The sequence below is a fragment of the Lampetra fluviatilis genome, chromosome 62 (assembly GCF_964198595.1).
Source record: "Lampetra fluviatilis chromosome 62, kcLamFluv1.1, whole genome shotgun sequence".
Taxonomy (NCBI): domain Eukaryota; kingdom Metazoa; phylum Chordata; class Hyperoartia; order Petromyzontiformes; family Petromyzontidae; genus Lampetra; species Lampetra fluviatilis.
Window position 1 is genome coordinate 693,115 of NC_136336.1, and position 144,179 is coordinate 837,293.

Sequence of the window (144,179 nt, forward strand, 5' to 3'; positions counted from 1 at the left end):
CCAACGGCTGGTGGTGCCTGCAGCATTGAGGGGTAAGGTGGTGTGGGCTGCGCATGAGCGGCTCCTGCACTTGGGGACTCACAAGACCCTTGTCATGCTCCTGCTCGATTTCTTCTGGCCGGGCATGGCAAAGGACGTGGGGGATCTCCTGGGGTCGTGCACGCAATGCGCACAGCGGAAGCCACCGGCGAGGGGTCCAACCCTCCGCTGCAGTCCATAAAGGTTTCCCGGATTAACGAGCTCGTTGCTCTGGATATTCTCGGGCCATTTCCCGCTACACCCAGGGGAAATAGGTACTTATTGACAGGGGTCGAATACTTCACGAGATGGCCCATGGCCTGGCGCCTGGCCAACCAGTCGGCAGCAGCCGTCGCGGAGGCCTTTGTCCAAGGCTATGTCCTCGACAAGGGTGCTCCGGAACGGCTGCTGACTGATCAGGGTAAGAATTTTTCGGGGAAACTCCTCCGCGAGGTGTGCGACCTCTTGGGTACGGAGAAAATTCGGACCTCCCCATATCACCCACAAACTGGCGGGATGGTGGAATGGCTGCATCAGACTATCACGGCCATGCTGTCCCAGCAGGTATCGGAATCCCAGACAGATTGGGACCTTCGCATTGCCGGTGTGTTACAAGCCTACAGGATGGCTCCCCATGCGGCCACCGGATTTTCACCTTTCTTTTTAATGTATGGCCGCGAGGCTAACCCGCCTGTGACAACTCAGCTGAAGCTCTCGGCGCCTCAGGCGAAGTCTAAATTGTCCGAACACGTTAAATTTAACATCGGGAAATTAACTGAGGCGCGGGAAGCGGCCGCGCAAAATTCTGAACTCCGCCAGAAGGCGAACGAGAGGCTTAGGCTGGGGCGGGCACATGTGTTCAAATGGAAACCAGGGGACAGGGCATGCGGGCACTGTCCCTAGGTGCCACTGGCGACCTCGTCAAAGCTGGTACGGCCGTGGCGGGGGCCCGTGGAGGTTGTACAGGTCTTGCGGCCGCAATGTGTACGCGTCAAGTGGGGGAGGCGTCGGTGGTACGTGCACCCCTCCAGGTTGAAACCGTTCATTGCGCCGCCCCGTGGTTCGCACACACACACGCATGGCCAAACGTGTGAGGGGTCCGCCGACTCCCCGGCTTCGCTGCTTTCGCCTAACCTGACACCGACTGTTCCATCTCCAGGTGCACCAGGAGTGATGGGTCCACGACCGCCAACCCCTCCCGGGGGGGTCGGGGGTCACTCAGCAGCCGGACTGTCGACACCCGCCACTGGGCGAGCCGGGGCGGACCCTTGTGACGGGCCCGCCGCGAGAACGCGCGCCAAAACGCGCAGACTTTTGTGAGGTCGGCCGTTGGGGGGCCCTTGCGGAAGAAGGGGGGGCGTCCAGAGTGCGTGTATATATGTTGGTTTTGCGGAATGGGGTATTTATTCAGGGTGGGTGCGTCGGGAGTTTTTTTCTGTTCCTCTTGTTATTGTTGTTGTTCTTGTTAAAATTTCGCGAGGCACACACGGTTTTGGGGGGGGATGCACCTTTATTGTGATTTTGTTGCAGCCGGGGACGGCTGCGAGCTGTACAGGGGGGGGGGGGGGGGTGATGTAGAGGTGTAATTGTGGAAATGTATGGGCTCGGATGGGTAACAAACATAAGGGGCGTGGCTAGGGCCGTACACAGAGGAGGTGCTCACACCGACGTCCGCACCTGCATCCCCCACGGGCCCCTCCCGGGGGCCGAGTGCTATAAAAGGTGGTGAGCCGGAGGGCTCGAGGTCGAATGTTAGCTTTAACCAGCGAAGAGTGAAGACCAGCTAGAATAGGCCCCGGAGCTCCCCTGGCTCGCTGTCCTTGTCAGGACCGACCAGGGCAAGCCGGTGGCGTGGCCCCGAGAGCCCAGACTGACGTTCTTATAAGAGCCGGTCTGGAGACGCAGGGTGCCGGGATTCCAGCTTGACCAGGGCTGGGATAGGTAGCCTCCCCTAGCTCCGTAGTGGAGGACTCGGGCGTAGGTTAGCGGGGTTAGACGTTGTGTCTCCATGTTAGACGAGTGAAGGGGACGATACCCCTTCAAGTGTTGTGTGTACCCGTTACTGTACACGAGTTGGTATTAATAAATAAGTGTGCCTCCGACCCCGTCGTCAAAGCCTCCTAAATACTTACTACACATAAGCCAATCATCTCAGTCCGTCAACCCATGGCACCACCTGGGTCTGTTCCCGTGACCTCCTTCCAGCGAGCCTTCGACACTTCACGTGGCTTCAAAGTACACCTGACCTGGCACAAACACCGTGGTGACGTCATATGCACTTGTGTTTGGAGGGAGCGGTGGCGCAGCCGTTAGCACGCTGCGATACGAACTCATCAACTCGAGTTTGATTCTCGCTCACGACCAATAACAGTAGCGAATATGTGAACCGGTCCGAGGCCTCCCCTAGGTCGACTCAGCCTCAAATGAGTACCTGGTGCGATGTGTAAATATCGCCACTGGGGAGATAAAGACGGCCGGGCATGGTGCTGGCCACCGATCCCTTCGTTTGACGTTCTGGCTTTCATAGGTGCTCAACAGAAAGTTGATATCTCACAGAAAATTTATATCAAAAGATAGTTGATATTTGCAGTGAGGGAAAAAAGTATTTGATCCCCTGCTGATTTTGTACGTTTGCCCACTGACAAAGAAATGATCAGTTTATCATTTTAATGGTAGGTTTATTTGAACAGTGAGAGACAGAATAACAACAACAAAATCCAGAAAAATACATGTCAAAAATGTTATAAATTGATTTTCATTTCAATGAGGGAAATAAGTATTTGAACCGCTCTCAATCAGAAAGATTTCTGGCTCCCAGGTGTATTTTATACAGGTAACGAGGTGAGATTAGGAGCACACTCTAAAAGGGTGTGCTCCTAATCTCAGTTTGTTACCTGTATAAAAGACACCTGTTCACAGAAGCAATCAATCAATCAGATTCCAAACTCTCCACCATGGCCAAGACAAAAGAGCTCTCCAAGGATGTCAGGGACAAGATTGTAGACCTACACAAGGCTGGAATGGGCTATAAGACCATCGCCAAGCAGCTTGGTGAGAAGGTGACAACAGTTGGTGCGATTATTCGCAAATGGAAGAAACACAAAATAACTGTTAATCTCCCTCGGCCTGGGGCACCATGCAAGATCTCACCTCGTGGAGTTGCAATGATCATGAGAACGGTGAGGAATCAGCCCAGAACTACACGAGAGGATCTTGTCAATGATCTTAAGGCAGCTGGGACCATAGTCACCAAGAAAACAGTTGGTAACACACTACGCCGTGAAGGACTGAAATCCTGCAGCGCCCGCAAGGTCCCCCTGCTCAAGAAAGCACATATACATGCCCGTCTGAAGTTTGCCAATGAACATCTGAATGATTCAGATGACAACTGGGTGAAAGTGTTGTAGTCAGATGAGACCAAAATGGAGCTCTTTGGCATCAATTCAACTCGCCGTGTTTGGAGGAGGAGGAATGCTGCCTATGACCCCAAGAACACCATCCCAACCGTCAAACATGGAGGTGGAAACATTATGCTTTGGGGGTGTTTTTCTGCTAAGGGAACATGACAACTTCACCGCATCAAAAGGATGATGAACGGGGCCATGTACCGTCAAATCTTGGGTGTGAACCTCTTTCCCTCAGCCAGCGCATTGAAAATGGGTCGTGAATGGGTATTCCAGCATGGCAATGACGCAAAACACATGGCCAAGGCAACAAAGGAGTGGCTCAAGAAGAAGCACATTAAGGTCCTGGAGTGGCCTAGCCAGTCTCCAGACCTTACTCCCATAGAAAATCTTTGGAGGGAGCTGAAGGTTCGAGTTGCCAAACGTCAGCCTCAAAACCTTAATGACTTGGAGAAGATCTGCAAAGAGGAGTGGGACAAAATCCCTCCTGAGATGTGTGCAAACCTGGTGGCCAACTACAAGAAACGTCTGACCTCTGTGATTGCCAACAAGGGTTTTGCCACCAAGTACTAAGTCATGTTTTGCAGAGGAGTCAAAACTTTTTTCCCTCATTAAAATGCAAATCAATTTATAACATTTTTGACATGCGTTTTTCTGGATTTTTGTTGTTGTTATTCTGTCTCTCACTGTTCAAATAAACCTACCATTAAAATTATAGACTGATCATTTCTTTGTCAGTGGGCAAACATACAAAATCAGCAGGGGATCAAATACTTTTTTTCCTCACTGTAACAGAGAGCTGATCGGTCTCTGGTCACCTGCCATAAAAACTAAAACTAAATTATTTTCTCATTTTACCAGGTAAGGCCCACTGAGCTATGTAGCTCTTTTTCAGAAGCGACCTGGCCATCACAAATTATAGATCAACCAATTGGCCAATTACGTGGAAATTTATAGCAGCCAAATATTCTAAACGCACGTTCATTCTGAATGCGGAGGGGGAAAACCGGAGGTAACTGTAGAAATATACACGCGGCCACAGTGAGAGAGAACATGCAAACTCCAAATATGCAGCAGGCAGTGTCAGGGTCAAGATCGAACCCACGAACCTCCTGTATACCAGGCGAGGTAGTTAAGATCTCGCCAGCCACCATGGCGCCCCTTCTGCTGCGAAAGCTTGGCAGGAACCTTCTGAAAAAGAGTCTCGAGACTCAGCGAGATTGTCCTTTGGGTAAACCAGCGAAGTAAATCAACAAATGTTTTATCCTCCTACAGATCTGTGCAGCTTGTGGGATTTTAGCTTCACTTTGACCGCGTGCACACGGCCATGGGGAAGAGGGGAAGCATGGGATATATTTCAACAGGGGGGCTATGCACGAAACGACTGTGCCCCCCTCTCCTTTCTCCCGACTCACGTTGACTGAAGTAGCTACTACAGATGTTTTTTTTTAAACAACGTATACAATAATATGTAGGCTACATTTTTGTTTTAGTTGCACCGTGTATTGGGTTTAGACGAAGACAGTCTCACACTAACAGGATGAATTAAAACGTAATGTAAAGCTAACAATACGACTAAAAATGTAGTTATTGTGTGTCCAGTGTCAGGGTTGAGAAGCTGTGGTAGGAATTAGAGCTATAGTGGTAGACTGGGACCTCTAGTGGTAGACTGGGAGCTCTAGTGGTAGACTGGGACCTCTAGTGGTAGACTGGGAGCTCTAGTGGGAGACTGGGACCTCTAGTGGTAGACTGGGGGCTCTAGTGGTAGACTGGGACCTCTGGTGGTAGGCTGGGAGCTCTAGTGGTAGAGCTGGGAGCTCTAGTGGTAGAGCTGAGAGCTCTAGTGGTAGAGCTGGGAGCTCTAGTGGGAGACTGGGAGCTCTAGTGGGAGACTGGAAGCTCTAGTGGGAGACTGGGAGCTCTAGTGGGAGACTGGGAGCTCTAGTGGTAGTGAAGGGAGATCTAGTGGTAGACTGGGAGCTTTGGTGGTAGACTGGGAGCTCTGGTGGGAGACTGGGACCTCTAGTGGTAGACTGGGAGCTCTAGTGGTAGTGAAGGGAGATCTAGTGGTAGACTGGGAGCTCTAGTGGGAGACTGGGAGCTCTAGTAGTAGACTGGGAGCTCTAGTGGTAGACTGGGAGCTCTGGTGGAAGACTGGGACCTCTAGTGGTAGACTGGGAGCTCTAGTGGTAGACTGGAAGCTCTGGTGTGAGACTGGGACCTCTAGTGGTAGACTGAGAGCTCTAGTGGGAGACTGGGAGCTCTAGTGGGAGACTGGGAGCTCTAGTGGTAGACTGGGACCTCTAGTGGTAGACTGGGAGCTCTAGTGGTAATGAAGGGAGCTCTAGTGGTAGATTGGTAGCTCTGGTGGTAGACTGGGAGCTCTAGTGGTAGACTGGGAGCTCTAGTGGTAGACTGGGACCTCTAGTGGTAGACTGGGAGCTCTAGTGGTAGACTGGGAGCTCTAGTGGTAGACTGGGAGCTCTAGTGGTAGACTGGGAGCTCTAGTGGTAGGGATGGGAGCTCTAGTGGTAGACTGGGAGCTCTGGTGGTAGACTGGGACCTCTGGTGGTAGACTGAGAGCTTTAGTGGTAGACTGGGAGCTCTAGTGGTAGACTGGGAGCTCTAGTGGTAGACTGGGACCTCTAGTGGTAGACTGGGAGCTCTAGTGGTAGACTGGGAGCTCTAGTGGTAGACTGGGAGCTCTGGTGGTAGACTGGGAGCTCTAGTGGTAGACTGGGAGCTCTAGTGGTAGACTGGGAGCTCTAGTGGGAGACTGGGAGCTCTAGAGGGCTGTCCATAAATAACATCACGCACCTAGGGGGGGGGACAAGGGGTTTGAGAAATGTGATGTCACATAAAAATGCGCAACTTAAAATAAATATAGACAACAGGTTCTACTTAATGAAATAGAATTGTTATAACAATACTAATTTTGATTAATTTTCATTATTAAAATTTTGATTATTTAAATGTATTGAGGTCACCTTTTATTTATAGGAAAGATTATATTATAATATATAATATAAAGATTATATTATAATGTGAAACATAAGAACTAGAAGTCAAACTATGTCACACTTTTACAGAGAATAATACTTCTCTCTGGTTATTTCGGTAAAGTCACGTAGATAGAAAAAATATTAAAAGAAAAGAAAACGCAACATTTTGGTCGCAACACAAGCGTCCGTCTTCAGGTGAGAAAAAAATATCTGCTGTTGTGGCTTTTTATAGGCACGGGAGGGGAGAGGGAAGGGGGTGGAAGAAGTTTGGCTGTAGGAGTTCACAGGGGAGAGGGGGGAGGGTTTGTGTCGTGCAGGGACGGGAGGAGGCTAGCAGCGGGGGGAGATGGGGGAGGGTTTTGTGGCGTGGATGGCCAGGTGGGGATCAAGAAATTAGCAAGTAGATGGACTTGTAGTACAAGTAGTAATCGGGCGATTACTACTACTGGGTGAGTGAGGACAACGAGTTTTCTCAGAGACAAAACTTTAATCGAAAAGATGGATTCAGATTGAGCAATGATTGGAAGGATCTACTTGGTTCTTTCGGTAAAGTCACGTAGAAGGGAAATAATAAAATAATAGAAATAAAACATAATAAAATAAATCTCACGACGTTTCGGCCACAACGCAAGCAGCCGTCCTCAGGTGAAGAACAGGTCTGTCGGAAAGACAGCGTCTGAATGAAACACCACCAGGCTTGGAGCGTATATTTTAGCTGGGTTGGAGGGGGAAGAGCGCCTTGACAAAAGAATGTGCATATCAAGAGGAATTTAGCATATTTATGGGAAATGCAGATATGGGATTAGTCATTACTTGTGGAATGCGTAGGAGGTGGGCGGGGGGTTTCAAAGTCATAACAGGCCCGTGCATTATGCAGGATTAGCAGCATCAAAGGGAGGGAGTAGGGTTAGCATTAATAAAGGGAAGGAATGTTAATAGTATGGAGCTGCAGAAACTAATATGCTTATAGACTATACATTGTAATATTACACTATGTATTATTCTACCTACCCTACTGTATACCACACTGCTGTATATTCACTATACAATTACGATACTATATATTACCTTATACATTGTATTAAACATTACACTTTTATACTATTTATTATTATACAATCTGCTATACACTATACCATTGACCGTCGCGTGAAAAGTAGTAAGAGGAAGCAACGAAATATGTCAATGGGAGAGTGGTGTTAGGAGACTTGCAGCGGAGCAAAGAATCCATTCCCTGCAGAGAATAAAAGATATATAGTCAATGCCAGTGAGTGGACTGCGGTCTGAAAGTCACCGTAAACATGAACACAATCAGTTAAGATCCGAAATGGTTTATTACGTCCTTCCAATGATTGCGGAGCCAGAATCCATCTTCTCGGTTGAAATTGTCTCTGTGTTTGTATATGTGGATCGCCTCATGAACGAATCTCTCATGGTAGCAAGATGGCTTACAGAGAACCTCTGTCTTGGAGAAGTCAATGTCATGTGAGCCCACTGAATTGTAACAGTGATCTGCCACGGCTGAGGTGTTTGTCCCACCGTATTTCAGGTCTGCTTTATGTTCACGGATGCTGTCCGAGACATGTCGTTTGGTTTCTCCAATGTAACTGCTACCACAGAGGCAACTTAGTTTGTAGACGCCAGGGTACTTACCCTTTGGTGACACCCACCTCAATCCCATATACAGTGAGGTAAAAAAGTATTTGATCCCCTGCTGATTTTGTATGTTTGCCCACTGACAAAGAAACGATCAGTCTATAATTTTAATGGTAGGTTTATTTGAACAGTGAGAGACAGAATAACAACAGAAAAATCCAGAAAAACGCATGTCAAAAATGTTATAAATTGATTAGCATTTTAATGAGGGAAATAAGTATTTGACCCCTCTACAAAACATGACTTAGTACTTGGTGGCAAAACCCTTGTTGGCAATCACAGAGGTCAGACGTTTCTTGTAGTTGGCCACCAGGTTTGCAAACATCTCAGGAGGGATTTTGTCCCACTCCTCTTTGCAGATCTTCTCCAAGTCATTAAGGTTTCGAGGCTGACGTTTGGCAACTCGAACCATCAGCTCCCTCCACAGATTTTCTATGGAATTAAGGTCTGGAGACTGGCTAGGCCACTCCAGGACCTTAATGTGCTTCTTCTTGAGCCACTCCTTTGTTGCCTTGGCCGTGTGTTTTGGGTCATTGTCATGCTGGAATACTCATCCACGACCCATTTTCAATGCCCTGGCTGAGGGAAGGAGTTCTCACCCAAGATTTGACGGTACATGGCCCCGTCCATCGTCCCTTTGATGCGGTGAAGTTGTCCTGTCCCCTTAGCAGAAAAACACCCCCAAAGCATAATGTTTCCACCTCCATGTTTGACGGTGGAGATGGTGTTCTTGGGGTCATAGGCAGCATTCCTCCTCCTCCAAACACGGCGAGTTGAGTTGATGCCAAAGAGCTCCATTTTTGTCTCCTCTGACCACAAAACTTTCACCCAGTTGTCCTCTGAATCATTCAGATGTTCATTGGAAAACTTCAGACGGGCATGTATATGTGCTTTTTTTTAGCAGGGGGACCTTGCGGGCGCTGCAGGATTTCAGTCCTTCATGGCGTAGTGTGTTACCAACTGTTTTCTTGGTGACTATGGTCCCAGCTGCCTTGAGATCATTGACAAGATCCTCCCGTGTAGTTCTGGGCTGATTCCTCACCGTTCTCATGATCATTGCAACTCCACGAGGTGAGATCTTGCATGGAGCCCCAGGCCGAGGGAGATTGACAGTTCTTTTGTGTTTCTTCCATTTGCGAATAATCGCACCAATTGTTGTCACCTTCTCACCAAGCTGCTTGGCGATGGTCTTGTAGCCCATTCCAGCCTTGTGTAGGTCTACAATCTTGTCCCTGACATCCTTGGAGAGCTCTTTGGTCTTGGTCATGATGCAGAGTTTGGAATTTGATTGATTGATTTCTCCTGTGAACAGGTGTCTTTTATACAGGTAAAAAGCTGAGATTAGGAGCACTCCCTTTAAGAGTGTGCTCCTAATCTCGGCTCGTTACCTGCATAAAAGACACCTGGGAGCCAGAAATCTTTCTGATTCAGAGAGGGGGTCAAATACTTATTTCCCTCATTAAAATGCCAATCAATTTATAACATTTATTGACATGCGTTTTCCTGGATTTTGTTGTTGTTATTCTGTCTCTCACTGTTCAAATAAACCTACCAATAAAATTATAGACTGATAATTTATTTGTCAGTGGGCAAACGTACAAAATCAGCAGGGGATCAAATACTTTTTTCCCTCACTGTATAACCTCTTGTTGCAGCAGCCCTTTCTTGTTCAGCAGTTCTACTGCTGTATCTTTCCGCCTGATGAAGATTGCTTGTGTTGCAATCGAAACGTCGTGATTTATTATTTATTTTTCTACTTGCGTGACTTTACCGATAGAACCAAAGAGTATGGATTCCTGCAGTCACGAAAACTTCAAATCAAGATCACACACATTTGTTTATTATTTTTTATATCAGTGTAATAAAGGTCGTGGAAGCGACTTCTGGAATCCTGTCTTTATTTGTCTTTCTTTACAACACTCCTTCACGCTGCTGACAGACAGCGTGAGAGGGATAAAGAGAGAGACGCGCGCTGCCCCGTGGCAGCCTCGACCCCCGCTCTCGCGTGGCCTCTCCCTCCGTTCGTTCCAGTTCTGACCACGTGTTGTTCGTCTCCACCCCTATTTAATACCTGGGTCACGTGGTACCTTTCCACCAATCCTGGTTAGCCTCTATGGAATCTTCCAGACTCCATCGTAGGCTCCCGGGACCACGCCCCTGACTCGTCTCCCCATTGGCTGTGGCTAAAGCCAGCAGAACCAATCCTCTACTTACAGCTGTCACCTTTCCATTACGTCAGGGCCACGCCCCTCGGCTTCCCCCCATTGGCTATGGACCAGGACCGGCAGAGCCAATCATCGTGACGAGTTGTGATCCGTCAGTGACCCGGATATATTCTCACATTACATCAGTATTAAATGTTTATACTATTATTATGTTACGTTAACATTCATAATAATATAGAGAGAAAAGTTTTTGGGTACAAAGATATCAAACAGCCATTTTTGAGCATGGAGTACCTACTAAATACACGTCATTCGGCAAGCGTACAATAGCCAACGCGTCTTCCATGATTAATTATTCCTCCATGAAATTTTAGTTCTTTGTACCCAGAAAATGGCGGCATGCTTATTTTCGCCATTGTCCTACTATGAACCATGAGTGACTGAAATTAACCATTTAGGATCTTTGATTTAACTACGGAGTTCCCTTATGGAAATGAAATTTTTTTTTACCGCTCACGATTCAGTATATCGCGCAAAAAGTAAGAAATTTTGCGCAAGAACTACTCATTTGCACAAATAAATAAATTGCGCATGTAATTTAATTTTTTTTTACATGTTTCTATAAAGGTGCTCCGTACTAGCTGATTTAGCTTTTTTTAAATACTTCGTATCAGTTTCAGTTTGAGTTAATTGAGTAATCATAGTAATCAAATAATCATAGACTTGCTAATCAAAGAATTTCTTAATCTCTCTCTCTGTAATCTCTTTCTCTCTCCCTAATCTTCCCCATGAACACAACTGACGTGCTTGCATCGGGGGATGGAATTCCTTTCCAGCTCAGACCCCGCCTGCTTTCCCTTTGCCACATATATAACCTTGTTGTAACAGCTCTCTCGCTGGTTCAGCAGTTCCACTGCTGGATTATTATTTTCCGCCTAAGGACGACCGTTTGTGTTGCGATTTTTTTTTATTTTATTTCATGTTTTTTACCTACATGACTTTACCGAAAGAACCAAAAAGTATGGATTCCTGCAGTCACGAAAGCTTCAAATCAAGATCTAATCAAATAATTCATGAATTTAATGCTATCTATTTAAAATATTGAAAATATTCAAGCTGGTCATTACTTTCAACTCAAATCATAAATAAAATATACAACATTTATAAAATAGAATAATGAAAGTTTATATTACACCAATCAAATACAATTTTTTTTAAAGCTAATTGACCGCTACGATCGATAAAAATAAAATGTACCAGTGTCTTTTTGACGCGTATGTGCTGGCATATCCTACAGAGAGCACAAAGGTTTGCCAAGAAGAAGTGGTTGAAAAGTGGAATGAAATAAAAAATGATACAGATTTGCAAGTTAAAGTTGATCATTGGTTGCAATAATTAAAGGTGATTTTCAGAATGGGAGCTCTAGTGGTAGGGCTGGGGGCTCGAGTGGTAGGGCTAGGAGCTCTAGTGGTAGACTGGGAGCTCTCGTGGTAGGGCTAGGAGCTCGTGGTAGACTGGGAGCTCTAGTGGTGGGGCTGAGGCTGTAGTGGTAGGGCTAGGAACTCTATCGGTAGACTGGGAGCTCTCGTGGTAGGGCTGAGGCTCTAGTGGTAGGGCAGAAGGATGAGTGGCAGTGCATTTGCCTCTTAGACCAGACTGTTTGGTTTGAGATAATTCTCAATGCGCGCTGTCGTTTCTTTATCTGCAACATGGGTGTGCGTCTTCACGGACAGCTACGTGCCTTGCCTCGCTCTCCCTAGCTGCTCTCTCCCGTCGAGTGGAATATTTAATTTCTCTGAGACTAGCCACTTCTGCCTTTCCCCGGAACGACGTCAGCACGTGGCAGGCTCAGGACTCAGCACCGAGCCGATATACACGGATCTATCTACACAAGGGCATTGGCTAGGAGATGTTAACTACCTCGCCTGGTATATAGGAGGCCATGGGTTGGATCCCGACCCTGTTGCCTACTGTATAGTTTGCGTGTCTGTTTCCCATGGTCACGTCGATTTTTCTCTGGGTTCTCCGGTTTACCCTCCACATTTATAATCAACATCAAGCATGTCGAGTATTTGGCTGCTATACATTTCCGCACAATGATAAGCCACTTCGTTGAGCTATCGTTTGTGGTCAGTTCGCTTCTGAAAAAGAGTTATGTAGCTCAGTGGGGCCTTACCTGGTAAAATAATAAAAAATAGTTTAGGTAGTGGACAAATGAAGGTGGTCATTAGTGCTTCCAGCACATTATACACTGTTACAGCTCACGTCGATGCCCGCTGCCAGCATGTTTTCACAGTCCCGGGACAATGGAAAAACATCCGTCTTTGATATCTCTGTAACTAAAAACCTTTCTGGATTAGACGTGCATTTCTGCAATCACAGTGACATTCAATGACGTTGACAAGAATCAGCAAATGAGGAGCCGAAAGCCTCGCCTTAGATCTGCCGCGTGCAAAGACCGCATTGGGCAGCTCCGTCTGGGTTCACGCGAGTCCACAAGCTCTGGGCACGAACAACAACAACAACACCCATTTACATTCTCAATTTACTTTGTCTCGGCTTTTAATTAATACGTTGTCCATGGGCTGTTGACGCTGCGTGAGTGGTGGTGGTGGGGGGCTCTCGCCTGCGGGGGATCGTCCCGTGAGAGGCGTCAGCCCCCCCTTCTACACCCTCGTATCCATCCGCCCACAACCCCCCCGCCCCTACACACCCTCCCATGCCCCTACCTCCCAAACAGAGAGAGCGCACGGCGCCGTATTTGGAGCCTGCGTGTCTCTCTCTCCCCGTGGTTGCGTGGATTTTTCTCCGGGTTGTCCGGGTTTTTTCCCTCCATATTTAGAATCAATGTCACGCGTTCAGAGTATTTGACTGCTATACATTTCCACCATGATTACGATAAGCCACTTCGTTGACCCATCGTTTGCGATAGCCAGATCGCTTCTGTAAATAGCAGCTGAATGGGGCCTTACTTGGTAAAAAAAAATAATATAGTTTAGTTTTAATTTAGAATGTCTCCATGAGATCTGGCCATTCTCATTCCACGGTTCGATGAACATGCTAATGTGAATTGCCCTTTCCCAATTAACATCTCAATAAGCCGTGTTTCCCCCGGGGCTCCTCTGTGTGTATCCTCCCCTCTATGTGTGTGCGCCTCCTCCCCTCCCTACGTGCTACCCGAGTGTATCGCTGTTCTACAATTGAACCTCATGGCGGGACCCCGGGGTCCCATAAGCCTCCGGCTTTCGCATAAACTGCATTGCGACGTCATATTATGTCTGTTGAAGGCGAACGATACGGCCATCTATTACTCTCGACGAGCTCTACGCGATGCGCTAATCAAAGTTTCAACGTTTTGTTTCTTCTGCGCATTCGTCCTCGCTGTGCTTGGACGACATGACAACAGAATGATCCGCGCCAGGTGGGTCGCGGCATTTATGTGCACTGTGGGACGGAGTCGCCAAAAATTAATAAATTAATGACGATTTTGATGTCGGTTTATTCGGGACCCCGGGGTCCCACCATAAGGTTCAATTTACGAGTTGAGCAAAATAAGCTGTCTCTACGGTATCATTTAAACCAGAAAGTGGGCCCTTTTTCCAAATTTTAGTTGATTATTTTATTCGGCATTCTATTGCAATGTTGTGGAGCTGATAACTCAAGCATTGCGCTGCACCCGCTATAACATCACCTTCACTGTGTATGTGACCAATAAACTTTGATATTTGTCATACCTTATTGATCGATGTGATAATTGTCATACCTTATTGATCAACGTTATATTTGTCATACCTTATTGATTGATGTAATATTTTTCATAGCTTATTTTCGATGTGATATGTCATACCTTATTGATCGATGTGATATTTGTCATACCTTATTGATCAATGTGCTACGGGGTGGCCACGTGGTCAGAGATTGCCGTGTTGGAGCACGCTCCCCTGGTCCAGCGCTTCCCAGGCGAGGGTTGGTGGATCACACAGAGATCCTTGAAGCTCCCAAACCCACTACGCTGCTGTCGAGGTGGCCACGGGATGGCAGTGCAGCAAGTGGATTCGTGAACTTGTCTGTGCAGACCCCTATGAGCATCATGCCCGCATTTGTACGAGTCTTCTGTGGGTACTCCGCTGATCTCCCATACACAAGACAGGAAGTAAAGGGCGTTCTTAATAATATTATTATTATTATCCCGTGTGAACGCTGTGCTTCATTTAGTCAGGCGAGAGACATTGAGAATCATTGTCGCTTTGGCGAATGGGATCTGGACCAGGAGTTGACATGTGTTAGTGGCGAGCAATGACAGATCCCCCACTCATGAATACAATGCGTTTCTCCATCGCACGTAAAAGACGTGTTTTTTTCAGGTCATTATTAGGATAAATATATTTTAAAAAGAGGTTGCCTGTTGAAATTATGTCACACAGTACGTAGCCAACCGTGATAATAGGTGAGGTGTATGTGTGTATGTTGAACTTCTTTTGCACAGTACATAGCCAACCGTGATAATCGGAGGTGAGGTGTATGTGTGTATGTTGAACTTCTTTTGCACAGTACATAGCCAACTGCGCTAATCGGAGGTGCGGTGTATGTATCTATGTTGAACTTCATTCGCACAGTACGTAGCCACGGTATCACTAGGCAGCCCCTGGCCTGGGTCTTTAGTCTGTTTCTGCCATGTGAATTGCAACCAAACTCACGACTATGACCTCAACTCCCCAAAGTCTTTGTGAAGGTGACAGATATACGAGTGGAAATGTTTTCTAATCCGGGGTGCCACGGTGGCTAGGAAATGTTAACTCCCTCGCCTGGTATACAGGAGGTCGTGGGTTCAATCCCGACCCTGACACCTGCTGTATATTTGGAATTTGCGGTGTTTCTCTCTCTCCGTGGTGGCGTGGATGTGTCTCCAGGCACCTCCGATTTTTCCTTCCACATTTAGAATCAACATGATGCGTTTAAGAGTTTTTGGCTGCTAAAATGTCCACATGTGATAAAACACTTTGTTGAGCTGTCGTTTGTGGCCAGGCCGTTTCAGAAAAAGAACCTATATAGTATCTCAGTGGGACTTATCTGGTGGTAAAATAAAAAAAAAGTTTAGTTCCAGTATTAAGTGAGCAGCTGTAGTTTATGGGCACAGGTGGCTCATATGCGATAATCCATCCAGCACTCTTTTTCTCTAATTTTCAACAAATAATTCGGTAAAGTCACCCATGAGCCTGCCCACTTCAATGACCACGCGAGATTTCCAAGGGGCGTCCATCACCGCGCTGGCATTTAAAGGCCCCCCTCGTGGGGGAGGCTCAGTGTGAGGGAGTTGTCCAGTTGAAAGTTCACTCAATTTAAAGGGCCGTGATTTATATGGCGTTGGGACATAACTCGTCACTCTCCACGTTAAGAATCGTTTGCTGCCACCGTTATGCCCTCCGCGTATATCTCAAGCCGAAGTGTGTGCGCGTGCGTGTGTGTCTCCTGACAAGGTAGTGTAGTGACAGTGTATGCATAACTTCCTTCGCACAGTACGTAGTTAATTGGAGGTGCGGTGTACAGTGAGGGAAAAAAAGATTTGATCCCCTGCTGATTTTGTATGTTTGCCCACTGACAAAGAAATGATCAGTCTATAATTTTAATGGTAGGTTTATTTGAACAGTGAGAGACAGAATAACAACAGAAAAATCCAGAAAAACGCATGTCAAAAATGTTATAAGTTGATTTGCATTTTAATGAGGGAAATGACTTAGTACTTGGTGGCAAAACCCTTGTTGGCAATCACAGAGGTCAGACATTTCTTGTAGTTGGCCACCAGGTTTGCACACATCTCAGGAGGGATTTTGTCCCACTCCTCTTTGCAGATCTTCTCCAAGTCATTAAGGTTTCGAGGCTGACGTTTGGCAACTCGAACCTTCAGCTCCCTCCACAGATTTTCTATGGAATTAAGGTCTGGAGACTGGCTAGGCCACTCTAGGACCTTAATGTGCTTCTTCTTGAGCCACTCCTTTGTTGCCTTGGCCGTGTGTTTTGGGTCATTGTCATGCTGGAATACCCATTCACGACCCATTTTCAATGCCCTGGCTGAGTGAAGGAGTTCTCACCCAAGATTTGACGGTACTTGGCCCCGTCCATCGTCCTGTCCCCTTAGCAGAAAAACACCCCCAAAGCATAATGTTTCCATCTCCATGTTTGACGGTGGGGATGGTGTTCTTGGGGTTATAGGCAGCATTCCTCCTCCTCCAAACACGGAGAGTTGAGTTGATGCCAAAGAGCTCCATTTTGGTCTCATCTGACCACAACACTTTCACCCAGTTGTCCTCTGAATCATTCAGATGTTCATTGGCAAACTTCAGACGGGCATGTATATGTGCTTTCTTGAGCAGGGGGACCTTGCGGGCGCTGCAGGATTTCAGTCCTTCACGGCGTAGTGTGTTACCAACTGTTTTCTTGGTGACTATGGTCCCAGCTGCCTTGAGATCATTGACAAGATCCTCCCGTGTAGTTCTGGGCTGATTCCTCACCGTTCTCATGATCATTGCAACTCCACGAGGTGAGATCTTCCATGGAGCCCCAGGCCGAGGGAGATTGACAGTTCTTTTGTGTTTCTTCCATTTGCGAATAATCGCACCAACTGTTGTCACCTTCTCATCAAGCTGCTTGGCGATGGTCTTGTAGCCCATTCCAGCCTTGTGTAGGTCTACAATCTTGTCCCTGACATCCTTGGAGAGCTCTTTGGTCTTGGCCATGGTGGAGAGTTTGGAATCTGATTGATTGATTGCTTCTGTGAAAAGGTGTCTTTTATACAGGTAAAAAGCTGAGATTAGGAGCACTCCCTTAAAGAGTGTGCTCCTAATCTCGGCTCCTTACCTGTATAAAAGACACCTGGGAGCCAGAAATCGTTCTGATTGAGAGGGGTTCAAATACTTATTTCCCTCATTAAAATGCCAATAAATTTATAACATTTTTGACATGCGTTTTTCTGGATTGTGTTGTTGTTATTCTGTCTCTCACTGTTCAAATAAACCTACTATTAAAATTATAGACTGATAATTTCCTTGCTAGTGGGCAAACGTACAAAATCAGCAGGGGATCAAATACTTTTTTCCCTCACTGTACGTACATCATACCTATGTACAGGGGCTCACTTGCTCGCTTGCTGGCCCGAGTCCATGCGGCGGCGATCTGGACCCCAGTGCCCTGCTGGATCTGGCGCTGCCACGTGGGTGCACGAGCGACCCCGTGGTCTCCTCCATCGTGGCGATGGAATTCCACGACACAGCTTCAGCAGCGCGAGTGTGTGTTGTGTGCTTCTGTGTGTGTCTGTTTGTGGTTTTTTTCTCTAGCACGGCCTAGAGAAGAGATGGAGTGATGTGGTACAGGAGGATGTGGAGCTGAGTGGACTTGCCGATGACTGGTACCAGCGGTGTCAAGATCTGCCTCTGTGGAGGAGACTCGAGAAGGATGCTACTGGGCAGTTGGAGGCAGTCGCCCTCCAACAACAACGGAGGGGGGAGGAGCGATGCCGACAACAACGAGCGGAGTGCTGGGTGCTAAAGCACAGCAAGTTGGCACAGTAGGGGGCACAGGTGGTGCATCAGCCAGTCATCTCAGTCATCTCAGTCAGTCGACCCGTGGCACCTGGGTCTGCCCCGTGACCTCCTGCCAGCGGGCGTTCGACACTTCACGTGGCCTCAACGTGCACATAGCCTGGCACAAGCGTAGTGGTGACGTCACCGCCACTTCGTGGCGAATGGCGGTTGTTATTGTTTGTGTTTCTGTGTATGTTGTATATCCGTATATGTTGTGTGTCTGTGTGTGTTGTGTGTCTGTGTGTGTATCTTGTGTCCGGCAAAAACAACCCCCTACCTCCTCGCTGGTGCCGGACGGCAATGCTGTGGTGGATGTGAGCAATGCCATGGAGAGTAGGCCATTCCAAAATCGGCTATACCCCTTCATGGTGCTTGTAGCCAGCTCAGCTGCCAAATGGGGGCTCTGGACGGGTGCGAGGGGCTGCTAACCCCTCCACCTTCAATTAATTACAACAAAATCAAGGAAAAGACATCTAGCTAAGCTTGGCCCCGGGGGACAGGAGACTCGGGGTTCCTCCAGAAACAGCAAAAAGCGGGTGACCACGTGGAATGTTTGAACGTTCACTGCGGAGGAGAGGCTGCCACTCTTCTGTTGGGCCCTGGAGCAGTACTGCCTGTATCTCTGCGGTATTCAGTTGGTCCGATGGACTGGCTCTGGCTCCTGCCACCATGAGGAGTGGGCAGTCCTCGACTCGGGGCAGGAGACTTCCAAACAACAGGGAGTGGTTCTTCTGAACAAAGGAATAAAGGAGGTGCAGGAGCGTGGCAATAAGGTGTAGGAAGCTGTACGCTCCAGGCTACCTTGGACTCGCCTTCCCATCAACCAGAGGAGAAGAGTTGTGGTGGTTACTTATGCCTCCACCGAAGACGAACATTGGTGGAGGGATGCAGGCAAAGCCGATGAGCCAGATGCCTTCTATGACCTCCTGTCACAGGTGCTGGCGAAAGTGGCCACTCAGGATAGAGTCATCCTGTTGGGTGACTTTAATGCCAAAGTGGGTCATGATGCTGCCATCTGGGCTGTAGTGATTGGAAGGCATGGGCCAGATCAGCTCAATAACAACGGTAGGAGATTGCTATACTTCTGTGCAGCCCGTGGGCTTGTAATTAACAACACGCTGTTCCTGCATCGGCGCATTCACACAACATCATGGATGCACGCCTGGTCCAAGCAAGAACATCTGCTGGACTATATAGTGATGGAACAGCGGATGCGGGCCCATGTCCTTGACACCAGGACCTACCGTGGAGCTGATCTGCCCATTGACCATTGGCTTGTCATCTGCAAGATGCGCCTGCCATTCTTCCACTCCGGTGGTGGGTGGACATCCAGGACCCCATTCGAACCCACAGTGGCCTGATCTCAGCTAGCTGATGAAAGTTGCAAGCAATAATTGCATCATCGCTTGCAGTTGGGGTTGGCATCCTCCCTCCCTACCCCTGATGCCGAGGGGAAATGTACGAGATTTAGGACTGTAGCTCAAGCAGCTGAAATGGCTGCTTTGGGCACATGGTCCAAACCTCTCCAGAAACCCTGGCTGACAGAGGAGGTGTTCTGGCTGTTTGAGAAAAAGCGACAGTCCTACTCCCACCATATACAGCATCCCAGATCAGAGAATGAGGAGGCTTTCCGCAGCCTTCGCTTGGAGGTTCGGAGAGCCATGCAGTGTTGCAAGGATGGGTGGTGGTCGCAGGTTGCTGAGGAGATGGAGTTTGTCTTTGTAGCCCGCGATCACAAAACACTCTTTAACTCCATCATAAAAAGTAACTTGCAGTGCCACACCAATTACCATCATTAGGGGAAAGAAAGATGATCTGATCTACAACCCCCAAGAACAGGTTTGTAGATTTACTGAGCATTTCTGAGGTCTTGGGGAAGGGGACATCTCTCAGCCTGGAAAACAAAATGGGGCAAATTGGGGATGACCGTGCTGAGGCTGCGGTGCCTCAAATATTGGAAGTAGTCACCCGCTGTGTCTGGCTGATGTGCCATCTGTTGAAGAAGTACATAAGGTGATCCAGAGTGTGAGACCAGGAAAAGCACTGGGCAGAGATGATCTCCCAAGCGAAATGCTGAGGGAGGGAGGTTTATGCACAGACTGCCCTATATGACATCATAATAACAGTCTGGACCACTGGACGGCTTCTGCATAATTGGGAGGATGCCCTGGTGGTCCCCCTCTTTAAAAAGGAGGACCGCACAGACTATAACAACTACAGGGACATCTCTTTCCTCAGTGTGCCGAGAAAGGTCCTGGCAAGGATTATTCAACATCGCCTTGCCAGGCACTCTGAGGAGAGGCTTGCAGAGCCCCATATGGTTTCAGGAAAGGGTGGTCCTGCACAGATGCCATATTTTCTGTCCATCTGCTACAGCAGAGGTGTAGGGAATTCCAACCGGACCTACATCTCTGCTTTATTGACCTGGTCAAGGCCCGGGTAATACTACGTTGCTGGGAGTCAGAGCCATTATCTGTTCACCTTGGGGTGTGACAGGGATGTCCTCTGGCTCCCACATTATTTAATATATATTTCGACCACATCATTCATGAAGCCTTTGATGGCTGTACCGGAGGAATTTCAATATGGTACAGATACAATGGCAGACTGATCGATACCCGGGTGTGGCCAACCATGTCATGTATGCCAATGATCTGGTGATTGCTGCTCAATCAAAGGAGGAGTTGGAGGCGCTGCTGCTGAACCTGGAGCATGCCACTAAGAGATGGGCCTTACCATCAGCCCCATCTAAACTAAGCACCTGCCTGGGTATTATGGTGAATAAAACACTCCTACACCACTACTCCCAATTGGTGATGTGACAGTTGTGGAGAGAGTAGAGAGTTTACATATCTAGGCAGTGTGCTCATGACCAGCTCTGGTTTGACAGCAGAATTCTCACTCCGAATCAGCCGAGCAGCATTATCTTTTCATCGGATGTGTAACGCTGTGTGGAAGATACTTGATCTGTCGCTCCACATTAAGATTCAGGTCTTCTCGGCCACGGCCAAACCCTTCCCTTCTCTATGCTTGCGAACCGTGGACCCTCCTAATGGAAGATCTTCGCTGGTTAAAAACATGTAGGCTGGCCTGCCTATGGTCCATCCTGGGTTTAACCAGGCTGGATTGTGTGAGGAGCTCACAAATCCTTGAAAGATCTGGACAAAGTCCCATCGGCGAGCTCCTCTGGCAGGCAAGGCTGCATTGGCTGGGTCATGTAGCCCGCATGCCCGGCCACCGCATGCCTAACCAGCTTTTGTTTGGCCGCATAAAGGGGGCTAAATGGGCGCGGCATGGGCTAGATAAGAGATGGAGTGATGTGGTACAGGAAGATGTGGATCTGAGTGGACTTGCCGATGACTGGTACCAGTGGTGTCAAGGTCGGCTTCTGTGGAGGAGGCTCGTGTAGGACGCTACTTGGCTTTTGGAGGCAGTCGCCCTCCAGCAACAACGGATGGCAGAAGAGCGACGATCGTAACAACTAGCGGAGTGCCGGGTAGCTAAATCACAGAAATTTGGCACAGTAGGGGGCACAAGTTGTGGATCAGCCAGTCATATCAGTCAGGCAACCCATGGCACCTGGGTCTGCCCCATGACCTACTGGCAGCGGGCGTTTGAAACTTCACATGGCCTTAACGTGCACAAGCGCCATGGTGACGTCACCACCACTTATTGGCAAATTGCGGTTGTTGTTGTCATCGGGAGCGGTGGTATAGCAGTTAGCGCGCTGTGCTACGAACCTGACAACCCAGGTTCAATCCCCATTCACGGCCAACACCAGTCACGATTATCTGAACCGGTCCTGGGCCTCCCCTAGATCGACTCAGCCTCAAACGAGTACCTAGTGTGGTGTAAATGTATCCATTAGGGAGACAAAGCAGCTGGGCGTAATGCTGGCCACCCACCGCCTCGTGTGCTGTGTCGGCCTTTATAGGTGCTATTTGCTAACAGCCCACCACCCCACCACCCCTCAACCCCAACTCCATGCCCCACACTGCCGGTGATTGTATCGCGGCGTGACCGGGCTTTAATGTTTAATGCGAGCGTGGATTTATGTGGTCGGCATGGTGGGGCCACGCAGTCGCAGCTGCTGTGGCGGCGGTGGTGGCGGTGGTGGCCTTCAGCTTCGGCAGGCCATGAACGTCGTCGAGTTGTCACGGTTTGAACCAAGCGGGCCGCCATGACTATTTACTGAGGGTGGAATAATTATAAATTCTGATACTACTACCACGCGCAGTCTGCTACACATTGAAGATCCCTTAGCGTAGCTAGAGGACACAATCTCCAGACATACCAACCCTACTTGCACATATGTATGTATGTATGTTGAACTTCTTTCGCACCGTACTTAGCCAACTGCGCTAATCGGAAGAGCAGTGTATGTATGTGTGTATGTTGAACTTCTTTCGCACCATATGTAGCCAACCTCGCTAGTCGGTGGTGTGGTGTATGTATGTTGAATTTCCTTCATACCGTATGTAGCCAAACGCGCTTATCAGAGGTGCGGTCTATGTATGTATGTTGAACTTCTTTTCCACCATACGTAGCCAACCACGCTAATCGGAGGTGCGGTCTTTGTATGTGTAGTGTTGTGGATTCAGGAGACGCCGGAGACAGTTCTTGGAGGCAACACTATTTATTACACCACACTCGGCAGTACAGTCCCAGAACACTCTAACTCCACTGTCTGGGGAGGTACTGCCTCCGGGCTAACTTGCCCGAACACAGGACTACACTCAGGGACCTCCGGCTATGGGTGCCTAGGGGGAGGCTGTTCTAACTCGCCCTAGCCAGGGTGCGAGTTCCGACCTCTGAGACACTCGACCCGGCCCTTACAAGGACGTCGGGCCAAGGGTTCCCAGGGTCGCACCACTGAGCCGCACAGAGTCCCGGCCCTGATAAGGACAGCGGGGCTAGGGGTCTCAGGGTCCTATCTAGCTGGTCTTCGGCTTCAGTCTTTAACTGGTCCCGGTCGGCTGGGGAGGTGCCCTTTTATGCCCCTTGCCCATCGAGGGGTGGGGTTGCGTGGGATCCTAGATCCTCCACAGCCCCCAGCAGCCCCTCCCCTCTTGGGCTGGTACTGCAGCCCCTCCCCTGGCGGTACGAGGTACCGCCTGCAGATGGGCCCCGTCTACCACTGCCGGTAAGTGCGGCCCATCTACGGCACTACATATGTATGTTGAACTTCTGCACGCACGCAGTACCCACCGTGGAGGCCACACCTCCCGCAGGGGCGACTCCAGGGACACACGCATGCGTTCGTCTGCCTACCTAAGGGAGCCCCTCCCTCCTCCTGCAAGCACGAGATGGAAAGCACGGGCTGTATTCAAATCCAGCGAAAACACACATTTTCCGTGAAACATGATGACAAGCATGGCGAGATGCAAGAACCCAGCGCCGATGCGGTGGTAGCGCTATACCACAGCCGTGACTTGCGAGCTGCAACTGCACGTGTTGGTTGTTTGCATGTGCGCCAACAAAACCGCCTTTTTTACACTTTCAATTAGCCCCTATATCGTTTCCCAGATGTCATCTGAAAGTTGCAGGGTGGGTGGGTTGTCCTGGTCACCGCCGAATCTCGGGAACTCGCAAAGCATGTTCGGCGTTAATTTTATTTAGAGACGCGCAGTAGTCGCGCCGTTGCTTTGTAAAGATATTGTTACTCACCGCAGAAAACCATAGCAACACAACCACCGCCACTCTATGACAGCTGGGGCCAGACTGCGTAGCACGCCCTCCTGCATGGCCTTATGAGAACCTCGGTACCGACAAAGTTACTGTATTTAAGATTTTCTTCCAGTTCCTTTTCGAAGATGTACGTGTACATCATTGGAATGGAATCAGAATAAAAACTGATAAAGTATGCGTACGTCATCGGAACATGGGAAGGGTTTAATTTGACGTGAGCATCGTATACCGTCCGTTGTCTTGGAGAAATTTGACCACAAGGGATCAATTCCATCTCGGAACTGGAGGTGTTCTCAGCCAACAGAAAAGGAAACAAACCCATGGTGAAATGTCTCACAATGGTCTACATCTGTATAACGGCGTCGTGCGAGGATCACCGTTGGCTAAAAATGTAACCCGATGTCCCACACTGGTCACCGAAGCTTCTGAATGTTTGAGCTCGGATGTCTACAACACAGACGGCTCGATGTCACCTGTAATCATGGCCTAGACAGAGGATTGAAAACTCCCATCATTTGCAAGAGGTTGAACAATTTGTGTGTTCATGGGCATCACGGCCCAAATCCCACGCGTAAAATAAAAAATATGTATAGTTAGGTACATTATAGTAAAAAAACGACGTTATATTACTCCACAACTAACTGAAAGGCCTCCACAAGCTCCCTCACAAAAAGGGAATGCATCTGGACAAACGGATCCCCAGGTTAAAGTCGCTGAAGTGAATTGAGGTTCATCGCACGAAACCAGAACAAAGCTGGGCCGTGGAGTTCACAAGGGGTCACAAAAAACCTCATCATCGTGAAAGTTCCAACGACACACAATGGTGTCCTCCTGGCTTCCATCTCTCCACCCTGAAGCTTCTGGGCAACAACCATCCTCTGAACCGCATCCACTGCACAACGCCATGGAAGCAGCAGCTTGTAGAACTTCTGTCGTGCACCGTATATATCCAACTGTGCTACACCACTGGTGGTGGGTGACTCGCCTGATGATGATGCAAAGCATGTTCGGCCGCCAAGGCCCACTCCCTGCCGTCCTACCTCCTCGAGCCGCTCGCAGCATCCGTGTGATGCCAGCGAGTACTGCAACGAGGCAGTGATAGGTAAAGTTTTCTCTCGTCCTTCTCCCTCCGACTCTCACAGCATCCGTGCGATGCCGTGAGTACAGCTTCGAGGTATGTGGTAGGACGTGTGAGTGACTGGGCACTTAGGCATCAGTAGGCTAGGCTCTTCTTGCAACATATTCCCCCAGGTATTGTATATTTGCGCCGCGAATAAAAGTGAGCACAGAGCCTCGATGTGGTGTCTCTGATTTATGTGTGGAGCGGCTGCGTGGGCGGACACGTGGCGAGAGTGAGGGCCGAGCCGTAGCACGAGTGCGCCTTGAAGTAATCGCTCGCAGGTGTGGCCACTCGTGTGCCGCTGCGGACTGCGTTAACGTTAGCTGTGGTGTGGGTGTTAGGATATAATCACCTGCAGGTGCGAGCGCGCTCACGCCTCTGCGTTAGCTGTGGTGTACGCGGGCGTGTGTGGGTTAACTCCGTGCGGCTGTAAGCCAGAAGAATGTCCCTCAGAGAGGGCGCTAGCGCGGGGGGCCCCCATCATGCGGTCGGCGGGGGACCGGCGGGAGCCGACCGACACGGTAGAGGAGGGAATGGAAGGGGCGGACGTCGCGCCCCACCTGCCCGGCGAGGGTGGTGGGGTGGACGTCGGCCCCCACAATCGTTCATTGAAACAATGGGAGACCCTATGGAAGGGCGGATCGTTTAATCGAAAAATTGTTAATCGATGGCATCGTAAACTGAGGGACCAGTGTCCTGCTATTTAAGAGAGAGGAGTGAATGTGTTTTGTCACCAGAAATGTGGGGTCAGGGAGGGGTGCTGCGGTGGTCCACGGAAATGTTTTGGCATCCACTGTCTCTGTGGGAGGTGTTGTGTCTGTGTTGTGTCTCTGTGGGGAGGTGTTGTGTCTGTGTTGTGTCTCTGTGTTGTGTCTCTGTGGGGTGGTGTTGTGTCTCTGTGGGTGGTGTTGTGTCTCTGTGGGGTGGTGTTGTGTCTCTGTGGGGTGGTGTTGTGTCTCTGTGGGGAGGTGTTGTGTCTCTGTGGGGTGGTGTTGTGTCTCTGTGGGGAGGTGGTGTCTCTGGGGAGGTGTTGTCTCTGTGTTGTGTCTCTGTGGGGTGGTGTTGTGTCTCTGTGGGGTGGTGTTGTGTCTCTGTGGGGAGGTGTTGTGTCTCTGTGGGGTGGTGTTGTGTCTCTGTGGGGAGGTGGTGTCTCTGTGGGGAGGTGTTGTCTCTGTGTTGTGTCTCTGTGGGGTGGTGTTGCGTCTCTGTGGGGTGGTGTTGCGTCTCTGTGGGGAGGTGTTGTGTCTCTGTGGGGTGGTGTTGCGTGTCTGTGGGGTGGTGTTGCGTCTCTGTGGGGTGGTGTTGTGTCTCTGTGGGGTGGTGTTGTGTCTCTGTGGGGTGGTGTTGTGTCTGTGGGAGGTGTTGTGTCTCTGTGGGGAGGTGTTGTGTCTCTGTGGGGACATGTTGTGTCTCTGTGGGGACATGTTGTGTCTCTGTGGGGAGGTGTTGTGTCTCTGTGGGGAGGTGTTGTGTCTCTGTGGGGTGGTGTTGTGTCTGTGGGGAGGTGTTGTGTCTCTGTGGGGAGGTGTTGTGTCTCTGTGGGGTGGTGTTGTGTCTCTGTGGAGAGGTGTTGTGTCTGTCTCTGTGGGAGGTGTTGTGTCTCTGTGGGGAGGTGTTGTGTCTCTGTGGGGTGGTGTTGTGTCTCTGTGGGGAGGTGGTGTCTCTGTGGGGAGGTGTTGTCTCTGTGTTGTGTCTCTGTGGGGTGGTGTTGTGTCTCTGTGGGGTGGTGTTGTGTCTCTGTGGGGAGGTGTTGTGTCTCTGTGGGGTGGTGTTGTGTCTCTGTGGGGAGGTGGTGTCTCTGTGGGGAGGTGTTGTCTCTGTGTTGTGTCTCTGTGGGGTGGTGTTGCGTCTCTGTGGGGTGGTGTTGCGTCTCTGTGGGGAGGTGTTGTGTCTCTGTGGGGTGGTGTTGCGTGTCTGTGGGGTGGTGTTGCGTCTCTGTGGGGTGGTGTTGTGTCTCTGTGGGGTGGTGTTGTGTCTCTGTGGGGTGGTGTTGTGTCTGTGGGAGGTGTTGTGTCTCTGTGGGGAGGTGTTGTGTCTCTGTGGGGACATGTTGTGTCTCTGTGGGGACATGTTGTGTCTCTGTGGGGAGGTGTTGTGTCTCTGTGGGGAGGTGTTGTGTCTCTGTGGGGTGGTGTTGTGTCTGTGGGGAGGTGTTGTGTCTCTGTGGGGAGGTGTTGTGTCTCTGTGGGGTGGTGTTGTGTCTCTGTGGAGAGGTGTTGTGTCTGTCTCTGTGGGAGGTGTTGTGTCTCTGTGGGGATGTGTTGTGTCTCTGTGGGGTGGTGTTGTGTCTCTGTGGGGAGGTGCTGTGTCTTTGTGGGGAGGTGTTGCGTCTCTGTCGGGAGGTGTTGTGTCTCTGTGGGGTGGTGTTGTGTCTCTGTGGGGTGGTGTTGTGTCTCTGGGGGGTGGTGTTGTGTCTCTGTGGGGTGGTGTTGTGTCTCTGTGGGGAGGTGTTGTGTCTCTGGGGGGTGGTGTTGTGTCTCTGTGGGGTAGTGTTGTGTCTCTGTGGGGAGGTGTTGTGTCTCTGTGGGGAGGTGTTGTGTCTCTGTGGGGAGGTGTTGTGTCTCTGTGGGGAGGTGTTGTGTCTCTGTGGGGAGGTGTTGTCTCTGTGGGGTGGTGTTGTGTCTCTGTGGGGTGGTGTTGTGTCTCTGTGGGGAGGTGTTGTGTCTCTGTGGAGAGGTGTTGTGTCTCTGTGGGGTGGTGTTGTGTCTCTGGGGGGTGGTGTTGTGTCTGTGGGGAGGTGTTGTGTCTCTGTGGGGAGGTGTTGTGTCTCTGTGGAGGTGCTGTCTGTGGGGGTATGCTATGAAAGACTTAGCATAGCATGTTGTTACGAGCGCTATGGCTTGAAATTTCAGAAACGCATTGCTAAATAGGAAATGTGCGTGATCGTATTCTCCGATGCCTGTTACATATTTCGAGTTTGCATGTCTCTCGCTCTCTCTCCCTATGGTCGTGGATTTTTCTCCGGGTCCTCCAGTTTTTCCCTCATTTCGAACCAACGTGCATTCAAGGGTATTTGGCTACTGCTAGAAATTTCCACATGAGGATGAGCCACTTCGTTGAGCTATCACTTATGATGCCAGGTCGCTTCTAAAAAAGAGCAATATAGCAACTCAGTAGGGCCTTACTTTGTAAAATAAGAAATTCTTTAAATAGTTTTTCAATTTCAAGCCAGGCGAATAAATGAAATTGATGCATTGACACTATTTTTCACTGTCTGTTTTAAAACAAAGTCAGGGGAATGTCTTATTACGCGGTAGCTCCATGTTTGAGAGAGGCCAGATGTGTGACTCCACAAGTTTTGGAGTGCATCTCACTTTTTGGGAGTGCCTTCCCATCCAGAGAACGCGGTAATGAGCGTGCACACGACATCACTACAACACTCGCAGAGCATATCCCCAGCAGTAACCAAGTCAAAAGTGCTATAAGCTGAACATATTTTCCCTTTATTTCATCAATAAAAAAAGAGGGCATATTTTACAGTGAACGTTTTTCCCCAATGTTCCCCACATCATGCACAACGTTTGGTCAGGTTCGCAGCGCTGGCGACGGAAAAACGATAATCCCCTACTGCAGAGGCATGCTTGTGTATGAGACACAAAGATCCCCACCCCCCCCCATAGCCTCACTTTTGGTGCAAGTGGTGTTAAACGAGCAACTACAAAGGGTTGGCACTGTGGCACACGAGGGGGATGGGATGCCAGAACCACGCCCCAGCCACCTTTGTCTCCCCCCAGTGGAAATGTTTACTACACACCACCACACCGGGTACTCATTTGAGGCCGAGTCGACCTAGGGGGAAAGTCCCAGGACCGACTTAGATATTCGTCACCAATGTTGTGGCCGAGGGGGGAAAACGAACTCGGATGGCCGGGGTTCGTTAGCACAGCGTGGCGCTGACTGGCTGTGCCCTACTGGCTCCTCACACGCGACACACAAGCACACACGGTCACACATTCGTACGTTGCATTCGTGAACACAATCGATAACATTCCCACGGTAGTCGAGTTTTTTTTTGGGTTAGAGCACGTCCATATAAAATGCGTTGACCTAGGAGAGTCCCAGGTCGACACGATCTAAGACACACAAAAAGTCTTATGAATAATATTGGTCGCAAAAGCCTCCAATGTGTTAAAAACTAGCATTCTCACGAGAACGCAGGGAACGGTACGCGATAATACGGGGAACGACTCACAAAAGTGCTTAGTTCAAAACTCCCACTGCAACACGTGTGCCCCCCCTAACCCCTCTCCGCTGCCAGACGCAGAAGTGCATGCAGACGGCTCGCGCGAATCTGTGGTGCACCGGATGAACGGTTCAACCCAGGAGGCTGCTTTGTACCTAGGTATGCAGGAATGTCTAACTACTTTCGCACTGTACGTAGCCAACAGAGCCGTTATTTTTACGGAACCTTTGATCATGCGCGCAACTCCATTGCGATTAAGACGAGTAAAGGAGCATCAACCATCATCATGGGAGCTCCGCTCATCCTCGCAGCAGCAGCTTTTGGCTGGCGATCAAACACAGACGGTCACCGCATCGTGCACATATCATATGGGCTTCCGCGGCCGATATTAGGAAGCTATTAGAATAGCAAACTTATTTTATTTAGAACTTCTTACCTCCGATTACCATGGTTGGCTAAGTACAGTGTGAAAGTAAAAAATACATACATACGTGTTTGATGAAAACAAAATATGCGTTGTGAATGACATTTTTGACCTAGTTTTTTTTTTGTGAATTGACCAGAATAACCGCTGACAGCGGCGGGAAAATGGAGAAATTTTAATTCTGCAAATCTTAAGGGGTGCAGATGCAAAGCAATCCAAAGCTAATCAACTTTATCCAAGCACTGCTGTTACGAGCTATTGGAAACACTACATTGGGGCAAATATCTATTTTATACATTTGAAAAAATCATCATCATTGTAAGAATATAAATTTACTCCATTTAAGAGTATGATCCTACAATACACCAACTCGTTTAGAAAATGTTATCTTAAAAAAATAACGACCCAATTCCACGCAGTAAATATCCATCAAGTCCTTGAAACAGCACGTCGCATTTGCCGATGGCATATTCTTTGGAGCGCGTGCCGACACGCATTGAACCGCCACACGGGCAGGGCAAAGCGACGAACCCCACACCACAAGCCATAACGAGGATTATTTACACGTGTGGTGCCACGCTCACGGATATTTATATATTTCTTTATAAACGGGTAACAACCGAATCGTATCCAATCACCAATTCCGACAAGTTCTGACCATGTAGCACCGCAGAACAGAGGACGCCCGACGAACTTGCAACAACGGCCCCTCTCGGCGGCTCGATCTAGCGGCTGCGACGACCGCAGCCAGAGCCTCCGCGGGCCGATCGATGCGAGGGCACCCGCGCACGTTGTGTAAATTGCGAGGGCTCACTATCCCTGCTCATTCCAACGAGGATGGAATCATCGCACGGCCGCTCACGCCCACACACACACCTCCACTTCCATGCCGTGCTGCTGATGAGCTCTAAACGCAAGCCGAACGGACACCCAGGACGTGTGGAAAGTCATCGGGAGCATGGGAACATCTCACCTCCGTTACACACCTTGGGAACCCCCCCCTTCCCTTCACCCCTCGTCCTCCCCTGGCCCGAGGGGAAACCGTGGATCAGTACTTGATGGCCTTGGCCAGCCGATCCCAGAACCACTCCTTTGTGCTGATCTTGGTGTAGTCGGACATGGTAATGTGACGCAGGATTCCTGGGTAGGTCTTGGAAATCGCCTTGTACTTGACGGGAATGAGGCGCCGGCTTCGAGCGCCTGCGGAGGGAAAAACAAAAAAAACGGGCGAATTTTGTGAACCGCGGGAAGATGTAAGTCTCCACTCTGGGAGAGTTGTATTTTAATTGTGCAGGAATGTTGCGTGAATCCTCGTCATTCTTCTGCACCCTCCCGGTTCCTCCCCCTCCCCATTTGCTTCTCAGCAGGGCTAGAATATTGCTGCTCGTCACGACACTGGGTTGTGGTTTAGACAAATTTCAGCACCAGCGGCCACCGATAATCGCAATAAGAACCGAACCGACTGCGAAACACCAACAGATGACTTGAGGTATGCCCAGCCTAACATTCAGAAGAGCGTGGGTACACCCGTTTCATTCTGTCCATTACGACCACAGAGCGTGCAAGACCGTATTAAAGAGTCTCGAGGCCTTGACAAAACAAGCGATGGCGGATTAGCGTTCGAAAGCGATGGGAGCCGTCAACTAACCCGTTACCAGTGTTCCATCATCATCGTGCAATGCAATGCAATGTCCACATCACTGAACTCACCTGGAGCGATGCTGAGCGCGAGCTTGGTCTGGAAGTCGCACTCGCTGCTCTCAAGGAAATCATCGGAGATGATCACGACAATTTTGTTGCACCTGCAAGCAAGAGAGAGGAGCAACAGCAGCAGTGGCGCCGATGTTGAACATCACGAGCTTTCGACCCCCTGTGCCACTGGAGGGAACTAATGGGAGGGGGGGCATCGTAAGACCCGATTAAAACTAACTTTTTTACTAAACTATTTTTATTTGACCAGGTAAGGCCTGGCCACAAATGGTAGTTCAAACGAAGCGAGCTTGGATATCATCACATAGAAATTTATAGCGGCCAAATACTCGAAACGCGTGATGTAAAACGTGGAGGGAAAAAAAAACGGAGGACTCTGAGAAAAATCCACGCGACCACAGGGAGAGAGAGAGACACACAAACTACAAATATACAGCAGGCGTCAGGATCGGGTCCGAACCCACAACTTCCTGCATACCGAGTGAAGTGGTTAACATCTCCTAGAAACCGCGGGGGGAAGACGCTGCCTTGCGCTGCCGCTACAAACCACCACTACCCAGCCGTGGCGTTGCCCTTCCATCGCCTCGAATACTCGGAGTAGATTGTGCGCGATCCGAGCTGAACTCTGCCACTGATCATTTTCCTGCCGCGTCATAAAACAAAACCCATGTGGACGCGTGGCTTTGCGCCAGTCAGCGGTGCCGAGATGTTAACTCCCTCGTCTGGTATATAGGAGGTTGTGGGTTCAATCCTGACCCTGACGCCTGCTGTATATTTGGAGTTTGAGGTGTTTCTCTCTTTCCGTGGTCGCGTGGATGTGTCTCCAGGCACCTCCGATTTTTACTTCCACATTTAGAATCAACATGATGCGTTATAAGAGTATTTTTCCTGTCAAAAATTTCCACACGATAAGCCACTTCGTTGAGCTATCATTTGTGATGGCCAGGTCGCTTCTGAAAAAGAGCTACCTAGCTGCTCAGTGGGCCTTACCTGGCACAAGAAAAAAAATGCATTTCTTTTATATTTTATAGCGTGCGTGGCCGTGGGGGGGACAGCGGAGTGAAACGCATGTCCAGTACGGGAGACACTGGCCGGCACCGTGGGAAAAATTTACCGATCCACCGTCTCATCCTCCCTAATGCCAACATACTGGTGATGTTGGGGGGGGGGGTCACTTGCGAAGTCTTCCCCACACGTCTCCATGTATAGCGCATCGATGACGGGGGAGGGGTGCAGCAGAAGTGTCTACTACTAGCAGTACTATTATTAGTACCGTATTTTCCCGCATATAACCCGCGGGGAATACCACTTTTTACAAACAAAACAAGACCCTGCGGGGTATATGGAGGTGCGGGCTATCCCAAAAATATTTTACACGTGTGACATGTCATAACTAGTTAAATTTTTTCATGGTAGGACTATCCACTAAGCAACACTTACCTTTGACTAAAGCACTGCTGAATAAACCACTCACACTAAAATTGCACATGTTATGACGTTTTAAATGGTTCGAATTGTTTGTACAATGAAACGACAATGTTTGAAGTGGGCGCACTTTGTTTACCGAAATACCTTCAGTGGCTGTAGGGGGGGTGCGAAAGTTTCAGCTGAGGCTATGGATTGCACAGTGGGAAGGGCCTTAACAAGCATCTGCCAGACGCGGAATCATAATTGCTGAGTCCCTTAGCCTGCTGCTATTGGCTGAGCACTATACAGTCGCGACCATGAGCTATGTTTCAAACTTCCAATGGCTTTGTTGCCAGGAGGCAAGTGCGTTACCGTAGTGCTGCTATTGTCTGCGCAGTGCGCAATCTACCAGTGATAAAACTGTACCGGTCCAGTAGCTGTAATATGATGAGGTCGAATGCTGGTAAGCCTAACAGTACGCTTACTTACTTGTCCACCAGTTATGTGTTACTTATGTATTGGATATTTACTTTTGTTACTTATTTACTGTTTTAAGTTCTCTCGGGTTAGTTTGTTTTCTTTGTGCACGTTATGATTTTAATGTTAACAATTGATAGTGGAATGTATTACAAATGTAAACTTTTTATTAATGATGGAATTAAGCTGCGGTAACGACATTAAAGATATGAATGCATGCGGGGTATATGGAGGTGCGGGCTATCTGAAATTTGTTTTATACAAAACGCTATTTTTGCGGAGTATATGCGTCTGCGGGCTATATGCGGAAAAATATGGTAGTAGGTAAGATTTCTAGTAGTAGGTACTCTACCATGCTATGATTCACCATCCCAGTAGTAGTACTTGTACCTACTAGTAATACTACTATGACTAGTAGGAGGTACTGTGCCACGTCATGATCCACCATCCCATCTTTAGTAGTAGGTACTACGACTACTAGCATCGTCCGTACTACTAGTAGTAGCACCTACCATCTCACCTCTTTTCTTCGATTCAGGTACTTTAGATTTACATTCTGGTTTTCAGGAAGCAAGCCTGGGCGTGAACCAGGCTGTGCCTGCATGAGATGATTGCACTGAAGCTGCAGACGTGTGGGTCTGGCAGCTGTGTGCATGTTGAACTCCTTTTGCACAGTACATAGCCAACCGTGCTAAGAGGAGGTGCGGGGGAAGAACAACAAACTAACCAACAAAAATCAGTTAAAAAAATGAGTTTTCAATCGAGATGATGATTTAAAAGTGCATAGCTCTGGGTAATTCCTAATATCAGAAGGGAGAACATTCCAGATGGCCACAGAAGTGCATCTGAAAGCACGCGATGAAGTGACCACCGTCTTTGTTCGATGGTTAGCCAAAAGCGGCTGCTGCTGCTGCTGCCGCAGCAAGTATGACCGGAGTTCGCGTGATGGTTTATGCTCCTTGACAAGATGAGTAGCAAGGTATCTTGGTTCATTGGTGGCAAGAACTTTGTGTGTACAATGAGCGTGACATTACAACATATTCGTTTGGCAACTGGAAGCCAACGCAGCTCAGCAAGCACGAGGGCGGACACGACGCGTAGCCAGAGAAGTTTGTACACGCTGCCGAGAGAGCAAGCGAGTGAGCAAGCGAGGAGCGAACGGTACCGGTTCTCGATGAGCTCGCTGGAGATGGTGTAGACGCACTGGCCCGGCAGCACGTCGCGGTCCATCACGCACAACTTGAGGGAGTAGGAGCTGCGCTCCAGGTGTTGAATCATCTCCTTGACGAAATCGATGTCGGCGTAGCAGTAGCAGACGAAGGCGTCGAACTTCTCCACGTACACTGAAGGCACAGAGGGCGGCGAGGCGTTGTCTCATTTGTTTTTTCATACCGGCCAGATGCTCAACACCGATGCTCACAGTTGTGTGTGTGTGTATGTATGCTGAACTTTTTTCGCACCGTACGTAGCCAACCGTGCTAATCGGAGGTGCGGTGTATGTATATTGATCTTTTTTCGCACCGTACGTAGCCAACCGTACTAATCGGAGGTGCAGTACTAATCGTAGGTGAATATTTATATAGAAATCGCAACTCCTGAATAAGCCACAGAGAAACTCCACTTATCCGATTCGATGAGAGGGAGCTCAGGAAGGGGGGGATCTATAAGCCGCGTGTATCTAGACAAAAATACTCCTCCTTTTGTCTCTCCCAGTGACAAAAAAAAGGTAAACAGACAAGAGAGGTTGCTCCCCCTGGCTCACTCATCAGCTCCGAGGTGTAAGCGGAACAGAGCGGTGCGCTTCCGTGAGACCACGGGGCCAGGAGACTCGAGCGTGCGCGTGCGCGACGGCTCAAACAGTCCCCGTGAAAATTGCTGCCACGTCCAAGGTCCCTCCTCGTAATCGCACAAATAAAGCAAAAGCTATAATGGTAGGTTTTTACCCTTTTAACTGGTACAAAACTGACACCTTTATTCAAGGCATCATGTTTGCAATGACCACAACACAAGTAGTCAATAAAGCAAACAAAAAGAAGCAACTCTGATAAGGATAATAATATGCACTGTCCTTGAAGTTGATTGGCCCACACCCGAGACGGCTTTCTTTAGAGCCTAGTCCCCCAGTTTTGTACCAGTTAAAAGGGTAAAAACCTACCATTATATTTTGCCACTGGTAAAAGAGATCTCATAGTGTAAAAGCAAAAGCTGTGTGGGAAGTTTGCAACGAATAAATCAGGTGGCGTAGCATGGCGTGGCCTGGTGCCCCACATATAGTTCCAGAACGGGACGTTCCGAACGGGAACAGAGGCGGACGTCGGTGCGAGTTCCGAACAGGAACTACATGTAAAATGTACATGGATCAGAGGAGCTGCACAGTATCGCCGTCTATCTCTTTACGAAAGAGCAACTGGTCGAGGTAAGCAGCGACATGTTAACGCCCTCGCCTGGTACGCAGGAGGTCGTGGGTTTGACCTCAACCCTGACACCTACTGTATATTTGGAGTTTGCGTGTCTCTCCCCGTGGTCGTGTGGCTTTTTCTCCGGGTCCTCCGATTTTTCCCTCCCCATTTTGAATCGACATCAAGCATTATCGAGCATTTGGCTGATATAAATTTCCATACGATAAGCTGCTTTATCGGGATATGTTATGTGCCAGGTCGCTCCTGAAAAAGAGCTAGAGCTCAGTGGGTTTTACCTGGTAAAATAAAATAGTTTAGTTTTAGTTTAGCACACATTGCAGTGATGGCACCATCACAACACTGACCTTCGGGAACGTCGAGCATCGTCACACAGTCAGGAGGCTCAAAGGGCCTCGGTTCAGAGCGGGGAGGAGGACGACCACTCTTCTTCTCCGCAAGGAAACGCACGCAGTCCTGTTCTGTGAATGTGCACACACGTAAAAGATTAGGATCTCCAGTAGGCCCTCTAGTGGCATTGGGACAAAGGCTATTGGCAAGTACTTACAACATCAAGATCCTCGACATAGCCTTAACAGACTGTTGGGGACATTGCTGTTAACGAGTAGCACCTATGAAGGCTGGCACGGTACACGAGGGGGTGGGTGGCCAAAACCACGCCCGGCCACCCTTGTCTCCCTTGTGCCAATATTTACTACACACTGCACCAGGTACTCATTTGAAGAAAGCACCTACATGCACTCACACACACACAACATGCACCTTTCCACATACACGTTTCTGATATTTTTGGGGAGAACCAACAATTGATCGTTCTGGCCTTGAGGTGGTGAAAATGAGAAAGGAGCTCATGGAACAATAACTACGCGAGTACACCACTGATCCAACAGGCACCACCGGAAAAGCCTGGGTTAGAATTCTTCGTCTGAGACAACGCCTGGCCGAGCGACAAAAAGCCCACTTGTGTTGACGGGGCTTTGACGTCACTCAGTGCAGCCCCAAACTGTGAGAGCAGAGCGAGAGTCGGGAAGCAAATCGAGCCGCTGCGCGGCATCAGATGGCCGCCATGGTGGCTAGGAGATGTTAACTACCTCGCCTGGTATACAGGAGGCATGGGTTCGATCCCAACCCTGACGCCTGCTGTATATTTGGAATTTGCTTGTTTTTCCCTGTGCCTCTCTGAGTTTGCATGTTCTCTCTCCCTGTGGTTGCATGGATTTTTCTCAGGGGATCCTCCATTTGTTTTCCCTCCACGTTTACAAACATGCCTTTAGGAGTATTTGGCCGCTTCTAAATTTCCACACAACGATAATCCACTTCGATGAGCTGTTATTTGTGATGGCCAGGTTGACTTCTGAAGAGCTACTTAGCAGCTCAGTGGGGCCTTACACTTGATATAATTTTATTTTTATTTTAGTTAACCGAGGAAATCACCGATGGCCGCCTGCAGGTCAGTGATGACGTCATGGCGCTCAAGCTTGAGCAGCGCGTCCAGCAGGGCGCCGACCGTGCTGTTGTCACGGGACGTGCAGTCGTCCAGCAGTTTCCACGTCGGGTCGGGACAGCGGTCCATGTTCCTGATGTGCAGGTAGTCGAAGCCCAACTCCTCGGCCAGGCGCTCCCAGTTAGCGCTGCCCAGCAGCACGGGGTTGAGGAAGAGCGCCAGCTGCTTGCGCACCGTTGTGTTGAGGGCCCGCAGGGGCACCTCGTGAAAGTTAACGGCGCTGGAGCGTGGCTTAGCGCACGCCATGGTGTCCCCGGTACCTCCGCCCTCGTTCAGTTCGACAGGTGTCGGACTGCAGAGTGAGGGGGGAAAGTTGGTGAGCCACTGGGAGCAGACGCACACAGCACACGGTACACCACAAAGACAAAGGTTCCTCCCACCCCCACCCATTAAGAGACTTTAGGGGGCACAAGTGCTGTTGGCGAGTAGCACCTATGAAGGCCAGCAAGGCACACAAAGGGTTGGGTGGCTAGCTACACGCCCAACCGCTTTGTCTCCCCAGTGGCGAGATTTACTACACACCGCACCGGGTACTCATTTGAGGCCGAGTTCGACCTAGGAGAGGCCCAGTACCAGTTCAGATAATCGTCACTGGTGTTGGCCATGAGCGAGAGTTGAAACCGGGTCACCGGCTTCGTAGCACGGCGTGCCGACCGCGACGCCACCGTTCCCCAGCACACGACGCACACACATAGCCATGCACATATAGTTACACACGTGTACGTACAACACACACACAACTTAAAAACTGGGATTATAAATCTATTATTGGTTGGGCGCACCGAATGCACAAAACGCTGATTAGTGCCACAAGCTGCAAGTGGCCGACACCTCAGCTAACCAATCACAGGGAAACTACTTCCTAAAATATTTTGAGGCTTCAAAGTGCGATCAAAACTATTTTAAAACTAAACAAATGTTTTATCTTACCAGATAAGGCCCACTGAGCTATGTAGCCATTTTTCAGAAACGATCTGGCCATCACAAATGATAGCTCAACGAAGTGGCGACTTATCCCGTGGAAATTTATAGCAGCCAAATACTGTAAACGCACATTGATCCCGAATGCGGAAGGGAAAAACCAGAGGACCCGGAGAAATATCCACGTGACCACAAGGAGAAAGAACATGCAAACTCCAAATATATAGCAGGCATTGTCAGGGTCAGGATCGAACCCACGACCTCCTGTATACCAAGCAAGGTAATTAACATCTTCTAGCTAACATGGCAACCTAATTAGGAGTCAACCTCACCACCTTGTCCCATGAGGCCATACTGGGGCTGAGGGGTTTCTCCATACCCGTAGAACTCATAGCAATGCTCAGCAAGTCAGTACGATCCCAACTTGGGGGGTAGAGTTCAGATTGGCACCAGTAAAATTCCTGCCTCTTTCGATTGCTGTTCGCAGCAACCCCAAAAATGCCGTTGCTGGCATCATCGTCCTCTATTACCTCTATCTCAAGAACGTAGACCGTCTCCATCTGGTCCGACATCAATTATCGCAATTTACAATGGAGGCCACAGGCTGCGCCATGGAGCTTTTATCGGTAAACAAGCTACTGTATTTACCGGGTAATTATTCGCGCTACCTTTACCCTACCGGGTAATTCTTCTGAGCCACCTTTACTCTACCCTTTACCTTACCCCTTGGCATGTCGAAACCTTTACCCTTTACCTTTACCCTTTTACCCGGTAAAAAAGGTAATTTACCTTACCTTGCCGAGGCATATCTGGAGGCTGTCAAGATGGCCTTTAATAAACTGTTGGGCAAGTTCTGTTGGCAAGTAGCACCTATGAAGGCCGGCACGGCACACGAAGGGGGTGGCCAACACCACGCCCGGCCGCCTTTGTCTCCCCAAGTGGCGATGTTTACTACACACTGCACCGGGTACCCGTTTGGGGCTGAATTCGACCTAGGGGAGGCCTTGTACCAATTCGCACCGTACGTAGCCAACCGTGCTGACAAAGGCACATATAGTAAAACCTTGGATTGCGAGCATAATTCGTTCCGGAAACGTGTTTGTAATCCAAAACACTCGTATATCAGTTGTGATCACATGATGCTCGGCAGACAAAGCGTATACGTACTACTCGTATTGCAAGACCTCGCTCGTTTATCAAATTAATCTATATTTTAAAAATGTGCTCGTCTTGCAAAACACTCGAAGATCAAGTTACTCGCAATCCAAGGTTTTATACACATTCAGTAACAAACGTATAAATATACACGCATCCACCTATTACAGTACAGTATATACGCAGGAAATCCATCATAATAAAAATGTTGAAATGTTTGGTCAATTAATGTAATGTTTTTCGTGCACAAACGCCGACTCTATTACACTGCGATTAGCACTGTGGGCTACGTACGGTGCGAAAGAAGTTCAACATACATACACTGTAACTAACTTACAAAGAATAAGTCACGCAGAATTACACACCCGAAGGCGAACACAGATTAACATGACAGACAAGTAGCACTCGGAAAAGGACAAAGATCCCCCGTACAGCCTTAGCTGTTAGCGAGTAGCACCTATGAAGGACGGTACGACACGGGGTGCGTGGCCAACACCACGCCCGGCCGCCTTTGTCTCCCCAGTGGCGATGGTCACACCGCACCAGGTACTCATTTAAGACCGAGTCGACCTGGAGGAGGCCCAGACCCGGTTAATTTACTCAAATACAAAGATACCCCGCTGATTATCCTTAATAGACTGTTGTGGAAAGTTGCTATTAGCGAGGAGCAAGTAGCAGCACCTCCCGCAGGCCAGAACGGCACGCGACAGCGCGGGCGCGTGGCCAGCACCACGCACGGCCGCCTTTCGTCTCCCCGAGTGGCAACGTTTCGCACACCGCACCAGTGACTCATTTGAGGCCGAGCCGACCTTGGAGAGGCCCCGGGCACCCGTCCGTCCACGCGCGCACCGCCAGCCGCCAACACGGGCGGATCAGCGCGGTAATGGCGCCTTGGGCCCTGCCGTTTGGACTCTCACCGGCCTAGTGGGTGGGCCCCATCACACCGTACCTGGGAGATAAATTACCTTAGTAAGGTGGGGAGGGGGGCAAGGGAGTGTTATCCCAGTAGAGCAGAGCCAGTGGGAGCCCAGTGGGAGCTCGGTGGGAGCCGCAATGAGCCGCAGCTTCCAACGCCGTCTGGTCGCGATCGCTGCCTGGACCCACGACTCTTCCGGGGAGCTCCTGGCTCTGACGTCATATGCAAATGAGAATGGGGAGGTTCCCCCCTCCCCCGCCCCCCCTACCCCTCCCCCGGCCCCCCCGCCTCCGACCCCCGCGTGGTGAAGTATGGACACAAGTCCATAATAAAGTATTCTTTGGTTCTTTCGGTAAAGTCACGTAGATAGATATTTTCTATTTTATTTTCTATCTACGTGACTTTACCGAAAGAGCCAAATAATATTAATTCCTGCAGTCACGACAGTTTTAAGTCAAAATCCATTATTCTGGCCAATTTAATAAGGTTTTGTCACTTAAATGAAACGTGCACAATTTGTGACTACCTCAGCAAACACACACACACTGTTTGTGCGTGTGTGTGTGTGTTGGAGAGTAAAACCCACGCAGACGTTTACAATTCGAGTACCGGAGCGTGACGTTTCGCCGCTGGTGATTACAAGAGGCTCCCACGAGCCTCGCGCCTTCAAATGGACGCAGACGACGAGGGCTTTAAAACGCGTGGGGATCCCTACAGGCAACGTTGTCGCAGGGTGGATGGGACTGCTGCATGAGTCACAAGCAGGCTGAGTCACTCGTCAAAGTACTCAAATGGTTCAATGATGTGTGAGTTTACTTTCCAACACGCCGGTGTGCTCAAGTAGTAACTAAATGGCACGTTTAGTTTACGTGACAAACCTTTACTAACTCGACTTTTGCTCATCCAAGGACGGGTGTATTGCAGTAAATCTGAAACTTGCAAGCGAAAAGCAGACCGCAACGTGATATGCATTGCATCAATTCGTGTGCAGTTTGTAAGGCCGCGGTGACACAGACCTATTGCATGTGAAGGTGATACTGGTAGGAACGAAGTGAACCAGCCTACAATAGAATATATCGTCCGTCCGTCCGATGTCCGATTAGGTGTAGCAACATCGCCCCCTACTGCAAACACTTGGCAGGACCCTACAAAAACCTTTAGACTCAGTGAGGCTTTCCTGGCTAAACAAGTGTAACATTCCCTTATAATTCCCTGAGATAGTTTTTAATTAAAACATTTAAACTAAAAATTAACTCACAGCGGCCTAAAGCCTACAGCTAGGCCTAAAGCCTAGAACTAGGCCTCAAACTCTCCCTTCGTATCGTACCCCCGCCATTTCATTTTATTATAGCCATTCATTTGTTCGTTCATACCAGCCCACCCCGCAGGGACCTGTTAATCCCTTGTTCATCCCGACGTCCTTTTTACTTCGATTTCTCAACAGCAGCGTGACGGAGACCACGTGACGTGAGGGTTCTGCCTTTGTAGTGAGGGCTGTGAGTTGACGCTGAGGAGGGGGGAGGAGTTGCCTCGCCCCCCCATGTGGAGTGACGTCACCCGCTAATTAGGAAGTCACCTATTAATGATTATTAATGTGGGGGGCTGTTCGATGTGGAGTGACGTCACCTGCTCATGATATTAAATGAGTGGTGGGGGGGTGTCCATTTGGAGGACGTCACCTGCTCATGATTATTAATGAAGGGGGTCTGGTCTATGTGGAGGGACGTCACGAGCGTTAAGGACAGATTGGGTGGTTATAGTATGTATTGGGCTGTGTCGGGTGGTGGTGAGTTAACGACACATTTATATTTACGCGATCTAACCCAAAAACAAACCTTTATTAAATCTTGACTTAAAGCTTTCGTGACTGCAGGAATTCATATTCTTTGGGTCTTTCGGTAAAGTCACGTAGATATGTTCAAAGAAAATAACAAAAAACGACGTTTCGATCGCAACACAAGCGCTTACATTTGTAGCGATGCTCTACTATTCTATTCTTGCTAAGGAGATACACGCGAATGTCGAGGTCTGCTGAGAGAGTCCGTGTGGCTTGCTATATGCATGTATATGTATGCTGAACTTCTTTCGCACCCTACGTATATTATCGTGCTAATTGGAGGTGCGGGTGAAGGACAACAAACTAAACACAATAAGCAGTTCTAAAGAAATTATTTCATCTTGATTATTTAAGTGCATAGCTCCAGTGGCTTCCTAATATCAGAAGGAAGAGCGTTCCAGACGGCCGTGGAAGCGCATCTGATGGTGCTGGTTGTAATTACCGGCGAAAACGTCACGGTACTGGAATTGTAAATGTTTTGCGTTTACTGTCCAACACACCGGTTAGTACTGAGCCAGTAACTTATAGACACGTTCTGTTAACGTGACAACACTTGCTAATTGGGCTGTGTCAGGGTAGTGGTGGCGGGTTTTAACGTCACGTTTACATCCACACGATGTACGGTACTCCAAAAACACTCTGAGATGGAGATTTCTCGCGGACGCCCTCCCACGACTGCGTGTTCACGCGGGGGACGTTGTAGAGGCCTCGGTTGAATGGCGGATTGTCGTGGGCAAGACAACTCTGAATGTTATACTGGTAGGCAGAGGCGTAGCTAGGATATTTTGCGCCCGGGGACGAACTATAAAATTGGCGCCCCCCCCCCCCGTTTATTCACATTTTCCTATTACATCGAATAAGGAATAACAATTTAAATTGTAATTAAACTATTCTTTGGTTCTTTTCGGTTAAGTCACGTCTAAAAATAAAATAATAAATTAAAATAACATATTACGACGTTTCGATTGCAACACAAGCAATCATCATCAGGTATAAAAGAAATAGCAACAAAAATCTAACTAGAAAACTATAGACAGTCATACAAGCAGACAGACATCACAACGGTACACAGAGAGAGGACACAAATCGGCACAAAGAGAGGGGTCGTTTCTGTGACGGTCCCTTAAATATAGAGAGGGGGGGCGGGGACGGAGAGAGGGAGGGGGCAGAGAGAATTAGCATATCAATGAGTGTATGGCAACGTACTGCTGTTGCAAGTAAGATGACAATGTGGAACGGGCACGCAAAATTGAAAACGGGCACGCAAAATTGAAAATTAGGAGACAGGCACACGAAAATTAAATAACCTAGCAAAATATCGAAATGTGATGTAATACAACACAGAGAGTCGGTTAACGAAAGCTCCTAAATTAAGATTGTAATGAAACATTGTATTTAAAGAAGCAAATTTATAGAAATTATATTACATGGCTCACTCAGTCACTGTCGTAGACTGGTTGACATAGTCTTCAAAAGATACATTTTTATTGATTTCACTGTCGCGAACTGGTCAATCACGTAATCAAAATCAGTTTTTTCTAATGTTTCTCTTTCAACGCTAAGAAGAGCAAGATCACTGAGACGATCTTGTCCCATTGAAGCACGCAAATACGACAAAATAAGTTTCAATTTGCTGAACGACCGCTCACAACTTGCAATTGAAACTGCTATTGTTAATACAATTTGCAGTGAAATTCGCAAATTCGGAAATACGTCGTCTCCGTAAAACACAATAAAACCAAGAAGATCCAAAGGAGTTTCTTGTAGAACTTCATTCCGGTTACTGAGCAGCATTTTGGAATCTCCAATTTCTGTGAAAAGTTCGTGGCCATTGATGTCGGTGTCATAGAAATTTCCAAAATCTGTGCAATTTCGACGAATTGCATCGACATCTGTGTCGGATAGAAGAGTTTTGACGTCCAGCAGAAATCCAAATTTTGTGTTCAGGTCTTTTAGTCGTAAAAACCGTGTTGATATCTCCTGTTGAACTCGATAAAATACGCTCATCATAACGCGCACAATTTCTTCTTCTGCTGAAAGTCCTGCATCTCTTGCCAGTTCTCCTGGCATCTTCCGACGTCGCCTAATTCTTCTGTCCACATCGATCCCCCAGGCTGTGCATCTTGTTTTGGCGTTTTCTACAGCAACTTGGCTCAAATCATCACGAAGCTTGACAAATTCATGCTCCAAAGATTCAAGATCAGTTGCTGCTTCCTTGAAATTCATAGTAGGATCCTGTAAGCGCTTTTGAACACGATCAATTTTTCCAAGAATGACATTCCAGAAATGTAATAAAACTATGAAGTTAAAATGTAATACGCATAGCTGTGTAGTGAGTTACACCTGTAACTGTTCTGCATCACTTCTGGTTTCAGGCATCATAGTTACGTCCTCCGATAATTTGTCTAGCAGCCCTACTAGTTCATCCAGTCCTTCATAGATAGCTTTAACAGCTTCTGATCGTGCACTCCAGCGTGTTTCACCCTCCCGCTTTACTGTGATGGGCACAGCTTTTTTTAACTCTTCCCAACGAATTGTTGAACGAGAGAGAAACAAATATATACTTTCAACTGTTCCAAAAAATGTGACGACAAGTGGATCCTGTTTAGCTGAGTGTACTCCTGCTAAGTTTAAGCTGTGGTTGTCACAGTTGACAAACAATGCTCTGTGATTTTTGTCACACATTCGTTGTTGAAGGCCGGATATATGCCCAGTCATCACAGCAGCATTGTCATAACATTGTGCCCGACAGTCGGCTAGAGGTATGTTGTCAGATTTCAGTCTCTCGACGATGACTCTTTCTAGGCTTGCTGCATCTTTTGCATGTATCTCGATATAACCTAAAAATGATTCTTTGATAGTTACTTTTTTAGTTTGAAAATCCACATCCACAAATCTTATGACCTGAGAAAGCTGTTCCCGATGTCCTTGATTAGGAGTTGAGTCAAGTAAGATACCGTAGTACTTGTTTTTCCTGATATCACTCAACAATTGGTTCTTTACAGTCGACGCAAGTATGTGGATAAATTCATTCTGGATTTCCGGTGACAAATAAGAAACTGATCCCGGATTTTCTCCTGCGTGCTGTACGTGTTTTGCTAACAATGGGTCATACTGAGCAACGAGTTTGATCAGCGCGAGAAAGTTTCCAACATTTTTATCCTCATCCGCATTCAAATTTTCCGCGTACCAAAATGTAATTACATGACATGTAGGCTGTGTGTGGCGGGATATATACACTTTTAGGTTGAGGTGTAGATTTGTGCACTAGTTTCAGGCTGCCGCGCCCGCCGCAATAAGTTATAATGTAACGTTGTAAGCCTCATTTTGGCGCCCCTTTACCTTGGCGCCCGGGGACATATGTACCCCCCTGCCCCCCCTAGCTACGCCTCTGCTGGTAGGAACTTCCTGATTACACCAGCCCACAGGGGATTATTGTGTCCGTCCGTCCGTCGTGCATCCAAAAATGGCAGGGGTGGGGCTGGGTGGGGAGGGGCTGGGTGGGGAGGGTGGGGAGGGGCTGGGTGGGGAGGGTGGGGAGGGACTGGGTGGGGAGGGTGGGGCTGGTTGGGGGGTGGGAGGGGTGAGGAGGGTGGGGAGGGGCTGGGTGGGGAGGGTGGGGAGGGGCTGGGTGGGGTTTTTGGGGATGGGCTGGGTGGGGAGGGTGGGGAGGGGCTGGGTGGGGAGGGTGGGCTGGGTGGGGGGTGGGAGGGGTGGGGCTGGGTGGGGAGGGGCTGGTCACCCCGTGGTGCCCTTATAAAACTCAACGTTTAACCTACTCACGCCGGCTTTTGCCCGCCCTCACAGTCGGCCATATTTGCGGAATACACCACGCCGCCGTTGACCCTGGCCATTGACCGAGCAACCCAACGTTCCTACCAGCTCCCTCAGCAGGAATGTGTTCCCGTTGATTACAGATGTTGATTCCATTGGTTTCCATGCAACAGGTCCACCCATACTCTGCGATGTACCAATGTACTATAAATTTGCTTGTAGCACAAACGAGTTAATCGAATTACAATGTTTGTTTATGTTATCGAAGGGGTGTGTATTCCTTAACAGCTGCTCGTTTAAAAATTGTTAATCGGAATAAAAAAAATCTTGCATTTGTATTATCATCAGGGTCGGTGGTGTAACGTGCGTCTCTAACTCACATCCACTGTCGTCTCTCTGACCTCTCCATCGTTTACGTAAGAAAGAAGAGTCGTTGCCCGAAACGTCGGGTGTAATATATTTGTACCTGTTAAAGGCACACTGCTCTTGACACGGAACGTGCTCGCTGCTTTTGCGTCACTGCAAATGCATCACTAGCAGCATTGAGTCACTGCCAATGCATCAGCAGCTGCATGGGCCAATGCAGCAGCATGGGTCACTGCGTGGTGTATGTCGAGAGAGTTGGTTGCAAACCTTAAGCCACGGAACATTCGTGCTGGGTACAACCACATTGGCAAATCAGATTTGTAACTTTGATCCTCGCCCATGTATCATCGATGGTTCACTTTTAATGTTCCATTGTATTGTGTTGTTGTCTTGGTGTGGTCTGGAACTGTTGTAGTTTTTTTCTGCCTTGCCCCAAGCTTGCATTTAGTGTTGGAAAAATCTGCAGAAATGTATGTACTTTAATATGCAATGTGTACTTCCAGTATTTACTTAATTTATGTTGATTTCGAGTGATGTAGGATTTCGCGACCAATATCATCCATAATATAGGTTTTTTTGGGGTTAGATCGCGTAAATATAAATGTGTCGTTAAACCCGCCACCATCCGATACAGCGAAACGTCGTACTCGGATTGTAAATGTTGTGGATTTGCGCTCCAACATAAGTAACGAATTGGCACGTTCTGTTTACGTGACAAACCTTACTAATTGGCTGTGTCAGGTGGGGCGAGTTTAACGACACGTTCATATTCACGCGATCTTACCCCCAAAAATTATGGATTATAGCGGCTTGCTCACCTTTTTGCACTCTGATCGTTATTTTCGTGTGTAATTATTTGTTGCTGTAACGCGCCGACCCCCGTGAACGAGTACTTCGCAGCTCATCGGATTTCTCCCTCCTACTGCCGCAGACTAAATTACAAAAAATGTTAAGACCTTACCGATTCTGATTGATTACACGGTACGCAGTTTAATCGCGTAGTGCCACAATCGTAAGCCGGCTTCCGCGCGCCGCTATTACGAATCGCGCTTTGACGGCGGCCCTTGCGCGGTCCGTAGCGCGGCGCGCACGTGGTTGTGTGGCGCTGCCGTGGTGGTTCGTGGTGTTTGGTGGTGGTTCGTAGTAGTTCGTGGTGGTGGTGGTTCGTGGGAATTTTTTGAGTTGCATCTTAGACAGTTAAATTGTTGAGCTTCGCATCCGCGGTCCCGATGGCGGTGTCCGCGCCGCAGAAACGCTTCTACAGGCAGCGCGCTCACTCCAACCCGATGGCCGATCACACATTTGAGTAGTAAGTGCCCGGCGTCGCCGGAGGCTTTCTTCGTTTTTCCTGGTTCCTAGCCGCGGCGCTACAACCCACCCTCGCTTTATCCAGCCCCTAGTTTGCGGCCTTTATTTTGTCGTAAATAATACGATTGAGTTTGAATAACTGCTGGATGGAAAATAATGTCTACGTACAAAATATATAAGGCGAATGTGAAATGTACGCGTGTGTGTTTAGAAGCACGTGGACTGGTGGTGTGATGGGCGACGAAATGTTAACTACGTCGCCTGGTATACAGGAGGTCGTGGGTTCGATCCCTACTTTGACACCTGTAAACAATATTTGGAGTTTGCGTTTCTCTCTCCCCGTGGTCGCGTGGATTTTTCTCCAAGTGTTTTGCTGCGATACATGTCATCATGATAAGCCACTTCGTTAGAGCTGTCATTTGTTGCCAGGTTGCTTCTGAAAAAGAGCTACATAGCTCAGTGGGGCCTTTGCTGTTAAAATAAAAAAAGTTTAGTTTACGTGAGAAGTGGGGCGGTGGTGTAGCGATCCGAGTTCGATTGCCTCTTACGACCAACGACCAGTGACGATTATCTGAACCAGTCCTCTGGGTCTTCTCCCCTAGATCGACTCGGCCTGTAATGAGTACCTCTGGCAATGTGTAAACATCGCCACTAGGGGGAGAAAGGCAGTTGGTCGTGGAGCTGGCCACCAAACCCCCTGAATAGGTTCTCGCTTACAGGTCTTGCCCCAACAGCTTGGTCAAGGCTACAGGGGAGGGGGTCTTTGTCTTGTTTTAAGGGTCCACTGCGTGGACTGAGCCAATGCCATACAGTATTCTGTCACCAAACTTCTGAGCCCCATTATTACATGATCTCGGCTGCATAAGACTATTTAGTGTCGGGTTATTGACACTAACCCTGCAGGTTATGACACTGCAGTTTCTCCAGGCTGATAGAAATGGAACATCCCAACCCAAAAGGACAAGTTTTAAACAGCGGGGACCCACTACCAAATTGGGACCTTTGGCTTAGAAACTCATTCGTGTGGTTGGGTGATAGAGGATGGCACTTGAACTCATTGGCAGTACTACACCGGTGGTACACGGTATATAAATACAACAAATAATTTTCGCAAGAAATATTAATTTTCCAGCGATTCACAACCCCGGTCATAAATATTGCGGGGTGGTGGTGGTGACGTGTCAAATCAGTTATGATGTCAAAGTAATCGGAAGACGAATGTTATAACGAGCGGGTGAACACGAAGCTTCACGGTCTGTTGCTGTATAGCAGCACCCAGCCCTAATGATAATTGACTGCACCTTGTTCAAAAGACAGATTTGACTCATGCCCTAGACTTGGTCAGACGGTTCCTCGATTCATTTCCAGAATAATTTCTTAGCGGACGATGGCATCAAAGGATTATGAATCGTGGTGTCACCACACGTTCCAATTGGACAGTAGCTGCTGAATCTAAGACAACTTCTGATGGAGAGTCTGCAGCTCACTCAAGGGCAACAGTGACATCGTCAGACTGTTTTATGAGGACCGGTGTGTGTTGTTATGCTGCACTAGTGTACTGCCAATACGTCCATTTGTTCAACCCACACAGTGTACCCCTCATACACATCCTCACTCTTGCAAAAGAGACAGTCCAGATCTCTTGACTTCTCACCTGGTTAAACTAAACAAACTGACTCTGCTTCCCTTTACATCGCCAGTCCACGTACGTTTCATATATAGCTGTCATACTCTTCTCTCCATGGTTCGAATAAAGTTTAATGGAGTGCACCTATTCGCAGTAAACACCATGTTTAATGCTATCCAACTCAGGTAAAACTCTTTGGTTCTATCAGTAAAGTCAAGTAGAAAGAAAATAAATTAAATAATAGAATACGATGTTTCGATTGCAACACAAGCAATCGTCATCAGGTTGAACTAAATTTGAGAGAGAGACAAAACACAGACACGGAGACACATAGACAGACATACAAGCAAAGAGAGACAACACAGAGACACAGAGAGAGACACAACATAGATGCACAGAGACCCAATGCCTCTGTGTCGAGGCCTTAAATAGAGAGAGAGGGGGCACGGGGCAGAGAGAGAGGTGGGTCTGCTGAAGCAGAGAAATTAGCATGTGAATGAGAGAGCTGTGTGGAAATCCACCCCGCGGCGGCCGGAGGAGAGAAAGACCCAACAAGCCTGGTAAATTTTAGAGATAGTTGTGTGGAAACCACCCCGAAGCGGCCGTGGGAGAGAAAGAGCGAATGGACCTATGAGAGCCTGGTAAATTTTAGAGAGAGAGAAATAGGCAGTTTGAGAAAACAAACTTAGCAGACATTTTTTTTTGGGCAATGTAATGCAATGCAACACAGAGAGTCGGCTAACACACAGTTAACACATAGCCTGGTTGATTACATTCTCCAAAGATTGCTAATTTAGAGAGAGGGGGGGGGGCAGAGAGAGAGGTGGGTCTGCTGGAGCAGATAAATTAGCATGTTAATGAGAGAGCTGTGTGGAAATCCACCCTGCGGCGGATGGGGAGCGAAAGACCCAACGAGCCTTGTAAATTTTAGAGAGAGTTGTGTGGAAATCAGGTAAAACTATTTAATGCCGTAGAAAGCTCAGCCTGTCTATAACCGGGGGTGGGCACCATGATAACCAGCAACAGCGATCCGATATGAGCACAGCTTCAGTATTGGGTTGTGTTGCGGTCAGGGATTTTAGCTGAGGGGAAAGCCAGCCAAATTGCCGTCTCCCGCCCTGACGCATCTATTAATCCCATAAGTGATAACTTAATTCCGTTAATTACAAATTTAGTGAAAAAAATATAATTTAATGTATCATCGCAGCATAAGTATGACATATAGCATCCTGCATGCCTGGTTCGAGCGCTACTGCTATTATTAAATTATGTTACATCATGATCAATCCCGACCCTGACGCCTGTATATTTGGGGCTTGAACTCAATGGACAATGAACTTAATGGATCTGAAGTCTTGATTTTCTTCCCCAGCCCCGTGAACCCTGAGGCGATGGACTGGTCAGTTCATTACCCAGAATTCTTCACATTGCCAAAGGTAGCAGCCAAGGAAGAGCACGGAGGCATGCCAGCTGCCGTAGTGGAGGCAGAGAAGCAGCCACAGCCCCAGGTGGAATTTGCAGACATTGGATGTGGCTACGGTGGACTGCTGGGTAAGATGCTATTTCTCACCATACCTCGCCTCACTACTCACGCCTTGCACCGAAGCTCACGGTAGAATCATACGCAGCAGCGTAACTCAAAATCTGCTTCGGACACCGAGGTCTCGAACTGTTACAGCCTCACGTCAATATACACTACACTATACACAACACGATACACTACACTACTATACACGACACTATACTGTTACAGCCTCACGTCGGTTCGCTGTTGTCACCCGTTCGGTGTGGAACTCTCTATATCCCTTTGCACATCCGCAACATCAAACGTACACTGACTTTCAAGAAACATCGAAAGGCCTCTATCTGTTTGGTCAGACTTTCGAGCAGCTTTGAGCTTAGCTCTGCCCCTCTTGAGTTGTTTACTTGTTTGCAAAATATTGCACGTTATTCATGTCAATATTATTTGATTAAGCGTAGACTTCAGAAAACACAGGACCTGTTTAGCTGTGCAAGTTTAATTGGGGCGCTATGGTGGCAAGATGTTAACGCCTCGCCTGGTATGCAGGAGGCCATGGGTTCGATCCTGACCCTGATGCCTGTATCTTTGGAGTTTTGCAAGGTCTCCCCGTGGTTGGTGTTTCCCTCCACAGTTAGAATCAACGTGCATTTAGAGTATTTGGCTGCTGTACATTTCCACATTCTAAGCCACTTGGTTGAGCTATCATTTGTGATAACTAGGTCACTTCTGAAAAATAACTATATAGCTGTGGGCCTTACTGGGTAAATTAAAGTATATAGTTTAGTATATAATTAAAAGTGTATAGTTTAATACTTTTGTAGTGACATCGCTGGATGTCATCATGTTGTGGGTGCAGTACCGGCCCGAGAGGGGCACGGTGTGCGTGGAGTGACATTGCTGGATGGCACCATACTGTAAGTGCAGTGCCGGCCCTAGAGGGCACGGTGTGTGTGTGTGCCGACCTAAGGGGAAGGTCGGGTAAGGCCATGACACTGGTTGACCCGGGAGGACACGTGACCGGTTTGAATGACAGGGGGGCCCCCAAGAGGGGGTTAGGACGGTCACGTGATTCGAACCCAGGTTCTTCCTGACGGTTCTGGAAGGGGGGACGTGGCCAACGGCGGAGCCGGCCACGCCAAAGAGAATATAAGCCGAGTCCCGAGAGGGATCTTGGTTGTCCGTCCCAAGGAACAAACCCTTCGTTTACGATCTCCATTCTGCGAGTCTTCCAGCACGTGGACCCAGGCAGTATGTTGTTGGTTCCGGGTCTGGAGTTAATAGTTACTCGGTAACCAGTGTAGTTCGTCAGGGTGGTTACCACCCTAGGTCGTTGTCTTGTTAAAGGTGAAGTCACCCCGTTGTGTTGGAACTAAATAAATGCGCTGCCTCCAAGTCTAAGAGTGCGACTCGGTTGAACCCACTACACTTTTAACTATGTTGCTAACCTGTCTTAACCTGTCTTGACCTTCGATTTATGCTCATTGATATGATTGTACAGGTCAGGTTTTATTCATTGGGCCGTGTTTGGTGGAGCAGTTAATCGAAGCTTTCTTGTTGGCTTATGGCCAGAGTTTTGCTGATCTGGACGTATATATATTTATCTTTCGCACCATACGTAGTCAATCATGCTAATTGGAAGTTGCGGGGGAGGAACAACAAACACAAAAAGCAGTTCTAAAGAAATTCGTTTTCAAATTATATTTAAAGTGCATCGATATGTCTGTACGTGCACGTGCATTCCCAGTGGAGTTGTCTCAGCTCTTCCCGCGCACGCTCATCCTGGGCATGGAGATCCGTGTGAAGGTGTCGGACTACGTGCGCGACCGCATCACTGCCCTGCGCACCGCCCAGCCCGGCCGCTATGGCAACATCGCCTGCATCCGCACCAACGCGATGAAGTACCTGCCAAACTTCTTCCGCAAGGGACAGGTGATGGAAGTGCCTTACTGCTACTATTGCTTGACTGGCCATCGAACATAGACGGTCACCGCATCGCGCGCTTCCAAATTCGCTTCCGCGGCTGTCTGGACTGCTCTTCCTTCCGATTTTAGGAATCCACTGGAAAACTAATTTCTTTCCAACTGGCAATTTGTGTTTAGTTTGTCCTTCCCCCGCACCTCCAATTAGCAGAGTTGGCTATGTACAGTGCGAAAGAAGTTCAACGTACATACAAACATGAAAAGTTCAACGTACATACATGATAAGTTTAACCTTCATACATATGTAGTGACTAACTCGGAGACACTAAGAGTTGGAGGCACTTCTTTATTAACAAGCACCATCGGGGTTAACACTTTTATGATAAGTCCATCTATGATCAGCGACCGTTACTCAGTCAGGACAGTTGGTAGGCTGCCTGACTGATGACGCCCCGAGATGGTGAAGACGGAGACGACGACAAGAAGGATGGTGATGACGACGAGAAGAATGGTGAAGACTTCAGCAGCACGACGGGGATCCCACTCCATATGACAGCCCTGAGGTCCCCTACAGGGGCCCCTCTTATATTGTCAGCGTGGCCTGGCTCTGCCCCCCACCATGCCCCTTTCTGGAGCCTACCAACAGTTCTTGGTGTACCCCTTCTGTGACCTTTCCCCGTGATCCCCCTCTGGAGTATAACCTGGCCTGCTGATGTCAGGGCTGCTGTAAGCCACAGATCCCCTTCCCTGCCAGCAGGCAGCGCTATGCTGCTACATTACTATTCTATGCCACTACACATACATTAGAAATTCAATATACATACGTGAGAAGTTCAACGTACATACCGAACCGTACCCAACTACGTCACCACATTTCTCTGGTTCTCTTATCATTACACTGGCTACTGGTCTTGAAACGAGTATAGTTTAAGAACCTACTTTTTAAAGCCTTGCATGGGCTGGCACTAACCACCATATATTCATGAGCTAATCCATCCGTGCACCCCCTCATGGTTTTTAAGATCTGCAAACTCTGCCCTTCTGTGCATACCTTGATCCCGGCTGTGTTTCTGGGGTGAGTGGGCATTTGTTGTGTCTGCGCCTCGGTTGTGGAATTCCCTACCGTTGGAAATTCATTTAACCGCGTTTAAAAACACATTTTCTTAAGTTCGTTTATTCTATTTAGCTCTACCTCCCCTCTTGACCTATCCTTAACCTTAATCTTACAAGGCGCCTTGAGACATTAGTGGAAGGCGCCTTACAATTAAATGTAAATTATTATTACATACATGATAAGTTCAACATACATACATGAGAAGTTCAAAGTACATAGATAAAGGCCACGATGTGGTGGGGCAGTTTTATGGCAGTTGTCACCCGACAAAGCATTTACTGTAAGCAATTATGACTCCGGTGCGGGTGTAGTTTCCTCCTTCCTTGTGGTGTGTGGTGCACACACTCAGTCGGAGACGAGGTATTTGCAGGAAGCACCATCTCTATTATCTCGTTCACACCACCAACTCCGGCCTCCTCTCTCACGACCATGCTGCCATACAGCCCGGCCCAGACACGACCCTGTCCGCGTTTCACCGACGGTGTCGACCGAGACAGCCAACTACTCTCCGGCCACGCGATGATCGGGCGAAGGTGGCGGCGACGACGACAGCGACGACGAGACGAGTCCACTCCCAGAACCGGCAGCCCGGAGCTCTCGCTCTCCGCTGCTTTTATTCTCCTCGGCTCGGCTTGGCTCCGCCCTAGCTGCGCCTCCCTTCTCGAACCCATCAGAGGGTTCCAGGGGACTCCCTATGAGGTCTACCGTGACCCTTGATCCAGTTCCTCTGCCCTGCCGGCACGCACAGCCGTGTATATGCTGGACGGCGGGTGCGCTGAGTGTTATCGCGGTTGTTGCTGCTGGACAGCAGTCGGCGCTGTGTCACTATTTTGGCAAATTAAACAGGTTGTGAGCAACATGGGACCTCCTTTGCCAGTACCAAAATATGAGAATAGGTTTTCCGCTTTTTTTCTGGCAATAAAACAGGTGTTAACCACACTACTTGTGACCAGAATGCAGACAAAAAGCATACTCTGATAATATGTGCATTGTCTATGAAACTGATTGGTCCACACCAGAGACACCGGTTTTTCAAAATTTCCAGAAAATCACAAAATCATTATTTAAAATAACCTGTTTTTGCACATTCTTGGATGACATGTTTTTAGGTGTTTGGTTTCTGTTTTTTGTGTTTTAAATTAGTTAACTATGTGAAATTGACATAAATAAACATACAAATAGATGAAAATATTCTACTTTAGAACATTATAGTATTTACTATAGCGTACTTACCACTAGATTCTCGAAGATTCCGCATGGGGTGATGTATATACGTGCAGTTTTTTTCATAGTTTAAGTTGTATGTCGTGTGTAATGTACTGCATATAATAACGACATTGAAATTAAGCAGACCTACTTTTTTTGTCATGCACATAGTGCCGATCGCTGGACTGGTTACAGCCTTTCAGGCGGTTTCGCCGTTTTCGCCGGATCGGCCCAGGACCACCAGATAATATTGGAAGCCTGATAATCCCGTGCCGGATAATCGATGATCAACTGCATTCTAAAAGCTCTTGCAATCAAACATTGGTGGGAGTGATGATTGCCCTAAAATTGTCCTCGTGATTTGACGGCTCGCTGCGGATGACAAAGGATTCCACGTATAATCCCAGCCTGTGAAACATTTGAGACAAGACTTATATTGTTACTTAGCGAAGTGGCACGTTGGTTAGTGTATTAACCTGCGTCTGCTCTCTGCTCTCTGCACCCCTCACCCCCCCTGACAGTTGAGCAAGATGTTCTTCCTGTTCCCGGACCCCCACTTCAAGAAGACCAAGCACAAGTGGCGAATCATCAGCCCGACACTGCTCGCTGAATACGCATACATCTTGCGACCTGGGGTAATACTAAAAAAAAAAAAGTAAATTATTTAACACAATGTCAAAATGTTTATTTATTTTGGAGGAATCCGATGAGCTATAAAGTAATGTTTCCAAAGATGTTCATTTAAGGGTCCACTGATATGTATAGCTGTTTTCTAGAAGCAACCTGGTGACATATGATAGCTGAACTAAGTGGCTTATCATCACGTGGAAATTCATAGCTGCCAAATTACTCTTAAATACCTCCTCCATCATACCATGTCCAAGTGTTTACATGTGTGCGTAAGTATAGTGCAAAATAAGTTCAACATACGTATATACAGTAAAACCTTGGATTGCGAGTAACTTGGTCTGCGAGTGTTTTGCAAGACGAGAATTTTTTTTGGATAAATTTTTACTTGATTAACGAGCGAGGTCTTGCAATACGAGTAGTACGTACAGTATACGCTTTGTCTGCCGAGCGTCACGTGATCACAACTGAGCCGATGGTTCTTCTCTCTCGCTGCGGGATTGTGGGTAATCATCTCCCATGCTCAGTCTCAGTCGGTGTGCCTCACTCGTATAGTCAACATTCGTGCGAGCGTATACTGTTTACTATAGTGTTGTGACCGCGTGTGTGTGTGTGTGCGTGAAGCATTTTTTTATTTTGTGTCCCAAGTGTAGTGACTGTTGTTTAGTAACTGTACTGCAACAATAGCCCCCTCCTCCTCTCCTTTCTCTCGTCTCCCTCACACCTGCCAAGATTAAAATTGAATTAATACATTTGATTACTTTCTATTTTATTTAAATAATAAAAATATAAAAAGGTATTTTGTATTAATCATTTTTATATGAATATTTTTTTTTTGGTTGTGGAACGAATCATCTGAGTTTCCATTATTTCTTATGGGGAAATTCGCATTGATATACGAGTACTTTGGATTACAAGCACGTTTCCGGAACAAAGGTTTTACTGTACATACGTGTTTGTCTCTGTTGCGATGAGAAAGAATATATTTCAGAAGAATAGGCTGTTAGTAGTACACAGCAGCTACAATACAGTTTGGACATATACGTTTATATTGTGCCCCATTGCACACAATGGTGTGTGTGTGTGCGGGTTTTGCCCCCCAGGGTCTGGTCTACACCATCACGGATGTGCACGAGGTCCACCGGTGGATGCTCAAGCATTTTGAGGAACACCCACTCTTCCATCACGTTCCCCTCGATGAGTTGGTGAGCGAGCGCTGTTAGGGTCTCCTCGGGTGTCCGTTCTTTATCCGCACGCGTTTGTGCACTTGTCTGCGTGTTTATGTGTGCATGTTTGTACATTCAATGTTTGGAATACTGTCCACTACAGTAGTACATTATGGTAGTGTAAAGTAGCTTGTGGTTAAATTTTGACTTAAAGCTTTCATGACTGCAGGAATTCATATTCTTTGGGTCTTTCGGTAAAGTCACGTAGATAGGTTCAAAGAAAATAACCAAAAACTACGACGTTTCGATCGCAACACAAGCGGTGGTCATTAGGAAAAGGGGGTTAGCCTCTAAAGGCAAACTGTTTATAAAGGTTTAAAATGGGCATAGCCAGTGTCAGCAGCATGGGCGGGGTAGCTTATGTTAATGTAAGGGATTCAAAATGGTGTGCCCCAGCATGTGGGGCGGTGTAAGAGGTGATGGTAGTAGTGGGCAGTGATGGTCCTGGTGGTGGGCTTCCACCAATTAAAGGGCTGCCAGGTCTAAAATTGAAACATTACAGCCAGTTATGGCTTAAACTGGTTGATAACGTCCTTTCAGTGATCACTGAGTTTGTACCCATCTTCTTGGTTGAGAAGATGGGATGTCTGTATATATGGATGGCTTCATGAACGAATCTTTGTTGATAGCCAGTGGGTTCACAAAGTACCTTTGTCTTCGAGAAATATATTTCGTGTGAGCCCACCGCATTAAAACAATGATCAGCCATGGCTGAGGTATCGGTCCTACCGTGTTTTAGATCTGCCTTATGTTCACGAACACGGTCCGAGACATGTCGCTTAGTTTCCCCAAATCTAACTATTGCCGCAGACACAGCTTAGTTAGTAGACGCCGGGGTATTGCATGTCAGGGATCACATCCATCACAGATGGGATCAGATCACAAATTGTATGTACCGTGTTAAATTGAACCTGGATCTTGTATTTGCTCATGATTTTGGAGATCTTTTTGGTGACCCCCTGCTATGTATGGCACGGTGATGGTTTTGATTGGGTCATTCAATGGTTCTTTCCCAACGGTTGGGGTGATAGCATTACGGATTGTGTAGTCTGAATATCCATTCATCTTGAGAGCTTGGTGTACGTGTTCCAGTTCACTGGCTAGGTGATGACGGTCGGAAATACATTGAGCTCTGTGGTGTAGAGTTTTGATGTGGGAATTCTTCTGGGATGGATGGTGGTGGGAGTCAGGTTTTAAGTAGGCATCCGATGGGTTGCTTTCCTGTAGACAGAGTGCCCCATTGAGCCATCTGGTCTCTTCGAATTAAACATCCAAGAATGGTAGCTTGCCATCCTTTTCCACCTTCATGGTGAATTTGATGGCTGGGTGTATGGAATTGATGTGGTTGAGGAATTAGTTCAGAGCTGGCAGGCCATGTGGCGAGATGACGAACGTGTCATCTACGTACCTTTTCCACAGGAACGGACATAGAGTGGATGCCTGGATGGCGTCTGTCTCAAATTTTTCCAAGAAAACATTGGCTATAACCGGAGATAAGTGAGAACCCATTGGGGTACCTTAAACTTGTTTGTAGAAAGTTCCAATCCATGTAAAGTAAGTATTGGTGAGGCAGTGTCTAACCAGGGCCGGTACATCAGCATTCAGTCCTTGTTGGACCAAATCTTCAATGATTGCAATGGTGTCAGGCACAGGAACTTTGGTAAACAAAGAGACTACATCAAAACTAACGAGCAAATTACCTGGAGATAGTGAGATGTCCTTAATTAACGACACCAAGTGAACCGAGTTAAGTACAGCTGAGGCGGTCTTACCAGTGAATGGTTGTAAGGTCTCAGAAATCGGGCCAGTTTGTAGGTGGGTGAGTCAATGGTGGAGACGATAGGATGGAGTGGTGTACCTTCTTTATGGATTTTTTGTAAGCCATACAATCTGGGTGGTCTAGCAGCAGAGGGTTTTAAGGAAAACCGCTTGGTTGGTTGGTTCGATTTAAAGATGTCGAATCAGTGATGATATTGTTGGTTTTTGTAACGTGGCTGTTAGTGGGATCTCTTTTAATTTTTGTATCGCTATCTTCATTAAATAGATCCTGAATTTTGTTATTGTATGTGGTTTTGCCCATGCTGACCGTGGCGTTGCCCTTGTCGGCTGAGAGGATGATGATGTCATCCCTCTTTTTTTATTGAGAAAGCTCAAAACGCTCATCCTTACTGATGTTGCTGATAGGTGTCTTAGCATTTTTGAGGATTGCAGCGATTTTCGATCTTGCCACGTTTACAATGATATCATCCACTGGGATGTGTTAAGGGGTGACTGCGAAATTCAACTCTTTAGCTAGAACCGATTTTGGGCTGTCGGAAATTAGACTGTTACTTTGATTGATAACAATCTTGTCAATGTCTAACTTTTTAACATGTGGATCTGGCTTCTTCTTGGAATGGAAGTTGAACTCGGAAATCAGGTTATCTTTGCATTTAGCTGACATTGAGGCGGCTGAAGAGGCTGTCATGTTATCTACATGTTCCCAATCAGATGTAGACATTTTTTCCATCAATGTTAAGTGTGATTTAAAGAGAGTCGTCCAAAATGGAGGACGCTGGCTGCACTGTTCACGCAGTGCAACTTATCAGCCGCCCTGGGTCCATTTCCTGCCAGCGGCGTCCTCACAAGGCACCTCTTCCACCTCTATCAGTGAGTGGGAGCTTGGCAAGCTTCAGCATCGCAAGTGGGAGCTCGACGTATTCCATTCACTGCTCAACACCACCAGCGAGTGGGAACGTGATGCAGACTGTCCACTGCTCAACATGGGAGAGTGGGTTTGCCTGCTGCCCAGCACCACCAGTGAATGGGAGCTCGACGAGATTCGTCCACCCTGCTGCTTCACCTGCGAGCTGGAGCATAGCCCGTGGTCAGCTACTCCACTTGACCTCGTGTTCTTCTGCCCGCTCCATTGTACGCGCCACGTACGTGGTCGTGTACGTGCTCAACGAGTGTTCACGTAGGCGTGTACGCACCCGCCACGTGCGTGGAAGCGCGTGCTGACGGCGTGTATCTTGGACACCACTACCTGGACTTGCTTCTCCGGGCAGCACAGCCGCTGATCGGAGTCCACCCGAATCGTGCCCCCCCCCCAACACCACCACCCATACAGCATGGGCTGATATAATAGGGCTTCGACATGCACCATCTCTTCATCACCTGCACCTGGAATCCGCACTTCTGAGAACGCTCTCCGGCCTCGGGCTTCTTCGCAGTCAATGTCAGAGACTGTATCGGCACCATGGTTGCAGAGGTGGTAGGGGCCGCTGTTCACAGGTCAACCTTCAACCAGCTATTTCCTCTGATCTCTCGACGCCGTGCCTCTTCGGATCTTCTTCCAAAGATTGCTAAATTTGAGAGAACGTAATCAACCAGGTAGGGTGTTGAATGTTGTGTTAGCCGACTCTCTGTGTTGTATTGCATTATATTTCTAAGTTTACTAGGTTTGTTTTCTCATTCATTCTTACCTGATGACGGTTGCTTGTGTTGCAATAGAAACGTCGTATTCTATTATTATTTAATTTATTTTCTTTCTACGTGACTTTACCGAAAGAACCAAAGAGAGTTATCCTTGCCTCACGTTCCTCCTACATTGAAGAACGCATCAAAACAGCTACCAGAAAACCACACATCCTTTGGAAAACCCTAAAAGATCTTCTACATCCTGGTAGCAATATGGTCCCTCACCTTAGTGATCCCCTGGCCTCACTGAAACTTGCCACCTCTTTCAAAACTTACTTCACCAACAAGCTGATCACCATCGCAAACTCCTGCATGTCTTCCCTCATATCGCACCATCGTACCCCGCTCCCATTTTCTGAAATTATAAGCACTCACCCAGACACCTTTCTAACCATGTTCAAGCCGGTGTCTTCAACAGACATTTTCCCTTTGATTCAATCACTTCACATGAAGTCATCTCCACTCGACGTCCTCCCAGGTTCCTTGTTCAAGCAATGTGCTCCGGAACTCTCCATCATGATCAGGAACATCACAAATGCTTAATTCGCTATGATGTGTTTTCTATCCAACCTCAAATCTGGCCTGGTTTCCTCCCCGTTAAAGAAATCAAGTCTCGACCCTGATGACCCGTCTACCTATCGTCCCATCACTAATCTCTCGAACCTCTCTAAACTCCTCGAAAGACTCGCCCTCGCCCAGCTAAAACCCCACATCACCTCCTCCCCAAATTTCTGCTCCTTCCAGTCAGCTTACCCTCAAAACTACTCCATAGAAACAGCACTCACCAGAGTGCTCGATGACTTTTTAATGATGATTGACTCCGGCTCCATCGTTGCTCTTGTAAGTTTGGACATTTCATCAGCCTTTGACACCGTCAACCACTCGCTCCTTACTTCCCTCCTGAAATCTGACTTCAGTATATGTGGCTCAGCACTCAAGTGGATACTGTCGTACCTTTCTGATCAGCAATCCTCAGTCAGGGTGGGCTCGTCCACATCTGAAACAAAAGCCTTATGTGGCATCCCCCAGGGCTCCGTCCTCGGTCCCCTGCTGTTCACAGCCTACACTTCCCCGATTGGCTGCCTCGTCACAAGCTTCGGTGTCAAGCACCACTCATATGCGGATGACACTATTCTGTTCACCGCCATCAATTCTACCAATCCGTCTGGATTTGAGAGGCTCTCGGAATGCACCATTGCCCTACAACAGTGGTTCTCCGCACACAACCTTGCCCTTAATCCGTCAAAGTCAGTGGCCATCATGTTAGGTACCAGGCAACGTCTCAACTCATCCGCGCTCCCAACACACATACACATCTTTGGTCACAGCATCAGGTTCACCGATCACTTCAGCTACCTCGGTGTAATTCTAGATTCAACTTTATCCTTCGACCGTCAAACAAATCATATCATCAGTTCATGTAACTTTCACCTGAAGGCTCTCAGACACCTACGTCCTCTCATCTTCACTGAAACTGCCAACACATTGGCATGTTGCATAGTTGGGTCTCGCCTCGACTATTGCAACTCTGTCCTCGTCCGGTCCTCCTCTGGCAACCTCAAAAAACTTCAAAGACTACAAAATAACCTGGCACGCATTGCCATTGGCCGCACTCATCCCCGTCTCGACTCATTCGCTTGTCTCCATGCCCTCCACTGGCTACCCATTGCCAGCAGGGTCACATACTAGACCGCCTGCCTCTGCCACCATGCCTTCACATCTGCCTGCCTCCCGTACCTCTCTTCATTATTGACGACCTGCAGCACAGCACACGGCAGATGCCTTCGCAGTGCGACTCACGACCTCCTCTTGGAACGAAGATCCAGGATGGTCACTTCGATGCACCGCTTATCGGTGGCTGCCCCAACAGTCTGGAACGCAATCCCTCTGCACATTCGCAGCATCACCTCAATCATCTCCTTCAAGAGACACTTAAAAACTCACCTCTACAACCATGCTTTCGAGTGACTGAGCTTGGCTCCGCACCTCTGAGTTGCGGCCGTTACGTCCGCAAATTTGCGTGCGTTATGAATTGCATTATTGTAATAAAACTATCTAGTTCAAATCGGAGCAATCTTATTCTCTCTGGGATCAGGGCCAAGCCTGCCCTGAACAAGATCCGTTTAGCATTAGGAGATGTGACAGCAGTCAGTGTAAAGGAGATGTGACAGCAATCAGTGTAAAGGAGATGTGACAGCAGCAGATGTCAGTGTAAAGGAGATGTGACAGTAGTCAGTGTAAAGGAGATGTGACAGCAGCAGATGTCAATGTAAAGGCGATTGGTATTACCTTAGTGTCGCGGCATCTCTTCAGAAAAGTGAGTGACTCGATCAGATGAGCCTTCTTGTCTCGAAGTTTGTTAAAAGATCTTATAGTTGTGTGGAAACACTCCCCCGTAGAGGCGGTTAAATATTGACTTAAAGCTTTTGTGACTGCAGGAATTCATATTATTTGGGTATTTCGGTAAAGTCTTTCGGTAAAGTCAAGTCTAGTATTGAGTGTCCAGGCAGTCCTCGACTTACAAACACCTCCACTTATGAACACCCGCACTTACTAACACCCCGGCGTACGAACACCTGCACTTAGGAACACCCGTACTTATGAACACCCGCACTTACGAACTGGCTTCCATTAAATATTTTTTTTACATTGACTTAAAACACGAACTGGCACTTGCAAACTGTACCATGGAAATATTTTGTTCGGTGGAGCGATCCTCCGTGAGATGTGGTGAGTCGGCCTCACGCTGGGAGTGAATGTTTGTCTTTGTGCACATATGCACATGTGTGTGTGAAAGTGAATGCGTAGGGAGTGGTAGTGCAGCGGTTAGCGTGCTGTGCTACCAACCTGGCGACCAGAGTTCGATTCTTGCTCACGATCAACACCAGTGATGATTATCTGAACCTGTCATGGGCCTCGTCTAAGTCTAAGTCGACTCAGTCTCTGGTGCTGTGTGTAAACATCACCACTGTGGAGACAAATGTGGCCGGTCGTGGTGCTGGGCACCCACCCCCTCGTGTGCCGTGCCGGCCTTCATAGTCGCTCGCTAATAGCACTTGCCCCAACAGACTGTTAAGGCTATACGGGGGTTCTGTGTGTGTTATGTGTGCGTGTTTTTAATGTGTGGGCAGAAGGCCTCCAGACCCCTTTACTAGGTGCCAATCACAGACACACACACGTGTAGTGTTCAACATCTAGTAGGGGGGGGGGGTGTTTTAAAATCGACTTTGCTGAGAGAGTGCGTTCTCTCCGATTTCTGATTTAAATTGGACCACATTATTTACCATTGATTGGCAGGCTATCCGTGACTGTACGCAATTACGTCCTGTGATTTTTCACTGAATTCAAAACTCTCTGACTCTTTTAAGAGCTCAAACATGTTTGTAGTTAACATAATTTGTCACAGGTCGACTCTCGATTATCTACATGCAGTTTATCCGATTTGCGTATTAACCAGCACCAATTAATAACTCGTGGGTTTTCCCTTGAGCCCAAATTAATATTCTTAAAACAGTTATACATTGTTATTCTTGGAAATGTTTATTACAAGCCACGTGCTTAAACCGAACAAATTTGTGCTCTGGTTAATCGAAAATCCACGCGATCGCCCCTACAGTACAGTAGTTGCATATCTTTACAACAGTGGGTGTAGTTTGATTGATGTTGATTGGCATGGCTCTGCTGCTGTCTACTAAGTAGGCCGAGTCTTCTGCACGGGAACAGGAAAGTGTTATCACTGAGCATGCACATCGATCGGTCGATCGTTAGTATTCGTTTTGTTCATTAACCAACTAAATTTTCTGAACTTAAACATAATTTATACCCATATTCGTGATTTTGGCATAGAGATCAATGTAAAATGTATATTTTTGGATCATCCGCGATTTTGAATTATCTGCGGCTGTCCTCCCCCGTCATTAGCGCAGTATAATCGAGAGTTTTCTGTAGGCACGAATTGCCACGTTTGGTTTACGTGACAAATCCTTAATAATAGGGCTGTGTCGGGCGGTGATGGCGGGTTTAACGACAAGTTCATATTTACGCGACCTCTTATGGCATGGTACAAAGTTGGGTAAAAATGTGCCAGAAGGCCCCGAGATAGGTGATTGATTGCAATGTCTTTATCGTGTTGAGCGCGCGGTTCTTGGGTGACAGTGCACAGAGAGAGTCCAATGTGATGCCGAGGATTTCCGAAGACAGTTATTTGAGAGAGACCGGCGCGGTAGAGATGTTACCTGGCTCAATTTAAGTGATGGGAGACACAAAATCTACCGGCCCGGAAGGAAGACTTAGCAAGGGGAGAAACCATGAGCGCACTTTTCTCAGCGCAGTTCTTGGAAGCACTGGCTGGTCAGAATTCTCTGGGAGAGGAGAGTATAGAATGAGGCGGGGGGGGTAGAAGGAATGACCATGGAGTTAATGTTGACAGGCCTGGGAAGTTCGTTTTCTTCATTTTAAGTTTATTTAATACGTTATTTACTGTATGTACTGTGTGTATTTGTGTGTGTAGACTAGGCTACTCCACCTGTCTTTGTGTGCATGTGTAGTGACTGACTCAGAGACACTAAGAGTAGGAGGCACTCTGTTTATTAACATGGCCTGACAGTAACATTTAGCAACTACGGTTCCCAGTCAGGACAGCTGGTAGACTGCCTGACTGGCGACGCGGAGACGGTGAAGACGGCGACGACGGCGAAGACTCCAGCAGCACGACGGGATCCCACTCCAGACAACAGCCAAGAGGTCCCCTCCCGGGGCCCCTCGTACTGTCAGCGTGGCCTGGCTCCGCCCCTAGCCACGCCCCCTTCTGGAACCTACTAGCGGGTTCTCGATGTGCCCCTTGCGTAACCTTTCCCCTAGATGCCTCTCTGGTCTATCACGTGGCCTGCTGTCAGTCAGGGCTGCTTTAAGCTGCAGATCCCCTTCCCTGCCAGCAGCCAGCGTGATGCTGCTCCGTGACCGATTCTATGTCACTACACATGTATGTGTGAGAGTATGTGAAGTTTAGGGCTAGCCTAATTCACGGTAAACCAACATTCGGAAGGGACTGCTTTCTGTTAACAATATAAAAATGTTTTGTGGTATTCATAAACAATTGGATACAGTATGTGTTCCATTAGTTTCATTATGGGTATTGTTAAGGTAGATATTCGATGAAAGAATGATAGGAAGTGCAGAGCGTATGAACAGTGATACGATGCAGGTAGCGATAAAAAACAGACGACAGCGCGAAACAGCAGAGAGAAAATGGTAAGGGAGGCACAATTATTTCCGGCTATGGGATTCTATCTTGATTTCGGGGGAAAATTTTTCAGTTTCAGATATATGGAAAATTCGGGTTACGGATCCTTCTCGGGAACCTAACCCTTCCGTAACCCGGGAACTGCCTGTACAGGCGACCCCCTACGACCTAATTGGTTCCTAGATGACGGTCGCAAGTCAAGCCGTCATAAGTCGAATCCTTATTTCCCATATGCGCAATGTTATAAATTGATCACGAAAATAAATAAAAAATAACCCTAACAGACATTTATTGTAACTTAACATAACTTTTACAAACATTTATTAAGTATAAACAAACACATTTGAAAATTCGGAAGTACTTCTCTGCATGTGCATCTCATTTTTTATTCTCAGACAGTGAAAGACGAAAACAATTTGGAGAACATTTACAAAAAAGCGAAGCGCGTTGCGAAAGAGATACTGCGTTCGCTCTAGATGCAGCCGCAAACTGTCGGGTTATACTGTACATACGCAAACGGCAGAAGAGCAAAGCAGCGCCATCAGGCGACGAGTCTGCGCATGCCATGCGTAGACTCGTTGCCAATCAACTCGGCGTCGGTGGCAGTCGTTAGGCGGTCGTAGATACGAGTTTTGGTCGTTACTGTTGGGGGTCTTACGATAAGAAAGGTCGTAAGTCGGGAGTCACCTGTTTTATGATTAGTTGTTAATCATATTTTTAAAAAATTACACTTATGCAAACATAGTCGCCATCAATATGTTGCGTGGGGAATATTAATAGAGTGTGTGGTCACATGGAAGAGACGACAGCAAGTCATGGATGCTAACGCTTGGTCGCCATCTGGCACATTAATGTTTGCCGTGCAGCGCAAAAAAAACTACTGGGTCTTAAAGGTAGTACGTTACGGCGAGGTACCACATTACGTAAAGAGGGACTGGGTATCGGTGAGTTGAGTACGTTGTAGAGAGAGTACGTAAAGTGGGAGGGCATAAACCTGGGGGTTACTGCAGTTATTAAAGAATTCTAGAATCGCTCCGATCAGCACGTTTGGCTACATATGATGAGAAAGAAGTTCAACATACACACTGCACATCGACTAACACTTCCCATAGACTAACACTGCCCATAGACTGAGCATTGCCCATAAACTCACACTACTCATACACTCAACACTGCCCATAGATTAACACCGCTCATAGTTTAACACGTAGGCACAACAGAGTAGTTTCACACGGTATAACTTTGCCAAAAAGTCAAAACGACTCCTGCCCAAAAGTGCAGCGTAACATGCCAACCGCCACGCGTTGCGTAATAAATCGTTGTGTCACACCCGACGTGATTATCACGTGTCCCCTCCGTACTGTATTGGCCATTACCTCGTTGATTCGTTTCACCATTGCCTCCCCCGAGTCGTCTGCATTGCTGTACTTAGCTGGCACCACTTAACGCAAGTTTTCAATCGAACCATTGTTGTTGTTGCTGATGCGGTGCGACCGTTAACTTGGCCCCGTTTGGTCTCGCTTGTAATTTTTTTCATTAGCTTTGGAGCGAAACTAAACTCAACTTGTGCTGCGCCATCCTTGTCTGTTCGATTGCGGCCAGGAGGACGACGTCATCGTGAGCCAGCTGGGAGAGTGCACCGAGGAGGGGAAGAAGGTGACACGCAACGGAGGAGAAAAATTCACGGCCGTCTTCCGGCGCATCGCAGAGACTCAGCCTTCGGGCTCCTGACCTTGCTGGGCTCTTGTTGACCTTGCCGGGCTCCTCTTGACCTTGCCGGGCTCCTCTTGACCTTGACACGCGACCCTTGGCCTTGCCTGGCGTTGCCGTTTAACCCGGTGAACTTATTACACAATCCACAGTCGTTGCCTTGCTGATAAGAGACCGGCAGTGTTGATACTGATTGACATTCAATATTTGGTTCGTTGTCCACGTTAATTCTGAACGAAACGTTCCACACACAATAAGTGCACAGTGCAATGTGGGTAAAACAGCTACAGGGCGACTTTAACTTGTGCAAATCTGCACGGGCATGACTTTTGAACTTGGCTTTTGAACATGGCTGCTGATTTCAGACACGAGTTAGCTGTCGTTAGTCATTGAATCTAGAACACCTCACACCAGGAATGTAATTCTAGTTTTAAGACGGATACCTGGTGCACTGCAAGTATTTGAACGTTTCTTTTGTACCTATACTTAATTTTTCGTACAATTGTCAACGTCTCCGTGTATCATGGTTTACATGGTTGTGTTATGTTGCCTTGGTGCAGGGGACAGGTTGCCAAATGTTTTAATTAATGGGATCGAAGTTCTGTTTGGATCATGTCTCTCTTGGCCTTATTCATATATATTTCGTGTACATTTACAAAGCGTGTCTTAATTTAATAAGGAGTAAAGGCGTTTTTTTTTTTAACTGTGAACGTACATTTATTGTGGCTGCTGTGGGAATCTGTGTGCTCAGCCAGTCCATACCCAAGCAGCTTGTGTTTGGCCGGATAGAGGGGGGCTGAACGGGCACGACGTGGGCTGGAGCAGAGATGGACTGATGCGGTACGGGAGGATGTGGAGCTGAGTGGTGTCAAAATCGACCTTTATGGAGTAGGCTCGTGAAGGATGCTACTGGGCAGTTGGAGGCAGTCGCCCTCCAACAACAATGGAGGGCAGAGGAGCAACGGAGCCAGTAATCTCAATAGGCCAACCCATGGCACCTGGGTCTGTCCCGTGACCTGTCGGGGAGCCTTCCACACTTCACGTGGCCTCAAAGTGCACCTGGCTTGACACAGGCGCCGTGGTGACGTCACTGTCAGTTTGTGGCGAATGGCGGGTATTAGTGTGGTGCGGGATTATTTCATTGGAAAACGTCCTTGACTTTGGCAACGCTTAACTGCTTGATCCCCACTGTGGCACTTTGACAATTTTTTAACATTGCATCTCTTTTTTGTATAAACACTCCCCCCCCCGTTTATTCCTAGTCGGGACAAACATCGACAATGTAGGGCCACGGGACCTTGGGCAATTCTTGGCTCCGGCTCTGGTTTTCCAATCGCCCTCTGAAATGAATAAAGAAGCGTGGGGGGATACGTTTCGGAGGTACTCGTGAGTAGCACATTTTTTGCGGATAATGATATTACCCCAACGAGTTATCTGCAGCAACGGCTTTTGGCTGCTAACCGTCGAACAAAGACGGTCACCACATCGCGCGCTTTGAGATGTGCTGCTGCGGCCGTCTGGAATGACAAACTCATTTCTTTAGAACTGATTTTTGTTTTAGTTGTCCTTCCCATGCACCTCTGATTAGCATAGTTGGCTAGGTAGGATGCGTTAGAAGTTCAACATACACACATGTTCCTACTCCCATGACAACAGGCTGTCATCAGTTGAACAGGCCATGCCTTGCCGATGTTTCATCAAGTAAAGCCGAGCATTTGTTAAATGTGACGCGTTTATTTCAGCGGCTCCCAATTTGCCGACTGACAAAGAGGTGAATTGACTGCCACTTTGTGGGTCACTCTCGCATCTGCATACTCGCAGATGATCGGTGAGCGTAGAACTGAGCGACCACGTCCGGGTGACTCAGAGTGCGATTGGGGGGAAGAATTTGCCACCACATAGCCATAGGTCTGGAGAGACTGGGGCTTGAAGAATGTAGTGACTCGCACACAACCCACGATCTGGTGGTGGCTAGGAGATGTTAACTACATCGCCTGGTATGTAGGAGCTGCTGGGTTCGATCCCGACCATGACGCCTGCTGTATACAGTATTTGGAGTTTGCATGTCTCTCTCCCCGTGGTCGCGTGGATTTTTCTCCGAGTCCAGTTTTTCCCTCCACATTTAGAATCAACATCACGTGTTTGGAGTATTTGGCTGCTATAAATTTTCACATAAACCACTTCGTTGAGCTATCATTTGTGGCCAGGTCGCTTGAGGGGTGTGTCGATCCTATTATGCGAAAGTATATAATTCTTCTTGGTTCTTTTGGTAAAGTCCCGTAGAAGTGAAATAATAAAATAATAAAAATAAAACATAATAAAATAATTCTCACGACGTATATAATTCATAGAGGCCGCTGGCTACTGGAGTTCCATTGTCCTCGGTAGTTGTATCAGAATGAGAATCTTTATTTTATCTGAATCTTAGCCTGGAGAAATCCGATGAGCTCCGAAGCTCTTTGTTCACATGTCCATTAGTTTTTCACAGATGTCCAGTATCAATATTTGGGTTTGTGCTCGAGGGTCCCTCCACCGTGAATTAAATAAAACAATTCTTTGTTTACAATGCGAATGGTAAGTTATGAAGCATTTATAGGATGAAAAATGCAAAGTTACGAAGGCTGGGAACGCATCCTCGTTGAACTAACGTTATAAGTTATTCGACATACGAAGTTTCGATATACGAAGCTGCAGGGACGACGCAGCTAATGTCGTGTGTCCATGTTACGCGTCTGGTTTGTTGTAAATGTGGAGTTATCTTAACTTGAAATATCTGGTGATGCTGCTACGTTGGCAGTAGTACAACTACAAGCCAACATGTGTCGTGTCAAGAACAGCATGAAAAAATTATAGGTTTTACCCTTTCTGGCAATAAAACAGGTGTTCAGATGTTCATTCACCAAATTGAAACATTTTGCAAGGAATCAGGTTTGCTCTTGATTTGAAGATTTCCTGACTGCAGGAATCCATACTCTTTGGTTCTTTCGGTAAAGTCTCGTAGATATAAAATAAAATAAATCCCGACTTTTCGATCGCAACACAAGCGGTCGTCCTCAGGCGGAAAAATATAATCCAGTAATGTAACTGATCTCGCCAACTTTTCCCCACGCACCGCTTCACATTTCCCACCACCTTCTTGGTTCTTTCGGTAAAGTCACGTAGAAGGGAAATAATAAAAGAATAAAAATAAAACATAAAATAATTCTCACGACATTTCGGCCACAACGCAAGCAGCCGTCCTCAGGTGAAGACCAGGTCTGTCGGGGAGACAGCGTCTGAATGAAACACCACCACGCTTGGAGCGTATATTTAAGCTGGGTTGGAAGGGGAAGAGCGCCTTGACAAAGTACTAAACTCTACTGACCTGGTATCGACAATCAAGGGAATTTCCCTGTCCCCAGACGACCTGCTTGTCAGTTTTGATGTGGTTTCCTTATTCACCAAAGTTCCTGTATCTGACACCATCACAATCATTGAAGACTTGGTTCATCAAGAACTGAATACTGGGGTACCCCCCCTGGTGAGACATTGCTTAACCAATACATACTTCACCTGGAATGGAACTTTCTACAAACAAACTGAGGGCACCCCAATGGGCCCCCCCCTATCTTCGGTTGTAGCCAACGTGTTCATGGAGAAATTTTAGACTGACGCCATCCAGACTGCCACTCTACGCCCAACCTTATGGAAGAGGTACGTAGATGACACTTTTGTCATCTGGCCACATGGCCGGCCTGCTCTAGACCAATTCCTCGACCACATCAATTCCATACACCCAGCCATCAGATTCACCATGGAAGTCGAAAAAGATGGCAAGCTACCCTTTTTGGATGTCCTAATTAAAAGGAGACCTGATGGTTCAATGAGCCACTCTGTCTACAGGAAAGCCACCCATATGGATGCTTACCTAAAACCGGATTCCCACCACCATCCAACCCAGAAGAATTCCCTCATCAAGACTATACCATAGAGCCCAATGCATCTCCGACCAGGAACACATTGCCAGTGAACTCAAACACGTACGCCAAGCTCTTAAGGCTAATGGTTACTCCGACTACACAATCCGCAAAGCCATCACTTCAACCATCAAGAAGGATCCTGTTGAGGAGCCTTTCAAAACCATCACCTTACCCTACATTGCTGGGGTCACAAAAAAGATCTCCAAAATCCTGATTAAACACAAGATCCAGGTCCGATTCAACACAGTACATAAAATCCATGATCTGGTCCCGTCTGTAGAAGATGTGGTTCCAGACATACAGTACCCTGGCGTCTACAAACTAAGTTGCCTCTGTGGTAGCAGTTACATTGGAGAAACCAAACGACGTCTCGGACCGCATCCGTGAACATAAAGCAGACCTGAAACACGGTAGGACAAACACCTCAGCCGTGGCAGATCACTGTTACAATTCAGTGGGCTCACATGACATTGACTTCTCCAAGACAGAGGTTCTCTGCAAGCCATCTGGCTACCATGAGAGATTCGTTCATGAGGCGATCCACATACAAACACAGAGACAATTTCAACCGAGAATATGGATTCTGGCTCAGCAATCATTGGAAGGACGTAATAAACCATTTCGGATCTTAACTGATTGTGTTCACGTTTACGGTGACTTTCAGACCGCAGTCCACTCACTGGCATTGACTATATATCTTGTATTCTCCGCAGGGAATGGATTCTTTGCTCCGCTGCAAGTCTCCTATTACCATTCTCCCATTGACATATTTCGTTGCTTCCTCTTAGTATCTTTCACGCGACGGTCAATGGTATAGTGTATAGCAGATTGTATAATAATAAATAGTATAAATTTGTAATGTTTAATACAATGTATAAGGTAATATATAGTATCGTAATTGTACAGTGAATATACAGCAGTGTGATATACAGTAGGGTGGATAGAATAATACATAGTGTAATATTACACTATGTATTATTCTAAGGTATAGGGTGGTGTATAGTAATACAGTATATAATTTAATATTGCGTTTGTCTATGGCAGTATATAGTACGGGGTAGACCCGTGTGATGTAAGGGGAAAAAGTTTAGCTGGAAGCATATTATATTTTTTGCGACATAGAATTGTAATGTATTACTGTTAGTAGCTCAGCTTATTGGAGAGTATATTTAGTATACTGATAATACTATGTAGTTTATACTTTAATTTTTTACGTGGTGGTTTAGTTACTGCAGCTACATACTATTAACATTTCTTCCCTTTATTAATGCTACCCCTATCCCCGCCCTTTGACGCTTCTAATCCTGCATAATGCACGGGCGTAATATGACTTTGAAACCCCCCACCCACCTCCTACGCATTTCACAAGTAGTACTAATCCCATATCTGCATTTCCCATAAATATGCTAAATTCCTCTTGATATGCAAATTATTTTGTCAAGGCGCTCTTCCCCCTCCAACCCAGCTTAAATATACGCTCCAAGCGTTGGTGTGTTTCATTCAAACGCTGTCTCCCCGACAGACCTGGTCTTCACCTGAGGACGGCTGCTTGCGTTGTGGCCGAAACGTCGTGAGAATTATTTTATTGTTTTATTTTTATTATTTTATTATTACCATTCTACGTGACTTTACCGAAAGAACCAAGAAGATGAATCCCTGCAGTCACGAAAGCTTTAAATCGAAATTTCCCACCACGTCTGTGGCTGGCAAAGTCCTCGCGCCCTATTGGTCGCCGCCGACCGCCCCGCCCCCCTCTGGAATCTATCGGCCAATAGGAAAGCGAACTTGTCGTGAAGCTGACCCCGCCCCAATCGGCGACCAATGGAGATCGCGGCCGCCGAAAGGGGCGTGGCGCTTATGCAGTTCCAGTGCTGGATTATATTTTTTACGCCTGAGGAGGACCGCTTGTGTTGCGATCGAAACGTCGGGATTTATTTATTTTATACCTACGTGACTTTACCGAAAGAATCAGGTTCGCATTAGCCACAGTGCTTGTGGTGTGTGGTTAACGCAGACATGATTGCTTGCAAATTGTTTGTATTTGGCGTTTGAACATCTCAACACCTTTTGATTTAAAGCTTTCGTGACTGCAAGGCTTCATATTCTTGGTTCTTTCGGTAAAGTCACGTAGAAGGGAAATAATAAAATAATATAAATATAAAACAATACAAATTCTCACGTTTCGACTGCAACACAAGCAATCATCAGGTGTGAAATCCACAGCAAGAAAAACCGCCACTTTTTTCAAATTTTCTTGCTGTGGATTTCACACCTGATGATGATTGCTTGTGTTGCAGTCGAAACGTGAGAATTTTTATTGTTTTATATTTATATTATTTCCCTTCTACGTGACTTTACCGAAAGAACCAAGAATATCTTAACACCTGCTTTGTTGCCGGAAAGGGTAGAACTTATTTTTGTATACTTTGATTTGTGGCAAAAAGGTCCCATGTAACAAATACCCGGTATGTGGCCTTATGAGAAAAATTAATAGGCGACGTTTCAGGCAATTACCCATCTTCATAGCACATACATAACCTACCACGAATGTGAGATATTAATGCGCTATGAGGAAGGGCCATTGCCCGAAACGTCGCCTATTATGATGTTTATGTTAAGGCCACTGTGAAATTAGCGAATTTTGCCCCCGCTTGCCGGGTTCGTTCCTCTTGAGAATCGATTCTCGGATTGCTCGGATCTCCCGAAAGCGCTGTAGAATCGATCGAATCGATGCGTGGGTGACTTGGGGGCGGAACCCGCTGGCTGAACCAAGCCTTCGAAAACCTCGCGGTGGGAGGGGAGGGGCCAAAATCTCGCGAGAGCTCGCGCGAGAAATGCGGAAGCAACCCCCGCAAATAATTTTATTTCGCAGTCTGCATAAGCCGCGATCTCCATTGGTCGCCGGTTCGGGCGGGGTCAGCTTCACGACAAGTTCGCTTTCCTATTGGCCGATAGATTTCAGAGGGGGGGCGGGGCGGGGCGGTTGGCGGCGACCAATAGGGCGCGAGGACTTTGCGAGCCACGGACAATCTGTGCTGGGAAATGTGAAGCAGGTGCGTGGGGAAAAGTTGGCGAATTGATTCGGGAAGTGGAGTTGAGAGTGAGGCGCAAACAACAGCAGCAGCAGTAAACAAACACGGTACTTCAACACTTGGCACAGCCACGTAACAGCAAGCAGTCGGTTGGGACGGTGCCAAGCTAGGTGCACCTTCGCGCTCTCGCCATCAAAGGAACTCTTCCCCCGGCGCTGGTGACGGCAGCGAACTCGGCGACTCGAGACGACGCTGCCCCCGTGTAGCCCACGCGGGCTGCCGGGGGGCCAAGTGCGGTGAGCGAGTTCAAGGGTAGAGTTGGTGGTGAGTGGGTAGAGTGCATATTGAGTGGGTAGCAGGGAAGAGTTGGTGGTGAGTGGGTAGAGTGGATAGTGAGTGGGTAGCAGGGAAGAGTTGGTGGTGAGTGAGTAGAGTGGATAGTGAGTGGGTAGAGTGGATATTGAGTGGGTAGCAGGGAAGAGTTGGTGGTGAGTGGGTAGAGTGGATAGTGAGTGGGTAGAGTGGATATTGAGTGGGTAGCAGGGAAGAGTTGGTGGTGAGTGGGTAGAGTGAGTCGAGTGGATAGTGAGTGGGTAGCAGGGAAGAGTTGGCGGTGAGTGGATATTGAGTGGGTAGCAGGGAAGAGTTGGTGGTGAGTGGATATTGAGTGGGTAGCAGGGAAGAGTTGGCGGTGAGTGGATATTGAGTGGGTAGCAGGGAAGAGTTGGTGGTGAGTGGATATTGAGTGGGTAGCAGGGAAGAGTTGGTGGTGAGTGGATAGTGAGTGGGTAGAGTGAGTAGAGTGGATATTGAGTGGGTAGCAGGGAAGAGTTGGTGGTGAGTGGGTAGAGTGAGTAGAGTGGATAGTGAGTGGGTAGCAGGGAAGAGTTGGTGGTGAGTGGGTAGAGTGGATAGTGAGTGGGTAGCAGGGAAGAGTTGGTGGTGAGTGGGTAGAGTCAGTCGAGTGGATAGTGAGTGGGTAGCAGGGAAGAGTTGGCGGTGAGTGGGTAGCAGGGAAGAGTTGGTGGTGAGTGGGTAGAGTGAGTCGAGTGGATATTGAGTGGGTAGCAGGGAAGAGTTGGTGGTGAGTGGGTAGAGTGGATAGTGAGTGGGTAGCAGGGAAGAGTTGGTGGTGAGTGAGTAGAGTGGATAGTGAGTGGGTAGAGTGGATATTGAGTGGGTAGCAGGGAAGAGTTGGTGGTGAGTGGGTAGAGTGGATAGTGAGTGGGTAGAGTGGATATTGAGTGGGTAGCAGGGAAGAGTTGGTGGTGAGTGGGTAGAGTGAGTCGAGTGGATAGTGAGTGGGTAGCAGGGAAGAGTTGGCGGTGAGTGGATATTGAGTGGGTAGCAGGGAAGAGTTGGTGGTGAGTGGATATTGAGTGGGTAGCAGGGAAGAGTTGGCGGTGAGTGGATATTGAGTGGGTAGCAGGGAAGAGTTGGTGGTGAGTGGATATTGAGTGGGTAGCAGGGAAGAGTTGGTGGTGAGTGGATAGTGAGTGGGTAGAGTGAGTAGAGTGGATATTGAGTGGGTAGCAGGGAAGAGTTGGTGGTGAGTGGGTAGAGTGAGTAGAGTGGATAGTGAGTGGGTAGCAGGGAAGAGTTGGTGGTGAGTGGGTAGAGTGGATAGTGAGTGGGTAGCAGGGAAGAGTTGGTGGTGAGTGGGTAGAGTCAGTCGAGTGGATAGTGAGTGGGTAGCAGGGAAGAGTTGGCGGTGAGTGGGTAGCAGGGAAGAGTTGGTGGTGAGTGGGTAGAGTGAGTCGAGTGGATATTGAGTGGGTAGCAGGGAAGAGTTGGTGGTGAGTGGGTAGAGTGGATAGTGAGTGGGTAGCAGGGAAGAGTTGGTGGTGAGTGGGTAGAGTCAGTCGAGTGGATAGTGAGTGGGTAGCAGGGAAGAGTTGGTGGTGAGTGGATATTGAGTGGGTAGCAGGGAAGAGTTGGTGGTGAGTGGATAGTGAGTAGAGTGGATATTGAGTGGGTAGCAGGAAAGAGTTGGTGGTGAGTGGGTAGAGTGAGTAGAGTGGATAGTGAGTGGGTAGCAGGGAAGAGTTGGTGGTGAGTGGGTAGAGTGGATAGTGAGTGGGTAGCAGGGAAGAGTTGGTGGTGAGTGGGTAGAGTCAGTCGAGTGGATAGTGAGTGGGTAGCAGGGAAGAGTTGGCGGTGAGTGGGTAGCAGGGAAGAGTTGGTGGTGAGTGGGTAGAGTGAGTCGAGTGGATATTGAGTGGGTAGCAGGGAAGAGTTGGTGGTGAGTGGGTAGAGTGGATAGTGAGTGGGTAGCAGGGAAGAGTTGGTGGTGAGTGGGTAGAGTCAGTCGAGTGGATAGTGAGTGGGTAGCAGGGAAGAGTTGGCGGTGAGTGGGTAGCAGGGAAGAGTTGGTGGTGAGTGGGTAGAGTGAGTCGAGTGGATATTGAGTGGGTAGCAGGGAAGAGTTGGTGGTGAGTGGGTAGAGTGGATAATGAGTGGGTAGCAGGGAAGAGTTGGTGGTGAGTGAGGAGTGGGTACAGAGAGTTGAGTGGGTTCCAGAGTGGGTAGTGAGTGGGTTTAGTTTAACACCCCTCCAGAATCAGAAGCGTGTTTTTGCACAGCTGTCCAGTACAAATTTAAGGCTGAGTCGACCTCGGGGAGTGAATAGTGAGTGGGTAGCAGGGAAGAGTTGGCGGTGAGTGGGTAGCAGGGAAGAGTTGGTGGTGAGTGGGTAGAGTGAGTCGAGTGGATATTGAGTGGGTAGCAGGGAAGAGTTGGTGGTGAGTGGGTAGAGTGGATAATGAGTGGGTAGCAGGGAAGAGTTGGTGGTGAGTGAGGAGTGGGTACAGAGAGTTGAGTGGGTTCCAGAGTGGGTAGTGAGTGGGTTTAGTTTAACACCCCTCCAGAATCAGAAGCGTGTTTTTGCACAGCTGTCCAGTACAAATTTAAGGCTGAGTCGACCTCGGGGAGTGAATAGTGAGTGGGTAGCAGGGAAGAGTTGGCGGTGAGTGGGTAGCAGGGAAGAGTTGGTGGTGAGTGGGTAGAGTGAGTCGAGTGGATATTGAGTGGGTAGCAGGGAAGAGTTGGTGGTGAGTGGGTAGAGTGGATAATGAGTGGGTAGCAGGGAAGAGTTGGTGGTGAGTGAGGAGTGGGTACAGAGAGTTGAGTGGGTTCCAGAGTGGGTAGTGAGTGGGTTTAGTTTAACACCCCTCCAGAATCAGAAGCGTGTTTTTGCACAGCTGTCCAGTACAAATTTAAGGCTGAGTCGACCTCGGGGAGGTCCAGGACCAGGTACCGGCGTTGTCGGCCGTGACCGGGATTCGCGAATATTCGCGGAAGAACACCACACACATAACAAGACAAAGATCCCCTGTGTAGCCTTAACAGACTGTTTGGGCCAGTGCTGTTAGCGAGCACCTTTGAGGGCCGCCACTGCACACGAGGAGGGTCGGTGGCCAACACCACGCCCGGTCGCCTTTGTCTCCCTAGCGGCGATGTTCACACATCGCACCAGGTACTCATTTGAGGCTGGGTCGGATTAGGTGAGGCCCAGGACCGGTGCAGATAATCATCGTCACCGGTGTTGGCCGTGAGCGGGAATCCAACTCGGGTCGCTGGGTTCGTAACGCCGCGCGCTGACCACTGCGCCACCGTTCTCCACACACACAGTTACACACACACAGTTACACACACAGACACCCACACAGTCACACACACATAGCCACACACACACAGTTACACACACACAGTTACACACACAGACACCCACACAGCCACACACACACATTCACACAGTTACACACACGTATACAGGCATCCAACACACACACACACGCACACTGTACGCCCATTTTACGACCAAGTCACAGACAAGCCAGAGTCGTGGCACTGTGTGGCCATGGAACTAAAACTATTGAACCATTTAGTGAACCCATAGAAACTCACAGAGATACCTCGTGACACACAGATACATGAAATGCAGTGGTACGACTGTGTGGCCATGCAACCCAAGATGAACAAGCGACACGACACTAACTTCTCAGCGTGGCTAGCAACAGCAGGATATCTCAAGATTCGCATTTAGCTCGTGAACATATTTTACATTACTCAAGCATAAAATATCTCCGAAGCTTCGTAACATTATTTGACCTTGTTTTTTGGTTTTAACGAGATGTGTCAAACTGCCCGGATAGTAACCTCGTGTTGTTGACGTCGATTGGCCAGGAGATGGCAGCACAGTTGTGGGTTTGTGTTGAGTCTGTGCGGCAGCTCTTGAGTGTCCACGCGGTGAGGTTTTTATTTTATATTTCCTTTCACACGAAGCACCACTTATTGCAATTGACCAGAAATTCCCATCCTCTAGGACCCTTCTAAAACAAAGTCTTAGAGACGACTTGCTGAGGCTTTCCTCAAATTTGGTAATTTTTCACCGGATAAAGGGCATCATATTTAACGATTGCAAACACACAAAGCCAAAACAAAGATTCCCTTATAGCCTTCACAGACTGTTGGGGCAAGTGCTGTTAGCGAGCCGCACCAATGAAAAACACACACCCGTACAGTCGTGGTCAACCAGACAGCAGGGCACATGGGTGTTTGAAATGCGACTTGGCTGAGAGTGCGTTCTGCCCGATTTGTATGGGTGAAGTTGGACCAAATTTGACAGTAAATCTCGCAGACCTATCCACGAGCTCGGCTCAAAGAGACGCTGGGCGAATTGTTGGGAGTGCCTGACGCCGTGAAAGTGAAAGGACCATCTTCATATATAAGTTTTATATATTCACCTGTTTCGGTTTAACTTGGCCTTGTTAGGGTTTCGGCCTTCCGAAAATTATCCGAAGTGTGAGTTCTGTACGCAATGGCGTCCTGTGATTTTTGTAGTTAACATAATTTGACGCACGGTAGACTCGATTATCCGCGTGCGGTTTAGCTGATGAACTGTGCACCTGAGATTTTGACATGAATAAATAACTCGTGGATTTTCCCTTAAGCCCAAATTAATCATCTAAAAACACTTATACACATTATTCTTGGAAATGTTTATTACAAGTCATGTGCTTAAACCGAACAAATATGTGCTTCGGTTAATCCGAAATCCACGTGATCGGCCCTACAGTACAGTAGTTGCCATATTTTTACAACAGTGGGCAGAGTTTGATGTTGATTGGCGTGGCTCTTCTGCTGTCCACTTAGTGGGCCACGTGTTAACACTGAGCACGCGCATCGACCGTGGGTATTCGTTCTAAATCGAAGAGTAACAATCGAAATCGTCAGTTGTGCTTCATTTTGAGTAATTTATCCGATAATTTTGTGAGTTTTAATTTACTAAACTGTGCGATTGCAGATAAACTTATAGATAATGTATGCTTATATCAGTGGTTTTTGGAATGGAGATCCGCGGAAAATGTATATTTTAGGATTATCCGCGAATTTGAATTATCCACGGTCGCCCTCCCCATCATTAGCGCGGATAATCGAGATTCTGCTGTATCTAAAGTTTGTGGTATCACAGAAAAGTCTTATCCATACCTGTTTCGACTCGACTAAAGTCTGCCAAAGAAATTACCTGCAGTTACTTTGTCGACTTCATTTAAGGCCACGCCAATGCTGATGCCATCCATTGAAATGCAAACCCGTGTCGGGGTATTTTGCTTATCTAAACATATTCCATTCTAACTCACACACACACATCCTGGGGAAGATGAATGAAACGTCAAGTTTGATCGAAGACCCCCTGTGTATTTTGTGCGTCGTGTTCTCGCTCTCTGATGCCAACTCAGCTCACCCTTGTGCCACACCGTTCCTCTTCCGTGAGTGCTATTCATTTTCTGTTGTGGTGCTGACAGCCAAACGTCACTGATCGTTTTTTTTATGACGAGCACAGTGCGATTCTAATCCCGCACCTCCGATTAGCACGGTTGGCTACGTACAGTGCGAAAGAAGTTCAACACACTTACACAACATACACAGACAAACATATCAACAACAACAACCGCCATTCGCCACTAAGTGGCGGTGACGTCACCACGACGCTTGTGCCAGGCCAAGTGCACCTTGAGGCCACGTGAAGTGTCGAACGCCCGCTGGCAGGAGGTCACGGGGCAGACCCAGGTGTCACGGGTCGACTGACCGAGATGACCAAGATGATTGGCTGATGCACCACCTGTGCCCCCTACTGTACCAACTTGCTGTGCTTTAGCCACCCGGCGCTCCGCTCGTTGTTGTGAGCGTCGCTCCTCCGCCCTCTGTTGTTGTTGGAGGGCGACTGCCTCCAACTGCCCAGTAGCGTCCTTCACGAGCCTCCTCCACAGAGGCCGATCTTGACACCGCTGGTACCAGTCATCGGCAAGTCCACTCAGCTCCACGTTCTCCTGTACCACATCACTCCATCTCTTCTCTAGCCCGTGCCGCGCCCGTTTAGCCCCCTCGATCCGGCTGAACAAAAGCTGTTTAGGCATGCGGTGGCTGGGCATGCGGGCTACATGACCCAGCCAACGCAGCCTTGCCTGCCGGAGGAGCTCACCGATGGGGGCTTTGCCCAGATCTTTCAATGATTTGTGAGCTCCTCACACAATCCAGCCTGGTTAAACCCAGGATGGATCATAGACAGGCCAGCCTAAATGTTTCCAACCGGCGAAGATGCTCCATTAGGGGGTCCACGTTTCGCAAGCGTAGAGAAGGGAGGGAATGACATATACAAACAGACACACACGCGTACGAAGCTGTAACATTTTGCCGCATTTCCCCGTGCCATCGCTGTGCTCTGCGTCGACAGCGAAAGCGGCGCACGGCAGCAGCGGCAGTAGCGGCGGCAGCAGCGCTCGACCAGCGCCCCCCTGGGGGGCCCCACCACCGCCGTCGCGATGAACGTCGGCGTGGCGCACAGCGAGGTGAACCCCAACACGCGCGTCATGAACAGCCGCGGCATGTGGCTCTCGTACGTGCTGGCCGTGCTCCTGCTGCACGTCGTGCTGCTCTCCATCCCCTTCGTCAGCGTCCCAGTCGTGTGGACGCTCACCAACGTCATCCACAACGTGGTGAGGAGGTCCGCGGACCGCTGATGATTACGGGCCGGCTGATTGAGAACTTATTTATTTACCACTGCTTTTTATGTCCGGATAGAGGTTTTTTGATGGGTTAGATCGCGTGAATATAAATGGTGTCGTCAAACCCGCAACCACACCCGATGCAGCCCAATTAGCAAGGTTTGTTACGTAAACAAAACGTGACAATTAGTGATTAGTTCCACACTAACCAATTGTTTGTTGGAGAGTAAACCCACACAATATTTACAATTCGAGTACCGTGATGTTTCGCCGGTAAATACAACTCGGCCTCATCAGGTGTGAAGACCACTTTGTTGAGTTGACATTTTCTTTTTGTGTTTATTTTGTCATCCTTCACTGCCTGTCCGCCTGCCCGTACCTCCGATGAGCGCGGTTGGCTGCGTACGATGCAAAATAAGTTCAGTGTATAGTCCATTATGGGAAAATCGCGTTATAATTAATAATATATATAATATAGGGGGTAAAGCACAGTCCGCAATAATGCTTGAGATGTGTATGCAGCCTGAACAAAGACTGACATGCGTGGGTAGCATATAGAAGCATCCAGCAGCATCCCAATTCCTTGTGAGACGATGCTATGTCGAGGCAGCTGTACAAGCATTATTCCTACTCGCGCGATAAAGTTCCGTTCACTCCATGCATTATATCCAATTCGTGTTATAAAAAAATGTGTTCCCCAATCTTGATTTGAAGCTTTCGTGACTGCAGGAATCCATACTTTTTGGTTCTTTTGGTAAAGTCACGTAGGTAGAAAAAGAAAATTAAAATAAACATAATATATTAAATTAATCCAGCAGTGGACCTGCTGGATGAATTTTTCTGCATGAGGATGACCTCTTGTGTTGCGATCGAAACGTCGTGATATATTATTTTTTTAATTAGATTTTTCTACTTACGTGACTTTTTCTGAATGAACCAAAGAGAATATGTTCCCCAATAAATTAATCGTATTATACTGGTAGGAACCTCCTGGTTACACCAGCCCACAGGGGATTATTGTGTCCGTCCGTCGTGCATCCAACAATGGGAGGGGTGGGGCTGGGTGGAGAGGGGAGGGTGGGGAGGGGCTGGGTGTGGAGGGTGGGGAGGGGCTGGGATGGGAGGGTGGGGAGGGGCTGGGTGGGGAGGGGCTGGTCACCCCGTGGTGCCCTGATCTACGTTTAACCTACTCACGCCAGCTTGTGCCCGCCCTCACAGTCGGCCATATTTGCGGAACACCACGCCGCCATTGACCGAGCAACCCAACGTTCTTACCAGCTCCCTCCGCAGGAATGTGATAAATATAAAATTAAAACACCCGGCATTATAGGAGAACAGTTTGTACATACGTACGTGTGAAACGCAATGAAGTTTGGGTTTAGGTAGAATGTAAAATGTAGCTGCCATTCAGATGAATGAGGATGCATCGGAGACTAAACTTTGAAGCATGCAAGAGGTAAACAGAGCTGGGAACTCGTTACACTTGGCAGGCCGAGGTGGAGAGACCTGTGCTGTGACACGGTGTCCACTGGAGTGGCGCATGTGGGGTCTGTGCAGGAGAACAGGGTGCCACGGTGGCTATTAGATGTTAACTACCTCGCCTGGTAGCAGGAAGTCATGAGTTTTATCCAAAACCTGACGCCTGCTGTTGTTTATTTGGAGTTTGCGTGTCTCTCTCCCCGTGGTCACATGGATTTTTATCCGCATCCTCCGGTTTTTCTTTATCACATTTAGAATTTAGCCACTTCGTTGAGCTATCATTTATGATAGCCAAGTCGCTTCTGAAAAGAGCTATATAGTTCAGTGGGCCTTACCTGGAAAAATTTAAATTGTTTCCAGTTTTTTTTCCATAGTTTTAAGAGAATGCGTCGCAAAGCAAGTGCTTTGAGTTTTAAAGTTTAACCCATATGCTGCGTTTCTTTGGGCGGAAACTAGACCAACTCAGATTCTAAAGCAGACTTTCCAAACCAAGTTTGAGTTGCGACAGGTGGCTGAATCAACCTGCGGATTAACTTTTTGCGAGTGAGCCGTTGAATATGGCACGAAGAATTGAAGGCATCTCGCATGAGTGGTTTTAGAAGCTGGGTTGCAGTTTATACACGCTTGTGATCCAGTGCGGGTCTGTGGATCGAGCAGATTTACTAAACTTCCACCAAAGCTGATGGAGCTGTGGCTTGGAGGCGGCAGCAGTGCAGCGGGTAGATGTGTGGTGGCGTAGCGGTTAGCACGCTGCGCTACGAACCCGAGTTCGATTCCCGCTCACGGCCAACATCAGTGATGATAATCTGAATCGGTCCTGTACCTCCCCTAGGTCGACTCAGCCTCAAATTAGTACCTGGTGCGGTGTGCAAACATTGCTACTGGTGAGACAAAGGCGGCTGGGTGTGGTGCTGGCCACCCACCCCTTCGTGTGCCATGGCAGCCTTCATAGGTGCTCACTAACAGCACTTGCCCCAACAGTCTGTTATAAGCTATAGGGGAGATCTCTTTGTCTTTTGTGGTGGCCAAAAACCGTGTTCCAAAGATGTCTTTAACAGACACCTCATGAGAGTCCAATATTAATGTGGAACACATGGGAGGAAATATCAGCCAACCGTAAGCAGTGAAGTGTCTGTCGCCGACTCGTTCAAGAGGGTTGAAGAAGAAAGGGCAAAAGCCCTATCATCATCAACACCAGCAGCAGCAATGCCACAACACAAATCTCATTCAGTAGATGAGCAGCGACTCCTTTCCCACAGTGCGGCTGATGCTTCTGCTCAAGGGCTGGGCCGCTGCTGGCTCTTCTGCGCAGTCATCATCATTTGCGATGGACAGCCGAAGAAAAAGAGAGAACCCGTCTTTGTAATTCTCTCATGTGGGTTTTCTGCAGCTGCTTAAATTCCCTGCTCCCCTGAGAAAACTATTCTGGAACAAGCAATTCAGCCCATATTCCCATGCAAGGATCTTCCCCTTTCGCAGGAGTCTTGAATCTCTGAGGATGAACAAATTGCAGTCCATTCCCCTATCATGTGTGTTGTTTTCATAACGCGAATTGGATATGCAGTGAGGGAAAAAAGTATTTGATCCCCTGCTGATTTTGTACGTTTGCTCACTGACAAAGAAATTATCAGTCTATAATTTTAATGGTAGGTTTATTTGAACAGTGCGAGACAGAATAACAACAAAAAATCCAGAGAAACGCATGTCAAAAATGTTATAAATTGATTTGCATTTTAATGAGGGAAATAAGTATTTGACCCCTCTGCAAGACATGACAGTATTTGGTGGCAAAACCATTATTTGCAATCATAGAGGTCAGACGTTTCTTGTAATTGGCCACCAGCTTTGCACACATCTCAGGAGGGATTTTGTACCACTCCTCTTTGCAAATCTTCTCCAAATCATTAAGGTTTCGAGGCTGACGTTGGGCAACTCGAACCTTCAGCTCCCTCCACAAATTTTCTATGGGATTAATGTCTGGAGACTGGCTAGGCCACTCCAGGACCTTAATGTGCTTTCTTGAGCAGGGGGACGTTGCAGGCGCTGCAGGATTTCAGTCCTTCACGGCGTAGTGTGTTACCAACTGTTTTCTTGGTGACTATGGTCCCAGCTACCTTGAGATCATTGACAAGATCCTCCCGTGTAGTTCTGGGATGATTCCTCACCGTTCTCATGATCATTGCAACTCCACGAGGTGAGATCTTGCATGGACCCCCAGGCCGAGGGAGATTGACAGTTCTTTTGTGTTTCTTCCATTTGCGAATAATCGCACCAACTGTTGTCGTCTTCTCACCAAGCTGCCTGGCGATGGTCTTGTAGCCCATTCCAGCCTTGTGTATGTCTACAATCTTGTCCCTGACATCCTTGGAGAGCTCTTTGGTCTCGGCCATGGTGGAGAGTTTGGAATCTGATTTATTGATTTCTTCTGAGAGTGTGCTCCTAATCTCAGCTCGTTACCTGTATAAAAGACACCTGGGAGCCAGAAATCTTTCTGATTGAGAGGGGGTCAAATACTTATTTCCCTCATAAAAATGCAAATCAATTTATAACATTTTTGACATGCGTTTTTCTGGATTTTTGTTGTTGTTATTCTGTCTCTCACTGTTCAAATAAACCTACCATTAAAATTATAGACTGATCATTTCTTTGTCAGTGGGCAAACGTACAAAATCAGCAGGGGATCAAATACTTTTTTCCCTCACTGTATAACGCGATTAATGTATTGGGGAACACATTTTTGCATAACGTGGATGCGAATTGGATCTATAACGCGATCGAGCGAATGGAACGAAGTCACGCGATTAGGAATAAGTAGTCATACGGCTGCCTCGGCGTGGCATCACACAAGGCATTGGGATGCTGCTGGATAGTTCTAAACGCTACCCACACACCTCAGTCTTTGTTCAGGCCTGCATTGTGCATCTCTCGCATTATTGCGGACCGTGCTTTACATCAGTTATCATAACTGGATTTTTGTTTCCATAACGCGGTGTTCTTCAGGAGTGTAGCTACTACCGTGGCGTTATAGAAGAACTGACCATACGTTTGTGAAGGTGCACACCTGTTCACGACAATGACAATGATGGAGTGGCTGTGTGCTTGTCACGTTGCAGGGAATGTATTTGTTCCTCCACACACTGAAAGGCACCCCCTTTGAGACTCCGGACCAGGGCCGGGCACGCCTCCTCACCTACTGGGAGCAGATGGACCATGGCTTTCAGTACACTGCCTCCAGGAAGTTCCTCACCATCAGCCCTATTGTCCTGTGAGTTTTTGAGCCCCCCAGAGAGTTTTGTACAATCACACGCAGGCCTCTTAAGAGGCCATCACTTCGCTATGTAACCTTATTGGGTGTACAGTAGTAGTCCCTCGATTAACAGTGACATCAGTTGAAGGTTTTTCGGTTAACGTTTTGCCTCCCATAGGATCCCATGGTTACGACTGACGTTAACGTTGTGACTTATGTTAACCTGTTTACATTGTGCACGCGGGGGGGCAATATCGGCCAAACCGAGCGCTCGTAAGTTAGGCTGAGCCACGACCTCAGCCAATCAGTGACGCCCATCTATGAGCGTTTAGACCTCGCCTGGCTTTGTTTACATTACGGTTTCTGTTTTGGTAGTGGAAAAACGGCTCTCTTGCAGACTTGGTGATGTTTGCTTATTTTTCAACTTATAAATGAATTCAACTTAACAATTATTTCGATTAACAGTAGTTTTGATGGAACGTATTACAAAAATATTAACGGAGGGACTGCTAGAGTCTAAAACATCAACTGTCGCTCAGAGATTTCATATAATCACACACAGGCCGGTTAGAGGCTATCGGTTAACCATGTAACCATATTAGTTCTAGTATAAACATTCACACAATTACCCTCTTGCGTAAACTACATAAACTGCATTCAACGTTACGTGTTGCCTCTGTTCTTGCTATGGTCCAGAACGGTCTCTTCATATTTACAAACTCCACCCAATCTGCATGATGTAAAAAAGCTAACGCTTGTTAAAATCTCTAAAACGGGGGTTTAAAGTTGGGCTCTGCCTTCTTCTCACCTGATGGGAATCGCCGCCGAGTTGTGGTGGTGGTGCACTCCACCTTTGAAAGTATCAACTATTTACACTAAATATTTGTTTTTATTTTACCATGTAAGGCGGCCCACTAAGCTGCTATATAGCTATATTTCAGAAGTGACCTGGGTATCGCAAAATTATAGCTCCACGAAGCCGCTTATCATCATCATGTGGAAATTTATAGCAGCAGCCAAATACTCTAAACATGCGTGACTTTGCTTCTAAATGTGGAGGGGAAAATAAACGGAGGACCCGGAGAAAAATCCACGTGTTAAAGTCAGGGCACGTTCTCAAACTTGCAATTCGATGTAGATTTCTGCAATTCGATGTTTTAATTTTTTGTATTTGTTACCGGGCTGCTCGCCACCTCGGAAGTGATACCGGTTCCCACGATGCCGTGCAGCTGGGGTAATTAAAATTCAAAACCTCCACGCGAATGACATTTTTTTTGTTTTTGCCGTTGGGGGGCGGGGGTGTGCGGCTCGTCCGATTGTGTTTGCAGGTACTTCCTGGCGAGCTTCTACACAAAATACGAGGTGGCTCACTTTGCGGTGAACACCGTCTCCCTGCTCAGCGTCCTCATCCCCAAGCTGCCCCAGCTGCACGGAGTGCGCTTCTTGGGCATCAACAAGTACTGAAGGGGGGACGCGGAGGCGTGCCCCAGCTGGTTCAGCAAGCCCCAGCTGGTTTGGCACGCGTACCCCTCGTGTGCTTTTCCGCCACCAAGTGTTGCTGGGCATTGTCGCTCATCAGTGGTGGGGTACGGGGTGGGGTGGTGCGGACACAATACGTGCGCGCGCCGATACGTTCGCCGTGCGTCTCGTGTTGTTCTTTGCTCGTCCACACTTGCCCCGGTGTCCCCTGCCCGTCTTCCCCCTGGAGACTGATTTTGCCCCTTTGTTGCGAGCATCTACATGTCTCTTTTGTGTCCTCGTCAGGGGTTTTATTTGTGTGTGTGTGTGAATTTGTACACGCATCCTTCCGCGTGCGTGTGTTCGCGTGCGTGCACGTGCGTGTTCGCGGGCTTTATTCGTTTTGCGGCGGGGTAAAAATTTGCCGCCCGCTTCGGGTCTCCGCCCATGTAAGGGAAATGCACGCCATATGGCCATATGACTTTGCGCGGAGCGCCCCTACACCACGCTGCCCATGTGTGCACGGTTGCGGGCGTTGGATGTTGCATTCGGGAGAGCCCGGGGGGCTGGGGTGGGGGGGTGTAATGGCTAGCTAGCACGCACGTAGCAATGCGTGTCCTCTGGCTCGGGTGCGAGGCTCTCGGAGCGCCCCCTTGTTGGCGCTGCAGATTTTCGAAACCTGTCTGGACAGGGCCCCCCACTCCGCCCCCCCCCCCCAGCCTGCTCACCTTGCCAGGGGGGGTTCACTTTCACGTGGCTCTCGCTTCGTGCGATCGTGCAAGGGGGCGGTGGGGAGCTGGGCAAGACGTTCAGTTTTGTGTGAGCAAGGGCCCCCGCTATGGGAGTTTGTAAGCAGTGGCTCAGGAGAGTCCGGTGACGAATGTCAACCGCTGTAAACTTTTGACGAAATGTATCATATGTGGCGGTATATGTACCGGTGCATCATAACATAACCGGTTGCTCTTAAAACAGTTCTGACATCAAATTTTAACGAACATTTCCGTCTTCCAGCCGCTTCGGCATCACGTGAACTGATGTTGATGCACCACCACCACCCCGTAGGATTTTTTGATCGGGGTTCACGAAGTGCAGGGAAAAGAAAAAAGTAATTGCGATTTTATTTATTTATGGCACAGCTCTGGTGTAGTACCGCCCTATATGTTCAAATGCGGCTTTAATATCGATGCGTCGAGCTATCAAAATAAATGACAACAATAAATGCAGATTTTATTCAGAAACCCAAATTTTTGCCGCGATCGATTTCCTGGCCAAGTTGTGAAAGGATGCATATGAAAGGTTGACTTGACCTCAGACGAGAAGCTTGAGCTTGAACCCGGGAGCTGAGTAAAGCAGCGTTAGCACCCCTGGCACAGTCCTGAGCCTCCTGTACCCCTGGCACAGTCGCCTCTACAGCTGGGTGCTGTTGACAATGCGGGTGCATTGGTTAACTCATCACATTGTGATGAGTTAATTGAACATTGTATTTTGACTTAAAACTTTCGTGACTGCAGGAATTCATATTCTTTGGTTCTTTTGGTAAAGTCACGTTGATATAAAAATAATAATAAAAAATAAAGTAGATAAAAATATTCACTTTTTTATTATTTTTCTTGTATCTACGTGACTTTACTGAAAGAACTAAAGAATATCATCACATTGTAGATTTAAATTATCTATTGTGAATGTTTGGCTCATGAAAAAATATGATCATTGTAATAAAAGTGCCCCTTAAATAAAAAAACCCCATAACTTCAACGAGTGAACAATGTCATATGCTGCACTTACACACGTAATGCTTGATGGTTACACTTGAATATCACGTTTGACATGCAACAGTGTTTGTGCTTCCGCAAAATTTTAATTGCCCTTTGATTCGCGCGATGCTGCTGCTTGGCCCGGTGAGCGTGAATGCAGTTGCCAGTAAAGCCCTGCCTTGCACCAGATTTACGTCTTGCCCAAACGTGTCACGGTTTTCTCCATTGTGCCGGTAGGCATTGGCAAATCGTGTTTTTATTGCCAAAAAAATGCGCGTTATATGTACGTTGAACTTCTTTTACACCGTACGTAACCAACCGTGACAATTGGAGGTGCGAGGGAGAAGGATATCGGTGCAACAAACTGGCGGCGTGAATCGAATTTTACGCGAGATCGCGGGCAGGTGCCAGCGCTAAGTACGACGATAGCACCAGTACCCGCTTCGTGCAGTCGCCAAGAAGCTCCGCCTGCTTCTTTTCATCTAAGTCTCAGGGTAACGTGATTCATCCACTTCACAATTCGGTGGGCGGACGAAACAACAAATGCGTGGCACTACGGACGTGTTGGCGGACGCTTCGATATTAGGACAGCCACTGGAGATATCCACTTTTAAATAATCTAGATTGAAAACTCATTTCTTCAGAACTGCTTCTTGTGTTTGGTTTGTTATCCCCCCCCTCCCGCACCTCCAATTTGCATGGTTGGCTAGGTACTTTGCAAAAGAAGTTCAACATGCGTACATACATCACACTTGTGATTGGCACGGTTGGCTACGTACGGTGCGAAAGAAGTTCAACATTTGTATGTGCGTACGTACAGAGCGCCGTCGCGTAAAATAAACGTTTCGCTCCGGGTCGGGACTGGTGTGATACAGTCACCCTGTTCGCCGAGGCTTCCGGTGATTAACATCAGGGACCATTGGGGCTCATGAGGAATGGAACAGGTTGAATTGGACCACGACATTAAATGATTACAATTCTTTTTTTTGTACTCGGAAATGTTGCTTTGATTACTTGTGGGACACATTACGTACAGCAATCGAAGCTCTCAGGTTTATCTTGTAAATGGGAAAAATGGAAAAATAAGCGTCGGTGGGGATTACCGGCTGCGTTGTTGCGTGACGGTTGTTCCAGATTGAAAACGAATTCGCTCTGCTCTCTTTGCGTGACTGCAAATGCACTGCGGAAAGAATAAAACGCGCCCAGAGTTCCGTTTTGTACGTGGACCAAAAAAAAAGAAACAAAAACCCCCCCGCATCGTCATAAGTTGATTCAAATCAATTTGAGTTTTTATGCTGCTTGACAAATGAAGTGAAGTGTAAAATCTTTTCCCCATGTTTGTATTCACCGCGTTGCCTCGCAAAGCGACTGACGCGAAACTCACGGTGGACATCCTGAGAATCCAACTTTGTTATCGAAACGGTCGTAGTAATTTATTTACACCGAATTCTGTATTTTTTTATTTTATTTCTGCTTAAATCCTGTGCTTACTACCAATGTAGAAATTGTCACAAAAAGCAACATTTTTACTCCTGTGCCCAAGTACCTGGATCGATGTCCAAATGCCTTACTGTTATCGATATTATTTATGGTGAATACTTTTCTGGTTCATGGCTTACTTTAAATAAACGTTGCATAAACTGGGTTGTGTGTTTGTCCTAAATGCCCTTGACTCGTGAACGCGAGTCCTGGATTGGTGGCTGGCTTGCTGGCTTTGCTGACCCCGTGCCTGTACTGGACATCTGTGGGGAAACAAAAAAAGATCTTCATTGCTCATCAGATTCCTCCTGCAGTCAAAACATTACGATTCCCAATGAGAGCTGCGTTCACCTGCGTTCACCTGCGTTCACCTGCGTTCACCTGCGTTCACCTGCGTTCACCTGCGTTCACCTGCGTTCCGCAGCGCAGCCGTGTGTCCCCACTGCATTGAGACGCTTACGAAGCCTTAGAGATGTCTCTCAGGCTTAAGGGGGTGGGTGCCCTGCCCTTGCACGGTGCTTGCGCTACCTACAGCTGCGAGTATTGCTTTTTTGTAATTGGGTGCAATTGTGAACAATAGCCATATCAGTCTTTACTACATCTCATCGGCATAATCATTGGTTCACTACAGCTCAAAGACTCAATCCCTACAAAGCGTGGGGTGAAGTTGGGAGATGTCCCATGTGTGAGCTTGGCATTTGAAGGCCTGAACACCAGAATCGGTGATTTCGCCTACAATGTGTTCATCAGGGAGGCAATTATGTATCCGGACAGCAGAGTGAAGCAGAAGGGAGCTTCTGTCCAGGGAGCAATGTTCTGGCAACTGGGGGAACAAGGGCGTGACTTGGAAGGTTCGTGAATAATCGGGTGGTACGGCGTCTTTCATATGGGGGTGGTAGCATGGCCTGAAGGTCTGTGGGGAGGCAATGGTTGGTGTGCGTTTTGTACCAGGGATTGTGACAGCAGCAGCTTGTCGACGGTGATGACGAGTTGTGTGCTGGCCGTGGGCTTCATCAACACCAATTATTTTCAGTGCCTTCTTCTGGATGTTGTCGACAAGGTTTAGGTGAGTTGGTCGGGCGTTCATATAGCACTCCATGACACTGGGGACACGAGTTTTGTAGACTGGCTCGGCCCCCTGTGTCAAGTTTTGTTGGCCACCTTTCTCAGTGCACCCAGTCTCTGTCCTGCTCTGAAGGAGATGTTGGTGAGATGTTTTGACCAATGTCGGCTTGCTGTCAATGTTAGCACCGAGGATCTCGAGCATGTTGGTTGATGCTTAGCTGACAGAATCAGAATATATTAATGTATACAGCAGGAGGAATCCGATGAGCTATAAAGCTCTTTTTCACAGATGTCCATTAGAGGGCGGGTAAGAACTTTACAACAACAAAAGGTACAAAAACACGATAGTGCAAAGTACAAGAAAGGTAAACCACCCAAACATATCTTCCATTTGTCTGGCCAGATGTCACATTCCTGGTTCAGGCTCACTGCCGCCGTGTAGCTTTTTGCAAGTGATCGTATTGGAGTGTCGAGGGTTGAGACGTCAGTGTAGATGTACAGCTGGGTTCTCGCAGGCATCGACCAGGTCGTAAATGAAGATGGAGAAGAGATATGGACCGCGGAGTGGGATTTTACGAGCCTCCACCAATTCTTACTAGTTAAGGTCTTATCAGTAAGCTCCTTCTTGAGCTTCATGTTGTAGTTCCTTCTAGCCTGATTCTCAGCCTGGTTGTAGGAGTGTCTTGCTTGGGCAAATTTCAGCTTGTTGACGGCAGTGTTGGTTTTTTTTTAGCTGGCAGAAGAGGCGTTGCTTTTTCCTGTAGCTCTCCTGCACTTCTCGTCAAACCCGTCCATGCCTTATCTCCGGGATTTTTGTGACTTTTTTGCTGGAGATGTATAGCAGCTCCATAGTATTACAGATGAGGTTAGTGACCTCGCCTCTTGACCACTCTGTAACGACGATTAAGCCGCTTATTCCCCAATCGTCGGCTTTGTTGTATTACCACACTTTCATCTTGTTGGGCTTGTCTGTGTACGCAGGGACAGCCGAGCTTTACAAAGACTGGGTTATGGTCTGAGGTACCCAGGTGGGCAAGCGTAGTAGATATGACAGGAAGGTCAGTCATGACGAGGTCCAGGATTTGGTCACCTCTTGTTGTAAATTCAACAATCTGTTGGGAGGCCCAAGCAGTGTGAAAACTGTAGAGCTCGGCGGCCAGGAGAGTTGTGTTGTTCGGCTACCAGCCCAGTCTTCATGATGGAAATTGAGGTCTCCCACCTGCATGATGGAATGTCCATCGAAGTCTGTCATTCTTGACAGGGTTTGTGTCCGGGTAGTCAAATATGTCATTGTTAGCAACAGGTGGTCTGTACGTGACTCTGATGAGTAGCTTCTGGGAACGTGATGTGAATGTGCCACATAAGTCCAATGTCTGTTGGATCTCTTTGGGAGTCATGATAGATGGCAGTTCCTTGTACGCTGTAAACTGCAATGGCCCCTTCGGATGAGGCAGCTCTATCTCTTCAGCAGCACATGGTGTAACCGGGCATTGCAATGTAGTCAGCTCCGTCTTAAACAGATGGATCCAGGCATGTTTATACCACGATGACAACGGTGGGTTCCTTCTCCTTGCACAAGAGTGCGAGTTCTCCGATGTTGGATCTCAGGCCACGGGTGTTGAACCTCAATGATTCGCAGTTCCTTGTCTCGTAGTCGGTGGCCAGGCGCATGCCGTGTCCGTTTTGGTCCGTCACTTTCGAGGCTTTGCTTTGTTTCTTGTGGAAATTGAGAGGAGGGTGTAAGGGTTGCTGGCCATTGATCCAGGGCACACTTGAGCAGTGTGGTGGTGGTGTAGCGCTATACCATGACCTGCAGACTCATAACAGAGCATGCTGAGGCGTGAACCACTGAAGGGTGGACTGACCAGCGTTTTTGTTATACCCCCACGACCCCATAGCCTGATCCCAGTACAAACGTGCCACCCACAAGTGACAACATCTACGAGTACTGGGAAACGGTGTCTGAGCTGCGTAGCTGGCCGGCGCGGTAATCTCGGGACGTAGGTGTGTAATCTTGCGAACGGCAATTTTTCCGCCCACATAAATGGTGGCCATGACAAGGCAAATGTTCCAGCTCGTGCAGAAATGAAGTGAAGATTCTATCGGCACGTGCTACAGTAAGCCCCTGTGGGTGCACGTCCAAGCACTGGGTTGAGAAATAACTAGCGGGAAGCCTGTTTTATGACTGGAGTCATGCTAGACACAACTCGTCAACCTCACCATAGGGGCTGTCCATAAATGACGTCACGCACCTATTGGGGGGGGGGGGTCAGACATTTGTGACAATGTGTGACGAGGGGGGGGGGGGGGGTGAGAAATGTGACGTCACATCAAAATGCGCAACTTTAACATGTTCTACTTAATTAAATAGGATTTTAAATAAATGTTTTCTCCTACAACATCAGAGTGCAGCGCCACATTACATACGCACTACAATGACAATAGTTTCAAGCGATTTGAAGCATGTTTTAACTTTGGGGGGGGGGGCAGAGCTTTGTGACGTCATATTTGAGGGGGGGGGGTCTGACTTTTTGTGATGCCGTGGGACGAGGGGGGGGGGGTCATGAATCGTCCAAATTCGCGTGACGTCATTTATTGGCGCCCCATATACGATACACCAGCAGCCCCCAACACTCACCAGTTTATACGGTGGCGAGATGTTAACTACCTCGCCTGGTATAGAGGAGGTCGTTGGTTTGATCCTGACCCTGACGCCTGCTGTATATTTGGAATTTGCGTTTCTCTCTCTCTCTCCCCGTGGTCGCGTGGATTTTTCTCCGAACCCTCCGGTTTCCCCATCCATATTTAGAATCAACGTCACGCGTTAGAGTTATATGGCTGCTATAACTTCCCACGTGATGATGATAAGCCACTTCGTTTGAGCTATCATTTGTGATGGCCAGGTCGCTTCTGAAAAGAGCTATAGAGCTCCAGTGGGCCTTACCATGGTTAAAAAAAAAATTGGTTAAAATAGATTTTTGGGCCAGATCGCGCGCGAGTTAAACCTCCACCACATGACACAGCCAATTCACAACGCTGTCCTTAGATCTGCTCCGACCTGTTATTACCTCAAAGCGATAAAAAAAAAACTCTGCGACGTGTGCCTAATTGCCTATTAATAGCTCCAAAGATTGTGCATGCGATTTGGATCAAAACCCGTTTAATGCAACTGCTGAACCCAAAAGTCTTTGTTTGGAACCACCAAAGTTCCATCTCTTGCATGTCCACTCTGCCATATCTGTCCTCAGCAGCCTGTCAAGGATATACAAGGGGGCGGGGGGGATCATTTTCTTTTGGTGGATTCCTTGATAGTGCGGATTGCTTCGGCGATGAGGTTGTTCCAGAGTTGTTGGTGCTCGCAGATGGGAAAGATTTGTCCAAGCCCCGTGGTGAGGCAGGGTCCACCCCAGGCCCTCCTACCCACCCTCGCGCCACCCCAACCGCCGGGCCTGGCCTAGATAAGGAACTTTTGTTTATCTGGACCAAAAAAAACCCCCCACTAATTGTCGCAGATTTATCCGAAGATATGGAGTCATGGAGAGCCTCGTCACGATTATGGCGTCACAACCACGCGGTTGGCTACATACGGTGCGAAAGAAGTTCAACATACAATTGCACATATATACTCAACCATTAACATCAATATACATCATTGTTGGCACTGCATGTTGAGAATTAGAATTAACTTGGTAATATGTATAATGGTTACAGTCATTATTATTGTGCTTGTTTATCCGGAAAAGCCTCAAAGTGATTCGATTTAGCGTGCAAACTATGAATGTTATCTAAATGCAATCAATTTAAGCCTGAAGATACAACATTAAATGCTTAAACTGTACTTAGAAATCTGCAGAACAATGTTTCTAAATGTGGAGGGAAAAAAACGGAGGATAAGGAGAAAAATCCATATACAGGCATCAGGGTCGGGATCGAACCCACAACTTCCCGTATACCATGCGAGGTAGTTAACATCCCCTAGCCACCGTGGCGAGATGGTGGTATGAACAAGCTAAATATGTTCTTCACTCTCGGCCCATGGACTCCTTTCGAAACGTTCTGTTTCAGCAAGAGGCACGGGCAGGGAGCCAGGTCGTGTTTCAACTGCCTGGTTTATCCCAACCACCCCTCTGTCGACTCGTTGCCCTACGTGCGCCGAAAAGTTAGTGGTTCACTCTGTGCTTATCTTAATTTCAGATGGGAAAATATAAACATTGAGTGGATATACATATACGTACTGTATAGTAATACAACTTGGATTTATGTATTGTGTACATGCAAATGCATTTAAAGATGCTGCACATGAACAGTGTGACATAGCCATCCTAGGGAAAAAAGCCATGCATTCGTTATTTAGAGATCACCAGCCATGCATTCATTATATAGACATCACCTGCCATGAACTCGTTATATGGAGATCACCAGCTATGTATTAATTATAAAGAGATCACACAGCCATGCATTCGGTATATGGATATCACCAGGCATGCATTCGTTGTATAGAGATCACCAGCCATGCATTCGGTATATGGAGATCACCAGGCATGCATTCTTTATATAGATATCACTAGCCATGTACTCATTATATAAATATCGCACAGCCATGCGTTCGGTATTTGGAGATGACAGGACATTCATTCGGTATATAGTGATCGCTAGCCATGCATTCGTTACATAGAGATCACCAGCCATGTATTCGTTATATGGAGACCACTAGGCATGTACTCGTTATGTAGAGATCACCAGCCATACATTCGTTATATACAGATCAACAACAATGTATTCGTTATATAGAGATCACGAGGCATGTACTCGTTATATCGAGAACATGAGCCATGCATTAGTTATATGGAAATCATTGGCCATGTATTTTTTAAATAGAGATCACTAGCCTTGTACTCGATATATAGAGATCGCTAGCCATGCATTCGTTATGTAAAGATCACCAGCCAAGTATTATTTTTTATAGATAACACAGCCATGCATTCAGTATATAGAGATGACAGGCCATTCATTCGTTATATAGAGATCATCAGCCATGTATTCATGATATAGACATCACCAGCCATCTACTCGTTATATACTGTAAAGATCAAGAGTCAGTCATTCGTTATATATAGATCACTAGGCATGTACTCGTTATATAGAGAACATGAGCCATGCATTAGTTATATAGAGATCACTAGCCATATATTCGTTATATAGAGATCACCAAGAATGTACTCGTTACATAGAGATCACCAGTCATGTATTCGTTATATAGAGATCACTAGCCATGTATTTGTTATATAGAGGTCACCAAGAATGTACTCGTTATATAGAGATCATCAGCCATGTATTCCGTATATAGATATCACTAGCTATGTGTTCGTTAGGTAGTGACATCGGGGATGTCTCTGAATGGTGCCGGCCCGGGAGAGCCGTGGCGTAAGATGTACTTATGTCGCGGACAGCACCGTGTGTTGCTGTGTGAGGCCGGCTCTAGCATAGCACAGCGTGCGATGCACCATCATCGCATACACCCCGTAGGTGGATGTAGTTCCAGCCCTAGCGGGGCTTGGTGAGCGCTGGGATAGCGCGGACACCACACATGGCGTGTAGTGCGGGTTCCCACAAGGGGGAGCAGGAGAGTGTCAGCCCAGGGACAGGGTTGCCCTGGGCCATGGCACTCTGGTTGACCCCGTAGGCACGTGATCCTGAGTGTTCACAGAGAGGGCTCAAGGTGGGGGCTAGGGGGTGATTACATGTCCGGGGAGAGGGATCGAGAGAGAAGGTACTATTTTACTCTACCGAGTGTTAACATCCCCAGCGTTTAACAGTACTCTCCTGTTTCGTATTTAATTAATTTACCCACCCAGCGGCATAACAAAAGGCGGCTTGAGCCTTGCTGGCTTATCTACATATGCCATCTACATTACAAAGGCTCAGTTCCAGCAGCAGCACTGACCATCTCACAACTCCTCCTCTCCCGCGGCCCTTCCTGGCTCCTCCCCCCTTAACCAGTATATAAGGTCGTACCTCTTAGGACTTCTCTCCACTTGATACAGATTTTTTGCTGTGACAGTTTCACCTGAAGACGGAAGCTTGTGTTGCCTCCGAAACGTCGTGATTTTATTGTTTTTATTTTTTATTAAAGCTTCAAATCTAGAAAGAACAATACATAGTGTATAGTAATACAGTATATAATTTAATGTTGGGTTTGTCTATGGCAGTATATAGTAAGGGGTAGACCCGTGTGATGTAAGAGAAAAAAGTTTAGCTGGAAGCATATTATATTTTTTTGCGACATAGAATTGTAATGTATTACTTACTGTTAATAGCTCAGCTTATTGGAGAGTATATTTAGTATACTGATGATGTTTATACTGCAGCTACATACTATTAACATTCCTTCCCTTTATTAATGCTACCTCTATCCCCTCTCTTTGATGCTGCTAATCCTGCATAATGCACGGGCATAATATTACTTTGAAACCCCCCGCCCACCTCCTACGCATTTCACAAGTAGTGACTAATCCCATATCTGCATTTCCCATAAATATGCTAAATTCCTCTTGATATGCAAATTATTTTGTTCAAGGCGCTCTTCCCCCTCCAACCCAGCTGAAATATACGCTCCAAGCCTGGTGGTGTTTCATTCAGATGCTGTCTTCCCGACAGACCTGTTCTTCACCTGAGGACGGCTGCTTGCATTGTGGCCGAAACGTCGTGAGAATTATTTTATTATGTTTTATTTGTATTATTTCCCTTCTACGTGACTTTACCGAAAGAACCAAGAAGATGAAGAGGACCTCGTGCTGCCTACAGCTCCGGAGGATGTGGTGGAGACGCTGCCAGTGGAGCAGAGCGCCATCCGGGCGAGCGACGCTTCGCCATCGGCGGAGGCGACCCTCTGGCGCACAGTCACCTCGCAGAGCTCCTCCATGCTGCAGCTTCGCCCCTCTTGGAGATCAGTCCCACGATCTCGCTGGTGAAGGAGGGAGCGGCGATGTCGCTCGTGGATGACGACTCCGCCGCCATTTCACAGCAGGCGGGAAATTCGTTGGTGTGGCCCGCGTATTCGGCCTCCAGCCCGCCAAACTTGAAGATGCGCCGTCGGCGCCGATGGACATCCCGGCTCTCCGCCATCGGCTTCCTTTTATTAAAGAGTTTGCGGCTACCAGTGATGACCGGGTGGCCTTCAAGTGGCGGTTCCTCACGAACACCGACTTGGGGGGATGGACGGCATTGCCTGCCGTCCTCGACGACAATGCACTTCTTCTTGGTTCTTTCAGTGCAGTCACGTAGAAGGAAAATAATAAAATAATAAAAATAAAACATAATAAAAATAATTATTATGAAGGAAAATAATAAAGTAATACAAATAAAAAATAATAAAAATGATTATTATGTTGTATTTTTATTATTTTATTATTTTCCTTCTATGTGACTTTACCGAAAGAACCAAGAAGATGAATCCCTGCAGTCACGAAAACTTTAAATCGACAATGCACTTGTGGCGTTTCTCGATATCCCGCCTCTGGAGAGGTCCACCCTTATTCAGGCTTTCGACCAGATGGCGTCAATCTACGAGACTCCAGTGAATAAGCGCCACAAGTTCGCCACGCGACGGAAGGGGGAAACCGAGTCGGCCATAACCTTCCGTAGTGTGCTTTTGGCATTTACGAAAGCCGCCTTCCTGAAAATGGACCACAATGGTATCGACGCGTTGGTCCTCGAGAGACTGCTGGCCTTGACAATAGTCCTCCACACCATTCTTCCAGCCGAAGATGATGACAACTCGTCTCTCAAGATCACTAACTGCATCCAAGCCCAGCAACTTCTGGAACAGGACAGAGCACAGGTGACATGTGCCGCTTCCCTCACGGAGTCGGAGCCACTGGATGGAGCGGAGCCCATGTCAGCATGTGGGTCGACTCAGGGTGGAGGCGACCGGCGTGATGATAGGGCGTGACGGACGGACGAGCAGCGGCGGCCAAGGTCGTCGTCTCGTTCCAGAGGCAGCCGTGTTAACTGTTACAATTGCGGCCTGCCGGGGCACGTGTTATCGGGCTGCCGCGTACCACGACGGCGCCTCCCAGCTTCGCCGCCATCCTACGCTTCCCTAAACCCTAAGGCGAGTCACGACGCACTCCACATTCGACTTCTGGCTTCACCTCACCCATCTAGGCGTTTTGGTTCGCATCCTGGTCGCGCGTCGGTACGGGAGAGTCCTATGCGTGATCGTGAGTTTCGTCCGGTCCGACTGGATCAGTGGTCAGAGCTGGCCCATTGAGTGGTGGTTGTGGCCGCGGGTTCATCTGCCGTGCTTGGGTTTATTGAGGGTGTGGAAATAAGGATGCTAGTCAACACGGGTGCATCGGCAACTATCATCTCGAAATTGATCTACAATATTTTGCCCCCTAAGTGTCGGGTTCTAGACCCTGTTGATGCACCCTGTTTCGCCGCTAACGGTGGCTCATTAGCTATTATTGGTCGGATAATGGCTGAGGTGCGTATCGCTGATGTTAAATTGTCGGGACATATTATTGTCTCCACGTCTCTGGCTGTTACATTTTTACTTGAAACCGATTTCCTTGGAAGGATCCGCATTGACCGTGGCTGTTTGTAATTGCCATCCGGCCGTCGTATGGCGTTTTTGCCTTCCCGCACCCGTTTGTGCATGGCCAACGCTAAGGTGCAGGCGCTCGCACGCCGAATGCTGAGAATCTCTCCCGGTGCGCAGATGTTAGTTCCCCTCCGCTTGAGGAAGCCGCTCTATTTGGGGGCTACAAAGGATGGAATTGTTTTGGGACCTTCTAACAAGTTCAGTTGCGGACTGACTTTGGTAGCGGTTCAGACGTTAGTGTCCAATCACCAGGAACCCTTTATTCAGGTTGGACACCACGGTCATCCCGGAGGGTACTTTGTTGGCTCATACGTCGCCGGCGCGTCCAGAACGGGGCGTCATCGGGAATGTGAACACCGAGTCCTGCACACGACAACCTCGAGACGTGGATGAAGGTTGGATAGACAAACTATGTGCTGAGAGCGGCGCTTTGTTCGCGGACCAGATAGAGAAGCGGCGGGTGCTCTTGCATGAATTTTCGGATATTTATATCAAGGGAAAATTTGATATTGGACGCACGTTGCTCCTGAGTCACCACATTGATATGGGCGATACGGCCCTTATCTGGCAGAATCCCTACTGGCTGAGAAGGAACATGTTCGGCTGGCGGTTGATGAGATGTTGGCTGCAGACATAATCTCACCATCCACGAGTCCCTGGAGAGCTCCCATTGTGCTTGTGAAGAAGCACGATGGTTACTTACAATTTTGCGTTAATTTTAGAAAGCTTAATAAGGTTTCTGTTGCAGACGCATATCCCTTGCCTCGCATGGATGACTCGCTTGACGTGTTGGCGGGGGCACGTTTCTTTTCTACCCTCGACCTATACGATTTCTGGCAGTTGCCGCTTAACGATACTTCAAAACCTAAGATGGCCTTTCGTACGCTTCAAGGATTGTTCAAATTTAATCGGCTTTCTATGGGGCTCCATTCTGCGCCAGCCACATTCCAACGTTTGATGGAACTAGTCCTGGCGGGTCTCCAGAGGGACTCGTATTTGATATATCTCGTCAATGTAATCGACTTCAGCCGTACTTTCGATGACCATTTGGTCCACCTGGTTTCGGTTTCTTGGCCACATTGTTAACGAATTGGGAATTGCGACCGACTCAGACAAAACTGCGTGCATCCAAACTTGGCCGACCCCCACCTCAGTGAGTGAGGTGCCCAGTTTAATCGGCTTTGCATTCTACTATTGCCGTTTCGTTGCCGGGTTCGCATCAATTGCATAACCTCTCCACGCGTTAATGGCTACGGGTCATAAGTTTCATTGGGGGGAGGAGGAGGCTGTATTTTGTGCCATCCGCAATGGATTGGTGAACACTCCTCGCCTGTGCTATCCATATTTTTTGTTGCCATTCATCCTTGATACGGACGCTAGCAATACCAGCATTGGAGCCGTCTTGTCGCAGGTTGTCAACGGAGTGGAAAGCATTGTTGCATACGGCAGTAGGGTGCTGTCTACGGCTGAACAGCGGTACTGTGTTACACACCGTGAATTGCTTGCCATTGTGGTTTTTGTGCAGCAATATCGCCCCTACTTGTACGGTAGATGATTTGAGGTGCGCTCCGATCATGCAGCGCTCCAATATGCGCTGCGTGTGGACCAGCCGTCAGGCCAATTATCCTGCTGGCTGGGGATCCTGCAGGATTTCTCGTTCCATGTTACGTACCGCAATGGTTCTCGCCATATGAACGCCGATGCCCTGTCGCGATTTCCAACGACTGGAGGGTGTGCATGGTTTTTGGGTTCTGGGTACTGTAAACTGACTGATGTGACCTCGCTTTCTCCTCTCGAGGCATCTGCCGATGCCGCGACAGGCGGGATGGGCGCCAGTCCGGTCGCACGGGATGCGGTCATTGGCCTGGATTGCGACGAATGGGGATGCCTTCAGGCAGAAGACGCTGCGCTACTCAAATTCTGGCATCGTGTGAGGGAAGCTGATGGGGGCACGGATCGACGCGGCATCGCCTCGGTCGTTCTGCGGGGTGGCTTACACATGCATTGGGACAGGGGGCTGTGCCATTATACCATTGTCGTCCCCACTTCCCTGTTAGGCGAGGTTCTTTGGGCTGTGCATGAGAGTCTCTTGCACCTGGGCATGGTGAAGACGCCGGCCATGCTCAAACTGGATTTTTACTGGCCGGCCATGTCTGCAGACGTGGACAATTTGCTCAAAGGGTGCGTGCAGTGTGCTCGGCGGAAGCCGCTGGCGAAACCCTGCCGTCAATTAACTTGTTGCTCTGGACATCCTTGGCCCGTTCCCCACTACCGCCCGAGGGAACGAATACCTGCTTGTGGGGGTCGAGTATTTTTCACGATGGCCTGTTGCCTGGTCACTCCCTAATTAATCGGCTGTGACTATTACTGAGGAATTCCTCAATGGTTATGTTATGGACAAGGGCACTCCTGAACGCCTTTTGACCAATCAGGGCAAGAATTTATCTTCTAAATTGTTGAATGAGGTCTGCGCTTTGTTGGGAACAAAGAAGGTGCGCACGTCGCCATACCACCCGCAGACGGATGGCATGGTCGAACGGCTATGTAGTGGTGGTATTGACGTGCGCCGACTGTGACAGTGATGGATCACGGGGCGGCGCGGGGTGCGGGGTTGGGCACGCGTTGTGGGCGTGGTGTGGACGCGCGCGCCGGGAGTGACAGATGACGAGGCGGCGTGGAGTGAGTGGTGAGGCACGATGAGATGTGGGAAAAGAGGATCGTAGCCAGCGCCCGGCGATTGGTCGAATAAGTGGGTGCTCGCAGCGACGTCCGCAGGTGGGGTATAAAGGGGGACGCGCGAGAGCACTCGGGGAGAGTTACCCAGTTGAAGACCCGAAGACGGAGCTGAAGACCCAGTGAAGCCGAGTAGCTCAGTGGCGTTAGTCGCCGAGTAGCTAAGTGGATGTTGGTCATCCGAGTAGCTCAGTGGCGTTAGTCGCCGAGTAGCTAAGTGGATGTTGGTCATCCGAGTAGCTCAGTGGGCGTTAGTCGCCAAGTAGCTAAGTGGGTGTTTGTCACCCGAGTACTAAGTGGATGTTGGTCATCCGAGTAGCTCAGTGGCGTTAGTCGCCAAGTAGCTAAGAGGATGTTGGTCATCCGAGTAGCTCAGTGGGCGTTAGTCGCCAAGTAGCTAAGTGGGTGTTTGTCACCCGAGTACTAAGTGGATGTTGGTCATCCGAGTAACTCAGTGGGCGTTAGTCGCCAAGTAGCTAGGTGGGTGTTTGTCACCCGAGTACTAAGTGGATGTTGGTCATCCGAGTAGCTCAGTGGGCGTTAGTCGCCAAGTAGCTAAGTGGGTGTTTGTCACCCGAGATACAAAGTAGGTGTTAGTCACCTGTAACCAAGTTTGATAAAATAAAGAGTGTGTTACCCGTGAAGTCGTCTCCCGTGGAGTTACTACATTACAACTGGTGTCAGAAGTAAACCTGTCTTCAAGAAGTATGGACACAAGGAAGACTACCCGTACCCACGAGCGAGGTCGGGATGACGACGGCATACCGGGGACACCAACCTCGGGAGGAGAGGACGAGGAGTGGCCGCCGATGCAGCACCTCGCGGTGATGGCCGACGCTCTGCTTGCCTCCGACACCAGCCTCCAAGACGCACACTCCCGGTTGGCGGAGTTGCTGCTCGCCGCCGCTGCAATCTTGGCCGAGATCTCCGTTCCAGCGGGCGGGAAAACGGCTGCGGGGTTGGAGGAAGGAGCGAGGCTGGCGGGATCCCGCCAAAAGGCGCTTCGCGCCAAAAGTCTGGAAGTTCCCGCCGGGTTTGAGGGGCCGCCATTGATTGGCGGGAAAGACGGACGCCACGTGGCCGGACACCTCCGCGCAGCGCAGCCCACGTCATCGGCGCGCGCCGGAGCCCTCCATTTTGCGCCTGACAACCGAGCCGACATTTTACACAACTCCAGCGGAGCGCGGGAAAATCTCTCCGACGTCGACGACGATCGGGTCCTCCAGCAAAGATTGCCCGCGCTGTCGGCGTTCAAGGCGGATGGGGGCGACTGGGGAGCCTTCCAACGAAGGTTCCTCGCTCATCAGGAGATGTCGGGGTGGTCCGACACCACTGCCCTGCGTGCGTTGCCAGCGATGCTTGACGACGACGCGCTTGCAGCCTTCACATCTGCTGCAAGGTCGTCCCGCTCTACGCTCCAGGCCGCACTACACCTGATGGCGAAGGTGTTCGGGCCGCCCTCCACGTGCCGCCACCAGTTCTACGATCGGCGGAAGGTGGCTGGGGAAACGACGCTAGCCTACCGCACGGCACTGCTCGCCTTGGCGGACGCGGCTTTTCCCCGCATGGATAAGGAGGGGAAGGACGCCATGGTGACGGAGCAGCTGCTGGTGTTGGCCCACGAGTTGGGGGTCCCCATCAACGTGGCAGACGAGATGGAGATCTGCTCCCTGGCGATCGCCACGAGCATTCACGCGTACGAGGTCCTCAAACGCAAGCCGGGGGTCGTCTGCAAATGGCCGGGGAATGCGGCACTGGCCGCCACGATCGCCGAACCTCAGCCAGCTGCGGTGCAGGAGCGGGGCTTCGCTGCATCGTGTCCGGGGGAGTGGAGAACGGGAGGTCGTTCGCCCACACGTTCGCCCCGCAAGCTGGAGCAACCGAAACCTACGACGTCCGTCGTCTGCTACAACTGCGGCCTTCGGGGTCACGTCGCAGCCGGGTGCCGGGCCCCGCGTCCGCGCGCCGCAGGACCACGTCGGGACGACGACCAGGGCCACAAGTCATCCCAACAAAACCCGGCAAGTCGCGGCACCTCACACGTTCGGTCCACAAACACGGCACATTCGGGTCGCCGCTTCGCGGTGGGGGGTTCGCGGCTGGGTGCCGGGGGTTCAATTCGGCGAGGGGGGTCCGTACGCGGCCCGCAAGCAGTCGAGTGGTCCGAATTGGCCCACAGGATCGTGGCTGCGTCAGCCGGGTCGTCCGTGGTAACGGGGTTCATTGACGGGGTTGAGGTCCGGGTGCTTGTTGACACGGGTGCGTCGGCCACCATCATCTCGGACCTTATTTATAACATTCTTCCCGTCCAAAGTAGACCCCTTCTGCCAGTAGACGTGCCATTTTATGCGGCGAATGGGGGATCCCTGGGGATCATCGGCCAGATTCGGGCGACTATTTGCATTGGGGACATTAAATTAGCGGGCCCTATTTTTGTATCATCATCGCTGGCCGTTCCCTGTTTGCTAGGTACGGACTTTTTGTCAAAAATGCCCATCAAAATTCTTATTGATCAGGCCTGCATAGAGCTTCCGTCAGGTCGGCGGGTTGCCTTCTTGTCGAGCCCTATCAAAGTGCGCACGGTTTGTGCGACGGTGCAGGCGCTGGCGACTCACACTGTACGGGTACCCCCGGGATCGCAAATGTTAGTACCCCTTCGGTTCAGGAAGCCACTCGAGGTGGGTGCGGAGGCACAGGGGGTGCTGTTGGGGCCGTCAAACAGAGCCAGTAAGCGGTTGCTCAAACCGTGGTGAGAGGGGACAGTGAGCCGTTCGTAATGGTCCTGAATACGGGGTCGCGGCCGGCCGTAATTGCGCAGGGAACGGTGCTGGCTCACGCCGCGCCGCTGCCCGTTGAGGAACGGCTCGTGGCTCAAGCAGATTTTACTGTCGAGTCGCATCCTCAAAGTGATGAGGGGACTGAGTGGCTGGACTCGCTGTGTGCGGGTTCTGCTAACTTGTCCGGGGTGCAATTGGGAGCATTGAGGGGTTTGCTCATCGAGTTTGCTGACGTGTTCAGCAAACATAAGTACGATATCGGCTGCACTGACCTGTTGCGCCACCACATAGCTACAGGGGACGCGGCCCCTATTCGTCAGAATCCCTTCCGGCTCAGCCCGGCCGAGAAGGAACATGTGCAATCGGCGGTTAATGATATGTTGGCGGCCGATATCATTTCGCCCTCTTCTAGTCCGTGGGGTGCTCCTATTGTCCTAGTAAAGAAACAGGACGGGTCCTTGCGGTTTTGTGTCGATTTCCGCCGCTTAAACAAAATCTCGATGGCGGATGCGTATCCGCTCCCCAGGATGGATGAGTCGCTGGATGCCTTGGCGGGAGCGCAGTTTTTTTCCACACTCGATCTGCTTTCTGGATTTTGGCAATTGCCACTCGATAACGAGTCTAAACCTAAAACTGCTTTCCGGACACCTGGGGGCCTTTTTGAATTCAACCGTTTGCCCATGGGCTTACATTCCGCTCCCGCCACGTTCCAGAGACTCATGGAATTGGTTTTGTCGGGCCTCCAATGGGATACCTGTTTGATTTATCTTGACGATATTATCGTCTTTAGTCGGACTTTCGAGGAGCACCTCCAGCGACTGAGAGCGGTGTTCCTCAGGATGCGTTCCGCTAAGCTTAAATTTAAACCGGCTAAATGTTTTCTGCTTCGGGAATCGGTCAGGTATTTGGGCCATATCGTGAGTCGTTCAGGGATCTCGACGGACCCTGCTAAGACGCATTGCGTCAGCTCATGGCCAACGCCAACCTCGGTCACGGAGGTTCGTAGTTTCATTGGTTTTGCCTCCTATTACCGTCGTTTTGTCAAGCAATTTGCCACCATAGCCAAGCCCCTGCACGCTTTGACGGCTAAGGGTGTGAGGTTTCACTGGGGGGCAGAGGAGGAGGATGCGTTCTGCTCCCTCCGTGACGCTTTGGTGCAGGCTCCCCCCTTGTGTTACCCCGATTTCACACAACCGTTTTTGCTTGACACGGACGCCAGCAATACGGGTATCGGGGGGGTGCTCTCACAGTTGGTCGGGGGGGTTGAACGGGTGGTCGCCTACGGTAGTAGGGTTCTTTCCCCCGCAGAACAACGCTATTGCGTAACTCGTCGTGAATTGTTAGCCATTGTGTTTTTTACACAGCAATTCAGGCCGTATCTTTACGGCCGTCATTTTACGGTCCGGACGGACCATGCGGCTCTACAATACGCTATGCGCGTGGCGCAGCCATCGGGCCAATTGTCCCGATGGTTGGAGGTCCTTCAAGACTACCAATTCACGACGATTTACCGCAAGGGGTTGCGGCACTCAAACGCGGACGCCTTGTCGCGGTTGCCGCCGTGCACGGACTGCACATGTTTGTTGGGATCAGCGCGGTGCAAACCCCCGGTCGCCGGCACCCCGGGAGTTGCGCTCGCCGCCACTGACACCCCGGGAGAGGACGCCCCCACGGGGAGGGATTCGCTGTTGTCGTTGCCCCTCATTGAGTGGGGCCGCCTCCAGATGTCCGACAGCTCCCTACTTACGCTGCGTCGGAAAGTTGGCGCTCCCGAACAAGGGGAGGCGCGGGTCGGTTCCTGGGTGTGCAGACAGGGCCTGTTGATGAGGTGGGACAACATGTCCCGGCGTCACGTGCTCGTTGTGCCTGTTGCTATGCGGGGTAGGGTTGTTCTGGCAGCTCATGAACGGCTCATGCATCTGGGTTTTCACAAAACGCTCGCCCTAATCCAGCGAGACTATTATTGGCCGGGGATGGGTAACGACGTGGCGAATATTCTAAAGGGATGCGTAGGGTGCGCCAAAAGGAAACCGCCACCATTGGCAGCTAATCCACCGCTGCAATCCATTCAGGTTTCGCGTATAAACGAATTGGTAGCGTTGGACATCTTGGGGCCCTTTCCGGTTACACCAAGGGGGAATAGGTTCCTGCTGGTTGGCGTGGAATACTTCACCCGATGGCCTATGGCATGGCCGCTCGCCAACCAGTCGGCTGCGGCGGTGACGGACGCCTTTGTCCAGGGTTATGTGTTGGACAAGGGCGCCCCCGAACGCTTGCTGACGGATCAAGGGAAGAATTTTTCGAGCGTTTTGTTGCGCGAGGTGTGCGACCTGTTGGGTACAAAGAAAGTGCGTACTTCCCCCTACCACCCGCAGACGGACGGGATGGTTGAGCGTCTGAACAGAACGATTACGTCTATGTTGTGCCAACAGGTCTGCGACGATCAGGTTGATTGGGACTTACAGGTGCCGGGGGTACTCGCGGCCTATCGAATGGCCCCTCATGCGGCGACAGGGTTTTCCCCATTTTTTCTTATGTATGGGCGGGAGGCCGATCCGGCCATGGACGTCCAACTGGGGATTTCCCAGCCACGTGCAAAATCTAAATTGGCAGACCACATCAAATTTAATATCGCCAAATTGACTGAAGCGCGGGAGGGGGCAAGGTTGAATTCGCGGTCGCGGCAAATTGCAAACGAGAAATTGCATGAGCGGAGGGTGCATACGCATGATTGGAAACCAGGCGATAAGGCCTGGCTGCATTGTCCACATGCACCGTTGGCTACGTCCCCCAAGTTGTTGAGACCTTGGAGGGGACCGGTGGAAATTGTGCGGGTTGCACGGCCCCAGAGTATACAGATTAAATGGGGGAAACGCCGTTGGTATGTGCACCCCTCCCGACTGAAGCCCTATGCGGCACCGTGTGACCCCGTTCTGTGCCGTGACGACCGGGCGTGTGATGTGACCGTCGACTCGGGGAGGGAGGTGTCGCAGGCTGCTCCTCACGTGTCTCCACCTGACCCACCCCCAGGTGCCTCGGGCTTGACGGCTGCTGACCGTCGAGAGCCTGAACCCCGGGGCACGCACGAGTCCTCGATGCCTGGCCGATGTCTTCCTGAACCGCCGGCACCACCGGACGTTCAACCGCGTCTGGTGCCGTACGACGGACCGGCAAGGCGGACTCGGGCTAGGTCTCAACAATTTTCATGAGGACGGTTTTTTTTTTGTGCTCTACACCGAGCTCGCCCGGTGTTCCCCTCTGCCGGGGTAATGTCCCGTTGTAGGGACGCTCGGAAGAAACGGGGACACTGCACGAGTCGAAAGAAAAAAAAAAATTTTCCATTTATTTTTTTTGCATACACATTGCTATTGTCACTCGCCGGTTTGTATATATTGTTCTATTGTCGCGGTGGCATTGGTTGAGGGTTGCGGATGGTAGTGTTCGCGTCGTGTTGTGTTGTTAGCTTAGTTGTTGTTCTTGTTGTCGTGTTGTGTTACGGGGCACACAGGGGGGGTTTGTATATTTTTATAGCAGCCGGGGCGGCTGCGAGCTATGTGGTAGGGGGTGATGTAGTGGTGGTATTGACGTGCGCCGACTGTGACAGTGATGGATCACGGGGCGGCGCGGGGTGCGGGGTTGGGCACGCGTTGTGGGCGTGGTGTGGACGCGCGCGCCGGGAGTGACAGATGACGAGGCGGCGCGGAGTGAGTGGTGAGGCACGATGAGATGTGGGAAAAGAGGATCGTAGCCAGCGCCCGGCGATTGGTCGAATAAGTGGGTGCTCGCAGCGACGTCCGCAGGTGGGGTATAAAGGGGGACGCGCGAGAGCACTCGGGGAGAGTTACCCAGTTGAAGACCCGAAGACGGAGCTGAAGACCCAGTGAAGCCGAGTAGCTCAGTGGCGTTAGTCGCCGAGTAGCTAAGTGGATGTTGGTCATCCGAGTAGCTCAGTGGCGTTAGTCGCCGAGTAGCTAAGTGGATGTTGGTCATCCGAGTAGCTCAGTGGGCGTTAGTCGCCAAGTAGCTAAGTGGGTGTTTGTCACCCGAGTACTAAGTGGATGTTGGTCATCCGAGTAGCTCAGTGGCGTTAGTCGCCAAGTAGCTAAGAGGATGTTGGTCATCCGAGTAGCTCAGTGGGCGTTAGTCGCCAAGTAGCTAAGTGGGTGTTTGTCACCCGAGTACTAAGTGGATGTTGGTCATCCGAGTAACTCAGTGGGCGTTAGTCGCCAAGTAGCTAGGTGGGTGTTTGTCACCCGAGTACTAAGTGGATGTTGGTCATCCGAGTAGCTCAGTGGGCGTTAGTCGCCAAGTAGCTAAGTGGGTGTTTGTCACCCGAGATACAAAGTAGGTGTTAGTCACCTGTAACCAAGTTTGATAAAATAAAGAGTGTGTTACCCGTGAAGTCGTCTCCCGTGGAGTTACTACATTACAGCTACATAGGACTCTGACCTCCATGTTGAGCCACCTTGATTGGGACTTAAATATCCCTAAGGTCCTCACCGCTTACAGGATGGCCCCGCATGCGTCCACCGGCTACTCAACATTTTTTAAAATGTATGGAAGGGAATACAACCCCCCCCATCAATGTGCAGTTACAGGCCACGCCAAAAATGTATAAATTCAAGATTTCTGACTCCGTTTCACTCTTCAAAAGCTTTCCGAGGCACGGGAAGCTTCCAGGGTTAATTCCGAGTCGCGCCTGACGGGCCAACAAACGGCTTAAGGGAGTGCGTGCTTCCCTGTATGAATGAACACCTGGGGACAAGGCATGGTTGCACTGTCTGCAGGTGCTGGTGGGTACATCGCCTAAGTTTCTCCAGCCCTGGTGGGGGCCGGTCATTGTTGTTCGGGTTGTTCAATCACAGTGTGTCCAGATCAGCTTGAGTCGGTGGAGTTGGTTCTCGCCTGAAACCGTTTATTGCACCGTGCGAATTCGTTTCATCTCCACATCGCAGGGGCCGAGTGTCAAATGTGTCCAACGAGGTGTGTGCCCACTGAGGTTGGTCCTCAGCAGGGCGATTCTGTTCCGCCCCCAGGTGCTGTGCGACTGACATCTCCCGAATGGCTGCACATGCTGGCTTCGCAGGCTTTGAGCGCGGAGGATCTGTTGACCCGGCCTACTGCTCTCCGTGAGGAGCCGAGTTCAGCGGAACACTTGCACATTCTCCCCGGGACCTCCAGGGTGAGCGAGCCGACCTCCCCTGGAGCCCGGAATCACGGACTCGCTCAAAGACTTTTCGTGATCCCCTTACACACATGCTCCCATGCTGTCAGTTGCTTGTCACGCTCGTTGAGTCGTGGCGGTCATTGGCTGATCCTGGCCGCCATTGAGCTCACGAGCGTCATTACACGGTGAAGGTGGGAGGTGTGGTGGTGGAGGGAATCCTGAGGGTTCACGCATTTTTCTTGTTGTATGGGTTTGTTGGGTTCATTGGTTTACACCCTTCTCCCTGCGGGTTTGTATATTTGTGGATAGTGCAATTTTTGGACAGGTGGGTTGGGGTATTTATTGCTGTTCTTGTTTTTGTTGAGGCACACTATGTTTTTTTTTCTCTCGCATTTCACAAATGTGTTAGTTTGGGAGGGGAGTTGACAGCTGGGACGACTGAATGCTATGAAGGGGGGGGGGTGATGTAGTGACATCAGGGATGTCACTGTATGGTGCCGGCCCGAGAGGGCCGTGGCATGCGATGTACTTACGTCACGGACAGCACCGTGTGTTGCTGTGTGAGACCGGCTCTAGCATAGCACGGCGTGCAATGCACCATCATCGCGTATACCCCGTAGGTAGGTGTAGTACCAGCCCTAGCGGGGCTTGGTGAGTGCTGGGATAGCATGGGCACCAGGCATGGCGTGTAGTGCGGACTCCACAAGGGGGAGCGAGAGAGTATCAACCCAGGGACAGGGTTGCACCGGACCATGGCACTCTGGTTGACCCCGTGGGCACGTGATCCGGAGTGTCCACAGAGAGGGCCCAAGGTGGGGGGGCTAGGGGGTGATTACATGTCCGGGGAGAGCTCTCGAGAAGGATCGAGAGGGAACTAGAATGCTCACGAAGGTGGGCGGGGCCGAGGACGGAGCCGGCCCCGACCCGGGAGGATATAAGGTGGGTCCCTGAGAGGGAACGGGGTCGCTTCGTTCTACAAGCTGAAAGCTCTACGTTCTATGTCCCATGGCTGAAGAGACACCAACATATGGCGGAGAACCCTAGTTAGGGTTCGACCCTTCGTAGCTGTAACTCCTATGTATAGTGTAGTTAGCTGGGTGGTCACCACCCTAGTTTGGATCTGGTAAAGGGGCAGTTACACCTTTGTATAAACGTGTTATGAATAAATGTGTTGCCTCTGAAGAATAACGTCTGCGACTCAGTTGGACTCACTGCAGTTATATAGAGATCACCAGCCATGTATTCGTTTTACAGGGCTCAAATGTCGTGGGTTTTTATGGCAGAGAATGTCAAGTTGGCTTTGGAGATGACGGTGCTTACAGCAACTCTGCCAGGTGGTATCGATCTGTAGTGACATCACAGATGTCATCACAGATGTCACTACAGATAGATACCACTGTGTGGTGCCGGCCCTAGAGAGGCATGGCGTGCGATGTACTCACATCGCGGACATCACATACAGTGAGGGAAAAAAGTATTTGATCCCCTGCTGATTTTGTACGTTTGCCCACTGACAAAGAAATCATCAGTCTATAATTTTAATGGTAGGTTTATTTGAACAGTGAGAAACAGAATAACAACAACAAAAAATCCAGAAAAACGCATGTCAAAAATGTTATAAATTGATTTGCATTTTAATGAGGGAAATCAGAAAGATTTCTGGCTCCCAGGTGTCTTTTATACAGGTAACGAGCTGAGATTAGGAACACACTCTTAAAGGGAGTGCGCCTAATCTCAGCTTGTTACCTGTATAAAAGACACCTGTTCACAGAAGCAATCAATCAGATTCCAAACTCTCCACCATGGCCAAGACCAAAGAGCTCTCCAAGGATTTCAGGGACAAGATTGTAGACCTACGCAAGGCTGGAATGGGCTACAAGACCATCGCCAAGCAGCTTGGTGAGAAGGTGACAACAGTTGGTGCGATTATTCGCAAATGGAAGAAACACAAAAGAACTGTCAATCTCCCTCGGCCTGGGGGTCCATGCAAGATCTCACCTCGTGGAGTTGCAATGATCATGAGAACGGTGAGGAATCAGCCCAGAACTAAACGGGAGGATCTTGTCAATGATATCAAGGCAGTTGGGACCATAGTCACCAAGAAAACAGTTGGTAACATACTATGCCGCGAAGGAATGCAATCCTGCAGCCCCAGCAAGGTCCCCCTGCTCAAGAAAGCACATGTACATGCCCGTCTGAAGTTTGTCAATGAACATCTGAATGATTCAGAGGACAATTGGGTGAAAATGTTGTGGTCAGTTGATACCAAAATGGAGCTCTTTGGCATCAACTCAACTCACCGTGTTTGGAGGTAGAGGAATGCTGCCTATGACCCCAAGAACACCACCCCCACCGTCAAACATGGAGGTGGAAACATTATGCTTTGGGGGTGTTTTTCTGCTAAGGGGACAGGACAACTTCACCGCATCAAAGGCACGATGGACGGGGCCATGTACCGTCAAATATTGGGTGAGAACCTCCTTCACTCAGCTCGGGCATTGAAAATGGGTCGTGGATGGGTATTCCAGCATGACAATGACCCAAAACACACGGCCAAGGCAACAAAGGAGTGGCTCAAGAAGAAGCACATTAAGGTCCTGGAGTGGCCTAGCCAGTCTGCAGACCTTAATCCCATAGAAAATCTGTGGAGGGAGCTGATGGTTCGAGTTGCCAAACGTCAGCCTCGAAACCTTAATGACTTGGAGAAGATCTGCAAAGAGGAGTGGGACAAAATCCCTCCTGAGATGTGTGCAAACCTGGTGGCCAACTACAAGAAACGTCTGACCTCTGTGATTGCCAACAATGGTTTTGCCAACAATGGTTTTGCCACCAAGTACTAAGTCATGTTTTGCAGAGGGGTCAAATACTTATTTCCCTCATTAAAATGCAAATCAATTTATAACATTTTTGACATGCGTTTTTCTGGATTTTGTTGTTGTTATTCTGTCTCTCACTGTTTAAATAAACCTACCATTAAAATTATAGACTGATCATTTCTTTGTCAGTGGGCAAATGTACAAAATCAGCAGGGGATCAAATCATTTTTTCCCTCACTGTATGTAGTGACATCGTGGATGTCATTGAGGCACGGTGTGCGATTTATTGCCATAGCGGACACCCCGTACATGTGGGTGTAGTACCAGCCCTAGAGAGCGCTGAGTGCAGCACGCTCAGCGTGCAGTGCTGTCTCCTATAGGAGGGGGTGTGAGGGTGCCGGCCGTGAATGGGGTTGGAGCCCGCGGGGGAGAGTCGGAGCGGGATGACGATGGGACCAGCCCGGGGAGACCTTGCCTCCGCCATGGCGGGGCCCTGTTACCTGCTTCAGATGTGGCCTGCTGGGCCACATCTCCAGGAGCTGCCGTGCTGATTTTGCGCAGTTTTTCCCGGCTTTGCCGTCCTCTGCCCTGCTGGCCTCCGCTCCTCTGGGTCCAAAGGCAGGTCGCGATACATCACACACCCGGCCAACGCAGTCACTTCATGCATCCCCATTGCAGTCGGTGTCGGGTGCACACATCGCCCTTCATAGGGATACGGGGTACGAAGGTGGTGCTTCGGTGCGTGATGGTTGGCCGTGTGGGTCTGGGCAAGTGACCGCACTGGCACACCGGAGCGGGATCATCCACGGTATGTGGATTTGTACAGGGTGTTGAGGTGCAGATGCTCAAAAATACGGCGGAATCTGCCACCATGTTTTTTTAGTTTGTTTTTTGAATTGGTTTGCGTTAGTCTTGTAGATAATCCATATGTTGCTGCTAATGGCGGGAGTTTAGGCATCGATACGGATTGGTGATATTGAAAGGACGGGCCCGGTGTTGGTTTCAAGTTCATTGGCGGTGCCTTGTTTATTGGGGACGGATTTTTTGAAGAGGATGCCCCTCTGGATTTTAATTGACCAGGGTTGTGTGGATTTTCAGTCTGGGTGGTGTATGGCTGATGCTGTGGTTTGGGCCCTGGTGCGTGAAACTTTTAGGGTTCCCCCGGGTGCACAGATGCTCGTACCCTTGAGGCTGAGGAAGCGGCTCGACCAGAAAATCACTGGGGGTGGGGTATTTTTAAATCCTTTATATTAAGTTTCACGTGCTTGCTTGCTTGCTTAGGACCGTGCAAATCTTTCGGTCGTTTTTTAACCCACTTCCCGTGATCCAATCGAGCTGACATTTTCCACACAGACTCGTTGTGCCAGACAATTATTGTTCGTGAAAAAAAATTCCCAAAATTTTACACTTTTTAGGCAAAAAAAATTATTTTACATATATTCAAATAGAACGCATTCATGGCTTTGGCTGAACGTCAGAGTGTAAGAGCCCAGAGCGTAAGCCCTCCACAGGCCGTGGCGGAGTAGCGCAGTTGGTAGCGCTCTCGCTTCCCATGCCAAAGGTCGCGGGATCGATCCCCGCGTCCTCCACAGGCGAATATATTTTTAAATCCTTTATATTAAGTTCGCTTGCTTGCTTGCTTGCGTGCTTGCTTGCTTAGGACCGTGCAAATCTTTCGCTCGTTTTTTAACCCACTTCCCGTGATCCAATCGAGCTGACATTTTCCACACAGACTCGTTGTGCCAGACAATTAATGTTCGTGAAAAAAAATTCCCAAAATGTTACACTTTTTAGGCAAAAAAAAAATATTTTATATATATTCAAATATAACTCATTCATCGCTTTGGCTGAACGTCACAGTATAAGAGCCCAGAGCGTAACCCCTCCACAGGCCGTGGCGGAGTAGCGCAGTTGGTAGCGCCCTCGCTTCCTATACCAAAGGTCGCGGGATCGATCCCCGCGTCCTCCACAGGCGAATATATTTTTAAATCCTTTATATTAAGTTCGCTGCCACGCATATAAAGGATTTATAGTGAAAAACTTTGTTTTTTTATACTTATTAACCCCTTCGAATAGAGCAGTTCGTGGGCTCACTTTGATAGGGGCTCAGACGATATTGAGGGGGACTCAGGAGCCCTTCCTGCAACTATTGAATGCTGGGCTAGATACCACGGTCATACAGGCGGGTATGATGGCTGCGTGTTGTGAAGAAACGGATGATGTAACCACTCGGGTCGTGGCCGCGGTTGAACGGGAAGAGGGGTTGGATGACTTGTTGATGGATCCGTTGCACATGGGTAATCCAGATTTGTCATGGGAGCAGAGGGGCGAGTTGCGGTCATTGCTTCGGGAATTCTCTGATGCATTTAGTAAGGGTAAATTCGATGTGGGCCGCATGTCCCTGATGCGTAACCAGACTGATATGGGTGGCACCGCTCCCATTCGTCAGAACTCATTTCGGTTTAGTCCGAAGGAAAAGGACTACGTTCGTCAGGCAGTCGAAGAGATGTTGGCCCCCCATATAATCTCTCCTTCAACCAGTCCGTTGGGTGCTCCCATTGTCATGGTTAAAATGAAGGAAGGGATTTTGCAATTCTATGTGGACTTTCGGAAATCAAATCAAGTCTCCGTGGCGGACACGTATCCACACCCACGGATGGACGATTTGTTGGATGCCCTGTTGGGGGCGCAGTTTTTCTCCACCCTGGATCTATTATCAGGGTTTTGGCAGTTGCCCCTGGATGAAAGTTCAAAACCCAAAACCGCGTTCCGGACACCGCAATGGCTGTTTAAATTTAAAGTGCTTCTGATGGGGCTTCATTCAGCTCCAGCAACTTATGGAATTGGTACTGTCGGGGCTCCAATGGGAGTCATGTCTGATCTATTTGGATGACGTGATTGTCTTTGGCCGCACGTTCCAGGAACATCTGCAGTGGTTGCTTGCGGTATTTGTTCAAATGCGGGCGACTAATTTGAAATTCAAGCCACTGAAATGTTACCTCTGGCAAAAATCGGTTCAATACCTGGGGCACATTGTTAGTGAGTCTGGGATCATCACGGACCCTGACAAGACTACGTGCATGCCTAAGTCTCCGACCCCCATGTCTGGGAGTGAGGTCCGCAGTTTTGTGGGGTTTGTGTCATATTACCGCCACTTCGTGCCCAGGTTTGCGACAATCGCGAAGCCGCTCCACGCTATCACGGCAAAAGAGCCAGAGGTTTCAGTGTGGGATGGAGGAGGCCGCATATGTTGCGCTGCGCGATGGCCTCGTAAACGCACCCCCCCTTCGATACACCGGTTTCTCCTTGCCATTTATGTTCGATACAGACGCCAGTGATACCGGAATCGGTACCGTGTTGTCACAGTTGGAAAACGGCATGGAGAGAGTGGTTGCTTACGGTAGCCTGGTGCTGTCCCCCGCAGTGCAGCGCTATTGTCCTATGCTCCACGAGTTGTTGGCAATCGTGCACTATATACAACAGTACCGCCCGTACCTCTACGGTAGGCAGTTTAAGTACGCACAGATCATGCGGCTTTGCAATACGCACTATGCATTAACCAGTTATCCGCAACTCTCACAATGGTTGGAAATCTTGCAAGATTATTAATTCGAAATCGCCTATAGGAAAGGGTTGCACCACTGCAACGCAGACGCTCTGTCACGGTTATCGCCGAAGAGCCAGTGCGCATGTTTCATGGGCACTGGCCATTGTAAGCAGGTAGATGCGAGGGAACCGGGTGCTGTGGTAGCATCGGTGAATGCTCCACCACCCGTACCGGGGATGGCGCGCCATCATGCTATTGGTCTTGCGCACGAGGAATTGGGGAGCCTCCAAGTGGAGGATGCCTCCTTACTAAAGTTACGGCACCATGTTGATGCACCAAGCGATAGGAAGGGTCCCAGGGGTATGTCCTCCGTGGTCCTCCGAGATGGGCTACTTATGCGCTGGGATACGGAGGTACAGCGGTTCTGTATTGTGGTGCCAACTACTCTGCGGAGTAGAGTAACGAGAGCTGCCCATGTGCGATTGATGCACCTAGGGGTGCAGAAAACGTTGTCTACGTTGAAGCGGGACTTCTTTTGGCAGAGGATGTTCACAACGTGCTCAAGGGTTGTGTAGAATGTGCCCGCCGGAAGCCCCCGCTGAGACTGACCCGACCACTGCTGCAGTCCATTGGGGTGTCCCGTGTAAACGAGCTCGTTGCCCTTGACATCCTCGGGCCATTTCCTGCCACTCCAAGGGGAAATAAATTCTTACTGGTAGGGGTAGAATACCTGTCACAGTGGCCGGTGGCATGGCCTCTACTGGATCAGTTGGCAGCGTCCATTATGGATGCATTTCTGCATAGTTATGTATTGGTTAAGGGGGCCCCAGAATGTCTCCTTATGGACCAGGGCCGAAATTTTTCTTCCAAATTATTGCAAGAGGTATTTGATTAGTTGGGTACGAAGAAAATTCGAACCTCGCCCTACCATCCCAAGACTGACGGGATGGTAGAGCGTTTACATAGGACAGTTACATCCATGTTGTGTATGATGTGTGAGTGAGTCAGCACATGACGTGTGAGTGAGTCAGTGTATGATGTTTGAGTGAGTCAGTGTAAGATCAGTGAGTGTATCACGGCCTCCTCCACGCCATCACGGCCTCCTCCCCTCAGCTCCCCCGGCTCTGTCGGCTCCGTCGGCTCCCCTGGCTCTGTTGGCTCCCTCGGCTCCGTCGGCTCGAGCCTCTCGCCCACCGCACGCCATCACGGCCAAGAGGCTGCGTCGTCGCAGGAGCTTCTCCTCGGCAGAGAGATGCGGGAGCCGCTGCCTCTTGCGCGGCCACCGAGGCCGCACGCACGCCCAGCGCCTCATCCCTCATCCTCCGAGTCCGAAGCGGCCTCGGCCTCGGAGCTCGAGCTCTGGCCGGACCAGGGCGAGCCGAACCCTGCCGCCGAGCCAGGCGAGACCCAGGCTCCCCGGGGCACCAGGCCGCAGTGCTGAGACTCCACCACGACCATTGTGACCCCCTAACCCCTCACATACTCATTCCCTCACACACTCCCCCACACACTCACTCATTCCCTCACACACTCACCCCCTAACCCCCTCACACACACTAATTTCCTTCCATACTCCCACACACACTCATTTCCTCACACATTCGCCACTCGGGTCGCCTCCTCGCTCGCTTTCCACAGCGAGCGAGGAGGTGGCCATCTTATACAACGTGTAATGACGCAACGCCCCATTCCACAAATATACGGAGACATCACAGCGATATGCTACTGATAGCTTAGCGAAGTGGCTTGTCATCACGTGGAAATGTATAGCAGCCAAATTATCTAAACGAGTTATGTTGATTTTAAATGTAGAGGAAAAAAAAACAGATGATCCCCGGAGAAAAACCCACGCGACCACGGGGATAGAGACACACAAACTCCAAATATACAGCAGGCGTCAGGGTCGGGATCGAATCCACGAACTCCTGTATGAGAATACGTTTTTCCCCTTTTATTTGGCAACAAAACAGGTGTTAAGTTGTTTAAACACCACACTGAAACCATCGATAAGGAATCATGTCTGCATTAACCACAATACGTGTGGTCAAAATGCTAACAAAAAACATACTCGGATAATATATGCATTGTCTTTGAAACTGATTGGTCCACACCAGAGACAACTTTCTTTTGAGCCTTGTCTCAAACGGTGTTAGGCCAGAGGACGCCAAAAGGCATACAGCCCAAAGACAATGCACTATCAGAGTAATGAGAGCATCTACATCATAGGACCTCCTTTACCAGTACCAAAATATGAGAATAAGTTTTTCCCCTTTTATCTGTATATCAAGCGAGGTGATTAACATTTTAAAAAACCTGGAGAAGACATACAAACTCCAGACAGCAAGGCGCCCGATTTGGGCATCGAACCCAAGTCCTGTGCTGTGAGTCACGAGCGTCACCATTGCACCTCCCTATTTTCCGTGAAACCCCTTTGTAACGGTCAAGGGTTGGAGTCTGATGGACGCTGGGGCATCTTTTCGTGAATGGTTGAATCGGCGCGCAGACTCGCTCAATGACATCGTGGCCTTATAAGGGAAAGTAGACAATCAGAAACGTTTCGGGCAAGTGGTCCGTCTTCATCGCTCATACATAGAGTCAATAAGGACCGAGGGTGGATCATAATCAGAGTTTGAGACCGCTTGTGTTTTCACCATGGGGCCTGATGAGAATTTCATTTGATAAAAAAAGATCCTCATGACCAGTTTTTTATATTGGCATAGTTGTGGTTATCGAGTGACAGGCAACCCCTTTAATAATCAAAACAAATATTACTACAGGAAACCAATCTGCATTAAAAATGCTTTATTATATATATGTGTATAAAAATAAAAGTTGCAGGCACGTTGCATTGTGGGAAGTGTTATTGTTGTTGTGGGGGACGCGGCATGTGGCATGAGGTCGCCAAAGACGCGAGCTCGGATCCAGCATTGGTTTCAAAACTAAATTTAATTTTTTTTTACTGTTTACCAGGTAAGGCCCCAGCTGAGCTGTGTCGCTCTTTGTCAAAAGCGACCTGGCTATCAGATATGAGAGCTCAACGAAGTGGCACGTCATCAATCATGTGGAGATTCTAAATTTGGAGGGGAAAACCGGAGGACCCGAAGAAAAATCCACGCGACCACGGAAAGAGAGAGAGAGACACGCAAACCCCAAATATACAGCAAGCGTCAGGGTGGCGGTCGAACCTACGCCCCCCTCTATACCAGGCGAGGAAGTTAACTTTTCCTAACCACCGAGGCACACCCCCATTGAGTTCTCCATGTAGAGACGCGGTTGCGGTGAGAGCGCAGAGATCCCCTACCGTGGGGATTTCCTCTTCTCGTCTCTCAGAGCGAGAGAGAGACGAAAGAGAGAGAGAGAGAAGTCGTGCGTGGTGTTTTCATCAATGGGGCGATGCTGCAATCATTTCCTGGGGGAGCCCTGTGATGCGCGCTGCGTGGGCGAGGCTGCCCCTCCTCTCCCCGTGTGGTTTTGCCACCAAGAACCCCCCCGACCGCACGATCGCTCCACCGTGGTCACACCTCGCGGTAGACAGACGCGACGCCTCGTCTGGGCTACCATCTCACGTTTCCTATTTCCTCTGACGCTGTATTGTTAAGCATCATGCAATAGCCTATCAGAGTCGAGCCAAGCTCGTTTCTTAAATATCACAATTTTGTTTCATCACCATCCAGCAGTAGATTATCGTGGTGGTTGTTGTTGTTGCTCATCCTCGCAGCAGCAACGGCTTCTGGCTTGGCCATCAAACAAAGACGGTCACCGCATCGCGCGCTTTCATATGCGCTTCTGCGGCCGTCTGGATCGCGCTTCCTTCTGATATTAGGAAGCCACTGGAGCTATGCAATTTTAAATCATCTAGGTTGACAAACTAATTTCTTTACAACTGCTTTTTGTGTTTAGTTTGTTGTCCTTCCCTCGTTGAACATATACGCGGGTGTGCTGGCAGGGTGGAGGAACTGGGGCAAGGGTCATGGAAGACCTCATCGGGAGGCCCCTGAAACCCTCTAGTGGGATCGAGAAGGGAGGCACGGTTAGGGTGGAGCCAGGCCGCACCGAATAGAATAAAAGCAGCGGAGAGTGAGAGCTCCGGGCTGCCGGTTCTGGGAGTGGACTCGTCTCGTCGTCGCTGCCGCCGTCTTCGTCACTGCCGCCTTCGCCCGATAATTGTGCAGCCGAATAATTGTTGGCTGTCTCGGTCGATGCCATAGGTGCAACGCGGTCAGGGTTGTGTCTAGGCCGGGCTGTACGGCAACGTGGTCGAGAAAGAAGGCGATCCTGTGTGAACGGCCGGGACGGTGTAACGGAATAAAAGAAGGCGCCTCCTGCAACTACCTCGTCTCCGACTGTGTGCTACACACACACCGAGAACACTACATATGCATTCATGTTAACCTTCTTTCGCACCATACTAACCAACCGTGCTTATCGGAAGTGCGGGGGAAGGACAACAAATTAAACACAAAAGCGGAGCGCCGGTGGTGATGGTGGCTGCTGTGGGTGAGGGTCGCTGTCAAGGCTGCTCGTCTCTTGGTGGGGAAGGAAACGCGCAGTGTAGACGGCGTGAGTGGAATTCGTTGCACAGCGCGCAGCCAACTACGTGAGCTGAGGTTTGGTGCCAAGTCTGGACGTGCCATGTGAATCAAAGTTGTCAGATGGCCCCTCAAAAACTCAGCCTCGTAAGACACAAACACCGCACTCGCAACCGCGCGAGTGACGCCTTAGAATCGATGCGGTGTGGGTAGGGCACCTCCACCTCGAGCAACAGCAGCAATGGATTAAAACAACCCTGCACAGACTTGGCACCTAAGCGGGCAGCTCAAGATCTACCCTCCGGTGGCCAAGTGACGGTAGAGAGGCCGACCCACTCCACGCGACACCCACTCGCCTCTGTCTCAACGGCGTGAGAAAGGCCCCTGGGTCGGCACTGCCGCAGTGATCTCGCAGCGGTGAGTGACCCCCCGAGCGCCTGATATTTACTCGCCCCTTGGAAAGAGGTGGCCCTCCTTTTAACTTTGATGGACGGACATGAATCAGATGATAAAGAGGTAGCAATGATGGGCAATGAGACACTTGGGGCCGGTGGTTATCACCCAATGGTGTGACAGAGTCGATGACCGAGCAATTGCAGACGTCACTGTGCGCTGGGGAAAAGCCACTCCCCCCACAAAAAGGATTTTCTCATTATGTGATGGCGAGAGGTGGCTGTCGTTTACGACGATACGTAAAAGCCCGATAATGAAAATGTCCCCAGTGAAGCCGAGGGCACGGACCAGGCTATTCTGGGTTATCAATCATCAATCCACGCAGTCACAGCCGCAGGAGGGGGAGGAGGAACAAGTGCTTTGCTGTGTGTGCATGACACGCACCGCTGTAATTGAAGCGAATGATGATAAATACTGAAACAATAACATTGAATGCTTCCATACATATCTTTTTTTAGTGTGTGTTTTGTTTCAAACGTTAGTTTGTGTTATGCCAAAGCAGCGAAGCCACTCTGCCGACGCCCCACCTACGATCCCACCACCACCAAGCAGCCTGACCGACACTGCTCTTCCCTCACCGCCCCCCACATGAACACCCGCACACACCCCCACATAGAGCCTCACGAGGAAGTCGCCTGGCCCACAGGTTTTCACCCAGGAGCCCTCCTCATGGGGGGACATTCTCCACGATTTTCCCTGAGGCCAGGGAATTGACTGAGGCTTTCCCCAGGCTAAATTGCATTGCGGCGCCGTGAATTAACGTGGAATTACACGGTCACGACGAGGCTACGCAGCCCCCGCGATTAAGACACACACAACACACACGGGTCAGCAGGCAAGTAGGGGGCGGAGCCACGAACGGCGGGAAAACAGGGCAGGCACTCTGTACTGACTCAGTAAAACGCCTCGCTGTTTTAGTCACGCGATTACAGTTGCACGGTTTAGACCAGTGTGGCTGCCGGTCTAAATATTTCACGAGACGATATTCAATATCACAATGTGACGATTGTCACCTTGGTGCTTCTGCGCTTTGATGTATGGCACTTCAAGAACGAGTCATTGAGATTGCGTACTGGCAATTTTCAACTGCGGTTCAAACTCAACACAAGTCTGCTGCAAGGCTTCTCGCCACGGTGACTTTTACAATTTGTGTAGCACGAAGACGAGACCACCACTCGAGGCTCGGTTGTTCGTCGATAGACGCTGGCACACCGTGGGGTGATGACCATTGGCCCCAAGTGTCTCATTGCCCAGCATTGCTTCTTCCGATTCGTGTCCGTCCGACGAGCGGCCTTGACAGCGCCCACAGCAGCCACCGTCACCACCGGCCGCTCTGCTTGTTGTGTGTGTGTGTCTACGTACCGTGCGAAAGAAGTTCAACATACATACGGTACATATGTAGGACTCGTCCTGACGCGACAGCTTCTTTGTCTTTCTCCTTCTCTTTTATTCACGCGTATAGTTCACACCTCCTCCTCGTCATCACTCCATGTCTCTCCGTTCGCTCCAATGCACAACCCGCCATCAACATCACTCCATGTCTCTTCGTTCGCTCGCTCCGCTCCGTGACTTCGCTCGCTCTCTCTCTCTCTCTCCCAAGGTCCGTTACTCCGCTGCTACCCTACTCTGTACTCACTCCGTCTACTGCTACCGTACACCGTATTCTCTATCCACTGCTACCGTACACTGTATTCTCTCTATCCACTGCTACCGTACACTATATTCTCTCTATCCACTGCTACCGTACACTGTATTCTCTCTATCCACTGCTACCGTACACTGTGTTCTCTCTGTCTACCCTTATCGTAACTATTCCTGCTCCCTGCTGCTCCGTCTCTGTCCCGGGCACCATCCACTCCAACTCCAACACCAACCAAGACTCCCGGTCTCTCCGTTACGCTGTGCCTTTATACCCGAACCAATCAGCCCCAATTAATTATCTTCTTGAGCGGGTTCCCGCAGCCGGTCCGCCGCCCCGGCTCGACTGAACAGGGGGCAGGGTATCTCTGTCCGTGGGCGCGGGGCAGCGTCCTGCCCGAAACGTGCGCCCATCTTCGTTACACCGGCAATTCCTCGATGAGACCCCAACGTGGCCTCGTGTGTCCCGGGGTGTCCCCTGACTCAAAAATGGCGATCCTGCAGACACACAGGGGGTAGACTGCTGAGGTGCGTCCTCCCGTCGCCGCACAGTACGCTCGTCGGACACATCCAATACAGGCCGTTCCGGGATGGGAGATGACGCATCATAAGGCACCACTTATCTCTTCAAGCGCGACAGGTGAATATGCCACAATCGGCCACCGTATCGAATCCTCACACTCTGATCCCGACGAACTTCCACAATCTCAATGGGCCCCTGCCAGAGCCGATGGAATTTCGGTGATGTGCCTACCGGCACCATCGGACAATGTAACCAGGCCTTGTCCCCCACCTGCCATGGCTCACGTGGAGGCTGTGTACCGTGCAGGCGCTCATTAGCCGCCTGCCTTCGTTCCGTATTCCCCAGCGAGGCCTCCCTGGCCTCTTTCAACCGATCCAATGCCTCAAGCATGGGGGACAGGCACCGCTGGCGACTTCCCTTTAGATTTCACCCCCAGCCTGACCAAGGCTGGGGCTTCTGGTTCACGACCGTACATCAAATAGAAGGGTGAATACCCTGTCGAAGCGTGTGGGGCTAATCTGTAAGCGGCAAAGGCTGCCGGGACATGTAGATCCCAGTCTGTCTGAGTCGAATTAACCTGTTGGCACAACATAGACGTCAATGTTCGATGAAGACGCTCGACCATCCCGTCGGTTTGCGGGTGGTATGGGAATGTCTGAATTTTCCTTGTACCCAATGCGTCACACACTTCCTTCAATAGGCGGGACGAAAAATTCTTACTTTGGTCCGTAAGCAGGTGCTCCGGGGCACCTTTGTCAAAAACGTAACCCTGCAGGAAGGCATCCACGATCGATCCTGCCGATTGGTCCGCTAGCGGCCACGCCATAGGCCACCGAGTGAGGTACTCGACTCCCACAAGCAGGTATTTGTGACCCCGCGGGGTAACGGGGAACGGTCCCAGAATATCAAGGGCTACAATCTCATTCACCCGCGAAACATGTATCGACTGCAATGGTACCTGATATGGCCGTGCCGGCACCTTCCGCCATGCGCACTCGTGACAAGACTTAACATACAAATGAACATCAATCTGTAATCCCGGCCAATAGAAATCGTTACTCAAAGTCAAAGCCGTTTTCTTCTCCCCCAAGAGCATCAATCGTTTGTGCATGTCGTGAATAAGTTCCCCTCTCAAACATAGTGGTATCACAATACAAAACTTCTGCAAGATGACATTCCATCTGACCAGGAGGTCGTCAACGAGTCGAAGAAAAGCCCGATCATCCGAATGTTTGGAACAAGAGGCCCAAAGCCTCATTTTGGTAAGCGAAGGATCGTCCGCTTGCAAGTGCGCCCAACGATCCCGTGACAATCCCAGCAACCCAGGCTCCTTAGCCGGTGCTTCGTCGACCCGGTCTGAATCGGCTGCAGCGGCCATGGCCGGAATGCCCTGCAGCGGCGGCCCGCAGCGCAGCGATCCCTCAGAGCATCTACACAAGCCCGATGACTGAGGCAATTGGGACAGCGCATACACGTTAACATGACGCGTCCCTTTCCTGTGCTGGACCATGAATGAGTATCCCTGCAGGACCTCAAGCCACCGGGCCATTTGGTCCGAGGGTTGATCGATCCGCAAGGAGTACTGTAGTGCCGCGTGGTCGGTGCGGACCAAAAATTGTGGCCCGTACAAGTATGGTCGATACAGCTGCACAAAGTGTACAATCGCCAACAATTCCCTGCGTGTTACACAATATCTTTGCTCTGCTGGGGACAGTACACGGCTGCAATACGCGACGACCATTTCAACTCCGTCAATCGTTTGCGACAATACAGCGCCGATGCCCGTATCACTGGCATCGGTGTCCAAAATAAACATTTCCGCAAAATTTGGATATCCGAGCGGCGGCGCATCCGCCAAAGCGTCCCGGAGCGTCTCAAACGAACGCTGTTCCTCGTCACCCCACAGAAACTTCTTACCCTTAGCAGTCAGCGTGTGCAGCGGCCTCGCAATTGTGGCAAAAGTTTTTAACAAATCGACGGTAGTATGACGCAAATCCCACGAAGCTACGCACTTCCGACACTGTTTTAGGCACTGGCCATACACGTACACAACTGGTCTTCTCCGGGTCTGTGGCGACCCCCGCTTCACTGACCACATGCCCCAAGTATTTAACAGATGTTCTCAACAAATGGCATTTTTTGGGTTTATATTTCAAATTGGCGTCCCGTACCCTGCCAAACACAGCCCGTAGCCGCTGCAAATGTCCCTCAAAATCCTTACTGAACACAATGACGTCGTTAAGGTATATCAAACATGACTCCCACTGCAATCCAGACAATACAAGTTCCATCTATCTTTGAAAGGTGGCTGGCGCGGAGTGCAGCCCCATCGGTAGTACGTTAAATTGGAACAACCCTTGCGGCGTGCGGAAGGCCGTCTTCGGTTTAGATTCCTCATCCAAGGGCAATCGCCAAAAGCCAGACAAAAGATCCAAAGTGGAAAAAAACTTCGCACCGGACAATGCGTCCAATGAGTCGTCAATGCGCGGGAGCGGGTATGCATCTGCCACCGAAACCTTATTCAATTTGTGGTAATCCACACAAAATCGTAGAGAACCATCTCGTTTTTTAACCAATATGATCGGAGTCCCCCATGGGCTGGAAGAAGAGGAGACGATATTTTGTTGCAACATCTCGTCAACCATTTTCCGAATGCAATCCTTCTCCAGCGGGCTCACACGGTGAGGATTTAATCGAATTGGGGGTGCATCCCTAGTATCAATGTGATGTCGCAATAAGGTCGTGCGACCGACATCAAACTTTCCTGAGCTAAAAATGTCCCTGAATTCCCAAAGCAACTCCCTTAGACGCGTCCGCTGCTCGGTTGTCAAATCGTCGTTGCATTCATACAAATCGCGAAACCAGCTCGGTTCCTCCTCCTCCCATGGCAGCGTGTCTCCTTCCCCAGCTGCCAAGCATGCATCCCCTTCCGAACCCCGCGCGACCGACGCGTGCGCCAACGTAGTCCCCTCTTGAATAACGACCGGCTCATGCCCCGTGTTCACAATCTGGATGAACCGTTCAGCCGTCGCTGGCACCATCGTAAAAGCACCCACCAAAGAGGGCGTTCGTGCCACGGCATTCGAGGGTGACAACAGAATGCCTTCCTCCAAGTTACCCACTGACAGCCCTTTTTTCAACCTTAACGGCACAAGCATCTGCATCGCAGGCGGAACGCGCACCGTGCGGCTAACCACCGCCTGAACCACAGCATTACAACGAGCAAATTTAGACGGAGTTCCCAAAAATTTAAGGCACTTCCCCGATGGCAATTCCAATCGTCCCTTCTCAATCGAAATCTTAATTGGCATCTTTTGCAAAAAATCCGTGCCCAACAAACAAGGTACAGCCAAAACAGACGAAACCAAAATGTATCCTGTTACACACACCTCCCCGACTTGTATCGTTGCAAGTACTCGACCCAAAATTCCCAAACTGCCCCCATTTGCCGCTATACACGGGCCATCCACTGGTTCCAAAACATGGGGCGAGGTTGGTAATAATCAGAAAGTTTGCAAGGAAATAAGGGTCGCCGAAGCCCCCGTATCGACAATGACTCGAACCTGAACCCCTTGAACAAGCGCCATCACATCCGACGCACCCGGCGCAGCTCCCAAAACACGATGAGCCAACGCACCCCATACAGCATTCCCTTGTGCATCATACGAAGGGGGATCAACAGTGTGTGGTGTCGCGGATGGGTGAGGTGTAGGATACAGCCGTGTATTGCATGTGTCGTGACTCGCCTGATAATCCTGCGCTGGGTAGAATCCGCGGTTGTAGCCTCCTGATGATTGCGGGAAGACGTCTCTCCATCTCCAGCAGTCTCGTTCGAAGTGTCCTCGACGCCCGCACTCGTAACACGTCAGCGGACCGCCATGTCCGAACGTCCCTGAGCGGCGAGGTGGGCCCAACAGCGGTTGTGCGGCCGCTGCCGTCAGCGACCTCGGCTCCCGTACCGGTAGGCCCCCATCCGCACCGATGCCCACCACCAGGGGCTGTGGTAGCACCGCCGATGGCTCGTCGCGAAGATCCAGGTTGGCCTGGATGTTCCTGGCAATCTGCAAAGATGACCCATTGTCGGTCGCTGTTGCTGGGAAGTGAGAGGACGACTCGTAGCTCCTTTGCCATTTGCAACAGCTTCTCCTGGGCCAAGGAATCAAGGGCAGCCTGATCCATCGCCGGGTAAGCCGCTTGGCCGAGGGTCAATAGCGCACTGCGATACGCGAGGGGAGATTCCGCCTTCGTCTCAACTGAAACTTGCGCTTGGCGACCGATCGAGGTTCATAAATGTCCTGCATCGCCGTGAATGTCCCTGACAATGACAAGCGAACCCCCCCAGGGAGGCCGTAGAACGTCGCCAGTACATCGTCGTCTAAGGCCGTTGGCAGGGCCCGTAGCGCTTCAGCTTCCGTCCACCCGGGCGACTCATACGCTGCCCGAAACCGTCGTGCAAACACCGTCCAGTCGCCGACTGTAACCTCGAAGCGTTCCATGTGCAGTCGGCGTCGCGTGCTCGAAGTCAGCGACTCCAGCTCCTCCACGGCGTCCAGCTGTGCACCTGGCGCATTGGGAGATCCAGCCACGCCGCCGGCCCCCGCAGATGTAACGAGGTCGTGCGGCCGCTGATCCGATCCCGTCGGCACCTCCCGTATCGTTTGCATAAACTGTTCAAATTCTTTCGTGAGCGCCGCCATCCTGACCTCCCACGCCGCCATCGTAGCTCTCCATACGTGAGGCGGGCTTGGTTCGTCATCGTCGTTCGGGTCGCCCTCGTCACGTGGCGGCGCCCCATCAGTCGTGTCCCCCGGGGAAGCGGGAGCCTCCACTCCCGATGGAGGTATCACGTCCGCATCGCTGCTGTCGGCCGACGAGGCCGCCGGCAAGTTCTTCTTCTTCGTAACTTTCTTTGACATATCGGCGTAGTTTTTTTAATCACTTCTAACACCAGTTGTAGGACTCGTCCTGACGTGACAGCTTCTTTGTCTTTCTCCTTCTCTTTTATTCACGCATATAGTTCACACCTCCTCCTCGTCATCACTCCATGTCTCTCCGTTCGCTCGCTCCGCTCCGCGACTTCGCTCGCTCTCTCTCTCTCCCAAGGTCCATTACTCCGCTGCTACCCTACTCTGTACTCACTCCGTCTACTGCTACCGTACACCGTATTCTCTCTATCCACTGCTACCGTACACTGTATTCTCTCTATCCACTGCTACCGTACACTGTATTCTCTCTATCCACTGCTACCGTACACTGTATTCTCTCTATCCACTGCTCCTGTACACTGTGTTCTCTCTGTCTACCCTTATCGTATCTATGCCTGCTCCCTGCTGCTCCGTCTCTGTCCCGGGCACCAACCACTCCAACTGCGACTCCAACACCAACCAAGACTCCCGTCTCTCCGTTACGCTGTGCCTTTATACCTGAACCAATCAGCCCCAATTAATTATCTCATCCCCCCGTTTCGCGACTCGCCCCCAGGCCCCCAGCTTCACGTGACCATGTTATCGCCGCCAGCCCGGCGCCAGTCATCAGCCACTCACCCTCCTAACCAATCACCGGCCTGCGTCCTCAGTTACCCCTAACACCTGTGGCGTCTCTTAACGACCTCCCCCTTAATGCCACGACAACAACAACTGTATCCTCAGTTGCCCCCACTGTACGCTGCTCGCTTGCATAGCAACAGAACGCGTGGCGCGTGATATTTCAAGTCCTACACATACATTGCGCTCGCACACCGCAGCCAACGCGCCACTCTGGCATTTGTCTTGTGGTGACATTCGCCATCCTCATCAACAACAACCACAATCAATCCACTGCTGGATGGTGATGCAAAAATTGTGAAATTAAGAACGAGCTCGGCTTGGTTCTGATGACGTCGAAACAATCGACATGTTACAATGCACTCGGTTAAGGGAAATAATATTAATAAAAAGATATATCTTATAAAATATATTGAATATATATATAACATATTTATATTATATATTGATATATAATACACATATATTATATACTATTATGTACACTACATTATAATATGAGAATACATATTGAAATATTTTCGGTCAATTGTTTATTGTGAAATCTCATTGTTGTTTCGTAAATACTTGGCCAGGAAACGAGATATTTTAAGGTGAATGAAAACGACCGCCAAGTTATCGCGAGGCGATGACCGTGGATCTCACATTGCGGTGTTGGCAGTCTGGGACACATCGCGTCGATCCTCGCTCGTAACGGGATTGACGTTTCGTTCTATGATGTCGTATTAACCTGAACACCTCAACACCATTATCTCAATAACACTGCGGCCTTAAATGGGGGGTGAGGTGTTAACTCCCTCGCCTGGTATATAGGAGGCCGTGGGTTCGATCCCGATTTTGACGACGCCTGCTGCTGTATATTTGGAGTTTGCGTGTCTCTCGCCCCGTGGTCGCATGGATTTTTCCCCGGGTCCTCAGGTTTACCCTCCACTTTTAGATCACCATGCGTTGAGAGTATTTGGCTGCTCTACATTTCCATACGACGATAAGCCACTTTATTGAGCTATCATTTGTGGTCAGGTCGTTCCTGAAAAAAGAACTACATAGTTCAGTGAGCCTACACCTGGTTAAAATAAAAAAAAGGTTAAAATGTGTGCACAGTAAATGAAAGGCAGGGATATCACACAATTGCGAAAGTCGGGAGAACATTAGAGCAGGGTGGTAAGTGATGAAAGTGAGATACAGTGTCTGTAAATGATTCACACATTAAATTTAAAAAATACCGCGAAAGAGATTAGAGTGGCGACGGAAATGTGACATTCGGCCAGAGACGGATCTACTGACATGAATAATGAGTGGAGTGGAAAAAATATGATTGTGGAGTGTCGTGTGGTATGGGGTAAAGTGTTCCATAAAGTGTAGTGATGTGTGGAGTGTGGTGATGTATGGAGTGTGGTGATGTGTGGAGTGTGGTGACGTGTGGAGTGTGGTGATGTATGGAGTGTGTGGAGTGTGGTGATGTGTGGAGTGTGGTGATGTATGGAGTGGGGTGATGTGTGGAGTGTGGTGATGTATGGAGTGTAGTGATGCGTGGAGTGTGGTGATGTGTGGAGTGTGGTGATGTGTGGAGTGTGGTGATGTGTGGAGTGTGGTGATGTGTGGAGTGTGGTGATGTGTGGAGATGTGTGGAGGGTGGTGATGTGTGGAGTGTGGAGATGTGTGGAGGGTGGTGATGTGTGGAGTGTGGTGATGTGTGGAGTGTGGTGATGTATGGAGTATAGTGATGCATGGAGTGTAGTGATGTGTGGAGTGTGGTGATGTGGGGTCATGTGTGGAGTGTGGTGATGTGTGGAGTGTGGTGATGTATGGAGTGTAGTGATGCGTGGAGTGTAGTGATGCGTGGAATGTGGTGATGCGTGGAGTGTGGTGATGTGTGGAGTGTGGTGATGTGTGGAGTGTGGTGATGTGTGGAGTGTAGTGATGTGTGGAGTGTGGTGATGTGTGGAGTGTGGTGATGTGTGGAGATGTGTGGAGGGTTGTGATGTGTGGAGTGTGGTGATGTGTGGAGTGTAGTGATGTGTGGAGTGTGGTGATGTATGGAGTGTGGTAATGTTTGGAGTGTGGTGATGTGTGGAGTGTGGTGATGTGTGGAGTGTAGTGATGTGTGGAGTGTGGTGATGTGTGGAGTGTGGTGATGTGTGGAGGGTGGTGATGTGTGGAGTGTGGTGATGTATGGAGTGTGGTGATGTGTGGAGTGTGGTGATGTGTGGAGTGTAGCGATGTATGGAGTGTGGTGATGTGTGGAGTGTGGTGATGTGTGGAGATGTGTGGAGGGTGGTGATGTATGGAGTGTGGTGATGTGTGGAGTGTGGTGATGTGTGGAGTGTAGCGATGTATGGAGTGTAATGATGTGTGGAGTATAGTGATGCATGGAGTGTAGTGATGTGTGGAGTGTGGTGATGTGGGGTGATGTGTGGAGTGTGGTGATGTGTGGAGTGTGGTGATGTATGGAGTGTAGTGATGCGTGGAGTGTAGTGATGCGTGGAGTGTGGTGATGTGTGGAGTGTGGTGATGTGTGGAGTGTAGTGATGTGTGGAGTGTGGTGATGTGTGGAGTGTGGTGATGTGTGGAGATGTGTGGAGGGTTGTGATGTGTGGAGTGTGGTGATGTATGGAGTGTGGTAATGTTTGGAGTGTGGTGATGTGTGGAGTGTGGTGATGTGTGGAGTGTAGTGATGTGTGGAGTGTGGTGATGTGTCGAGTGTGGTGATGTGTGGAGTGTAGCGATGTATGGAGTGTGGTGATGTGTGGAGTGTGGTGATGTGTGGAGATGTGTGGAGGGTGGTGATGTATGGAGTGTGGTGATGTGTGGAGTGTGGTGATGTGTGGAGTGTAGCGATGTATGGAGTGTAATGATGTGTGGAGTGTGGTAATGTGTGGAGTGTAGTGATGTGTGGAGTGTGGTGATGTGTCGTAATAATTATTTTAAAAATACATTTTCCTAGCCTCGTTACCCTTTTAACCTCACTGCGAAATTTCCCAACCTTCCTTAACCCTTATCTTCCTTCAAAATACCGTGGTGTTGAATTCCCCTTAATTTGTCATGAGAAAAAAATTCCATTAATCTGTAATGCTTCAGTGTGAGAAAAAAAATTGTAACTTTTGATGACAAACGATATCTGCAGCAGCGGTCGGTTATTTTTCTTAACACAGAAAATCCACTGAAGCGTGTTGTTGATTAATGTGTTGAGCTTCTATTGTTGTTTTTTGCTCTCGTGCCTCCTGCCTTATAGAAGGCAGTGGCGCCGACGTGGCTATGATATGTTAACTCCCTCGCCTCGTATTCAGGAGGCCGTCGGTGCGATCCCCGACCCTGACGCCTGCTGTGTATTTGGAGTTTGCGGCGTTCCTCTCTCTTTCTTCCTACGGCCGCGTGGATTTTCCCCTCCGCGTTCAGAATCGACCACACGCTTTTCAGATGATTTGGCCGGTACAATAAGTTCCCACGCGTGATGTATGAATGTTGTTGATCAGAGCGTGCTTGGTTTAACTACAAGCATGATGTGTGGCTGATGCAGACTTGATGCCTTCCAACAGGCGTGTGTCTCTTTGGTGTTTAAACATCTTGACACCTGCTGTGTTATTGCTATAAATCAGTGGTTCTTAACTTGGGGGTGCACACTGCACCCCCTTTGGGTCCGAGATTCCCTTTCCGGGCGTGCGAGACGTGTCCAGATTTTTTTAGAAGGTAGATAATCGAAAATAAATTAAGCACGGGGTGCGTAAGTACAACTACCGTATTTTCCCGCATATAACCCGCGGGGTATACCACTTTTTACAAACAAAACAAGACCCTGCGGGGTATATGGAGGTGCGGGGTATATGGAGGTGCGGGCTATCCCAAATATTTTACACGTGTGACATGTCATAACTCGTTTAAATTTTTCATGGTAGGACTATCCACTATGCAACACTTACCTTTGACTAAAGCACTGCTGAATAAACCACTCACACTAAAATTGCACATGTTATCACGTTTTAAATGATTCGAATTGTTTGTACAATGAAACGACAATGTATGAAGTGGGCGCACTTTGTTTACCGGCGACGGGAGAGCTGGGGGGATGGAGAGGTGGGGGGTTGGGGGCGAGGCAATGGCGTTACCGTAGTGCCCGCTATTGTCTGCGCAGTGCGCAATCTACCAGTGCTAAAACTGTACTTACTTATCTACCAGTTATGTGTTACTTAATTATTGGATATTTACTTTTGTCACTTATTTACTGTTTTAAGTTCACTCGTTTCCGATTAGTTTATTTTCTTTGTGCACGTTATGATTTTAATGTTAACAATTGATAGTGTAATGTATTACAAATGTAAACATCGTTTTAATGATGGAATTAAGCTGCTGTAACGGCGTTAAAGATATGAATGCATGCAGGGTATATGGAGGTGCGGGCTATCTGAAATTTGTTTTACACAAAACGCTATTTTTGCGGGGTATATGCGTCTGCGGGTTATATGCGTATGCGGGAAAATACGGTACAGTATTTTGTTTTATAAAGCTGCATATTTGTTAGCATTATACATTTTACCGATTGAGAACCAAAGGGGTGCAGGACTGCAGTAAAGATGAAGAACCACTGCCATAGAGGGTAAAGTCTATTCGTAGTTTTATTTGTATCAAAGTGTCGCGAAGACTGAGAATGAAGTTACACGGCCAATTGTAGCAATCGGATGCAACTGTAACAATTGAATGCAACTCGGGGAATCGATTGCAACAGGTTGTTGAGTAAACACCACGAAGAGAGCTGAGTGAGGGATGGAGGGAGGTCTGTGAGTGAGGAGGTGGCTCCCAGTGAGACCACCACTGCCAACAGCATCACCAATGACTTTGTTCACCATGTATGTAACATTGTACTGTCTCGTGTGTTTATATATATTCGTTTACGTTTATAAAACATTCCCACAATCGCATTGTTTTGGCTTGGCTTTCTTTAATTTGTCTCTATGCATCTCTGTGTATCTCTCTTGGGTTCAATTTATCTTCGTGTATCTCTGTGGGTGCCTATGTATCTCTATGAGTCTCCAAATATCTATGTGGGTGTCTATGTATCCCTGTGGGTGTCTGTGTTTCTCTATGTGTCTCTATGTGTCTCTGTGTCTTTATGTATCTCTATGGGTCTCTATGTATCTCTGTCGGTCTCCATGTATATTTATGTGTCTCTAGGTATTTCTCTGAGTCTCTGTGGGTTTACTGTGTGGTCCACAGTTTGGGTTGCATGTGGCTCGTGTCTTTAATGTTCCATTCATGAAGGGGACGTGGTGCAGCATCTGCCTGGTGGGTGATGTTCCGATTGTGGTTGATGGTTACAGTCGCGCCTTTGAGGACGAGGAGGAATGTCAAAGGCAGGCGGTGTGCGATGATGTTTGGGTCTAAAAATGAGATGTTTATTCTGGGGAAAGGGGGTGTTTATCTTCCCGGAATAAGCATGTTCATCACACGCGATGTAAGTGCCAAATTTAAGGTCACGCTCATCACACACACAACGCGCTCGTCACAAATGAACCACGACGACACCTCGCTGCTGGTCTTGTCATTCTTAGTAATAAACCATCGTCACGCGAGCCGCGATTATCCTCGCAGCAGCAGCGGCTTTTGGTTAAACCACCGAACGAAGACGATCACTGGCATCGCGCTTTCAAGATGCGCTTCTGCGGCCGTCTGGAACACCTCTTCCTGCCAACATTAGAAAGCCACGAGAGCTGTGGACTTTTAAATCTTCATTTAGATCGAAAACTCGTTTCTTTCGAACTGCTTTTTGTGTTTACCCCACGCCTCCGATTAGCACGGTTGACTACGTACGGTGAGAAAGAAGTTCAACACACATACATCCACCGCACCTCCGATTAGCACGGTTGGCTACGTACGGTAAGGAATAAGTTCAACACTCGTACATACACCACACCCCTGATTAGCACGATTGGCTACGTACGGTGAGAAAGAAGTTAAACATATATACATATGTACGGATCCTTGGAGCGCGACGCGGTCTAAACGTCACAAACGAAGCGAGGCGCCAACTCCGGAGCGGAACTTTCCGGGAATCCTTCATTTGTTTATTTTATTCCCGCTCGTTCATCCACAGAGCGAGCCTCAAGACTCGACTGGGCAGGTGGGTCCTGCTAGGTTTCTTTTTGTTACGCAGCAGTGGGCAACAGGGCCGCTTATTTGGGGGGAGGATCCAAATGGAGTAAATTCGCAGATAAATAGTAAAAACAAATTCTCATTGGGATGTTTTGTTGTTGGAGCTGTAATTTGGAACTCCCCGTGCTCCCCTCGTCTATCTTCAGGTTCCTCCGGTATAAATACATATTCTGACTGAGATTCATTGTGGGCGCCCCTCATGGTTTGAGCCCCGCTGGGTATCACCCCCCGGGCTTGATGGGCCGCCGACCGACCGACTGACTGACTGACCGACCGACCTACTCACCGACCGACCGACCGACTGATCGATCGATCGATCGACTGAATGACTAACTGACCGACTGACTGACTGGATGACTGACCGACCGACCCCCTCACCGACCGACCGACTGACTCGTCCCCGTGGGGCTTTTTTGGGGTGACGTTATGAACGGGACAACCCCCGTGCGTACAGAGGAAGAAACATTAAACAATTGGGTTTAAAATAGAACGTTGCGAGTTAAATCGTGCATGCGAACATTGAAGAGCGTTGTCTTATCGTGTAGAAATAGCGGACACGAGATTGAAGCACTTCGTGAGTGGAGCTTAGTGATGCAGAATAACAACAATATTGTAGGTGTTTGACCCTTTCTGGCTAAAGGCGAACTGTACAAAGACAATGCAAGCATCAGAAGACGTATAGCTCGGGCCGAGCAGTTGTATCTATGGGATACGCTTGTGCCATGCATCCACAATGATGAGAGTAGTGCTTTACCGGAGTCACCTCCTTGTCCAAGTTCTATGAAGAAGGGTCGTTGCCAGAAACGTCGCCTCTTATGTACATATACACCATTCCTTTTAATACCACGGTGTTTTTGACGTACGTCTTGAGTTAACTTTACCGGAGTCTACGAATTCGCAGACTCACTCCGCTGCATGCGGCCTTGGCACTTGCACCCTCGAGGCTGTGTCGTGCCCGTACCATGACTAATAACAAGCAACGATGATACTTTATAGCTCATGTGGGATCTACTGATGCAGGGGGGTTGCTTCGCCATACTTCACCACTTGATTCAAGGCGGGTTGAAGTGGAGGGTGGGGTGGAGGCAGGAGGGGGGGACAGGTTCGAATAAATATCTATCGTCACTGATGTCAGCCGTGGCTGGGAATCGAACTTATGGTGCAGTGACGCGAACCGTTGTGCCACCGCTCCACGGCTCGTCCGCAGTGAACGGATGATAGGTAGTGGCGTGCGAATGTGGCGAGATGTTAACTACCTTGCCTGGTATACATGAGGTTGTGGGTTCGATCCCGACACTGACGCTTGTTGTATAGTTGGAGTTTGCGATCGCCGCTCTGTTGCAGAGATGTCACGGTGCAAATCGAGCGGCCGCCCTGATTAATACTGATGCTGTCATGGCCATTACGGCACGTGGATCACATCTGCCCGTTGGTCGGTCGGTCGAATTTGCTCAAATATATATTTGATGGTGACGCGAGTCCAGAGGCAGGTCTTCATTGCGTACCCACAAAGAGCTATGCTTTTTTTGTCTACGTGTTTGTCGCATGCTGTTAGAAGCTCACGTCTAAACCGTGGTCGTCAAGTGCAGCGGTGTATCGTGTGGTGGTGAGTGGTGGACTCGCTCGCTGTGCTCTGTGCCATGAGCACCGCGCTCAGAATCGGAATAAAAAAATCTTGGAAGAATCCGATTAGCTATGAAGCTCTTTTCCACCTTCAATGATAATCATGGTAGGATACGTACGGTGCAAAGAAGTTCAACACACATAATAACGCCCTTTGTTCACTCAGCAGGGCCTCGCTGAGTCTCAAGAACTCCTTGACAGCAGGTCCTGCACTGGAATGCTTGGCCAACTCTCCATGGGTTCAGTTGTGTGGGGAATTGGAAACCAAAATAATAGGCAGATAGCTTAATAAACTACCAAAAATAATAAAAAAAAATCCGTTAAACAAGAAAAACAACTGCATGTTTTAAGAGTGGCACAACACACTCATTGCGGTGGTGAATACGAGACCGCGGGTGGGTCCCTTAAGAAATAACATCGCGCAAACGATCCCTTAAGGAGTCGCGCACGGAGCTCCGGAGCCGCAGGTTGCCGGCCCCCGCTGGGTCAGCTTGTGGCTCAGACATCGCGGTCAAACCCGAGGAAAGCCCCGCGCATACGACGGTGATAACACTCAAAACCTCCGCACAAATGGATTCATTTCGTCGCCACGTCCACCGCTAACTCGCGGCCCAAGCTCACGACGCACGGGAAACCCAGGCCTCGGGGTCGAGCGCCGTGGTGATCGTTGGGACATTTTGACTTTTGTAGCTGGTCTGGGCCTCCTCCGAGTCTCCTCAGTGTGAAATGAGTCGCTTGTGTCCAGTGGTCATTCAGCGCTGGGGAGACAAAAGCGGCCGGGTGTGGCGTTGGCCACCCACCCCCTCGTGTGCCGTGCCAATAACGATGATCTGAACTGGTCTTGGGCCTCCCCTAGGTCGACTCAGCCTCAAATTAGTACCTGGTGCGGTGTCACAAACATCGTCATTAGGAACACAAAGGGTGTGGTGCTGGCCATCCACCCCTTCGTGTGCTGTTTCGGCTTTTATAGGTGCTCGCTAACAGCACTTGGCCCAATAGTTTGTTAAGACTACACGGGGGATATTTGTGCCCGCTCGCCCACGCGAATTGAAATCGCTCAAACCACAACTTGCACGTGCAGCTAATTGTACAACCCTATCTGTGGGAATCTTACATTTTGAAATGGAGATTCCACGATATCGTACTTCTGCTTTCATTCATAAACGCAATGGCATTGCCCAGATACATATTCCATTTCCATTTGTGCATGTTTTCCAGAGCATTAAACCGAAAGCATAGAAAAATTTCCACCTCTGGCTTTATAACCGGTGCCGGGAGGCGAACTGCAGTAACTCAGAGGTTTAGTCGCCAGAGTCGACAGTCACCTTGTGCAAGAGACTTCACTCGCAGACAGACAATGCGCTTGTCTTGGTCTACATTGGGTGAGTCCATCACCAACCACCACCATCACCACCGCCATCACCACCACCATCACCACCTCCACCTCGTGCTACGTCTATCTCGCGGGCTATACGTCTAGAAGGCCGAACAAAACTGGGGTGTTATTATTTGGAACTCTGTTCTACAATGAGCAAGTTCAATGTTCCTAAAGGAACCTCATAGTCGCTCTGCATCGGTTTAATTTTGTTGGTAAATCTAAATTATTAGTTCTAACCGTGCCTGTACGATATAAGCGTTTGTCTAAATCAGGGGTAAGCAACCTGGGAGGCTCTGGAGCCGCATGCAGCTCTTTACGGATTGCTTCGTGACACGTTATTTATTCACGAGTCATCGGTCTCATTGTGCGGCTCTCGAAATTCCGACTGTCGCCTGATGATGCTGGTTGCTGTAATTACCGGCGAAACGTCACGGCACTCGAATTGTAAATGTAGCGGGTTTACTATCCAACACACAACCGTTGAGTGCTGAATTAGTTAATAATTGTCACGTTTAGTTTATGTCACAAACCTTACTAATTGGCCGTGTCGGGTGGTGGCGGGTTTAACGACACATTTATATATACGCGATCTAACAAAACAAAACCCACTCTATTGCGGCTCTTAAAATATTGAGTTTTTGTTGTTTTTACCGAATTCTAAAAGATGGCTCTTCTTGTTAGTTTGGTTGCCGACCCGCGGTCTCAATGTATTTGCTCAAACTTTATAAGTTAGTAAAAGTTGAAGTATTGTTATTGTTGGCACTAGGGCTATGATCGTGAACGCACCCAAGTGGTATGCTATTAAGCAAGGAGAGAAAACAGCACTAATTGACGGCATAGGCCACACACGCGGCTCGCGTGACCCTCCGCTTCCCGAGACCAACCCCATGCCCCCGTCCACTTGCTCGCCTCTCACAGGCAGAGGAGGGGTGAAGATCCCCTCCCGTACGCAGTGCAGAGACTCTGAACTAAAATATGTTTTATGTTATCAGGTAAGGCCCACTGAGCTATGTAGCTCTGTTTATAGAAGCGACCTGGCCACAAATGATAGCTCAACAAAGTGGTTTATCATCATCATGTGGAAATGTATAGCAGCCAGATACTCTAAAACGCGCGTTTTTAAATATGGAGTGAAAAAAACCGGAGGGACCCGGACAAAAATCCACATGGCCACAGAGAGGGAGAGACCGCAAACTCCAACTACACAGCAGGCGTCAGGGTCTGGATCGAACCCACGACCTCCTGCACACCAGGCGAGGCAGTTAACATTTCTCCCGAGTGCCGACGTTCAGCTTTTAAAGTGCATTTGTTTGAACGAGGCGAGCTCATGAGGTCAGGGGATAGAGTCTCAATTGTGCATTCTTGCAGCCTTCGATTCTTGCAAACGTTGAGACGTTGAAAGAGTAACCGGGGACGCAGTAGAAGCGATGTGAACGCAGGCGTTTGTGTGGGGGAGCATTGATGGAGAAGAGGTCGAGTTCAGTCATTAGAAGCGAGTGAATGCCGCGTGGATTTATTTGTGCTCTTTAGTGTTATGGAGGCTTCTAAGATAGCGAGCGTCATCTGGTGCTAAATAAAAGGCATCGCTTTGGCGAGTGACTGAGCTACGGGTGGTTTGTGCTTTACAGATGGACTCGGCCCAGTTCATCTCCCTCCGTAATGAAAGAGAGGAGGTTATAACCGGCCTGGGACTAAAGATCTCAGTGACGAGTGGAGTAGTCGTATTTGGTTAGACAGAGGGCCAGGCTGAATGAGTTCTTTCCTTTAACCACTACGAGGTGGTATTCGAGGTTGACTCGCACGTGATGTGAACATAGTCCAGGGACGCCGCGGTGGCGAGATGTTAACTCCCTCGCCTGGTGTGCAGGAGGGCGTGGGTGTGATCCCGACCCTGACGCCTGCTGCTGTATATTTGGAGTTTGTTGTGTGTCTCTCTCTCCCCGTGGTCGCGTGCATCAACAGCCAAATACTCTAAACATCACGCGTTTAGAATATTTGGCTGCTGTGAATTTCAATGTAATAATCCACTTCGGTGGACTATCATTTCAGAATCAAATTTTGTATTTATACTGGAGGAATCCGATGAGCTATTTGTGATAGCCAAGTCGCTTCTGAAAATGAGCTATATAGCTCAGTGGACCCTTACCTGGTAAAATATATGTTTTTATAAATGTATAGTTTATTGATCAAAGGCATAGGGATAGCAGCTATAAAATGTCTCAGTGTATACGACGGGAAACGGAGTTGGGGCCGATGAACGCAGCGCCTTCTGTCTGGTTACCATTCGACGGTTCCCCATCTCTTATGCGACGGTTGAATGGTCGTCAAGTCGGATCTCAAGTTTTCGCTGTGTGTCTTTGTCTGCTGGAGATGCCGGGGTGTAGCGAATCGTGTCGTCGGTTCAGCGCGCATTTAGAAACGAGACCGATGATGTCATGACATGCACCAAAATCAGTATAAGTGAGCTGCCAGAACCGTGTGGCACGTCTTTGCAGGTGCCTCCGATTAGCACGATTGGCTACGTACGGTGCGAAAGAAGTTCAACATACACACTTATTTAAGGGTGAGTCTACCTTGGGGGAGAAAAAGGGAGACCCGGGACTGGTTCTGATTTCACTCTCTACTGATGTTAGACCACACCTGGAAATTGAACTCAGCCCGCTAGATTCGTAGGGCACTGCGCTAATCACTGCGCCACGACTCGATACCCTCTCTCTCACTCTTTCAGTGTGCGCGCTGCTGCTGCTGCTATGGAATTCCGTGGATTCCGCAGCTTCCAAATCCCGCGCGCGAGGTTCGAGGAAGGGGTCCTCCTCCTCCAGGTCTTCCTCTCGATCCACCACCACGAGGAGTTCCTCGTCACGCAGGGACTCGTGTCGTTCTGGGGAGTCCCGCATCGCCGAGTGGAGCCTCATGTCCGCCAGGCTGAGCGACAGCCTGGCGCTCTCGCAGAAGATCTGCAAGGATGCAGAGCGCCTCCACGATGCATACGTGAGTGAATGACTCGGACTCTCACTCGATCCTCTGCTGGATGATAGATATCTGCCCCCTTACCCGCATCCATCATCATGATCATCATCATTATTATCACCATCATCATTATTATCATTCATATTATTATCCTCATCACCATTATTATTATAATGATTATCATTATTATTATCATCATTATTCTTCTTCTTGGTTATTTCGGTAAAGTCACGTAGAAGGGAAATAATAAAATAATAAAAATATAACATAATATAATAAAATTTTCACGACGTTTCGGCCACAACGCAAGCTGCGTCCTCAGGTCAAGAACAGGGCTGTCGGAAAGACAGCGTCCGAATGTCTTTCCGACAGCTCTGTTCTTCACCTGAGGACGGCTGCTTGCGTTGTGGCCGAAACGTCGTGAGAATTTTATTTTATTATGTTACATTTTTATTATTTTATTATTTCCCTTCTACGTGACTTTACCGAAAGAACGAAGAAGATGAATCCCTGCAGTCACGAAAGCTTTAAATCGAAATCATTATTATTATGATTATCATTATAATTATCTTCTTTATCAACACTATTATCATTATTAACATAATTATTATCGTCATCATTATTATAATCATTATCATTAAGCCACATGTTATTGTTGAGATCACTCCCTGGACATGCGTGCGGCAGCTGATGAGACCCAGAACGTCGAAACCGCTCTAAGGGTTGGGGTGAGCTCACGCCAGACGCCGCTGGCTAACTGGGTGCATCAGCCCAGCAGCGGAGTTAAACGAAGGAGTTTGGATGATGAGTGGGAAGATGCGGAGATGGATTCATGGTTTCAATCCTCCTTCACCCTTAGCGCCTGCGCGGCACGCAACACAGGCGCCCCCTGGTGGACATTGACACCTATTCTTGTTTCCATCATTGTGGATACTGGCAACAAAAATATCCCGTAGATATATCTGCTCATACTTGCATTGTCTTCGTATGGTTCGCCTTTTGGCGTTCTCTGGTGGAACACTGCTGGTGAGACGAAGCCATAAAGAAGGCTGCCTCTGGTGGAGGCCGATCAGTTTCAAGGACAATGCCATCTTATATTATTATTCGAGCATTTTCTGTTTGCATGTTTTGTCGCAAGGATCTGTGGTTAATGCAGACTTGATGCCTTGCAAAGGGTATATTATTTTGATATCTTAGCACCTGTTTTATTGCCAGAATGGATAAAACCTGTTTTTTGTAAATGTTGTGGATTTACTCTCCAACACACTGGTGTGCTGAACTAGTAACGAATTGGCACATTCTGTTTACGTGACACACCTTACTAATTGGGCTGTGTCGGGTGGTGGCGGGTCTAACGACACATTTATATTTACGCGATCTAACCCAAAAACCTCGATAATAGCTATTCTTATTTTTTCATTGATATATGCAACTCATTCAACATGCATAATGTGGGGAGTGGTGGTGCAGTGGTTAGTGCGCTGTGCTATGAAACCGAGCGACCCGAGTTCGATGCACGCTTATGGCTAACACCAGTGACGATTAAATTAATTGGTCCTGGGCCTCCCCTAGATCGACTCAGCCTCGAGGGAGTGCCTGGTGCGATTGTGTAAAAATTGCCACTGGGGAGACAAAGGCGGCCGGGCGTGGTGCTGGCCACCCATCCCCTCGTGTGCTGTGCTGTGTCTTGCCTTCATACGTTGCTACTCGCGAACAGCACTTGCCCCAAAAGTCTGTTAAGGCGACATGGGGAATCTTTTCGCGAGCACAATGAACACAACTCAACACGTTCGTCAATAACGCTGTCTCCATGAGAAGGAAAGTATCCGATGGGCGACGTTTTGGACAATGTATTAAAAGTGCCACAATGAAGTTTCTGGCACATTACATTGTGGGAAGATGCGTATGTACTGTATTTTTGAACTTCTTTCGCACCGTAGATAGCCAGCCGCGCTAATCGGAGGTGCGGGGGAAGGACAACACATTAAATATAAAAATCCAGTTGTAAATAAATAAAATTTCAATCTAGATTATTTAAAAGTGGATAGCTCACAGTGACCTCCTACTATCGGTAGGAAGAGTGTTCCAGGCGGCCGCAGAAGCGCATCTAAATGCACGCGATGCAGTGACTGTCCTTGTTTAATGGCCAGCCAAAAGCCGCGACTGCGAGGATGACCGAAGTTCGAGTGATGGACATCTCTTGAGAGAAAATGGTGAAATCCATTGCTGGGCCATCCTCACTCTGAGAGCTTAAGATGTGTTCGCTCCAGCGGTTTGAGTGGAACGGGCATTTCAATTAATCTTGATTTAAAGCTTTCGTGACTGCAGGAATCCATACTCTTTGGTTCTTTACCGACTTTACCGAAAGAACCAAAGAGTACGCATTTCAATTATAATTGAATATTCGCTCGCCATCGGGCTGACTCAGAGGAGGCCCCAGGAGGAGGTATCACAGACGAGGAGCGGGGAGGCAGCAATAGCAGCAGCCACGCGGTGGTCAGGAGCCGGCGCTACCAAACATTGCCCAAACTCTGCGGTCTTCGATTACAGGCCCACGACCACTCGTAAATTC

The 144,179-nt window shown here is 49.0% G+C and overlaps 3 protein-coding genes across 7 annotated transcripts; 2 read left to right on the forward strand and 1 right to left on the reverse strand.

Annotated features, from left to right (window-relative positions):
• Nucleotides 1-27,757: 27,757 nt before the first annotated feature.
• Nucleotides 27,758-39,955, reverse strand: MYD88 (MYD88 innate immune signal transduction adaptor). Its single transcript, XM_078881795.1, has 6 exons — nt 39,794-39,955; nt 36,683-37,044; nt 35,596-35,709; nt 33,997-34,174; nt 30,948-31,039; nt 27,758-30,437 (listed from the first exon to the last, which is right to left on the reverse strand). The coding sequence occupies exons 2-6, from the start codon at nt 36,996-36,998 to the stop codon at nt 30,286-30,288; spliced, it is 852 nt and encodes a 283-aa protein (XP_078737921.1). The 5' UTR covers nt 36,999-37,044; nt 39,794-39,955; the 3' UTR covers nt 27,758-30,285.
• Nucleotides 39,956-46,799: 6,844 nt separating this feature from the next.
• On the forward strand, nt 46,800-68,161 carry METTL1 (methyltransferase 1, tRNA methylguanosine). Its single transcript, XM_078881537.1, has 6 exons — nt 46,800-47,030; nt 50,029-50,207; nt 51,923-52,107; nt 54,939-55,052; nt 56,148-56,249; nt 66,574-68,161. The coding sequence occupies exons 1-6, from the start codon at nt 46,951-46,953 to the stop codon at nt 66,700-66,702; spliced, it is 789 nt and encodes a 262-aa protein (XP_078737663.1). The 5' UTR covers nt 46,800-46,950; the 3' UTR covers nt 66,703-68,161.
• Nucleotides 68,162-73,618: 5,457 nt separating this feature from the next.
• On the forward strand, nt 73,619-90,261 carry LOC144951479 (ORM1-like protein 3). 5 transcript variants are annotated; one of them, XM_078881784.1, is made up of 5 exons: nt 73,619-73,968; nt 77,176-77,251; nt 80,409-80,670; nt 85,272-85,423; nt 86,734-90,261. In XM_078881784.1, exons 3-5 carry the CDS (start codon nt 80,497-80,499, stop codon nt 86,867-86,869), a joined length of 462 nt encoding a protein of 153 aa, XP_078737910.1. In that variant the 5' UTR covers nt 73,619-73,968; nt 77,176-77,251; nt 80,409-80,496; the 3' UTR covers nt 86,870-90,261. The 5 variants fall into 5 exon arrangements, with proteins under 5 accessions (XP_078737910.1, XP_078737909.1, XP_078737908.1 ...); XM_078881783.1 differs by lacking the exon at nt 77,176-77,251 and having other exon boundaries at nt 73,619-73,996; XM_078881782.1 differs by lacking the exon at nt 77,176-77,251.
• Nucleotides 90,262-144,179: the final 53,918 nt, after the last annotated feature.

Coding starts and splice junctions, on each gene's coding strand:
- LOC144951479 (XM_078881783.1), top strand. CDS start 80,497: ATGAACGTCGGCGTGGCGCACAGCGAGGTGAACCCCAACACGCGCGTC. Junction 80,671..85,271: donor CCAACGTCATCCACAACGTG/GTGAGGAGGTCC, acceptor GTCACGTTGCAG/GGAATGTATTTGTTCCTCCA. Junction 85,424..86,733: donor ACCATCAGCCCTATTGTCCT/GTGAGTTTTTGA, acceptor TTGTGTTTGCAG/GTACTTCCTGGCGAGCTTCT.
- METTL1 (XM_078881537.1), top strand. CDS start 46,951: ATGGCGGTGTCCGCGCCGCAGAAACGCTTCTACAGGCAGCGCGCTCAC. Junction 52,108..54,938: donor ACTTCTTCCGCAAGGGACAG/GTGATGGAAGTG, acceptor CCCCCCTGACAG/TTGAGCAAGATGTTCTTCCT. Junction 56,250..66,573: donor ACGTTCCCCTCGATGAGTTG/GTGAGCGAGCGC, acceptor GATTGCGGCCAG/GAGGACGACGTCATCGTGAG.
- MYD88 (XM_078881795.1), bottom strand. CDS start 36,998: ATGGCGTGCGCTAAGCCACGCTCCAGCGCCGTTAACTTTCACGAGGTG. Junction 35,710..36,682: donor TGACCTGCAGGCGGCCATCG/GTGATTTCCTCG, acceptor GCACATTCACAG/AACAGGACTGCGTGCGTTTC. Junction 34,175..35,595: donor GATGCTCGACGTTCCCGAAG/GTCAGTGTTGTG, acceptor CTGTGCCTTCAG/TGTACGTGGAGAAGTTCGAC.